Source organism: Protopterus annectens, chromosome 6.part0 (assembly GCF_019279795.1).
Source record: "Protopterus annectens isolate FY-2018-M chromosome 6.part0, PAN1.0, whole genome shotgun sequence".
Taxonomy (NCBI): domain Eukaryota; kingdom Metazoa; phylum Chordata; order Ceratodontiformes; family Protopteridae; genus Protopterus; species Protopterus annectens.
This window is the reverse complement of record NC_056737.1, coordinates 750325305-750469483: the sequence shown is the minus strand read 5'-3', so window position 1 is coordinate 750469483 and position 144179 is coordinate 750325305.

Below are 144179 nucleotides of genomic sequence, written 5' to 3'. Positions count from 1 at the left end.
GTACTGATGCATACCCACTCCCACTAGAAACCCTTTTGTGAATCCAAATACTGTTCACCTTTGCATCACTGGGTCCTTGTATATAGTCTTCAGTAATTCTACAAATGTCTCTGGGACTTTAAACCATCACTGGACTGTCAAGATGAACTTTCTGAGTACCTTGTCATATTCTTTTCCAAGTTAAGGAATACCAAATTGCACTCTTTCCTCATATCCAGTTTCTCCTCCTCTATCTGTCTCACTGCAAACACTGGGTCAATTGGGCTGTATCCTCATCTGAATCATCACTCACATTATTTTCTACTATTCTATGCATTCTTGTATCAATCACACTTTCCAGAACTTTTGTGCAGTATGAAATGACTTCAAAGCCTCTGCACTGCACACAGTTGTGAAAATCCCGTTTGTTTATACACCTGCATTATCTGGAGTCACCTCTCTCTAAATACTCTAAGTACTCTCAAAAGCCATTTCTCCTCTGACAAACCCAACATTTTCATACAATCTGCTGCAAATTCATCTGAACCCACCTCATTCTCAGGCTTCCCTTTCTTTGTGCATACGTCCAGGCTGAGTTCTCCTTCCCTTTTCATCGTATACAAAGTATAAAGTTTAGCAGCTGTGGGGTTTTCTTTATTCAGAAGGTTTTTGAAGTACCCTTTCCATCTGCCCTTGACATCCTCTGGAATGGTGAGCAAATTGCTGCTGGTGTCCCTTACGAATGGTGTCTGCTCACTCTCTTCATCATTCTCTCACTGTCTTGCAATCTCATAGGGTTTCTTTGTGTCATCTACTGAGTCATTTTTCAGAAGCTAGTGAATTTTCTCTATCACCTTATTTCTTGGCATTGTGACTGCTCTCTTATCCTGTTTATTATCCATCCGGCATTCCTTCTTAGCCTAGTCCATGTTTTCTATCCCCAGCTTCTTCCTACACTTCTTTCTTTTGATAACTTACTGGATGCCTGCATTCACCACCAGCTTATTTTCATACCCATCTTGACTAAATGTCTGTTTGCATGTGTTAGCATAGTTCAAGTCTTGTTAAAGACATATCTTGATAGGTAATGGCTTTCTTGCCCTTCAGCAGCTTGCCCTCCTTGGAAAAATAAGCATTTACTGCTTCTATTTATTTCAGTGAAGACTGTCCTATATTGGCAACCCTAGTAGCCAATCTAGACAGTTGTCCTACCAATATGGTTCAGGCCATGCTACAAACCAGATACGTACCATGTAGGTTCATATGTCATTACTATGCATGCAGTCCAGAAGGCCATTAAGGAGTTTAGCCCATATTCCCAATTGCTCAAAAGCACTGTCTGATTACTCAAGATCATAGACAAATAAAGGCTGAGGGAATCAAACATTGAACCACAGAAAGTAGCTCATTAAAAGCTTAGAGCCTTAATCTTCTGCACAAATCCCAGACAAATTATACCACTGCAGATGGCATTGCAACCCACACAAACACTGTGCCAGAGAAAGTAACTCACTAAAAGATTAGAGCCTTAAGCTTCTGTGCTACATCATAGACAAATTATACTATTACAGAATCCAGTATTTGAAACTGCAGTTCATAGGTTCATAGGTGTGTACTAGGCTAATGGCCCTGGGGCCTTTAAAAGCCTAGCCATAGGATTACCCTGGCATCATGCCACCCAACCTTAGTTCCCAGTGCCTCTGTTGAGTAGAGCCACTAGAGTTATCCCCAGGGTGAATTTTTTATTTCCCATCCACTCATCAAGATTTCTCTTGAAGAGGGTCAGCGAGGTGCTCTGCTTGAAGTCTGGGAAGTCTATTCCGTAGCATGGGCAGCCTCTGGATTATGAACCTGTCTCTCCAGTACATTCTGTTGATTGTGGTAATGTGGTTGAGGTCTCTGGACTGTGTGGTGCGGAGGGATTAGGATTTCTTTAGATATAACATTTCTAACAGAGCTGGGTCAGACATGGCTTTGTAAGTCAAGCAGAGATTGCCTCTAAGTAAGCGATATGAGACAGAGAATAGTTAGAGTTTTTTGAGTCTGTCCATATAGGACAAGTGTTTAAGGCCTGGGATCCTCTTTGTGAGGTACTTTTGTGGCCTCTCCAGTTGTTTCAGGTATCTAGTTAGGTACAAGCCAAATGGGGTATTATACTCTATGACTGGTCTAATGAGGGAAGAGTAGAGAAAAATGATGACCTCTTTCTTCCTGGATGCAAAACCCTTAGTAATGAGATGTGCCACATAGAAGGACTTTCTGACCACAGTGGCAATATTGTGATCAAAAGAGAGGTTGATTTCAACCTGTGTTCCCAGATCTCTTATAAAGCCTTCTGTGTTCAGTGGACTTCCATCAATGTGGTAATTCATGGGAACTTGGTTTTTCCCAAAGGGGATGACGACACATTTTTTGGCATTGAGCTTAAGGCCATGGTTCTGACACCAGTCATTGGTCTCAGTGAGGTCATTATGTAGAATGTCAACATCACTTGGGGAATTAATAATAGTTCCTAACTTGCAATTGTCTGCGAACCTTGTCAGCCAGAGTCCCTTCATGTTGGCATGGACTTCAGAGAGGTAGATACCAAACAGGAGAGGACCCAGGACTGAACCCTGTGTGACTCCACTCATGACTAGTCTGACTTGGAGTCAGCTACTTTCATACTGTAGGTTTTATCTGTCAGCCAGTTTGCAACCCACCTAGTGATATAGGGGTTGATGCCTAGCTTAGTGAGTTTTTTTATGATTCCTGAGTGGGAAATGGTATCAAAGGCCTTGGCCAGTTCAAGGTAGGCTGTATTAACCACCTTGCCTTCATCCACACCTCTGGTGACTGACTCAAAGAAGTCAATCAAGCAAGTTGAGCAGGCATGATCTACCCTTCACAAAACCAAACTGTGTGGGATCCAGAGTTTGGAGATTCCCTATATCCTTGTTTATTAGGTCCGTGATGATGCGTTCTATAGCTTTCCATATCAGACTCGTCAGGCTAATGGGGAGATAGTTCCCAGGGTCTGTAGTCACTCCTCCTTTGTGGAGAGGGATGACTGTAGCAGTACACCATTTGGTAGGGACAAAGCCTGAGGTGAGGCTGTGATTGAACAGGGCACACAGGTGAGGTGCCAGTTCACTCTGTAGTTCATGTAGAACACAGCTAGTGGATATTGTCAAGTCCCATAGAAGCTGTATTCTTGGCCTTTGACATTGCTGTTTTAACCTGTGCAGCAGTAATACTGGGTGCCTGGCAATCTACTGGTATTGTGATTGGTCCTTTGGGGGGGGAGCAAAGTTGGCACTGAATCTGTCGGCCCTTATATTGGCAATATCTGTTAGGTCGGTATAGGAGGTACCATTGTGCAGTACCTCAGAGCAAATCTGGGTATTGCCATGGAGATTCTTTACTTAACTGTAGAAGGACTTGTGGTTGTCTTTACTATCTGCTGTAATTCTGTTTTCATAGCTAGCTTTAGAGGATTTGATGAGGGATCTCAACTTTTTGTTAAGGCTGATAAGGGAGTTTTTCCAATCTTGAGACTTCACCTTATTCCACATCAGTTTCCTCCTTCTGTTGTAGAGTTTGTTTATGGCAGGGGACCACCAGACTGGCTTCCTTATTTTTGGAGGAGAGCGTCTTGGTTCTATTGGGTATGGTGAGATTCATGCATTTGTGTACATGTTCATACAGTGCATTGGTGTATGATTTGGCGGTCATGCAATTATTCTGCATTTGCATGGGTGCCATGAAGTTAGCCACCTCTGTTTTTAGGATCCCAAAATTAGCTTTGGAGGAGTTTTTCATGGTGGTTACCTTTGCGGGAGGGGTGGGAGGGTTGTGGATTTCCAAGGTGATTAGTTTGTGGTTGGATATAACCATGGAGTTGCTGACTATTGGTGTAGAGCAATGGTCACCCATGTTAGTAATGACCAGGTCAAGGATGTTGCTACCTTTTGTGGGGATAAGAACGAGCTGGTCCAGGGCATTGGAATTAATGAACTCCAGGAAATGTTGGGCAAGTGTATTGGTACATGAGTAGTTTTCCCAGTTAATGGAGGGGTAGTTGAAGTCACTTAGTATGAGAGTGTTAATTTGGATCCTAATATTCTCCTGGGTGCTTAGGAACATGGATTGTGAGTCTTGGGACATGGTTGGGGACCTATAGCAGGCTATGACCTGAATCGCTGTCTTACCCAATGTTAGCTGCACTGAAGTATCTCTGATGCATTATGTTGGGCTACCAGTCTGGAGGTGTGCGCATGCTTTATGAATATGGAAACACCACAGCCTTTGGAGCTTCGGTCCAAGTTCTGGAGCTGAAAGGTGTGGAAATAAATATAGCCTGGTAGTGTAGGGGTGCTTTTTGCTGCCTTAAACCAGGTCTCTGATACAGCACAAATGTCGATGTTCTCCATTTTAAGGAGTGCTTCAAGCTAGTGCATTTTGAGATTTAGACTTCTAGCATTGAGCAGCATGACCTTCAGATTGCATTTGTTTGTAGCTGTTACGGTGGTAATTTGGTCTTTGGAACACCACCTAAAAAAGGCACTATAGGAGTGGCAAGTGCCTTGGCCAGTATCCGGAAGCCCAGGGATGACAGATGCAGGCCATCTCTGGCAAAGCATCGAGGTCTGTCAATCATGTCATCCCAGGCAGACAGACACTGGATCCCCTTAGAATGACACCATAAACTTAGCCAGTTGTTAAAATCAATCATTTTCTGCTTGTACTGTGGTATCATTCTAGGTCATGGTAGGATGCTGCTCAGGGCTAAGGTCATACCCACCTGGGCTACATGATCCGAGAACTCCTCCATGTCTCTTTTCATGTAGTCCAGGGAAGTACATCTCAAGTCATTCACACCCACATGTACAAATGACTGAGTCATATTTGTACCTGTTGTTGAGAGACCTGAGTGCGTGCGTTATGTGTTGGATCCTGGCACCTGACAGGCAGCTGACTGTTACTTTCTCCTTATTCAGACTAGTGAGTGGGACATCAGTGTGCCTCACTATCGAGTGACCTATGACTAGTGTGTTGGGCATGCTGTTTTGCCTTAGAGGCTTTGGTTGAGTGGCACACTGTTTAGGAGAGTTATGTGTTTCATGATTAGTGTTGTGTTGTGGTGGTTGAGTGCATTTCTGCCTTGGAGGTCTCTGCTGTTTGGGTAAATTTTTATTGAGAGCCTTCATGAAAGTGGGTGTGTGGTTTGTGTTTTTATGTGAAGGCAGTGCTGGTGTGTGTTCTCAAGGGTTATGTGTTCCATGTGGTGTGGTGCAAGTGTTGACATTCTCCTCTTGACCAGCTAGTCCGGTCTTCGCTGCAGAGTGTGTGGCTTCCAATTTGGATATATAAGTGCATCTCTCATAAGTCTGAGTGTTGGGAGATAAGAGGAGAGGGTTGTCAGTGTACATAAGGCAGTTGCTACCTTGCCATAGGATGCCCAATTTCACCAGGTTAATAGGAGAAAGCACACGGAACTGACCTTTAGACATGCCTGGAGGGGTGGGCATTAATAAGTACTACAGCTGTTTCCTTGTAGAACGTTTAGTGCTGGTAGCACTTTTGTGTGCTACAATAATTGCTACAAGAAGTCTGGTAAAGTGTTAGACTAATAAGCTAGTAAAAGTGCAGGAGAGGAGAGAACTAGTAGATGTAAGGGAAAAATTGAAGAGCAGACTTTGGCACTGCTCAAAAGCTTACAAACAGTCCTGGATACAGCAAGTCTGTATCTGGACTAGACTAGTTACAGGAAAGGTGGGAAACAAGTGCAAACATGGGCTTTTAAACCAGAAAGTTGAGAGAGATGGAAAAACTGCCCAAACAGCCAATAAACTACAATTTCTGGGCCAGAAACCACTCCTCTTGTAGTAGATAGGCTACCTAGTGCTTACCACTCCTACTGTTAAGCTAGAAGGCGTCCCTCCAATACAGAAAGGCTTGGGGGCTCAGAGGCTTACATACAGTCCTGGATACAGCAAATCTGTATCTGGACTAGAGTAGTTACAGGAAAGGCGGGACTAGACTAGTTACAGAAAATGTCTCCATTTGGCCACTGGGGCCTGAAAGAGAATTTTTCTTGTTTATACCGAGCTGAGCTGAGGTGGGCTACCAGTCACAAGTCTGAGCTGAGATGCCAGCTGAGCTGAAGTGGGCTACCAGCCACAAGTCTGAGCTGAGATGCCAGACAACTAGAGGCTTCTGAGCTTCCTAAAAACATAAGTTGCCTGTTTTTGTTTTACTTATTTATACTATTTACTGCACTTTTTATTGCCTGCTGCCTACTTTTATACTGAATTCATATACTGTGTACTAAACTACACTGTTGTACTGCAATTATCTGTATTACTGTGAATGTTCAATTTAATTTTATTGCTGTTTTCACTGTTTACAAATCTTTTTTTGCTATTTTCACCATTTGTTAAGTACTTAGTGGTATTTTTCACTGTTTTAAAGCTATCTGTTCTGCTTGTTCTCGTTTTCCTGACAAGTAGTGTTTAAATAACTAATCTGTCAGCTGTTTAAAACATTCTTTAGAGCCTCCTTTCTGATTTTCTGTTGTTTTAGACATTTTTTAGTGTCTCACTGCTATTTTTCTGCTGTATTAAACATTCTCTAGAGTTTCCCGGTGAAAGTATGGTAGCTAATAGCTGTAGCATTTGCATTTGTGTGTAGTGGTTATTTGTTCTCAGCACGTTTTCCAGGTCATCTTGGATTAGAAGGGGCCTATCTGCACTTTAATGAGAAAACTGTGTTGATTGGACCCTGTCTGGAAAAGGGAGGTCGGTCTAGGGCTTAGAATAAGCATCCTCATTGGTCCTTTTGAATCTTGTTAAAGTTTTTTTTTTTTTAAGTGTTTAGCTTCTGGTATTTAGGTCCTGCATTTGGGCTTGTTTCTACTGGGCTGAGCTGAGCTGTTCTACTAACCACAACTCTGAGCTGAGATATCAGAGGACTAGAGGCTTCTCAGCTTCCAAAAATATAAGTTGCCTGTCTTTTTCTTATTTATACTATTTACTGCACTTTTTCATTGCCTGCAGCCTACTTTTATACTGTATTTATAAACGGTGCATTAAACTTCACTGTTGTACTGTAATTGTCTGCATTACTGTGCCTGTTAAATCAAATTGCGTTGCTGTTTTCACTGTTTATAAAGCATTTTTGCTATTTTCACTGTTTGTTAAATATTTACTGATATTTCCACTGTTTTAAAGTTATCTGTTCTCCTTGTTCTGGCTTTTCCACCAAGCATTGTTTAAATAACTGATCTGTTAGCTGTTTAAAACCTTCTTTATAGCCTCCTTGCTGATTTTCTGTTGTTTTAACTGCAAATGTTCTGTAGTGTTTTCAGCTGAAACTAGGGTAGCTTGTAGATGTAGCATAGTCTGGATACAGGCTATCTGCAACTGGGTTCATTTGTAGTGGTTGTTTGTTCTGAACATGTTTTCCAGGCCATCTTGGAATGGAATGAGCATATCTGCACTTTAGTGAGAGGATTGTGTTAATTGGACACTGTATGTTAAAGGAAGCCATCCTCACTGGTCTTTTTGAATCTTTTTAAAGTTTTTTTTTCCAAGTTTTTTTAGCTTCTGGTATATAGGCCCTGCATTTGAGCAGGCTTCTGCTTGTTTGTACCTAGCTGAGCTAAGGTAGGCTACTGGTCACAACTCTGAGCTGAGATACCATTACAAAAAAACATAAGTTGCCTGTTTTTTTGCTTATTTATACAACTTGCTGCTCTTTTGTATTGCCTGCCCCTTACTTTTCTATGGTATTTATATACTGTGTACTAATATACACTGTTGTACTGCAATCATCTGCATTACTGTTCCTGTTAAATCAAATGTCATTGTTGTTTTCACTGTTTACAAAGCTTTTTTTCTATTTTACTGTTTGTTAAATATTTTACTGCATTTTCACTCTTTTAAAGCTATCTGTCCTGCTTGTTCTGGTTTTCCTGTCAAGCAGTGTTTAAATAACTGATCTGTTAGCTGTTTAAAACATTCTTTAGAGCCACCTTGCTGATTTTCTGCTGTTTTATACATTTTTTATTGTCTTGCTGCTATTTTTCTGCTGTGTTAAACATTCTCTAGTGTTTCCCACTGAAACTAGGGCAGCTAGTAGCTGTAGCATAGTCCAGATACAGACTTGCTGCATCTGGGTTTGTTTGCAGTGATTTTCCAAGTGGTCCTCAATTGGAAGGGGCCTATATGCACTTTAGTGAGAGGATTGTGTTGATTGAACCCTGACTGGTAAAGGGAGGTTGATCTAGGGCTTGAAATAAGCATCCTCATTAGTCCTTTTGAATTTTTTAAAATTTTTTTTCAATTTTTAGTCTCTGGTATTTAGGCCCTGCATTTGAGCATGTCTCTGCTGGTTTGTGCATTGTGCAGCACCATGCACTGCCACACAATTGTGCACCAAAGCCGGACAGTTAAATTCAACAATTTTTCCCTTAGATACTAATGTAGCACACTAGTGTAAGCCTCATTCTTGGTGCTTTCCCAGTCAAAGAAATACTGCTATTGAGCTGAAACCTATTAACCACCAACAAAGAAAAAAATACATAAAACCCCAGGCAAAAATATCCAACCGCTGAGCTCCTCCATGAGCGATTCTGAAAAGCCACCCTTAGTGAAAACAGTCTGTAGCGTAGCATTATGGACAGATGGACTACTCTTGTTTCTCCTGCCAGCCTTGTTGACTTGGGTCACTTGAGGCAGTGTAGCAATTGCCTCGTGTACACCGACATTCCTCTACTAATAACTCACTTTAATACAGATTGCGAGAGATGTGTGTACACCAAGAATCTTGACTCCATGCTCTCTCACACTCAGAACAGTATCACAGATGATGTTATCAACTCATCCACCACTACATATGCAGATAGTTCCTTTACTGATACACATAGTATGCATGAAACACAAAAATCTACATTCATGGTGGTTCTCTTGAAAACTTACCTAAATACCAGAGACCTCCAAACCACAAGTCTGCTACAACTAATACAGTCCCCAAAGCACCCAAGAGACATAGCAACACCAGTGTCTCACCCACCAAGCCCATAAAGCAAAACACTCAAAAACAAATTGTCTTTTCATTGGAGACTCAACAGTGAGACACTGGACAAGGAGAAAGTCACAGTCAGCTGCCAGTCCACTGCCAATCAGATTATGCATGCACATAGGTCTCTCAGCAACAAGTACCATTATGACTCTGTCATAGTTCATGTTGTTGTGAATGACCTGAGATGTGCCTAACTGGACTATATGAAGAGAGACATGGTTGAGCTCTCTGAGTTTGTGTCACAGGTAGGTATGTCCCTAGCCTTGAGCAACATACAACATACAACCCTCACCTAGAATGATGCCGCAGTATAAACAAAAAAATGATTGATTTCAATTACTTAGTTTTTTGTGTCATTCAAAGGGGATCCAGTTCCTGCCAGCCTGGAAAGCTATTGTCGACAAACCTCACTGCTTTGCCAGAGATAGTTTGCACCTGGCACCTCTAGGCATTCGGCTGCTAGCAACAAAGGCTCTTGCCTTCCCCATCGTGCTTTTTTTAGACAAGGTCTCAAAAACAACATTACCGATATGAAATTTGTCAACCAGAACAAAATAAGGATCACGCTGCTAAAGGCTAGGAGCTTAAACCAAAAACTGCACTCCTTGGAAGCACTTCTGTCACTAGAAGATGTAGATGTCTGTGCAGTCACAGAAACCTGATTCAAGTTCTTAGAGTACCCCAGCCTTTGCAAGGCTACAATGCCTTCCACACCTTTAAGCCACAAAATGAACATGTGAAAAGCAAAGGAAGTGGTGTTTCTATCTATATTACAGATAAATTCATCTCCCTTCTAATTAGACTGGACAACTACATGGAGTTACTCCAAGTACAGGTTACAGTGGGTGACACCCCCATTCAAGTCATATCCAGTTATAGATCCCCTCCATGGGGCATGACACCCATTACCAGTCCAGATTTTACTGAACACTCTGGTTATGGGGGATTTCAATTATCCCACCATTAACTGGGAAACCTACGCTAGCCGCAAATCGCTAGTGCAAAATTTCCTTGACTTTGTTAATTCAAATACCCTAGAGCAAATTGTTCATACCCTGACAAAAGGAACAAACATTCTAGATATAGTCATCACTAACATGTCAAACAGATGCACAGCCAGAACTGTCGATGACTTGTTAGTTAAATCTGACAAGAAACAGTCAATTTCGAGCTGGCACTAACACCAGAACTCACAAAGGGTGAAATCAGACTAAAAAACTTCATCAAGGTAAAATATAGCCTCCTAGGTGAAGGTATAAATGCATTCCAAGGCCCACCCCCACCTGGAAGTGGTAACTACAACAAAGCTTGCACTAAAGCCCTGTACAATCACTTGCATAAGTTTATAAACTGGGCTGTAACAGGAAGATTAAAGGCTAGAGCCCCAAGTAAACACAAGATGCCATGGTGGACAGCCAGCATCAACAAATTTTACAATAAAGACAAAAGGTTGCTGTCAAAGAAAGCAAAGACAAAGCTTCAACAATGGAAAAGCACCCTCCTCAGCCTCAACAGAAAAATAAGACAACTTGTTAAATCCTCTAATGGCTCCTTTGAGAGAAACTTAGCAAGTATAGCCAAGGATAACCATAAGTTTTTTTACAGCTACATATGTAGCCTAAAAGGAAGGACCAAAGCATGTGCAAAACTAGTGACCAATGGTATCACACACACACTGAGCCCACAGAGATAGCAAACCTGCTAGTGGATAGGTATTGTGAAATTTTCAATCCTTTATCCCTCCTAACATCACAAATCTTCCCCCCAAACTCCTCCCATCCTACATATTTGAACAGCAGGTCCTCAAAGCCATATCCAAGGCAAGAAACACAGTCTCTACGGGACCAGACGACATTCCAGGGTGTCTTCTAAACAGGCTAAAACATGATCTAGTACCACCATTAAGTACCCTTTTCAATCATAGCCTAACCACAGGCTTTGTTCCTGCAGAATGAAGAACAGCAACAAAACAGCAACAGTTATTCCCCTCCACAAAGTTGGCCTAGAAGTAGGCCTGAGGAATTACAGACCCATTAGCCTGACCAGCCTTATCTGTAAGGACATAGAATGTATCATTATGGACCTCATAAATAAAGACATAGTTGACCTCCAAACCCTGGACCCTACCCCATTTGGCTTCGTCAAGGGCAGATCCTACGTGTTAAATCTGGTGGACTTCTTTGAAAATGTGACCAGGGCCACTGACGAGGGCAAAACTGTGCATGCAGCATACCTCAACTTGGTAAAGGCTTTCAACACTGAGCAACAAGAGCACTGGTTTGGTAAACCATGGGTTATGAATTCATATCTCGGGGTTGGGAGGGTGGCCTACTGGTTAAGGTGTTTGCCTTACAAGCACAAGGTGCAGGATTTGAGTCTCACAAGGAATAATTGGCTAGGCTTAAAATGACTCACAAGGGCAGTTAGCTTAGTACCAGTCTATGAACCTATGAATCTATGAACCTATGAACACAATCCCACATTCAGGCATTACTGAAACTTAGCAAACTGAATATAAACCCCATCATTGTAAGACGTAGAAAGCAAACCTGCCGCTGCCACCCAAGCTGAAGTAAAATGGTTAAAATTGTTAAAATCAGTTTCATTATTAACAAAGTAAAATGTAATCCTGCTGCTGCTGTCTGGATAAGTGCTTTCGATTGTTGAACCTTTATCAAATCCTAAAGAAAAAAGCAGCTTTCTTTCATTTAAAAAGAGCTTCCTGCAGCTCATTCATTCAATCAACCAATTAAGTTTTGGTGTATGGACACACCTCTCATTCAGAGTGCATGTTCTATTTACTTAGTGTTAGCTAAAAGCTTGGAGTTTTTAAAGTGAAATAACATAGGATTGATGCATGTGCATTACTTCTTTAGAGCCTTTCCTTTCAAGATGGGTTTGAGCGGTATAATTTCATTTAATCCAGGTTTCTGGTCTGCTCTAAGGTTCATAATCCCTTTTGTTTCCTCAGTTTCAGTATAGTTGGCCAGATCCTCTCCTCGTATTATTTCTACTAGTCTGCTTATGACCATACATTTAAAAATGTGGTCTCCATTGACTTTAATGTGACCATATAGAGCATTTGTATTTACTTGATTTCTAATGTCCTGACAGTGTCTCAGGATGCGCTCCTTGAACATTCTATTTGTTTCCCCACATAGAATGCTGGGCAGAATTGGCACTGAGCAATATAAAACACATTTGCTTCTGCAGTTCGCAAACCCTTTGAACCTGTATTCCTTCTTAGATTTTGGATGTATAAATAAATTATCTGTTTTAATATGTTGACATGCTTTACAAAATCCACATTTATAGGTGCCTACTTTGTTCATGGGTGAATGTTCAGTGCCCAAGTTTCGACGATTCCCATGGCATAAGAGCCTTTTCAGATTTTTCCTATTCTTAAAGGAAAAACTGGGTGTCTCCCCTACTATGCTCCTAAGGTTCTCATCTGAAGTCAAAATAGACCAGTTCTTTTTTATGGTCTCTACTATGAATGCATTGTCACTGCTATATGTAAGACAAAATCTCATCTTGTTTTTCTTCTTATTCTTCTCATCTTTTTCCTTTCTCAACCAATGGGACAAATATGGTCTTCCTTTGCCATTTTGTAAGTCTGATCTTCTATTCATGCTTTTTATGACTTCAACTTTATTATATCCTCTTTCCATAAAGTTATCAATAAGCCTTTCCTTTTCTTTTTCAAAAACTTCATCTTTAGCGCATAGTTTTGATATATGTTTCACTTGATTCTCCACTATATTTTTAAAAATATGCTTTGGGTGCATACTGGTCCTATGGAGCACGTGATTACGCCATGTTGTCTTCCTGTGCATAGATGTATCTATCCCATATACATGATCCAATGTCAGTTGGATATCAAAGAAATTGATGGTAGTATCTGAAAAATTAAATTCAAATCATAAAAAAGATGTGGTGTTACCCAGGAAAGACTCAAAACTTTTGAGAGAGTGTTCATCACCTTCCCATAAAATAAAGATGTCATCAACAAAATGTTTATATACAACTATGTTGTTATTCCAGCTATTGAGGGTATCCAAGCACCATTCTTCCTCCCATTGTGCCAACACTATGTTGGCATAACTGTTGGTGTATGGGGTTCCCATGGCCACTCCAGATTTCTGCCAATAATATTCATTCCCAGGCACAAAGATATTGTTAGACAGTATTTCATCTAGAAGGCTACATATCAAATTTATATTATCATTGGTCTTATATTTAAGTCTAAATTGTCTAACTGCTTCTATTCCATATTCATTTGGTATTGATGTAAACAGGCTATTCACATCCAGAGTTGCCATTATGATACCTTTGTAGGTTTTCCTCATTGTTGTGCTTTCATAAAGACATTTAAAAAAACCTTCAGAATCTTTAACAACTGTTCTTGCATGTGGTAGTAATCTCTTCAATTCTTCTTCCACATATATAGAAATGGGTTCAGTCACCCATCCTTCTCCATTGACAATTGGCCTTAGAGGTGGATCCATTAAATTCTTGTGGACCTTGGGTAATCCATTGATGTTGGGTATCTTTGGATGCTGTGTGTAAAAATAATCATACAATTTTTTTGTTATAGTTCTATTCATCAGCTTTTCATAGATGCCATCATTTACATTCACTATTATTTTATTGACATCCTTCTTTTATATTCTTTTATAGATTGCTATATCACTCAGCATTTCCTTCATCTTGTTTTCATATCTTGCTGAATCCATCACAATTACAGCTCGTCCTTTGTCTGCTGCTTTCACCACTATGTCCCTCCTTCTTTGAAGTTCATTCAATGCAAGTCTTTCTTGATAACTTAGATTATAGAAAGGTTGTCCTTTTTCTTTCAATCTATATTGTTCTACTTCATTGTAAGATGGGTTGCCAACTGGCAAGCAAACTGGGGACACACTATCAAAGTGGGTGACTCTGCATCAACCAGCAGAGCTGTTTTCAGTGGCATGCCACAGGGGCCAGTACTGGGCCCCTGTACTGTTTGGTATAGACTTCTCAGAAGTTCAGGCCAAAACTAAGGAGTTGTGGCTAACCAAGTATGTGGACAACTGCAAACTAGGTGCAATTATTGAATCTCCAAATGATGTCAGTATACTCCAGGAGGGTCTCATGCAGACAAACTGCTTGTGCATTAGTCACAGTCTCAAACTGAATGCAAAGAAATGTATCATCATTCCCTTTGGCACAAACAATGTCTCTTCACACTATCAAATCAACAGCAATACACTAAGTACCATGAAATGGTAAGAGACCTGGGATCATAAGTTGACTGCAACCTTAAATTTGACCACCATGTGTCTACTGTGGTGAGGAAGGCTTTCTGCATAGCACACTTGATTAGTAAAGGCATCACCTCGAGAGCAAAAGAGGTTATAATCCCTCTGTATGCAGCACTAATCCGGCCCATAATTGAGGACAACACCCTGTTTGTCATGTACCGTACAAAGCAAATACAGCAAATGGAGAGACCTCAGATGTTTCTAACAAAGAAGATCAAGGGGCTCCAATGTGTGCCTTACACAGATTGACTAAAGTCCCTGTCACTATACTCCATGTCATATAGACTTCTTAGGGGAGATTTATGCCTGGCCTACAGAGCAACCCAAGACCCAAACCTAATGAACTTGCTGCATATCAGTAAATCATACTGGACTAGGGCTACCCATTCCAGGGACCTAAATATGGCCTGCGACTTAAATAGGGCATGCTGGAGTTACAGATTTATCTCCCAATGACTGCCATGTCTTTGGAATAGGCTACCAATTCACATGAAACAGAGCATCTCTATGACACTGTTCAAGATTAACCTGGATGAGTGGTTGGGGCACTGTAAATTCTTACCAGGGATAGCGCTCACAACCCTCCTGGACATGGGCAGTCATCATTAAATGCAGTCTTGGGTATTGACTAACATTTTCATGGTATTACATTGAAATGAAACTGCTAGACTTAAAATGACCTCCGGGTCAATAGCCTAGTAATCTCCTATGATCCAATGATCCTATGAACTGTATAGTGACCTGAGATCATGACTGACCCTAGGACCCTTGAATTGTGAGACAAAGACCTTACTGCTAAGCCACAATTCTGCTCGGGGAGAAGGAGTGCTAACTAACTGATTTAATTGAAGTGCTGCTCTCAGATTGGCTAGCTTAAAAAAAAAAAAACATTTTTTTTTGTCTTGTTCTTCGTACCCTATGTTAAACTGAATAACACATCTTGATAGTGACTGACTCCTTGCAGTCACATGACCCCTGTACCACCCAGGGTTATGCAGAAATCCAAACAGCTGTAAAGTATGTACATTCTCACATAGAGCCAGTACCCCCCCCCCCCCCACATCAATGCTGTTCAAGAAAAGCAAATATGTTGAAGTGATCAGCTTTTTCATACTTACAGTTCTTTTATAACATTTTAACACCACTTGCGTTTCCTTTTATTGAGCAGCCTGTTTATGCTTGGGGGTTCTCTGAACATTCTGCATGTACAGACTTGCTTAAAGTGTTGTAGCTCAATTCCTTATAACACAGTGTGTGTAACAGAGATTTAGTTCAGCTGTGCTTCTTTGAAAATGTTGATATTCATTGACTGATGCTTTAGTTAAGGATTGCATTTCTTGTGAAGCTGCTGCTTGTACAGAGCTGTGTAATGGTGTATAGCTCAACTCCATATAATACAGTATGTAATACTGCTTCATCACAGTTTGTGCAACAGAGATTAATCTCAAACATGCTGATTTGTAAATGTTGACACTGCACTGTGATTTTTTTAGCAAAAGATTGCATTTCTTTTGAAGCTGATGAAACAATAATACTTGCTGAAATGCCTTAAAGTCATTCTGCCATTAATGTGGAGTCTGTCTTCGTATAGTTAGAGAAAACAGTTGCTCTTGAAATTACTTCAAAAGTAACCCTTGTGGATGAAAACATACAGTCGTATTAAAAATTAAATGCTTTTAATAAGATACTTTGCACTGCCATCTTATATTTTTTTTAAATTGAGTTGTGGCTTTCCAGTATGATATTCTATTTCCAAAGATTGTCTGAATTATTTTTATGTTAATAAATGTTACTAATTCCATCAATTTGGTGTTCAGGCAATCACTTTGTGGCAGTTACTGGTCTTTATGTTGTTATACATGGCACATTATCCAAAAGATAAGTAATAGTACTATCTGTTAACTGTTACACTGATGTTGATATTTAAGAGATTCATACTAGATAGTATTCGCTTAAAATTTATTCTTGAAACCAACTGACTAAAAACCTAATGTTTTATATACATACATTTGTTTATTCTAGTCTGTACATTAGGGATGTGCATTCAAACGTACCTATAAATAAGTCTGTTTAATAAAATATTAACCAAATGAGTATGCGATGAAACTTGTTATATAAATAAGTCTATTAACTCAAAATCTGCACATCCTTTTGTTCATTTCAAAAACATTATTTCTGTAATAGACCTGCCCCTTCCACACACTGTCAAAGGTCATTGCCATCTCTCAGTCTGCATAACATTAGCAGTTTTCTGCTATGCAGGATTTGCAGCCTGCAGGCGTTGTTTTTCCTGTGTGGACCATAAATAGACACTTTTGGCTGTCACGAGGTAAACTGCTAAAATGGTCTGAACCAATAAGCTTGCAGTCAGTGCTACTTCTAAAGAAAAAGTATGCTATGTGTGTTAATGTAGTTCAGTCTTGTTAATAATTGTTTACCATGATAGATAATGGATTTCTTACCCATGTGCAGATTACCTTCCATAGAAAAATATACATTTAATGCTTACTGTTACTGCTTTTTTCAGTAAAGACTGACCTATGCTAATAAACCTAGCAGGTGTCCTCGAAAAGCGGTATTACAAATGTGGCTCAGGCCCTGTTGCAAACCAGCTACTTACTATGTAAAGATATCCCTGACTAACCCATTTCAATTAAATGAAATTCAGACTTTGCTAGTTAAACAAAAAAGCCACTAGATTTTTTTTGGCTTGTTTTACTTACCAGAGAGTAAAACCCTGCACTGTTCAGTCACGTTATACAGGGATTTATTTTGCTCTTCTATACTCTGTTAGATTAATTGCACAGTGTATTTAAGAACTTTTATGGTTATTGCACGTAAATATGCTTCCCACTCGTCATATTACCTACTGTTCCTGATGTCAAGCTACATAAGTTGCTATTGGAGTTAAGTAGCCTGATGGCCAGGGGATAGAAGCTTCTGCTAAATCTGGCCATTTTGCAATGTATGCTATGATAATGCCTCCCAGACAGGTGCAGGAACAGGCATACATTTACGCTACTCTCTCGGCCTCGTGGATGTCTAGCTGCTCCATCATCCTCATCGGTTACTTTGTCCAACCGGCTCCTCATGGACATCTAAAACTGCATTGCACTCAATCAGGTCCGCTGAAACAGGGATCTGATTGGTTTGTGGTTTTCTGCACTCAATCAGGTCCGCTGAAATAAGGGATCTGATTGGCTGCAGCAACCTTGATGAAGCAAGGACCTGATTGGTCCTGCTAATAAGGATCACTTCTCTTGTTTTTCAACAGAGGAGTGTTTCTTATCTGTTTGGACCAGCGTGAGGACGGACAGCAGGAACGGATCAGCGGTGGATCAAGCCTTGCAGCGGTCGTGGTTTGTGGATTATACTCTTTTTAAACTGTCCTTTTAAGGGCAACTTCTGAAAAGGTCTGACAAACTGTCCTTTCTGTCCTTTTAAGGGCAACTTCAAAGGGACTGAGTGGTCTGAGGAAGGTGAACAGAGCAGGTCAGAGTATTGGAAGCAGCCTTCTGTTGAAAGCAAAAAGGTAAGTTTTGGGGTTTAGTTATAACTTTATTTTTGTGGGGTGGGTGATTTTTATTTTTTTTGTTCATATTTCTTGTGTTTGTGCATATTCGGAGGTTTGGGGGTGAGGACTGTAGTGGTACTAGTTTTATTTTGGGGCTGTGGTTGTATTAGTTTTATTTTGGTACTGTGTAGAGTTTTGTTGTGTTATGTCTGTGTGTTGGTGGTAAAAGGATGGATGGTGAGAGGCTGTGGTTATAGCAGTTTTACTTTACTCATTTCATTTGTTTTCTGGACAGTGTAGGATAGAATCCATTTTCAGTGGATGCCCAGGAAGAAATGCTTTTTAGTATATGTGCTAGAAATATGTAAAATAATTTGGCTTCTGTTTATATGAGGGACAAAATGTGAAGTGTAATATACATTTAATTTTAATTGAAAGTGTATAACATATTTGGAGCAAGAGGATTTTGTTTTATCTATGCTGTATATGTAAACGGTAGAGAGAATGGGATAGGGGTGATGAAAAGGAGGGGAGATAAATAATGGGACAGAGAAGGATATTGTAGTTGGCTAGAGCAGGGGTAGGTGGGCAGTCTTGTGGGCTAGAGCAGGGATAGGTGGGCAGTCTTGTGAGATGCTGCTGTCTAAGTCAATAGTATTGGGTGTATGGGGTAAGTGGCAAGTAAAATATTGGTTGAGAATGAATGCATTCCTCTAGGAGTTTAGGTAGCGGGGAAGAATTGCTCTTGGCCTATAATTTAAGTTCGCTCAAGCTTCCACCTTTGTGCAAGGGTATAATGTATATTTTCCAGATGGTTGACTGACTGCTCAGTAATGGATCTTTGTATTCGGGATAAGAACTGGCTTCAACTGCTACTTTTGAAACTGTTGGTAGATTTGTCAACTGAATTTGTAGTAAGTTTTCAGTTTTGTAGTAAGTTTTCAGTTTTGCTGTTCTGCTATCTAGGTTTATAGTACTGTTTTACACTATCCCTGCTGTTGCACCTTGTTCTGTAGTTTGGCTGTTTGAATTGTGCTGAGAGGTTAGGAGGTTGATGGGGCATGTTAAAATGCATAATGTTGGGAGGGTGGTTTGCAGCTGTGAGAATGTTGCTGTTGAAGGCATAGATGTTTTGAATGTATACTAATGCAAGCCTTGTGAACTACTATTGCATATAACTTCAATGTTCTAATCACTGATGCAATGACTGCAATGTTTTAATGTGTTGAAAGTTTGGGAGTGTGGTTAGGACCTGTGAGAATGTTGTAGTGTTCAGTGTTTGACTGGAGCCTTTTTAATGGGGGTCATGTAATAGGACATTGTTAATGCTATGCCTATGCTTTTTGTTTTCACTTTATCCAGGATTATTGTGCAGGTTCTGCAGAATGTACTAGTATCTTAATGCATGCTAATGCAAATACTGTTCTGTTAAGGGTTATAGTACTGCTTAAATATCCCTAGTGTTACAGCTTGTTCCGAGTTATTTTTAGCTGTTTGGATTATGTAATTTAGAGTATGCTGGTACCTGTACATTGTTTAAAAAGCCCAATGTTGGGAGAGTAGTTAGTGGCTGTGAGAATGTTGCAGTGTTCAATGTTTGCCTGAAGTTTTTAATGTACCACACACACAAAGCACATTGTTAATGCTACGCCTATGTTGCATGCTAATGCAAATACTGTTCCTTAAATATCCCTAGTGTTACAGCTTCTTCTGAGTTATTTTTGGCTGTTTGGATTATGTAATTTGGAGGATGATGGAGGCTGATATCTTAATACATGCTAATGTAAACACTGTTCAGCTGTCTAGGTTTATAGTACTGTTTAACTATCCCTGATGTTACTCCTTGTTCTGCAGTTATTATTGACTGTCTGAATTATGCTCTTTGGAGGTTGAGAGAACTTGTGCATTGTTTACCATGCCTAATGTCAGGAGGGTAGTTAATAGCTGTGAGAATGTTGTAAAAGGTGTGGATGTTCGAATGTATACAAATGCACACCCTGTTATGCTACTATTGTTTACCAACAATGTACTGATGCAATGGCTTACCTTTATCATTGTCCGTACTTATTGTGTTGAAAGGTTTGGAGTGTGGTTAGGGCCTGTGAGAATGTTGCAGTGTCCATTGTTTGCTTGGAGTATTTTTAATAGGCAGACTGTAAGCACATTGTTTATGCTATGACTTTTGTTTTCACTTCATCCAGAATTCTGCCTAGACTTGGGGCAGTTGAATTCATTAGAATGTACTGATATCTTAATGCCTGCTAATGCAAACACTGTTCTGCTATCTGTTTATAGTGCTGTCTAACTGTTCTTCATATGCTTTGTTGCAATGACTTATTTTATGGTCCATAGCTATTGAAAGTTTGGGAGTGTGGGTAGGGCCTGTGAGAATGTGGCAGTGTCCATTGTTTGGAGTTTTTTTGTAATGGGAGTGTCAAACTGTAAGCACATTGGTAATTTTTCATTTTGTCCAAAATTGTGCCGAGATGGAATTCCACAGAATGTACTGATGTCTCTAATGCATACTACTGCAAACACTGCTCTGCTATCCAAGTTTTTGGCTGTCTGAATTAAGTTGACAATTTTAGGAGGTTGACGGGGCCTGTGAAAATTGTGTCCAGATGTTTGTTTTAGCCTGTTCTCTCTCAGTGATTGCATAGCACAATGTGGACAGCTGAGGCTACTAACAGAAATGGACTTCTTGTTTCATACCCTCCACGTAATGCATGGTACATTCCTTAGATTTATGCTTTTGTACACTGATCCTGTGCTAAGAGGGGTTGTGGGAATGTCAGTCTCCCAGTCTGTGTGCCACTTCATCCTTCACACATGAGGTTGTCTAGCAAATCCATGATTTCACTCCTTTGTTCAAAAATTATTTTGATTTGTTCAAGTCTGCTAAGAGATTGAGAGGGAGTGGGCATGTGTAGTCTGTATTGTACCGTAACATTTGTCTTGCCTCAGTTTGGTGTGTTCTCCTTCAAACTTGTGCCTCTCCTAGTCATTAGTTCTTTCAGACTTTAGTCTAAGAAGCTTGTAATATCAATGTTTTGCATCATCTGTGGCCACTTCACATGTTTAGGGGGATGACAGGAGAAGAATTGTGTAGAAAAAGCTGACATTCACCTCTAGTGATAGATATCTAACATGAAACTGTAACCTGGGCCTCTCATTACTTGTTTGTGCCTACTGGTTAGTCATTTTTCAGTCTTTCTGCCTGCAGTGCAATAGACTGTCAATGAACATTTTTAATAACAGTATGACCAAAGGACTCTGTATATGTAGTATTTCGGCTTTACTTTCATTCCCAGTTAGAGATGCTTCAGCAGCAGAGAAATGAGGATGCAAAGAGACAGGGTTCCATTATGAAATTTTTCTGTGACTCATCAGTGAGGGAGATTCAGGAAAAGTCTGCCTTCAGGACAACACAATGGTTTTGCATTACAGTCTGACCACTGTGAGGCCAGCATCCTTTCACTAGAAAGTAACAACTTTCTTCCGGCCACACCACAGGCTACTTCCTGTGGACCTACAGCCATTACCATGGGTGAAAGCACGGCAGCAAATGCAGACTCACCTGAGGTGTTGCCTGGATCACCAGACTTTGATACAGAAGGAGCCCATACTTCCATAGTGACAGATGTGGCCTATGACTTGCAGGAGTCGGGGTACATCTTTGGAGGATCTAGGGACTTGGCCAGACTTGATTAGGGATGAGTTTAGGGTAGCTGCCATTCAGCATGGACCTGTGCAAGTGGTGTTAACACAGTTCCCAGTCAATGAGCAGAAAAGAAGATTTACATCTGAGAACTACTTCCATGTGCTACCTAATGGTCTCAAAGGATGCACTGTTTTGCTTTCCATGCAAATTGTTTGGACATTCTAACCATCTTCTCAGGTCAGGTGGTTACAAAGCATGGAGAGAGATGTCCAAAGCTTTACACAGCCATGACAGAGCGCCAGAGCATATGGCATGCATGATGAAGTGGAAGGAACTGGACAACAGAATAAAGAGTAGGCAGACTATGGATGATAAGAGGCAAGCAGTGGTTGAAAAGGAGATAACTCACTGGCGTGGTGTGTTAGAATGCATTATTGCTGTTGTCCAGTACTTGGCAGAACGGAACATGGCATTCCGTGGTACAACTGATGCCCTGGACACCTATAGTTTGACCCTGTTATGGCTGAACATTTAATAAAGAGATAATGGATCACTATCTTGGGAAGGACATACAGAATGAAGTTATCCAGTTGATTGCAAATGCTATCTTAAGGATCATAGTAGGGAAGGTGAAGGACACTAGGTACTTTTCTGTGATTCTTGATTGCACCAGATATCAGCAATCAAGAGCAAATGACTATGTGGACATTTCACAGACTGTAGCCACAGTTGAGGAACATTTTCTGTGATTTGTGCCTGTGAATGACACAACTGGGGCAGGGCTGACAGAAGCTCTTCTTAAGACTCTTCAAAATCATCAACTGGACATTAATGACTGTCGAGGACAAGGATATGACAATGGCAGCAACATGAAGGGATAAAACAGATGAATTCAAGGGCTTTTATGTGCCATGTGCCTGCCATAATTTAAATCTTATAGTTAGTGATGGAGCACATTCATCAGTACAGGCAGTGTCATTCTTTGGATGTCTGCAGAACATTTGTTCAGCATCAACAAACAGATGGCAGATCTTAAAGCGGCACACAAATGTCACTGTGAAGCCACTGTCGGAGACTCGCTGGGAATGCAGGATAGACTCTGTCAAGGCAGTAAGATTTCAGTTGAAGGAGTCATTGAGGCATTACAGGAGATAGGAAATGATGCTGCAACATATCAACAAGCAAGAGGACTGTGCTCAGAACTTATGTCATACCAGTTCATTGTATGTTTAGTGGTTTGGTATGATGTGCTGACAGAGGTAAATCGTGCAAGCAAAGTTCTGCAGAGTCCATCTGTTGATATTTCAACATGTGTCAAAGTGCTGGCATCCACTATGGACCTGCTTAAGAATTACAGAGAAACAGGATTTCAACATGCCATGGGCGAAGCCTCCAAGATAGCAGAAGAACTGGATGTTGGCACCACATTTCAAGAAAAGAGACGAAGGAAAGTAAAGCGGTTCTTTGACTATGAAGGAGAAGATGAGACTGTACAGGATCCAGCGATAAAATTACGTGTAGAGTTCTTCAATGTGCTGCTGGACACAACAATCCAAGGTTTCAGCAGCTTTCCGAGTTTGATAAGGCCTTTGGATTTTTATCAAATATTAAAGCCTTGAGTGATGTTGCAGAAGACACACTGCTGCAACACTGCAAGGCTCTGAAAGAATAACTGACTGACAGAATAAGTGGCCACTGTGATATTGATGACTCTGACCTTAGACACGAACTTAAAAGCCTTTCTCGAATGATTGATAATGAATCGTCACCACTGACTGTGTTAAATTTAACCACTTGCAAGACATATATATAAATACTTATGTTTCAATGCGCATTTATTTGACTGCACCTGTTACAGTGGCTACTGCAGAACACAGCTTTTCTAAGTTGAAACTCATAAAGACATACCTTCAATGAGTCAGGAGAGACTTTCAGGCTTAGCTGTGCTCTCAATTGAGCATGAAGTGGGCGAAGTGTATCACATGGCAGCCTCATTGAAGATTTTGTCAGGAAAGATCCCAGTAAAACTGTAGATTAGGTATGTGCTCATATTTCCTTTCCAGTAATCTTTTATAATGCTGTCAGGCAGTAATTTCAGGTAGTACCTTAGTCTGGCTTGTATGCTGTGTATTCACTGTTTTTCCAACAGGTAGGACCATTAGGATGGAACTAGCAGGATGTTAGGCAAAGGCAGCTAGGATCAGCTGGACTCGGAGTGGCAGGACTTGTCAGGAGCAGAAGGACTCATGTGGAGTGGCAGGGTAGTGGCAGGACTCATCAGGATGGTATGACAGTTGGGAGCAGCAAGACTTTTCAAGGGCTAGGACAGAAGCGAAGGAAGAACAGACAAGTGGCAGCACAGTTGGGAGCAGCAAGACTCTTCAAGGGCTAGGACAGAAGCGAAGGAAGAACAGACAAGTGGCAGCAGTCAGAAGCTGAAGAGGTAAATGCATATGGAAGATGAATGCCACTTTGGTATTCATCTTTTCTTTCTGGGTTTGAGTCTGCCTGTGTCAGACTTACTAATCCCCATTACTCTCATGTGCATGGGTTTGAGTCTGCCTCAGGCTCAGTAATCCCCATGGCTTTCCCTTGTATGTTGTCTGTAATCTTTTCTGTGTCCCATAGCTGTGTTGTGTACATCTGCAGTGTGACTGTTCATGTCAGTAATTGTGTGGGTGTTAATGTTCAGTCTTGCTGTAGTGCTGTCTTTATCATGTGTGTGGGAGTCTGTGTCTCTGTCTCAGTCTGTGTGTGTGTGGGTCTGTGTCTCTGTCTCTGTGTGTGGGAGTGTGTGTGTGTGAGTCTGTGTGTGGGAGTGTGTGTGTGTGAGTCTGTGTGTGTGTGTGTGTGTGTGTGTGTGTGTGTGAGTCTCTGTCTCTGGTGTGTGTGTGTGTGTGTGTGTGTGTGAGTCTCTGTCTCTGTGTGTGTGTGTGTGAGTCTCTGTCTCTGTGTGTGTGTGGAGTCTCTGTCTCTGTGTGTGTGTGGAGTCTCTGTCTCTGTGTGTGTGTGGAGTCTCTGTCTCTGTGTGTGTGTGGAGTCTCTGTCTCTGTGTGTGTGTGGAGTCTCTGTCCCTGTGTGTGTGGAGTCTCTGTCCCTGTGTGTGTGGAGTCTCTGTCCCTGTGTGTGTGGAGTCTCTGTCTCTGTGTGTGTGGGAGTCTGTGTCTCTGTCTCTCTCTGTGTGGGAGTCTGTGTCTCTGTCTCTCTCTGTGTGGGAGTCTGTGTCTCTGTCTCTCTCTGTGGGAGTCTGTGTCTCTGTCTCTCTCTATGTGGGAGTCTGTGTCTCTGTCTCTCTGTGTGGGAGTCTGTGTCTGGGAGTTTGTGTACCTCTGTGGGACTGGCTACCTTGATGCGGTACAGAGGCTTGTCGTAATGTAACAACATTGCTACTAAATGCCAGTCAATGTGGGTGTCTTTGGGGAGTCAGTGTAGGTGTCTGTGTACCTCTTTGGGACTGGATACCTTGATGCAGTACAGAGGCTTGTCATAATGTAACATTGCTACTAAATGCCAGCTGTAGCTCTTTATCTCATGGCACAAAATCTGGACAAAGCCACAGATAATGGGTTTCCAGCCCCAAAGATCTGGGCAAATTTTAAATATTGCTGTTATAAACTGAATGTTGCCATAGATGTTCTGAAGGGTATAAATTGAAATGCCTGTCATTTAATGAATTCAGTCATCAATGATTGCCACAAAAACAGACCAAACAAGAGTCACATCTGGACATTCTTTGAAAATCTGGGCAGTTGAGTATCCAGTCAGTGTCTGCATCTGTGAGTGGCAACCTTGCTGTGGTACAGGGATTTCATAATGTCACATTGGTACTCGATGCCAGTCAGTGTGTGCACCTGTGAGTTGCTACCTTGTCATGTGCACCTGAGTCACTACCTTGCTGTGGTACAGGGGTTTATCAGGATTGTAACATTGGCACTAAATGCTAGTCAGTGTGTGCACACCTGTGAGTAGCTACCATGCTGTGGTACAGGGGTTGTCTTAGTGCAACATTGGTATTAAGTGTCAGTCAGTGTGTACCTGTGATTGGCTACCGTACTGTAGTACAGAAGTTTATCATAATGTAACCTTGGTACTAAATGCCAGTCTGGGCTTGGCACAAATTCTTAATGATCTGAATGTAGTGACACTAGTGGTTAAATGGTGCTGGATGAGCTTGACAGGGAAGGAGGTGCAATAGCAATGTGGTCACGCTTCATGTTCTCTTGAGTAGGGCCCCCAACTTGAACCTTGCTAGGGGCCCCCAAAATGCTAGCACCGGCCCTGGGAACAGTCCATATGTAGGGTGAATCCATTACTATTTTCCTGGCTCTGTTGAGACAACAACACTGGTGCAAGTCTTGAATAGATGGTAGAGTGGTACTGGTAATATTTTCTGCTGCTTTCACCACTCTTTGGAGTGACTTGCGGTCTGTGGTGGAGCAGTTGCTATACCAAATTGTAAAACTGTTTGTCAGAATGCTCTCAATTGTGCCCCTATAGAAGGTTGTGAGAACAGGAACTGGTAAATTTGCTCTTCTCAACCTTCACAGAAAGTTTTGGCATTGCTGTGCTTTCTTGACAATGGCATTTGTGTTCACAAACCAGGACAAGTCTTCTAAGATGTGCTCCCCAGCAAACTTGGTGCTTTTTCCCCTCTCTACTGTTTCCCCATTGATTGTGAGTGGGGAATGTTTCTTATGGTTTCTTCTGAAATCCATGATTATCTCCTTGGCTTTATTCATACTGAGTGCAAGATTGCTGTTACCACACCAAGTTATCAGATGTCTCACCTCCTCACTACAGGCTGTTTCCTCCTCATTGCTGTTGAGAGCCACAACCATGGTATCATCTGCAAACTTGATTATATGATTAGAGTTGTACTAGGCAGTGCAGTCATGTGTTACCTGAATGAATAGCACAGGGCTCAGAACACAGCCTTGAGCTACACCAGTGTTAAGGTGATCTTATTTGAGGTGCTCTTTCCTGCACATACTGTTTGTGGCCTTTCAGTAAGGAAGAGCAGAATCCAGTTGCACATTAGAGTGCTAACACCTAGTTGAGTTATCTTCTCTATCAGTTGCTGAGGTATGACTGTGTTGAATGCCGAACTGAAATCAATGAATAACATGCACACACAGCTGTTGTTGTTTTCCAGCGGGGTCCAACGATAGATGGAGTGGCAGTGAAATAGCATCTACCATAGATCGATTTGGTTTGTAGGCAATTTGGAGTGGGTCCAAGGATGATAGAAGTCTGGATGTTAAGTGGTCCCTGACCAGCCTTTCTAGACACTTCATTAGTATGGCGGCAAGATCCACAGGGTGATAGACATTGAGGTCCTTTGGTGGGGAGGGTATTATGGTGGTATTTTTGAACCACCTGGGAACAATGGCCTGTTTCAATGAGATATTGAATATGTCTGTAACTGGAATGCCTAAGCTAGGTCCTAGCAACCTCAGCTTTCAATCTGATTGCAGCTTGCAGTTAATCAAACAAAATCAAGAAGATACAAATGCCATTAATCCTAACCCTAACATCTGGATCTCCAATAGTCTTAAAATATCATGCCTTAATACTGGGAGTATCCAAAACAAATGGCCTGGACAGGAGGTATGGCTTTACTCAGGGAAAAAATACATTTTAGGCACACTTTTTACCCCTTCCGATATATCTTCTTCTATTACGCCATTTATTTCAACAATAGGGTAGGTGACAGTCAAGGTGAAGGTGTTACTTTTTTAATTTATAATAATTTATCAGCCACTATCAACTACATCTGAACTGCAGAAAGCGGTATCAGCAACAACAGTAGTCAAAAACAGATTCCAGGAGAAATTGTTTTAAGTGGCCATACCAAGCTATACATCTGCATATGATACACCCCCACCTTCCTTTATAACCATCTTACAAATCCTTGTGACATTTTCCAGAAGGTGTACCATGAAATTCAATTATTACTTGGAGACTTCATCATCAATGCACCCACTAGCATTTTTTACTCCCTAAACAAAATGCTCTGCCTCCCCAACCTAGAAACATTAGAGAAACAGCCATCTAGACCTAATCCAACAGCAGCAGATAATTCCATTCTTGATATCACCACTAATTTAAAACATAAATGCCTTAATATAACCATCCTCCTCAGCACTCTAAGTGACATACCTTTCAACTGTCCAAAATTTTGCAGAATATCCAGATTTTTTGCCTCATATTTTCTGTCTGTTCCTCATAAAATCTGTGTTTTTCTGGCAAATCACTGTAATGATCTGAGGACTGAAGTCACTAAATATTGACATATGCTTGAATTTCAGAATTCATATCCTTCAAAAATGCATGCTAAGACACAGATCCTATTACTGTAGCAACTTTTTAAGTTTATAAGAGCAACATTTAAAATCTGTCCCTGTTTTTGTGCCTTGTCCCCCCTTTATGTCAGCCTTTGTCCAGATTTCTTGCACTAAGAGGTTGAGTGGTATGCTAAGCAACCATTATCCAGTAACTTCAACATGGTCATCCAAAGCGAAGAAAATATCCCTCGCATAGTCACATAAACACCTATCCAGAAATAAAAAAAAAGTCATGCTCATTACCAACTTAAATACTTTAGACAAGTTCCTCATAGTCAGCCTCACAGATCACAGCTTTAAACTGCATTCTAGAGGAACTTGCCATCCTGCAAAATGTATTCTTCCCTCTGGTCAGAAGGAGATTGAGAATGCAAAAATGCACATGGCTTATCCCAGACTTAAACATGCTTCTTGCAGCTAGGGACAAGGCATGGTAAACATGCTGAACCCAATGTTCAGCTACACCAACATTATCCAAAACTAAAGAAAAAAAACCAAGACAGGAACCAATTCTACAAAGTGACTTTCATAAAAAATAAAGGCAGGAAGCATGGGTCAGCAACCCAAAATACTTCTGAAAAGAAATAAAAGAACATAGGGAGGTCCTTTAGAATCCCCAAAGTTTTACTCCACACAGGCAGATAAAAAAAAGTGACACTTCATTTACAGCTGTAGGCAGTTCCTAATACTCATTAAAAAAACATAAAAAAATAAGTTCCTTCCTTACCAAATCTAACCATTTCTTAATAATTTCTTATTGTCCTCTCAATCATTACATCATCTTCTCAATTTTGCATACTAGAAACTTATAACCCAACATTACATTTTAGGCAAATTTCTGAAAAACAAGTTCAAAAGCCCTGCTAAATTTCAGTGAGAAAACCAGTTCATCCCCCTCTAAGTTGAATCCAGCCTTTCTTAAATTGATAGCTGCTCGCATTGCAAATCCCTTCTCATGTGTATACAACGTATTAATTACTTCAGGGTTCCACTATATCCCATTCAAGCATACAGTCCTAATCCCTCTTCCTAAGAAGGGGTTGAGGGTTGGCATAATGGTTAAGTTGTTTACCTCACAAACACAAGGTACAGGGTTTGATTCTCACTCTTAAAAGGGAAATTGGTTAGGTTCAAAAAGGCCCACAAAGACAGCTAGCCTAGTACTTACCCATGAAGAAACTACATGCCAAGGAGGGCAAAGGCTTTTATCCCCTATCAAACATTTGCCCATGCACAAAAAAAATTCTCATGAATTATCTCTAAACAAGTCCTAGATGGCATTAACAAGTATGGGCTTCGATCTATACCTAACATGGTTTCCACAACTACTTTAGCACTATGACTGCTGTATACACACCCACCAACCAAATATACAATAGCATGGATAAATCTAGATTGACAGGTGGACTATTCATAGCCCAGTCATAGTGTTTGAAACAGGCAGTCATAAACTCTTTCTTTATAAGCTAAGCAGGCTCAAGTTTGGAACCAAAATAATATTATGGTTCCAAAGTGACCTTCAAGACAGAACGTTCTAGCGTTCTAGATCTACTCAAAGAACAGTTTCTCAAACCAAGGTTCCTTTAAAACAGGAGTACCCGAAGGTTTTTATGGGTCCATTATATTTTTCATTTTTCAGCAATGACCTCCCCAGTCTGAGTATTTCATGTATGCTGATAACTTCCTCATACTTAAAGTTACAAATAAACTTCCACAGCTTCAGCTGTAACTGCAAGACAATGTCATTAAGATTTACAACTGGACCTAAAACAACACATTGCTTGTCAGCACCTTACAATCTTTCATCATGATCTTTGGGACACCTATAAAGATTCCCAAGAGCAACCATGTTGTTACAAACATAAATGGACGCAATCTTTCAGTTTTTATTTAACAAAGATACCTTGGCCTCACTCTTAGCACCTCAATATTATTCTCCAAATACACAGACATTATTATAAACAAACATTCTCCAGCTAAAATTGTGCTATAACATATCCCATTTACTTACATCACCCTCCTGCTAAGCAATAGCAAAGAACAATTTAATTCCAAAAATTATACATGGTCTCCCATTAGTTACTTTCCATTCAAGAACAAATACCCAAAACTACAAACAGCAATTAATAAAATCTGCAGATTTGCCAATCAGCAAAACCATTGTTGCTTAGTCTTATTCAATGTAAAATGGCTATCAGTGAATGAAAGAGAAACCCTACTAGTTTTCTCACAGATTTTTAAGTTGGGGCACTGCCCCCGTCCTCATTAAAATCCAAGCTGTAAATCAGAAACCACAGCTATGCACTGAGGAATATAAATATGGATATGATTTCCCTTTTTATACTAGATTTAAGAAGACTGTGGGTGAAACAACATTTGCAAACCATGCACTTGCCACCTGGAACCAACTATCAACAGAAGTCAGTAAAGAAGATATTTTATGCATATTCAAAAGCAAGCTGAATGAGTCTCTTCTTAACTGATATGCCTGCTCTTCGTATAAAAAAAGAGTTAAGCACGCAAAGGAAATAACTTCAAGCATATTGCCACAATATTGATGCTGTGTACACTATTAATGTTGCAGTCACTTTTAACTTACTCTATGCATTATATTTGTTTTGCTGCTTTAACATTAAAAATGGTATTGTAAATATTGTGCTATTTTTAACAATTTCCTAAATATTTTGTTCTGGCAACTACAAATCACAATGCATTTGTCATTACATACTGTAAACCCACTATTTAATGAAGGTGTCAATGCCAAATTCTCTGCATTCATGCATTCAGAATATTGCTTGTGAATCTGCAGTTGTCCATCTCTATCACACGTTCTCCCTCCCAGAAAAATATCTCTTTATCCACAAACAAGCCACCTGCACTCGCTTACACTCATAGAAGTACTCATCCATACATCTATACACATTCCAACACACACGCACACACGCACGCACACACGCACACACACACACACACACACACACACACACACACACACACACACACACACACACACACACACACACACACACACACACACACATGTACATACAGACTCAGCATTCCCAACCTAACCTCTGCAGCGCAACCATATTGGTAGACATAGACATGAACATACACACACATTCAGTCATCTTTATTCATACCCATACAGATGCACACTCACACACACACACACACACACACACACACACACACACACACACACACACACACACACACACACACACACACACAGGTCCACACATGTCCAAGCAATAATAGCCACATCCCACCTCTCACCCCCATAGCTTTGTTTTGCAAGTGCTCCCACATGAGTGAATAAGTGGCTTCTGTGCTTTGACGGTGTTTACTTTTTCCTCCCAGAGTAAAATATCTGAGTCATTTGACCAGCTAAATTAGGAGCTGTGAGCTTTTAACAGGGAGGTCACATGACTAATTGTATTGTATTTATTTATTTATTTATTTATTTATTTATTTATATTTGTTGACCGGGAGTGTCCGACGTCATTAACATCTAGTATTGCCTTTTGATTGGCAGCTGGCATAGAGGAGGCTATAAGCTGTTAATGAGTTATTTTCTGAATTACAGCATATGATTTCCTCAGCTTTCATTTGTCTACTGTATGATGTTGAACACGACAGTGTTTTGAAATAACTGGGAATTTGGGCTGGGCTCATTAATGATTTCCTGGACTGTATGCCTAGTAACTGCTTATGAAACTATTAGCCACTCCCCCCCAGACTGCAGTATTAGCAACCGGCTTCCCTGGTGAAATCGCTGTCTGTGCCAATACCCCCACAAGGGAAAAAGTTGTTCAGCTTTTACACTTTGCACATGCTTGTTCTATTGATGGGTATTCTCCTGTGTGTGTGAATTGTCTTCCACCATTCCTAAGCATTGACATGATACCTATTGTCTTATATGTTGCATTCATTCAATTTATTTTATGTTTATATTATTTACATAATCCAATGCATTGTGTTAGTGTCTTTTGCTTGATATCCTGTTGTATTAGTTTGAATCTCTCACATTTCCAGTGATCTTGGGAAAAAAAAAAAACAAGGATTTCCTTTAGTGCCATATTAGTCCCTGGTAATGTCTTTCCACTTATTTTTCTTGAGCTATGTCTGCATTAGCTATATTGTCATTGCGGTAACTATAATCTCAGAATACTGTTTCCATTTGTAATGTTTGTGTGTCTTTTTCTAAACCAGAAAATTCTAGAGTTCAGTTTTTGTCAAGACCTTTGTCCTTAGTTAATACTTTAGCTTGAATGTTGTCCTCCACATCATTTCTGAACTAATACATTTCAAACTGTACATTTTTCTTTATTTATAGTGCTTGAATAACTTTACTTTTAGCTAATTGGGTCTGTCATCAGCATTTATCATGGCCTCATATAATTAATAAATCTTGTTTCTACCATATATAACAGTAGGGCTTTCAGTTTTTAATCAATGGGTTTGTTTAAGATAGTGTCATAGCTGTTGAATCTGGCCCTACATCTTTTCACTTTGACCTTGCATCGTGTGTATTACTGTCAAAATTAAATGTGGCAGGATGTGTAAAAAGACATTTCCTTTTTTCATGACAAATAGTTAATGCCACAGTCACAATCAAATGCAAGCAGACATTCTCTGTTCTTTGGTTATTACACACTGTAAGATCAGGTTTCATTTAAATGTATTTTGTTAGACAAAAATGCAGAATTCTACAGTTTGAATACAGTTTCAGTGAATGCACTTTCAATCAGTGAAAATAACCTTTAGTCAAGAATACTGATAAGAACAGAATGTGCAGTACACTGCGTACAGACACATTTTGCTTGTATGGTAAAACACTTGGGAACCAAGGTTAAAGAGGTGTGCAGAAATTTACAGGGTTGTGGTATTAGGAGATACTTCAGTCACAGTCAGTATGTTTGGACTGATTTGCAGAAAGTCATTGCAGTGCAGTCCTCAGACGTTTGGTACAGACACTTAAGAGTGAGTGTAGAGGTCAGGCCAAATGTTCGGGATTCCAGAATATTAATGATATTATTCAGGAGGGTAGGAATATGAGTGCAAAAACTATGGACATAATTATCAGCTCTGTTATTGGAGACAGTAATCATATTCTGAGTGCAGAATTTATGGACAGTATAATGCATGCAGAAACTATGGAAACTTTGATTCGGATAGTGTTGACATCTACCTCCACTGTACATAATGAAACATTTTTATCTGAACTGCAGTGTAGGCAGATTCTTATTCTGTAGATTTGGCATATAAAGGCGAGACTGATATCTGTTAAGCACAGTTCTGGGTAATTAACAGATAAAGACATTTATTCCACTCTCATTCCAGTTTCTTTCAGTTATTTCCAGCTCATTCCAGTATTCTATAGCCATATCAGTTCTTGCATATACAACATGCTTTACCTCTGTTATGAGAGCTCTGTATCACTATTTTATTTTTTCCTGTTGTATTTTTTTCCTTTATACCTTTTAATTGTAACTAAAATACAGTTTAACTTTAATCTTGTTTGTAATCTAGTTTCATGGTTGCAAGCTTTTGAAAATCATGCATGCATTGCTTTAAAAATAATAAAACAAGCTTTTTAGATAATTTTCTCATTACCATTTTATTACTGCTTTGGATAGACAGAACAATATATGAAGATCCCCTGGGTCCACTTAGTTGGAGTATCAAGAATAATGAAGAGGCCATTTTAGACTTCTATTTGTCAAATGGCTTACTTTGGCCAGCACATGGTTCACCAAGAGAGACTGTCACAAGGTCACAAGTGGTGTTCCACAAGGCTCAGTCTTGGGACCTCTCTTGTTCGGTATATATTTCTCAGAGATACAGGCCAACACAGAAGGACTGTGGCTGACCAAGTTCGCAGATGACTGCAAACTGGGCGCCATAATCGACTCTCCAGCCGACACAAGCATCCTCCAAAAGGGCCTCATAGAAACAGACAACTGGTGCCAGAGCCATGGCCTCAAGCTAAATGCCAAAAAGTGTATAGTCATCCCCTTTGGCAAAAACAAAGTGCCCACAAATTACCACATAGGTGGTAATCCATTAAGTACAGAAGAAGTAATTAGGGACCTGGGGACCCAAGTTGATAGCAATCTCTCATTTGACAACCACGTGGCCAAAGTGGTTAGAAAAACATTTTATATAGCCCACCTAATCATGAAGGGATTCACATCTAGATCAGGGGAGGTCATCGTGCCTCTTTACTCATCCCTCATCAGGCCCATAATTGAGTACAATGCCCTTTTTGGGATGTACCTTACCAGACACTTGCAGCAACTGGAAAGACCCCAAAAGTACCTCACCAAGAGGATCAAAGGGCTCAAACAGATGCCATATGCTGCCCGGTTAAAGAAACTCCAGCTCTACTCAGTGGCATACCGACTGTTCAGAGGCGATCTGTGCCTGATGTATAAAGCCATGTCCATCCCAGAATTAATGGACATGCTGCACCTCAGAAAATCCAAATCCCATCGAGCTACGTGCTCGAGAGACTTGAACCTCAGCACTTAAATAAATAGGACATGCTGGAGGGACAGATTCATAACCCAGAGGCTCCCTTCACTCTGGAATAAAATCCCAGTCCAGGTTAGGCAGAGTCCCTCATTGACTCTCTTCAAGAGGAATCTTGATGAGTGGATGGGAGATCGTAGGTTTACCCCGGCTATCACTTCTGTGTCACTGTTAGACAGAGGCACAGTATACTAACCTCGAAAAAGGGCATAGCAAAATAAATTTAAAATGGGTGGCGAAAGCCAAACACACTCTGGCTAGGCTTATAAATGCCCTAGGGCAGATAGCTTAGTATGAACCTAGGAACATAAAAAGCCATCATCAAGCAAATCAGTTAGACTTACTCCTAGCAAGGAATGAGTATTTGGGTCAAATTAGAGTTTGCCAGTCCACTCTAGTGAAGCTATCAGCCTGTGACAAAAACAAACCCCACTGGCCACAGTCTGCTACAGGCTGTGTCGTAGAAGACTGTAAGGTCAAAAGAGCCTAGGTTGAACATGTGGAAGTTTACTAGAATGAAATCACAGGATGGCTCTAGCACCTTAGGAAGAAAAGCAAATAGGGGAAGCTGAAGAGGAAAGGCAACATCTCAAAACAGCAAGTATAAAGATGATAATAAAGGTGATATGGATTTTTTGATTTATTTTCTCTTGATGGTCAGGTGTGGGGGCTGGTCACCAGACCATTTTCAACCATGATCCAGGACCATAATGGCAACAATTTACTATAGCAAATATTCAGAGATGTTACACTATTTTGACAAGCAAACTAATTTAAATCCATATAGAAGAATGCAATAAAATGAAGATTAATAGTAAATATTCTGAGCAGGCAAATATTTCATTTGAATGGATTCAAAAACATCCAAGACATTGGAGCTGTTAAAGCAAGAGTTAGACTCAAAGACAGTGACATCATACTTCTACATGCATTATAGAACAATGATGCCAGTTCAGAAGCCCTAAGAGCAGCCCTGAGTCCGGTGCAGGATGACAAGCAAAAGCTGATAGTTTATAAAAGCTGATTATTATCAGATGTGAAAAAAGGGATAGTCTCAGAGAAAGAACAGCTGACAGTGTTTTGGACCTATGATTATTATTATAAATTTATCTAGCAAGTAGTTTATGCTAGTTACTGACCAGAAAACCCTAAAGGTGATATTTAACAACCTCTTAAGATAGAAAAAATAATTATTGTAGTTATGACCAATCACTTTATGTTGCGTTATTACAAAGGAAAGAAAACATTGCTGGCTACATATCAACATTTCATGCACACTTTATTCAAAAGGGAGAAAGAGATGAGAAAGTAACAGAGGACAATGCATGCATGATATCTGAATATGCAGTCTCATTACCTTTGACCCTGAGGAGAGAAGCACTGAAACAGAAAGGGATATATAACAAGTGAAAGAATTTTACATTAACAATGCATACCACAAGAAAAAAAGGATGACAGAAATGGTATGTTTGAGAAGTGAAAAGATAAGACAAATTATCAGATGATAATTACTTACTAGAAGGAAGAAGAAGACTACTATACCATGACCCCCCATTAATATTCCAAGATGTGCACGATGATTGGTCAGCGTGCACATTGTAAATCGACTTATACTAATGGAAGAAGGTCCGGTCGCCCGGACTTTTTCCATTAGTATAAGTCTTTTTTAAAACACTGTCTCGCTATGTTAAAGGAGTTTAACATAGCGAGACAGGTTTTAAAAAGGCAACGGAGATCTCCGTTGCTTTTTTTAAAGCTGTCTCTCGATGTTAAACTCCTTTAACATAGTGAACAGTGTAAAAGCAACAGAGATCTTGCTTTCTCTGTTGCTTTTTTTAAACCTGTCTCGCTATGTTAAATGGGTTTAACATAATGAGACAGCTTTAAAATAAGCAACAGAGATTCTCCGTTGCTTTTTTTAAAGCTGTCTTGCTATGTTAAACCCATTTAACATAGCAAAACAGTAAAAAGCAATGGAGATCTTGCTTTCTCCGTTGCTTTTGCCCACAGCTCTGATGTACTGCATATGCATACACATGCGTATTATATCAGAACTGCCGCAGAATACCAGACAGCTGCGGAAGGTCAGTAAGGAGGCATTTTACAATGCCATTATTTAAGAAAAGTATTTTTTTCCTTAAATAATGTCATTGTATAATAGCAATAACCCACGCCTGGGTGTGGGTAATGCTGGATTTACCCACAGTTGGCTTTGTTTGGCCACTCGGGCTTCACTCTCGTGAGCAAACCACGCCAACCGTGGATAAATCCAGCATTACCCACACCCAGGAGTGGGTTATTGCTATAATAATTATTTAGACTCTAAAAAAATGCATAAAATATCACAGAAAGCACAGCTTGGTGTAATGAAAGCAAAAGTAATATTTAGGGAAATATTTGGTTCCTAAACATTAAGGAAACAATTCAGTCTTTCCTTTAAATTAGATTTTAAACTGAAGATCCATCTGCTTGAATTGGTGGCAGCTCAGGTGGGTCTTAAAAATCTCACAATATTTATCAAAAAGCATTCGGGTTCTTTATTTGCATTATCAAAAAGCATATTGATTCTTTATTCACACTTTTTATTTCATTTTACCATACTTATATATTCACATAGTCACAAAACTTGAACATGCCTAATTACATATTTACAAATCACAATACTACAAGACAGAGGTCTTTTTATACTTGAAAACATCAGATAATATACACAACACACATAAAGTAAGATGTAACCTAACAAATCAGAATTCTTGATTCACTTGTGCTAAGGAAGTGGAATGTACATGCCTATGAGCATATCAATGTCCTGGCATTATACAAGGAAGAACGTTCTAGTCATGTTCTGAGGTTTATCTGTCCATTCTCCATTTGTACTTGTTAAATTTTTGCACTTAAGAAAAACTTTATCATGGTGAGTTATGAAACAGATTATCCTGTCCTCTGCATGCTGTCCTTTAGCTTTTACTAGTTAATAAGGAATTATTCTAAATGGTTTCTCACTAAGACATTTCTCTACAAACAGGTGCAGCAGTGATCATGAACAATTCTAAAAATATGCAGGCTATGTGTGAGAAACAATGTCACACTAGGGAGGAAAGCATGTAACATGTCATTTCAAATTGCACCTGAAATATTAAAACACATTTTAACCACTTATTTATTTTATTTATTTTAGTTTGTTTACCAGGGTAGTACACTGATCACTATAGATCATTTGCAGGCAAAGCCCACTGCACATAAGTGTGCTTTCACTATAGTATTCTTTTATTCTATAACACCCGGCTTGCTACACATTTAAGCACAATTTTCTTACTGAGCCATCAGGTTGCTATCACAGTCACAATATTATCATGATATGCAGATTTAATAACTTTTATAATCTTATCTTTAATTCTATATAACTGTAAACATTATATAAACTCCCATGTCCTGTTTCAAGTGCTTTATTAACATCTCCCACCATATTTACTTCCTCACCTCCATGTATTATATTAGCTACTATGTCTTTCAATATCTCTAGTAATTACTTGCAGTTTTTACCTTTATTGTCATAAAGTCCTGACACCATTACCTCCTGCATTAACTTTTCAAAATGCAGTTGTAGAATTTCATAAAATAATTTGTAATCTGTATTAATTAATGTAATTGGTATTCAGCTTCTGAAATAAGATTTGTCCTACTTCCTGTCCCAAATTAATTTTGCCACTTCTATACATAGGTTCATAGGTTAGTACTAGACTAACTGCCCCTGTGGGTCATTTTAAGCCTAGCCAATTACCCCATGTGAGAAGTGAACCCTGCACCTTGTGTCTATAAGGTGAACATCTTAACCCTTATGCCAGCCCCCTCCCCCTACATATTTTTATTTTTATATATCTTTTTTCTAACTGCTCATTTAAAACTTTTACTAAAAAATCTTTTTTTGCCAAGACTTCAATTTTTTTATACAGTGCATATGCCAGACCATCTGACCATGCCACATGTTTCTTCTCACCTTCTTATAACCTCCTTTAATCCATTTAAAGTAATCTGCCTGTCCAATATTTTTACTGAATCATTTGAAAATCTCTTTATATTCCATTTCTTTCTTTCTCTACTTGCCTTTCATCTTTCATTATTTTCCCAGATATGGAGACACTTCCACTTTTCGTCTTCTCAATATATACTTCTGTTTGAACAACAATCTTATTATATATTTTTGAATAACCATCATATCCTTCTGATAGTTCTGAATACTTCCTTACTGATATTTTATTTCTTTTATCTAAACATTTTCATCTTTCATTATTTTTCCCAGATATGAAGACATTTCTTCTATTCTTGCACTTTTCATTTATTAATATTATACAATTTGTGTCGCTTTTCAGTATAATCCATATAATTTCTTTCTAAATCATCTATCTTGTTATTCTGTAACTTTTTATTATCTTGTTTTTCTCTTTTCTTAATTCTACCTCTATCTGTAAATAAAACATTTTATGCTTATATTTAAAACACACAAATCAGTCTGAGCAAGTTTTTAAAAAAATCAGTCAGTGTTAACTGGTCTATTCATAAGTTGTCTTATTTCTTGTTTCAGAAGACCAACATCAATCTTCTTTACAGACAAGTGTGCCATACATTTTTCTTCCTTAATTATATTAGAGTTCTCTGTTATATCTACACATATTGTTGCATGACCAAAAAATCTGTAATAATGATACCCACATCTCTCTGTTTTATCTGATCCGAAAAAATAAAATAACCAATTGTTTTCTTAATCTGCACTCTCTTGTATGTCTACTGTTCCTTCATCCGCACTTTCAGTTTTCCACATTCCATCTCTCCATTCACTTGTTTACATCCTACCTCCTCGCCCCTGATTTCCTTTTCTTTTTTAAGTCACAATTAAGGTCTCCCATTAAAATAACTTTCATATTAACATTTACATATTTTTTTTTAATTTCCTCAGATAGCTTTTTCATTTCATCCCTGTCCTTTTCAGAAACAGATCTTGTTTCCTGCAAACATAATATATCGACATCCAAACCAATATACCATTCCAAAATCTTTAACCTTCTTAGTTTACTTACAGTACTAGTTACTAGTTCATAGGTTCATAGGTAGGTACTAGGCTATCGACCCAAGGGCCTAAGTAAGCTTAGCCAACAAGGTTCCCTGGCTTACACCACCCATGAAAGTTAATTTCCTGTGCCCCTGACAAGCAGAGCCACAGAAGTGACCCCCAGGGTGTATTTCCTATAGGTTTATAGGTAGGTAGGTACTAGGCTATCAGCCCAAGGGCATAAGTAAGCCTAGCCAACAAGGTGGCACTAATTGAAATAAATCTCAAATTGTTATTTCTCTTTTTAAACTTAAGACTGTATTTTTAAATTTTTCTTCCTTATTCTCAGTCTTTATCCTGTACAAATGCTTTGTTAACACTTTCCTCCACTTCCTCATCGTCTCTACGTTCCTCTTCCAGTATCCCAAATATATTATCCATATTTACAATTTTCTTGGTGCAATCCCACTTATTCACCTTTACCAGCTTCCTGATTCTGACCATTTTTTTATTCATTGCCCTCAAATTAATTTTCTTTAACCCACCTGTTTTCATTTTTTCCAACATTATCTTCATTTCCATCATTTGTTTCAATACTTTGATCATTATTTTCCAATTCCTTTGTACAGCCAAACCTAAAATGGCCTTATTGCATATTGTGCACCCCATTTTACACCTACTCATTGTATGCCCTTTGTTCTTTGATAACATTTGTTTTATCACACACATTAATTAAATACATCAAATCTCAAAAAAATGTTTTAAGCTTTCCTGTATGCCATAAAGTCACTCTTAAATGATTAATATACACCACACAGGGTAAATGCGCAAAGACATATTTTTCTCTTTTTAAAAAAGCCTCTGCCTCCCATTCCATACATTCTGTGAACTTTTTTTTTTATTATTTTTCAACATTTTTTACAAATGCTCAAAAAACATTGTTTTGTATTACATATTTTTAGTTCATCGTATCTAAATTGTAAACGTATCTTCCTTTATAAAGCAATTCCCTAGCTAAAAACATAAGTATTTCAAAGGAGAATGTCTTTTTTTCTTTTCTTGAGTCATAATAAATTTCTCAAGACGTGTATTTGTTTCAAGTATAATGTGACAAAACTTGTGTTTACCTAAATGGATGAATGAGCTCACATCCATTGCTGAAAAACCTGAACCCACACCTAATATCTGTCAAATTCATTGTTATTTTTAGACATTCTTACCATAGGTCTTTTTCTTTCTTATTTTCTTTACTTCTGATTTCTGGTTTGCCCTGTCTCAACCAGATGCTTCAGCATATGTCTTTTTGCCCACTTGTTCTTTATTTACCACAGTTTTTTTTTCTCTATTTGTTCATCTCCTTCTGCTCCAAACATCCATTGTGTCAACACTGACCATAACAATGGCAACTCATCACTCAGATCTTCCTGTTTCATCATAATGACAAAGTCATCATCCTACAAACCTCCTTGTAATATTTCTGTTATCACCACCTCTTATTTTTCTAAATCACTTCCAAGAGCAACTACATGCTAACCATGTGTAACATCCACTGCTTCACAATCTCCAGTAATGTCTCTTGCACTCCTGAACATTAGTGCATGTGAGTTTCTTTCATATATTTTTTTTATTTTTCCATAAAATATATGTTCCTTCTCATTGCTCTTGCTCTTGTTTGCCTCTTCCATCACACAGTTTCCCTCCAGCTGGCTCTGTACTAGGAATGGGAGTTATGTCTGTGCACGAGTTCCTCCTACTCAAAAAAGTGAAGGAAATTCATGAGGCCCAAGGCAAATTTCTTCTAATCAGTATGAATACCACCTCTGTTCTCCCTGAAGAAAAGTCGATTGGCCTTGTGGAATTATCAGAGTTAAAAGGTGTAAATAAAAAATAGATAAGTAATTATAATTTTAAATTATTGATTGTTCCAGCAAAATTTGGGTCTACCTATCAAGATGTCTGAGTAATGTCAAGCAGAGTGCCTCTTTGGCCCTCTTCAAAAGGAACCTTGATGATTGGATGGGAGATAGGAAATTCACCCCGGTGATCACGTCAGTCACCCTGCTAGACAGGGATCCAGGGAAGTAAATACTGTGGGAAGAAATAACCTGAGAATTGTTATGGCTAGGCTTGTATAGGCCCTATATAGCCCTGTACCAACCTATGAACCTAATAAAAAAATGAGGGCAAATTTAGCATAGATTTTGTGACACTATCTACAACATATGTTGCTTGCTAGTGATGTAGAAATTTTAGTCTTTCATAAGATCTTTGTAGTAATTAGAATAACAGAAACTGTGAAATATAATTGTCCTGTTAAAAGTTCATAAGGCAAACAGTTCTATATGATGCACACAGAATAACACAAAGAAGGGTGCCTCCTTGAATAATACACAAAACAGTGGCTCCTGATGGCCACAGACAAATGGCATAGTACCAAGAGTTATAGCTAGCGTGTGGAAAACTATAAGATTTATTAAAATATAAAAAAGTATGCAATGGAGGTAGCAGCTAAACAGCTTGGTGAAGGGGTGCAGCAGATTTTCACCTTGAGCTACAGGGTCACCGTCAGTCAGGCTGATGATATGATTTGCAAAATAAGATTTCATCTGTGTGTGAGCTAAGAGTCATACCTACTGGATCTATAAGGAATACATACCTTAAGGCATTTGAGAAAATACCATAAAAGGAGCAGCTAAGCTAGAAAGCATGGATTATTTATCACTTTTGTTTTCTAATATCACATATGACTGGATTGGCTTGGTCATGTTAGCAGTGATGTTGGGGAGTAGAATGCATAATAAGATGACCATCAAAATCTTTCAAAATATCTAAGCCTTGTTACAAGACCACCACTTGATCAAGAAGACCTCACAGCATAGCTGGTCTCACCCTTTCCCCGAGCTACTCCCCTTGGTAGAGGGCTGAAAAATCCCTTGAATAGTCAGATGACAATGCTTTGCAAAGAAAAGAGTGCCTGTGTGGATGAAAACCAGTCTGTTGTTGCATCTGTAGTCATTTTTACTCTGCAACAATACTTAGATCTGAAGTCCACATGTGAGATGTAGTGGTAAAAGTTAACACTTTAGAGACTGCATTTATTATTGTCAGTGGAAGACTAGCAAAGAACAAATTGTAAGTCATTAATGCAAACAAATATCCTTCTGTTCATTCAAATGTTCATGCCAATTTGACCCAGAACTGCCAATGTTTATATCCTTGGGTCACCGAAGAGCAGTGAGACTCTACATTTAGAATCTATTGTCATGGAAGTGAATAGAATCCTTCACGTTCTCTGGCTTTGAGAGGTCTCTAAAATACAATATTTTGATTTGGCTTTCAGCTGATGCTATTGCATTTTGCTTTTCCAGCTATTGCTCTTCTTATGTTTTAATTAAGTGTGTTTTATTGTTTGTTCATTTGTACAGGGCTTTGATACTTGAAAAAGTCTGTAGCTATTCTAAAGGATAGAAGTACCCCTGACATATTGCAGAAATGGCTTCTGAAAGTTCATAGGCCCAATTGTCTTACTTACCAATTTAATACCATATAAGAGGTCTGTTTTCACCTTCAAAAATCATGAAGTGCTTGGTCACCTAGAATTAGAAGGTTTCCAGTTGTACTGGGCACATCAGACCTTTGCCAGCAAATCTACTTCCCACCTGTTAGCCTATGTAGCTTAGTTTTAAACATTCAGCATGAGCAGCAGACATTGCAGCTTCATGATTGGAAAGCCATGCTTAGTACAATGATTTGGTGATCATTTGCATAGTGACATTATTAACACTGACTGACATTACATTAATCATATTTTATCCTGGTAAGAGTAAAATCACTAGCCAGGATGGTTCAGTGGTGTTCCTGACCACTATAATAGTATGGAAAGGATGAGAAAATCCAGCTACTAAACCAAAGCAAGGATACTAGAAGGAGATAAAGGGATATGGTGCTGCAAACTGTATTTGGAATAACTATTTTGCAGGCATCTAAAAGTTGAATGGAAGGACTTGATTAAAAAAGAGCCATTGGCAGCTGGCTTATGGAAACTGGCCTGCTGTTTGAAATGCTCTGCCCAAGAGACTCTGATGTGCACAGAAATGTTTTCTTCTCCTTTGACATATCTCCCATCTGTGCATGCTCTTGGTTTTCTTTTCTGAATGTGCACTTCCATATGAAGGTTTATATGGTATTGGGACACATATTAACTTAGTTAAATGAATGCTGAATGTGCTTGTTGCTCATGCATATATACTTACTACAGCTCTCAAATTAAGATGATTTGGCAAGAAATTTATCAAGATGTGCCCTGTCATTTAGCTCAGAATGTGAAGAAAGAGGCAAACACCAGCAATAATTCAGTGCTAAATCAGCACAATGGTCCGATCCTAGATGACAACTGTTCTTTACCGCACAAGTCCTCTTCTTGTAACTCAGTACAAAACTGCACAAGGCATGCAATGTTCCTGAATTAAAAGCAAGCAAATTCATGCAGTTAGCCATTCATAACACATACAGGGGAGTGTCACAGCACACTAACATCTATGACAATATCAGCTAGCCCTGCTCTCACAAGGGGCAAGCACAAAACTGTTTCAAACAAAATTAATTTCAGCTCATTGCAAGGGTCATAAAATCAACAATCAACTCAGGTCCCAGATGAAAAAAAAGCCTGGGTTGCAGAAATGCCTTCCATTTATTTAGATTCTACACAATGCAACTCATTATGTCTCAGTTTAAATGAATATAAAACCACAGAATGGTCTTGAATTTAAAGTGAACAAATCCAAACATGTAGCCATTCATTAGAACACAGGGTATGGTCTACAGCAAACAATGTGCATATCACCACCGGTTCCAACTAAAACTCACTCCATCACTTCCAAAGGTTGACAAACTCAGTTGAAAAGGCAGGTCCCATATGAAAAATTATCTTACTTGCAGAAATTATCACCTTTTTATTTAGGTGCCATATAGATAAAACATATTTGAACAGTCAGTTGCCCTTTTTTACTAAATTTAATAAAACCTCATTTTTCTCCATTCTTTATAAAGAAACATAGTCAAACATTACACAGGTTATACAGTAATTCTTCTACATATGCATCAATGGTCATGTCTCATCCCAATTAAAGATGGTACAAAGCAAGAATTCCCCCATCTTTTATGTAATACAAATCAGTAACAATGTTATTTAAGCTTATGAAGATGATATCCTTGCATGGCTACCAGGTCTGACCTTTTTGTGCTAATATACCTGCTGCACAAAGCTACCTTTTTTGCTAAGGTGTTTACTTATAATTTAAACAATGCACAACTCCATCATTTCTCCTTATATTTGAAGTTCAGTATATTATCACATTAATGTGGGATATTAATAAATTTAAAGAGAAAAAGCTATCGGTAGGACAAAACTAAACAATTAAGCTCATACATATGCATACACTCTAGATGCAAAACAAAAAGCAGTATCTTTATTAAATGAATAACAGCAAAATAAAAATCTCCATTCAACAAGGTTTTGTGAAAAACATGTTTTTAACTTGCAAATTCTTCTAACATAGGCTTGTTGATTGAAGACTTAGTTGGTCACAATTTATTTGATGATGATGTTGCGATGACAATAAATTGGTAATTATTAAGTAGCTTATATAATAACTAGGGACAGACCTTAATCAGAAATCAAGAATCTGTTCAGAAATGTAAAAAAAAAAACTCATGGAACAGCAAACAGTAGATCTAGAATCTTAAATTGAATAAAGCTTCATAATTTCAGCAATGTAATCTTTTAAAAAGTTGTACATATTTCTTAAAATATTTTACTGTTAAAATCTTCATAGTAATAGAAAAAGTGAATGTTGATGAAATGAAGTATTTTAACTTCCTTCTTCTAGAATAAAATGTTCCAGAATTAGCTCTTCTAATTCACAAGTAAAGGAGTGCAGTGGATTAAAAACCCTAGTATATGTACATCTCACAATTAGTCAAAACTGAAATGCAATAAAGTTAAAAGTTATGATATGCTTAAAATATTCCAAAGCTAGAATTACACACCCTCTTCCATTATCAGTTGTTTTAAGTGCTCGACTCTTGATGGCAAAGGTAGGGTATGAAGAAGAAATGATAATGCTGCAACCCAAATCCTAATGTCTGCCAGTTATTCTGGATTCTTCTCTGTTCTTCAGATTCTGTCATATTATTATTATAAAGGAAGGAGCAAGTCTTTGAAATATATAAAATCTATACTAAATTACCTTATTCTGCTCTCATCCTAATCTTTCCAGACAGCATTGTATGGGAAACCATAAATAATATATTTCCAGTTCTTTCCTGCAACTAGCCTAAATGTAACACCTTCAATGTTCTAATGATCAGTGCTCCATATTTCATCTAATAGCTAGAATCTTGAGTAAATAGGCATTATTTGAAATCATCAATGAAGTATTATTTGCAATTCAACCTGTAATTTGATTTATGCTAATACTAGCACATTTTCCCTTTAAAGAGATCATTGGCTTGTGGGACTAACCTAGTCAACAAAGTGTAAATAAAATAAAAATTCTAGGCCCTACCTTCACAGAATTACTCTATACATAAGTTATAATGTATCACAGCCTTCATTTAATACGACATTATGAGCTTTAATCCTTTCTACCATGTCTGCAAAAAGGACTTGGCAGACTTCACGTGTATTACCTGACAGATAAGGTTGTTGGGATATTTACAGAATAGGTTAGCAAGTGTTCTTAAAGAGCAAGAACATGGACATACTAACTTACATTAGTAATTTCTTATCATGTGTATCTTTAAATCAATTCCTAAAAGCATTAATAATAAAACTGTACTCATGCGGTCTCTCATTAAAAAACATTATTTTACCTGCAACTAGTTATCAAGACATGAAATAACTTACAAAATAGTAACACTGTACTGAAATGTTCATGAAGACTGCCAAAATAAACTTTAAATTAAGAAAATGTTCTATAACTTTTGAGCACTATGAAAACTAATCAGTAAAACATGTCCCGAAGTTAGATAAAACATGTCCATGTAATGGAACCGTTCAATTCAGTGGATTTTAGTAGGAATGATCGCCAGCTAGTGTGAAGATTTATACATATCCATGATATAGAGCAAACTTTTAATAATTCTTTCATGTATTGTAATCCCATCTTGTATTTCAAGTTGCTGTGTTACTATAATACAACTATCATTGCAACTGTACATGATATTACGTGATATCTGTATTCATCTCTGCTTTAGAAATGACTCTTACATTTTTAAATTGTCACCTTGCTGTCAATGGATTTTTATTCAATGAAATCAACACATTTAAAATAATTATGGCAATACACTGAAAATTATTAAAATTAAAACTTTACGATTAAGGATTAAACATAATATCATTAAATTAATTTTTAAAATATTTTGCTCAAAAGTTTGAAAGCATTATTTTCTTTATCCTGACATTATACTTAATAAAGTTTATATACACCACTTATCATTATTTTGTATTTGTAGAGCAATGAAAAGTATAATTCTGAGTCAGAAAAGTACTTTTGTCATGACTCTTAGAAATACCTGCTGTACCATTCATAGGGTTGTTTATAGACATATTAATTGGTTGTCCCTCCAACATGGATTATTTATGTTGCAGATGAGGCTTAGGTCCCTAGATTAAATAATTCTGATATTATTTGTTTTGCAGATGTACACCAGGCCCATCACAGTAAGATCAGAGGGTGCTTTGTATCCAGGTATAAATCACTTCTGATCGGTCTGTAGGAGACTGACTGCAGGGATAAAGCTTTGAGGTGGTCGACATACGTAGGACATATTATTTATGGCCTTATCTTTTTTGAGGAATCTCTGTGGACTCACCAATTGTTGCATATGCCTGGTCAGGGGAAATTGTATCCTTCCTTTGAGTAGGTGTGACTATGGAATTAGTATATATAATGTAGGGGAGGAGGGAGGTTGCCCCCATATCTAGGGTTCAGGGGGGGTTGATCCTGTAATAACAAATAAAATTTATTTTTTTCCCCTTCTGTGTTCAGGACACATTTTTTGTCCTTTCAGCACTTCAACTTTTACAAAGTCACTGTTTCATACGAAAGCTAAAATTATTGAGGCCCATTGATGCAGTGTTCTTGGCCTTGGAGAGTGCATTGAAGACCTGTTTCTTACTGATAGCTGGGGGAGTTATAGTTGAGAGTAATTAGTCTTGGGGTAGAGCGGGTAAAATGGAGTTAAATATGTCAACCAGTAGATTTGCTATATCTTCCAGCTTAGTGTAGGTGGCTCCATTTACAATTAGTTCAGCACGTTGTTGTATATTGTGTTTGAGACTGAAGACATAGCTGAAGAATGCCTTCTGATTGGCCTTGGTCTGAAAGGCTATTTTTACCTCAAATTTGGCTTTTGGTAGACTTTATTAACCCCCTGTGTTATCTGTTTAGCTTGATTAAGGAGTTTTACCTTGCTGGGCATTGCACTTCCTTATTTTTTTCATGATTTTCTTTCTTTTGTTGCACAGCCTATTGATTTTGGGATATCACCAGGGTGGCTTATTTTCTGAGTTTGTCCTGTCCTAACCCCAGATAGGTACAGCTGTCTCTAGGCAGCCATTAATACAATTGTAGGGTTTCTATGAACAATTCCACATAGGCAGCAGTGTTTTTCAGAGTTTTAGTGGGTGGCTTGAAATGTTGACAGGGTGTCAATTAATGGTAGATAGTTTTCCTTAGAATAATTCCTAAAAGTTAAAAAACACACAAAATAAAAACTGGATGTAAAAAAAAAAAAAAAAAAAAAAAGCAAAACTCGAGTCAACAACATAGCTGAACTTAATATTCAAATCACGTTTAATACAATGTTAGAGCTTTCGTTTTTAAACTTTAAAAACTTCTCTAGACATAGTTCTAAACACAGAATACTTAAATATCAAAGAGATGCAAGTCATTGATGGTTTAAATATTAAGTTTGGCTGTGTTGTTGTGTTTTGGACTCGGCTTTTGCATTTTGTTTTTAATACCTAAAAGTTGCATGCTTAGCTGTGGTCTCAGGATTTATTTTTATTTCAAAAGAAACAGCTCTGTGGTCCAACCTGACCATTGAGAACTTTGCATTTGGCGGGAAGGGTGCAACATTTTCACATGATTGTGAGGACTAGGTCAAAGATTTTAGCCCTCAGGTCTATATTATTTCTTCGACAGATTAGGTTGTCGAATGCTTAATGATTGATATCTAAGCATCGAAGTTTCAAAATCGTGAACGGCCATATACGTGAATTCTTTCCTCGGGAAATAATTCACTAGGCCATCTGGAAATAAAATTAACTTTTCAACCTAAATATAGTGAGTGGGCTTCACCCCCCACACCCCCTAACTAAATATACCAACTTTGAGATCGCTCTACATTTGGAATGGAGGTGTTGACATGAGGTGAAATATATATATTATTATGTAGGTGATGATAATGTTGGCAGTATGGAGTGTTTTTGTCCTTTTGCTAGGTAGACCATGCTTTGTCTCCTAGGTGTATCAGTTGCTTATCAGTCATTGTCAGCCATAGGGTAGGGGAATATTTGACTCTTGTGTGTCTTACAGGAGCATGAGAACTTAGTATGCTTGTGTTTACAAAAGTATCAAGGTAGGATATAGCATCATCAAAGGGAAGTTGTTTGAAGTAATTCCACCTGTAAGCCTGGAAGGTTTGAAAGGAATGATTTTTTTTTTGTATCTGGACAAATTGCTCACTGAGTCGTAGAAAGTGGATTTGCTAGTTTTGGTTGCAGAGCATAGAAAATATGTAGCATGGTGGTCACTTAATGAATCTGGCAATATACCAGGCTGCGTAATGTTTTCTGAATTAGTAGTAAGGACCCAATCTGGTATAGAGGATGAACCATTAGTGTGGTTGCATCTGGTACTGGACTGGGTTAATTGTGAGAACTTAAATAGTTTTAATCAAGGGTCAAGGTTGTGGAATGCTGTAATGAACTAGTTGACACTAACATCACCTGGGATAATAGGTTCAAGGAGGAAGGTGTTGGAAAGTCAAGAAGCAATATATTCCAAGATGGCAGAGTTGGAGCTACTGGGTGGTATGTAGAGTGTAGCAATGTGGATGGGTTTAGGTTTGCTATTTTTTAGGGCAGAGATTAGGATTTCAGTTTTGGATAAACTTTAAATGGGTTTTGGATACAGGCTAAACTGAAAATAATTCCAGTTGAGCAGGCTAAGTCTCCACCCTTTTATGCTGAGCAATCAAGGCATAATATTCTAAAGCTGGGGGGGAAGTATTAGACAGTTTTTAGTTTTGGTCAAGTCTTGGTAAAGGCTAGTACATCAGGATTATGTAATGTCACCCTTGCATGTAAGGAGGAACGTGTGTTATTTGTGCTCTGAAGATTAAGATGGTAAGATTTTAAGCTGGCATGATTGGACAAAGTGATTATGCCTGGGCTAGCTGAAGCAGCAGTTTTTGAAAGGCCCTGGGTTTGGGTGAACATCATTGCAGAGTAGGAGAGCAGGATAAAATGGAGAAATTGGAATTTTAAAAATCTGTATATTCTTTTGTCTGAATTGGAGTCAGAACTGTCCCTATTGTGACACAGGGGTTGAAGATATCATACCTTTCAGAGATGCAGAACTAAGTTAGTGTGGAGGTAAGATGACATTTCACTAAGATTTGGTGGGAGTGGGTGAGTTAATATCTAGTTATTGGTGACTCTTTTAAGGTGTGAAGTGTGCAATGGTATATGCTGGGTAATGAGGGGGGGAGGAGAAGTGGAGAGATAATTGCAGAGGCATATCTAGTATCATTGCTAATGTGAATTTTGTTTTATTAGTGATATGAGAAATTAGAGGCAGTAAATAATTATCTGTCTGTTGAAAGCAGGAAATGCAAAGAGGAAGCTAAGAAGTTAACTGGAAATTTGAAAAAAAGAAAGGATATTTGGTGAGGGTAGAGATGAGGTTATGTGAAAGAATTTGGGTATGAAGAGTCTGATTGGTGCTACAGTGGTAGGGGTATGGATAATTAAGTATAAAAGTAGAGTAAGAGGAGCTAAGTGGGAACTGGTGGCAGGGCATGAGCTCAAAGTGAAGCCATGTGAAGTTGAAGCCAAGCCAAGTAACGCTGAGTGAAGCAGGCTTCACACACTTTTGAGTGGAGGTTTTTCCTCCTGTTGCAGCCTTTTGTGAGGCAAATATGTGATTAAAAAATTCAAAATGGAAGCCACCATGGTGCAGTCACGCTGCCAACAGATTGCTCCTTTTCATTTTTTTAATTTTGGTTTGTTATTTTATACAGTGTACTCAAGGCAGTACAACTATTGCTTAGTAGTATGGTAAAAAAGAGGGACTACAACTTTGCTTGGAGCTGCATACCTAGAAAGAAACAAACAGGTTGAAAAGGAAATACTTAAAGAAACTTAGGTGGTTACCTTCACCTTAAGATGCCAAGGGTTATCTTTATGCACACTGCACCAATAGATTTTTTACAATGCCAATGAGAATAGCTTACATCATAATCATCATCATCATCATCAGCACCCCCTTTTTCCATTTTCTACATGGGATTGGGATGTTGTGTCAAATGTCACCCTCTCTAGATTCAGTACCACTCTCCTACCATGTTTGATAGTCATGTCTGACTGTTGCAGATCCATCCACTTCTTTGCTGGTTGCCCTAATTTCCTTTTGCCTTCTTCCTGTCTGTCTCAAATCCTCATCATCAGATTGCCTCCAGCTTTTTTCCACATGTGCCTGAACCACCGTGATCTGCTCACTTTGACTTTTTTCTGCAAATGGAGCTGCTTCATCTACTGCTCTGATGTCCTCATTTCTTCATCTGTCCCACAGTGAATGTCCTTCCACCCATTTCAGACCCTTTACCTGTATTACCTCTAGCTTCATCAACTGTTTTGGCTTTATTGCCCACTGTTTTCTATATCTCACTTTTCAGCATTTTTGGCATTCTTCTGTCATACACTACCCGTGACGATCTGTGCTAGTTGGCAGCAGCCCCTCTAATTATAGCTTTGACCTCCTCATTCAGACTACCTTTTTCTTCAGCCACCCCTCCCAGACTTTTGAAGCTGTTGACATGTTCCACTATTTTCCCTTTATCTCAGTTCTCTGCTTCTTCTTCTTATTTACTCATATGCTGCCATTACAGTCTCTTTTCTGTACTCACTTTCATCCCACGTGCCTTCAGTTTTGCATTTCATTCCTCTATCCTTTGTTGACATTGTTGTTGAGAGTCTGCCTGTAATTCCACATCTTCTATGTACAGAAACTTTGTTGATCTGTTCCTCCAAATTGTTTGCAAATGTAGTCTATCACTAGTAAGAACAGCAATGGCCACAGAGCTGAACCCTGATGCGCACCTACTTACACTGGGAACTCCTGCGTGAGACCAATTACTGTTCATACGTGAATCACTAGGTCCTTATACATAGCCTGCACTAATTCTGCTATTGGGAATTTGAACCACCATAGGACTGCCTAAATCAGCTTTTTTTGGACCTTGTCATATCATTTCTTCAAGTCTAGGTATGCCCATATGGACTCTTTCCTCATCTCTAGCTTCTTCGCAACTGGCTCTCTCACTGCAAACATGAGGCCAGGTGTGCAGCATTCTGTTCTGAATCCAAACCATTCCTCTCCCATCTTACTTTCTACTACTCTGTGTATTCATTTATCACTCACCCTCTCCAGAACTTTCATGCAGTGTGACAGGAGTTTGATACCTCAGTACTTCCCACAGTCGTGGATGTTGCCCTTTGTTTTGTACACTGGTAGTAGTATGCTTATTCTCCAGTTATCTGGATATGTCTTTCTCTCCATATTACTATGAGTACCCTCAGGAGCTGTTTCTCCTCTAGCTCACCCAACATCTTGATTACATCTGCTGTGACCTCACATGGGCCTACTGTTTTCCTTGAGTTAATTTTCCTTATGCTGTTCTTACTTCATCTAGGGTGGGTTCCTCCTCTTCTTTTATCATAGGTTGTGTCTGGGGTAGTATAGCTTCTGTGGGGTTTTCTTCATTCAGTAGCTGCTGGAAATGGAAGTATTCCATCTATCTGCCTTTGATGACCTTGTGGACTGGTGAGCAGGTTGTTGCTGGCATCCCTTATGAAGGGTGTCTGGCTGTCTTCTTTATTTTTCTCTTTGCCATGCAGCTTTTAGAGTTTCTTTGTGATATTTAACAAGTCACTTTTAGAAGGTGGTAGAGTGCCTCTAATGCCTTCTTCTTCACTAATACAACTCCTCTCTTAGCCTGTTTGTTAGCCAACCAGTATTCCTTATTAACCTTATTCCTTTTCCATCTCCCGCTTTTTCCTGCACATTTTCTTTCTTTATTTTGATAACTTCCTTGGCTTTTGCATTCCACCACCAGCTTTCCTTATGTGCTTTATTTCCATACCTATCTCATTGCATATCTGCCCTATAGTCTTTACCTATATTGTTTTGAGGCACTGCCATTCTTCTTCAACTCCACCTATTTCCTCTTCTTCCTAGGTGGTAGAGCCTTGAGTAATTCCTTGAATTTCTGTGCTTTCTCTCCAGTCAGCTTCAAGGCTTTCAGCTTAGTCTATGCTGACCTTAGAGCTGTCTCTGATCTCTGCTTGCAGATGATTGTGACAAACACTGGTTTATGGTGTGTGCCGACTGTTCACTGGGGTTGACTTTGCAATCGCTGACCCTATCCAGTTGCCATTTCCTTATGAGAATTAAGTCTACCTGAGTTTCATGTTGGTCACTCTTGTATGTGATCTTAATGAACCATGTGATTGCCATCATCAAACCATTTTCCAGACAGTAATCTAGAATGGCCTCTCCTTCTTTATTTCTGTTGTCCCTCCCATGTGGACCTTGGCAGTCCTCTTATCCTGTTCTGTCTGTCCCAATATGCAAATCCAGGTCACCCATTATCAACACCAATTAATGTTGTCCTGCTTTATCTAGTAGGTCCTGCAACTGTTGTCTGAATGTATTCTCTTCTGCATTGTCACTACCTTGTTGTGGGACATAGGCTGAGATTATGTATAGTGCCCTATCCTTACAATGAAGTCTGATTGCCATAAGTCTATTACTAATTCTGATAACTTCCTTCATTGTCTTCTGAAACCTCTCCCTCACCACAATTCCAACACCATTTCTAGTCTGTCCTCCTGAGTAGAGGACACTGGATCCTTAGTCAAGTGGCTTTCCTGCACTGTCCTACCTTGTCTTGTCAGTGAATCTATACTGAATATTGCAATTATTAGTTCATGTTTGGCAAGTTTTACATCCAGCTTTCACTGAATAAAGCTATCCCAGGTAACCCAAGCTGGGCAACTGTGCCCTGGACAGTGAGTAGCTCACTGACCTAGGGCTACTGGGCTTTATGGTGGGCACAATGTGGCCAATAGGGGGCACATACACCCCTCCTATCAATAGCATGGGACCTTGGTCAGAGTAGGCTGAATCATCAACCTTCTGATGGATTGACGATGGTTATGCATCTGTAACCCGACCCACTTGTCAGAAGGTGCCCCCGTACGAAATGTGTTCAGTTGGCTCACACTTGTTGACCGGGCTAGGCTAGCTGGATATATGTCCAGTGTCAGCAGAGGCCCGTGGAGAAATGCTCCACACACAATAATAGCACAACATACCAAAGTACTCATATATGTAACCAAAAAAGAACAACAATAGAAAGTGTCCTGAAAGGACTGGTTACACACAGATCCCAGATGACAGAGAAATATATGGCCAGTGGAAGCACGTCACAATTACGGGATCAGGTCCCTATAGAAGCAGGAAGGTCTCACATGACACGCCAGCGAATTGCCAGATAGACACAGGTCAATGTAACACACAGCAAGAATAAGGGCCAACCAGCCGTACACCATGCAAGAACCTGTACAGTGGAAAGGTATGGCATGGTAATTGATGTGTGTACACAGGTAATCCACAGACAGTAACAAAGCAAGGTATGAAACAAGGGGTTCAAATGTATATACCTACACACAGCAGTCCGACGGCCCGTATATATGACGCATGGACATAGATCTGTCACTTGAAAACAAGATGTAAACAACTACAGTCTATTCCATATCATATTGATATAGTTATAATACAGTCATATTCATATTTAACATTGTGACTCTTATTTACATTCATATTTATACAAAATATGCATTTAATTGTACTTATTTATTCCATGATTTGGAATCTTAATGCAACAATTATACACATTGATATACAATATCATTATCAACACACTACATTCTAAGGTTTACTCACAACAATTATCAACTATGTTTCAATATACTGCTTGTATTGACCAATATTGTATTTATATTAACACATTGTTGTTGTATTATTGTTTCCATTAAGTAATGTATGCAACACTGATTTGTATATGTCACTTTATCATCAAGACTTGGAGCACTGTCCACTTAACTATGAGCAAGTTTATTAATTAATTGACTTTAAACTGACTCTGAAGGAAGTATATAAGGGACGACTATCTAATGTATTTCGTACCCCGACAATGCCCCATGTTAGTGGGTGAAAGAGCTCAGTATCATTTGACTGTGGAGTGTATCGTTTTTGTCATCGTCTGTTTTGGCATGGTTTATGTTCAATAATGTCTTTTAAGAAGATGACCAGGACTCAAGGTTTGCTGTATTTCTGCTTACTGGCACATGGATATAGATAGGCCAAGTAATACATAATATGGGTAGTCAAACAGACATCCGCGATTGGGGAACATACAGCAGCAGTCAAAACCACTGGCCAGATGGTGACAGTCCAACAAGTTCTACACTTTACATATGCACATTGGTGTCCATTGTAGGACTCCAAAAATTGATCCGTTCGCAATATCAACCAGCTGCGATCGACCCAGAAGAAATGACAGCCGTGACTATGGCACAGCTAGACATATGCACCACCAGCGTGTTTAAGGTTGATGACAAGTGTCCATGAAATGCAGGACATATGAAGAGAAATCCCCAGATTGTCGAGTCCATAGAAGTGCGTCCACATCCCAGTCCCGCAAACACATGAAGGATGTGTAATGTGTACCGTCGAGGGTTGCAGCCATGGGATCTTGGGTATGCAGAAATGGGGCTCGGTGTTGTTTGGCAGATAATCCATTGTCCCGCCCCGTGGGAGGGATGTGGGTATAGCACATGCCTTACTCCCCACTAATGATGCAAAGCATCCACCGGATAATGCTAAAAGCAGGTGTGAAATGTGTACAGCCCTATATCAGTGTCCAGTAGGCAATTCCCATGGATGGACAAGCATATGACCAAGATGGCACCCATAACTGGAAACCTGGTGGAATTACACAGCTGCAGTAAGGCATAGCACAGGAAATACAGATAGGGACTACATTAGACATTCCCCATACAAAGTCAGACCGCCGTGCGAATACCGGCGTACACAGCTCTCAATCTGCCATCACCAAAATGGGGATCACTCGCTTCCATAATGCGGAACAAATGGGCGACCTGTGGAATACATACTAATGGCACACTAACAACTTCAACTAGGAAGGTCATAGGATGGTTAAACTATGGCGTTCCCACTTATAAAGAAGATCCTTTAATGAATTAATATGATTAATGTCAATTGACCATGGAATACACCTAATCAACATAAAATAACCGCTGGCACCTTATGGCCCACAATCCAAAAAACACATAGGTAGATGAAACAGTCAACATAGAAATTGTCCAGGACAGTGCCCAAATGGTATAAAAAGATTCCTTTATAGACAAGTAAGCGCTTTCACCTGTAGGCTCCGTCAGACTTACACATAACATAAAAGCATCCAGGCTTTAAATATCCCTCCCTACACTTTCATTGGTCAATTTCTCATCAAACAATGAACAATTAACCCCAGCATATAAAGCGCAGATGCAATGTTAACTACACACACATATATTAACATCTTCAAAAACATCCTATTAAAACATGTATTATAAGATATTGTACTATGCCTAATACTCATCAATCAGAAATCTAACAATATATATAGAAAATATGTATATTATATCAATGTAATACAGTGGTAAACAACTGAAAGAGTGGACTAATGGGTGTTAAATGTATAGCTATACCTAAACTACATTCCTGTTATTTGGGTTTAAGCCACCTGCTTCTCAAAAGAGGCTTAATCTGTGCTTCATCATTCAGCCCTGGTGTGTGGTCAACTCTCCACCTAATAATCCATCTCAATCCGCATTCTAAAGTATAGTTGATAAGGTCCCCCCCTCTGGTATTAAAATCTAGCCTTTGTAAAACACTGAATGTAAAAGTATGCCTTGTGATGTGCTCATAGCCGGCCGTAGGCATAGGCCAATCCGGCGGCTGCCTAGGGCGCCGCACTAGCAGGGCCACCTTTCTAGTAGGTATGTCATGTAGGTACACCAGGATGGGGGCACCATGTGTTGTGGTGGTGGGCGCCATGGAGCCCCATCGCCTAGGGCAGCGGTTGATCTAAGGCCGCTGCCGTAGGAGGGGTAGTACGGTCTGCAGGTATGTGCTGAAGTGCACATGAAACAGCGGTCTACAAGGATTACCCATAGTGGCGACACCTGCACAGACGGCTATAGCGGGACATACACACGACCATGCATACAGCTCAGATAGACATACACACACCATAAACAGGCAATTATACACAAGGTTTATGGCGTGTACGGGTACAGTGTCAGTACAGCAAGGATAGCTGTCTGCCACGATATCCAGCAGATGTCTGTAGGGCGTGCTGGAATACGGACATTGCATGGACAATGAGTGGATATGCATCGTACCACAGTTCTATGTGTCAGCCGTGCAAATATTTGATACATGGGACAGACAGCTGTCCATGCAAGAGCAGCGCTATGGGCACAACATAAGTATGTATATATACATCGAGAGAGATACAGACGGACACATGTGGCAAGGCCGGGAGTGTAACGTACACAGCACCACCCCACCACACCACAGCAGGGCGCATGTGGAGAACACGCTAGAAAGGTCGCCAACCACAGCAAGCACACAGGCAGTCCACGAGCTGCGTCTCACCATCCACAAACACAGACATGGCGGCAGGATATAAGTGTTCTGCGGAAACTCTAAAGCCATAACCTATGAACCCATGCGGCTGGGAGCATAGACACACACACACACACACACACACACACACAGCTGGCAGGCATGGGGATTGACCTTACCCCCACCTACCCAACCGCACAACAGTATGACAAAGGTATGGAACGCGCTACGTGGACCACTGAACACAGCACCGTCAGAGGCACACGTCTAGGTGGGTGACAACATCCGTAAAGGAATAGATGCCGATAGCCAAGGTATGTGTTGCGAAGTGTCTAAAATAACTACTCTCTACAGGGGCAGCAGTAAACACACACACACACACCCCACACACACACACAGGGAAGGGCCGGGAGTTGAACCTATGCCTACCTACATGAACACACTACAGCATGATGCATTTACAGAACGCGCTACCGAGATTACTGAGCACAGCGCTGTCAGAGGCATACTTCTAGATGGACGACATCATCCGTAAAGGAATAGATGCCAATAGCCAAGGTATGTGTTGCGAAGTGACTAACGGAACTACTCTTACCAAGGGCAGCTGTAAACACACACACACACACACCTCACACACACACGGGTAAGGGCCGGGAGTTGAACCTACGCCTACCTACATGAACACACTACAGCATGATGCATTTACAGAACGCGCTACTGAGATTACTGAGCACAGCACTGTCAGAGGCATACTTCTAGGCGGGTGACATCATCCGTAAAGGAATAGATGCCAATAGCCAAGGTATGTGTTGCGAAGTGACTAAAGGAACTACTCTCACCAAGGGCAGCTGTAATCACACACACACAAACACCTCACACACACATACGGGTAAGGGCCGGGAGTCGAACCTACGCCTACCTACATGAACACACTACAGCATGATGCATTTACAGAACGCGCTACCGAGATTACTGAGTACAGCGCTGTCAGAGGCATACTTCTAGGCGGGTGACATCATCCATAAAGGAATAGATGCCAATAGCCAAGGTATGTGTTGAGAAGCGACTAAAGGAACTACTCTCACCAAGGGCATCTGGAAACACACACACACACACACACCTCACACACACACGGGTAAGGGCCGGGAGTCGAACCTACGCCTACCTACATGAACACACTACAACATGATGCATTTACAGAATGCGCTACCGAGATTACTGAGCACAGCGCTGTCAGAGGCATACTTCTAGGCGGGTGACATCATCCGTAAAGGAATAGATGCCAATAGCCAAGGTATGTGTTGAGAAGCAACTAAAGGAACTACTCTCACCAAGGGCATCTGGAAACACACACACACCTCACACACACACGGGTAAGGGCCGGGAGTCGAACCTACGCCTACCTACATGAACACACTACAGCATGATGCATTTACAGAACGCGCTACCGAGATTACTGAGCACAGCGCTATCAGAGGCATACTTCTAGGCGGGTGACATCATCCGTAAAGGAATAGATGCCAATAGCCAAGGTATGTGTTGAGAAGCGACTAAAGGAACTACTCTCACCAAGGGCATCTGGAAACACACACACACACACACCTCACACACACACACGGGTAAGGGCCGGGAGTCGAACCTACGCCTACCTACATGAACACACTACAGCATGATGCATTTACAGAACGCTACCGAGATTACTGAGCACAGCGCTGTCAGAGGCATACTTCTAGGCGGGTGACATCATCCGTAAAGGAATAGCTGACAATAGCCAAGGTATGTGTTGCAAAGCGTCTAAAAGCATGTCCATCTGCAGAGGCAGCTGGAAACACACACACACACACCTCACACACACACGGGGAAGGGCCTGGAGTTGAACCTACACCTACCTACATGAACACACTACAGCATGATGCATTTACAGAACGTGCTACCGAGATTACTGAGCACAGCACTGTCAGGAGGCATACCCCTAGGTGGGTGATATCATCTGCAGAGGCAAGGCAGCCGATAGGGAATGAAGACAGAGTGCGCAGTCACACAGCATGTTACCATCCCAAGGTGGGCGTACAGTAACACGGTAGTGCTGCACTCAGGAATACCAACTAACTACGGAGCACAACATCCCGACATGGATACGGGTTGCACCACAGACAGTATACCCTATGAGAGGGCATCCGGCGTGCACGTTGTAGGCAGCCATTGTGGCATACCAACCACATATGACTCACCTGGATGGTCACCATGGCTATGCAGGATGCCATTGGCCATGGCTACACACCTAGTAGCAGACATCGGTGCCGACTGTAGTGTGTACCCCCGAATGGTGTACTGGCCATGCCCTCACACCTAGTGGTCGCGAAGGGGTAACATACATGCACACGGGGTATCATCACAGACGGGCGCGGTGTGCACTGTACTGTGTGTCCATCTACACAGCTGCTTACTGGGCATGCTCAGACACTTAGAATCTGCACAGTGCAGACATGCATACACATGGGGTGAAATCATGGAAGGCAGATTGTGGACCGTCGTGTGTGTCCACCCACACAACAGCAACCCGGCCATGCCACAGACGTGGCGGTTGCGAAGGGGAAACAGACATGCACATGGGTTATCAACGCAGACGGGCGCGGTGTGCACTGTACTGTGTGTCCATCTACACAGCTGCTTATGGGGCATGCTCAGACACTTAGAATCTGCACAGTGCAGACATGCATACACATGGGGTGAAATCATGGAAGGGCAGATTGTGGACCATCGTGTGTGTCCACCCACACAACAGCAACCCGGCCATGCCACAGATGTGGTGGTTTCGAAGGGGAAACAGACATGCACATGGGGTATCAACGCAGACGGGCACGGTGTGCGCTGTACTGTGTGTCCATCTACACAGCTGCTTACTGGGCATGCTCAGACACTTAGAATCTGCACAGTGCAGACATGCATACACATGGGGGGAAATCATGGAAGGGCAGATTGTGGACCATCGTGTGTGTCCACCCACACAACAGCAACCCGGGCATGCTCACACACTTAGTATGTGCTACGCGCCATCCGGCATGCAGATGGAGTGCACACACCGCAAGTCACGGCCAGGTAAACCCGTACACACGCACAGGGTGGACACACATGCAGTTACATGTACACACACAGATGACAGCACAGGTGTCACGGGTGCAGGCTGAACATGTACACACTGCAGTGAACACTGTAGCTGCCATGCCAGCACCATGTCATCGGTGCAGCAGTATGCCTCACGGTCCAGCAACAGCATGTGACATATGTCCACAAGTCTATATGGCGGTGTACATCCATCATGCAGAGTACACATGTACTATCAATGATCCCACAGGTGTGATGCAGTCCACCCATATCGGTATACATGGACAGGCATGCTCCACACATACCACGGGCCTGACACAGATATGATACATGACTGCAACTGTACCACAGTGAAACAAAGTCCGGATATGTCATATATGTGATTGCCTGGCTGTGTGCATGGACTGCACACAGGACACATACGAAGCCTGTGATGTACCACATGCATAACACTGGCGTATGCGGTAATACACACACGAATGGAAGGTGGACACATGTCTGTGGTATGCACCCCCTACAGGGTGTAGCGGTGTTGACTGGGACACATACCCTTGTACAGTTTGCCTGTGACAGCTGTGATACCATACCACAGTCCATGTTCCATGTATGTCGACACACATGTCACAACGTAGCAATGCATACACACATGGCAACAGGGGATACATGTGACACGTGTACTGTGCACGGTGCAGCCATGCATGAGCAGTGTCCGATGTCCATAACACAGTTGCAAGCCCCTACCACATGCATACCCATCATGGGGGCCGTCATATGGTGGCATAGTAACAGCACGCATGGTGGTATTTGTGTACACCATGTGTTTAAACACCTGTCCACATGCATGTGTGCAGGTGCTGGTCACAGGTGTGTCACACACCATCCTACCCTGCCATGTGCATACAGTCTGCTATGTTACCTTTACATGACAGTGCTGCCATAATGCATACCCAAGCTGCACACCCTCAAATGCCCTCCTCAGTATGGAGGACATCGATGTCAGTGCTGTGACTGAAACATTGTTCAGGGCTCCTGAGAGCACTCCAGCACTATCAGGTCATACCTCATATCACGCGTTCAGGACCATAACCCAGACCAAACACAGAAGGAGGGGGAGTCTCCATTTCCATGAAGGATACCCAAACCTCCAGGTTGGCAGAAATGCACGTAGCAGCGGGGACCATCCAGGTGCAATTAACCATGGGTAGGACTGCCCTACAGTTTGTTGCATGCTACAGACCACCCTCCCAAACCCAGGATACCCGCACAGCCTTCCTGAAGACACTGGGGAGTATGAATGCTCTCACAACACCATCATATTGGGTGACATCAACCACCCATACATAGACCGGGAACATTACCCAGGACACAACACCCTACACCAAAGGTGCCGGGTGTTCATACACCCGAATGCTGTGGAACAACCATGCACCATACCCACAAGGGGAGGAACTATACTAGTCCTAATCATAACACATGGGGGCGACATGCTCCACACAGGATGTACATCCCTCAACGGTGAGGTCAGACCATATAGTGAACTCACTGGAGATCCGCATCCTGCACCCAATACCGGCAAGGGAGACCACAGTGAAGACCTCTCCACAGCGAACCCCACACGTCATACGACTGGTGTGGTACCCTACAAGGCCTCCATGCCAGTGGTAAACACAGGCCACGCTGCTGAAACCCTTACAAATGCCTTCTATGAGCACCCCCAGGAATGTCTGGATCAAGCGATCCCTGATAACATCAGGACCTTGTCCACCAAAGGCAGGCACATGGTCTGGTGGACCCCAGCCATTAACAAACCGTACAACAAGAGGTGAAAGCTACTACATGACAGAGCAATATCACTACCAGGGAAGGCATCACTGATTAATACTGGCATTAACATACGATCACTCATACAATCATGCAAGGCCACCTGTGGGACTGGACTTGCAAAGGACACATAAGACAACCATAAGGCCTTCCTTAGCTATGGTAGGAACATGGGTGGAAGCACACAGTTATGCTCGGAATTAGTCCAGAATGGTACAATGATCATTGAACCCACAGACATTGCCAACAAACTGGCAGACAGGTTCCGTGCATACATCTACCCCCCCCCAAGAGGGGACGTATCTATCCCACCAGAGTCTAGCCTCTCAAACATCTTGACTGCCCAGGTGAGAGCTGATATCTGTAAAGCAGTGAACACAGCATCAATGGGACCAGATGGTGTCCCTGGCTGTGTGCTACACAACCTCAATGAGGGCCTCACCCCGCACATAAGACTGCTGTTTAATCTTAGCTGTACTACAGGCTACATACCCGATGGATGGCATACGGCAACTGTGGTCCCACTCCACCAAGGTAGTGCTCCTATGGACTCTGTACATCCCTGCCCTATAAGCTTGACAAGCCTTGTCTGCAAAGCTATGGAGGGGTCCATAATGGAGCCCATAAATAAAGACATTGGGGAACGACAAATACTGGAACATACCCACATCGGCTTAGTCAAGGGCAGATCCTGCCTCCTGAACCTGGTCGACCTGTTTGGAGGAGTCACTAAGGCCAATGATGGGGGTACGTCGGTTTGCACAGACTACCGTGACCTGGCGACAGCGTTCGAACGACACTCCACGCGGGCATCATAGAAAGGCTCACCAGCGTAGATGTAGAGACATATGTCACACAATGGTTTGCCAACTGGATGGAGGTCAAAACCCACAGGGTTAGTGTTCCTGGTGCCATGTCAGACTCCAAGATGGTCCCGAGTGGTGGCCCACAGGGCTCAGTCCTGGGCCCCCTCCTGTTCGGCATTCAACTTTCCGATGTGCATGCAAACATAGGGGGATTGTGGCAGACAAGGTATGCAGATGACTGCAAACCGACCACCATACTCAACACCCCATCAGACACGGACATCCACCTGACGTCTCATAGAAATGGATAACTGGTGCCAGAGCCATGGCCTGAAGCTACATGCCAGGGAAGGTATAGACCTACCCTTTGGGAAAGACATGTTCACCCCGAATTACCACATAGGTGGTAATCCATTAAACATGGTGGACGTGATCAGGGACATGGGTACCAAACCTGTCGGTAACCTCTCTTGACACTCACATTGCCAATGTGGTTGGGAAGACATTCCACTGTGCCCACCTGGTCATGAAGGGATTCACATCCACATCTGGGGAGGTCATTGTACCCCTGTACACTTCACGCATCAGACCAATGATTGGGTACAATGCCACATTTGGAATGTACCTAACCTGACACCTGCAGCACTTGGAAGGACCTCAAACGTTCCACAACACAGGGATAAAGGTGCTGAAACATATATCACACGCTGCCCGACTGAGGGGACTCCGGCTGTATACCTTCTCATACCATCTGCTCCGAGGTGATCTGTGCCTGACATACACGGCCATGTCCGACCTGGGTGTCATGGACATGTTCCACCTCCTAGGATCCAAACAACCACGGGCATGAGAGCAACTGACAGAAACCTCAACATGGACATAAATAGGACATGCTGGAGGGACAGGTTCATCGCCCAGAGACTCCCTACACCATGGAACAGATTCCCAGCCCTTGTGAAGCAGAGCCCCTCACTGACTCTGTCCAAGAGTAATCCTGACGTGTGGAAGGGAGATCGTAGGTATGCCCCAGGCATCATCTCTGTGTCACTGCTGGACAGAGGGACAGCAGACCAATGGATATAGTATCCTCATCCTAAGGTGTGGTGAAAGACACACACACTCTAGCTAGGCTTACACATGCCGTAGGACACATAGCCTGGTATGTACCTATGCACCTATGTACCTATGTAGGTGTCCAGGCAGGTTGTGGGTACCTGTGGTATGCTGATATTGCCAGATGTGCCTGTGGGTAACCCACAGCTACACGTGGGGGACTGATAACAGTGCTCCCAGTAGGCACATGCAAGTACACCATATGAGGCATACAGGTTAACAGAACCAACATGGTGCTACACATGTAACCGTCACACATACCGTGTACACAGCTCAATGTATGCTGCACCTGCACTACATGGTATGTCTGCTGCATGATGACAGTACACAACCCACATCACATACGCACCTGTCACTTGTCATACACAACCACTGCAACATACACATCACACACTATGCATACACAGGTATCACATACACCTCTCACTATCTTGTCCACCCTGTGCATCAGAATATATTTGCATGACTGTGCACCAATGGTGTGGATGACAGTGATGCGGCAGTGGCTTCATCATATGCACAGGGTGATATGTGTGCCAGGGGCATAGGCTGTACCAATGGATGACATCATGTGTGTGTGTAAGGGCCGGTGCATTTACTGGGCATGACTGTGCAGAATGCATGTGGATGTGGTGGAGCCCTACAGTTGTGTCTGCTGTGTGGGTATGTGTGTACACAGTTCAGCCATCTGTGATGCCTACACGGGGTATACTTGGCAGCCCCAGACTGTACAGTGCAGGTTGTATGGCTCACTGTGTCCGTCTGTGGCCACGTGACCCGTGCCTGCCTGGGGTCGCACGGGCACTACCGGGTAGAGGTATGGAGTGGCCACTCTCCGATGACACATGTCCGCTGGAACCGTGTCCACGCTGGGACCGGCCAGGGCCACGTCCACGTGGCCTGCTGTGTCCTGGTGTGGTTGGTGTAGCACCAGCTGCACTGCTGCTGCTACCGGCACTGTGTGAGTGGGCATGAGAGGTGGCACGCACACGTCGACCTACACTAGGTGGTGTTGCTGGCCTACGGCCACATGTCCTACACCTCACCCCTACCAGGTGTTCCAGCACAGACAGCTCACGCTCGCGGATTGACATGCCTTGGTCGAGGATTCCAACCATCTCACCTAATCGCCTATCCAGAACATTAGCAATCTGCTGTTGAGCATTCGCCAATGACTGGATGTTCTCATTTAGTGAACGGATTGCGGCCCTCTGCAGCCTCTGCCCTTCTTGGTTCTGCCGTTCAGCACGTGCCTGTGCCGCCATTACAGTCTGGAACATGCGTCTGGTGATACCAGCTGCTGCACCCTGTACAGCAGGTGCATGTCTGCCAGAGGTCCTCCTACGAGCAGCACCAGCCACATGCCTGTGTGGCACATCACCAGTCATTACACTGGCAACATGGTGTGTACCCGCACCTTCTGTAGCCACCACACATTCCTGCTCAATGCCAACAGACGCTGACTGTCCTTCCTCTATGGGCAACGGTGATGTGGTATGTGTCGGCATCAGAACTGTGCGGAGATGAAGGGGACATAGGTGGGATGGTAACCAATGGCACAGCTTCTGCCCCTGACAACCCTGCCTGTGCCTCATGCATATGGTCATCACCGCTAGTATCTGTGGGGACACTAGCATCAGATGGACCGCAGGAGGGGAATGCACCTACACCACCTGTGAATACAAAGACATACTGTAAGATACATTACACACACGCAGACACACACACACACACACGCAGACACACACACAGACACACACACACACACACACACACACACACACAGACACACACACGCAGACACACACACGCAGACACACACACACGCAGACACACACACGCAGACACACACGCAGACACACACACGCAGACACATCATGCATGTGATATTGCAGATGGCATGCAGCATTCCCACACCACAGCTCAGTGAATGCAGGCCAGACATTAATAGTGGTAGTATGCATACTGCCCTGGGGTGCACACTACATCAAGCAGGTGTCATTTCAGTAGGCATGCAGTACACACATTCATGGTAGTTTGCATGCATCACCGTGATACACCGTGTGGCCACAGGCAGGTTAACAGTACACATGGCTGGCGTCACTTTGACATGTACTCGGCCAACATGTGCGATAACATGTGGACATGTGACAATGGTGTCCCACCACATGCACATCATACTGGACGTCACAGTGCAGTGTTATGTGTACAGGCTACAGATAGAATGCATGTGTAACAAAGATGTCTGTGCAGGTGTGGTTGGTGTGAGCTGTGCACATAGCTATACAGTGGGGAGTACAGGCACTGTGCCACTGCATGGCAGCAGGACACAGGTATGTTTCTGTGTGATGCATAACATGGACGCATTGCATTGCCATGTCTGCAACACAGTCATGCTGTTCCACAGCACGTATATGGTAGACATTGGTGGCACCTCCAGTGGCTGCAGACAGGCATTCCGGTTGTCTGGTGTACCACATCAGATGTACAGGTGGTCCACTACAGCTATGATCGCACTATGTGTGGACAATGTGCAACGGTGTCTATCCACTCCAGATGTACTGTGTGGCAACATGCCTGTAGGTATCACCCATGGCCATGTTTGACTGGGTAATGGACAATTGTGTGTGATGGGCATCGTGTACCCATCCCTGTGGTGGCCCATGTGACATACACCCATACAAGTCGGAGGTGTCACAATCCAGAGGGCTATGCAGACAGTGTGGATGTCTGCTATGTCGGGCGTAGGTCATGTCATGGTGTGACAATATTGCAGACAGAACACCACGTGCGTGGGACATGTCTTGTGCCATGTCACAATGTGTGCACACAATGCAGGGGCATATGTCACATTGGTAACACCTGTGTGCTGGCCAGATCACAGCTCACTATGTGGTACTGTGTGCGTACCACAAATGGCATTCCAATGCATACTACATATGCAGCCATTGTAGAACACCTCCACCATTGTATGCATAGCTGACTGCACATATCACACCAACGGGTTCTGTGGTTTCATGCCGGTGTATACTAATGGTTGTATCTACTGTACATGGGTGGCGTGTGTGTCAGGTGGTGCAACCTGTATACCATGACTGGAGCAGAACCCAGGTGTGCATGTCATACCTGGCCACATGGCGAATATCTATACACTGTAACATGCCTGTTACTAACAACAGTCTCACCTGCGACGGACCCATGGCTGTGCGACACGCCAGAGGTACCTGTATAGGGGCGACACAACAGTATAAACATTATCCATGACTGTAGCCACAGTAATCACTGTGCATGTCACATCATGTACCTGTGTGGTAGCATGTGTTATGCACATGTCTGCAAACACAACGTAGCATACTGTAGTATGCGGCTTGTGTGGCCATATACCTGGCATGTGTTGGTACATTATGTGGTGTACTGTGACACCCACACCTACATCAGTTATCATACACATATGCAAGACTGACTTACCAGGCAGCTCCAGGCTCGTTGGTTGGGAGACACCTACCTCCACGATGGTAGCGAGTGTTTCTGTATGATGTTCCCTGGGTGTCCCCAGACTGGCCAGGAGCTCCTCCATGTGTGTGAGTGGGTGCTGAGTTGGTGGCCCACCACCTGTTCCACCTTGTTCTCTGGCGATTGCAGCGGCATGCTGTTTTGCGTGCCGTATTAGGTCCGTGCAGTGTCGGCGTATCTGCTGGTAGGTGCGGTTGTTGCCACCCATGTCGTTCACCCTCCTGCGCATATCCTGCCACAGGTCATCCCGCTGCTGTGCTTGCTGTGGAACATGGCTGAATAGCAGGTCATAGTTGTCATGGAGCAATGGTATGATTATGTCATCCTCCTGGCGGCTGAAGGCTGGCAGCCGTGAACGTGGCATTATCTGTAAGACATAATGATGGTGACAGGTCACATTTACACTGATGTACTGGCATACCGCTGGACATACATTGCTATGACATGTACGACATCTGCACAGTAATCTCTGCGATGCATCATGGCACTGACACAGCTGACGTGTTGCTGTCACACCGTTAAGCAGCGGGTATCATATCATATCTGTGTGTCAACTCATCACACTGTACACACACCATGTTGATGGTAACCTGCTGTGGACATGTGTACCTGCCTGCACCTGTGTTCATACCAGTTGGCACGTGTCCCAATGTGCACACAGTTCTACTGTTCACCTGGATGCTGTGTATATGTCACTAGGCATCACGGACGCAGCCATTATGGACGTCAGCGGTGGCACTGCACACATACACGTGGACACCTGTACATGCATGTGTTGTGCCATGTACATCTACACAGCACTGTACAGGTGTTGGACAACCTGCCACAGCTCACCTGTATTGCACATGTGATACACATGGGACATTGTGTAATCATATGACATTAGCAGGGATGGTCATACATAGCATGTGCGCACGCACGTTGTACATGCCAACACACAGCACCTGTGACACCACAAGGTGCATCAGTGCCACATTACTGCTCTGGACGGTTGATAGTGCAAGTGCCATTTGGCCATCGCACCATGTATGACTGTGATAGCGTGCAGCCTTGCTGGACAGGGCTGCATGGTATGACAGGGTATGTCACATACATGGCACAGGGATGTGTCCCACCTGGGGGGTACTGATATTGGAAGGGTGGCTGTCCATTCCATATGTCATTGCTATGTGTATATGGACATTACACATGTCTATCATCTTGGTGTGGACAATGGCCTTCTGCAAGGTAGGCAGCATGCTGCTTGGTGGGGGTGTGTATGGTGCATGCTGGTATCGCACATCCATGCATACACATTACCCCTGACAGGTGCTATGTGCTGTGATATTGTTCAACACAGTGCTGTATGTGCCCACACAATGATATCCCATGCACATGGATGGTAGCCTGGCCTGACATGGGTACCACATATGTCTACATCCAGTGCCTGCTGCCACTGCCATGTCAGCAGGTGCACCACACAGCACCATCCCTCCCACAGGGACCGTGGTGTTGGGCACAGCATAGGTATCCATGTATGGGGACAGGGATGTTCACATAGTGGGGGCACTGATGGTATCATCCATCGGACCATACACGTATGACGCACACCTCACACACCCAGCCCATTCAGTATGTTGTTCGCAACACTGACACAGCTATACTGCTAGGCCAGGGACATTCCCAGCCGTACATACACAGATGCATGAACATCTGTCTCTGGCATGGGCTACAATGATGGTGGGGTTCAACACATAACGTGTTTGAGTGTGGCTGGCACAGATGTTCTGTGCATGTGTCTACACGGTAAACCAGTTCTACAGTAGCCAGCGGTGATGTGCTGTGCACATGTCAATGCTGCACATTGTGTTGGTGTCTGTCTGTCAACAGGCCAGTGGTGGAACACACAGGGGTATTAGTGATCGAATATGCATGCCGCCATGTACAGCTGTACTGCTAACATCTCAGGTGCTAATGTGTCATGGACATGCACACCTTACCCGACAGGTGGTAGTGGGTTGCCACCCATACCCATCTTCTCTTGTGGGTTGCTATGATCCAACACCCTCTTTGTATTGTATGTTCAGGCTATGCACCTGTGTGGGACATGTGGGCATGCAATGCACTACTGTGTACCTTTGCACCCATTGCACAACATGTCACACAAGTACACTGGCAGCCATACACTTCACAGCTTGATGAGGGTACAACAGGTGTTGTACACACATAACACATATCCTGTGGGACATGGTCATATGTACAGGCATGTCCAACAGTCACATACCACTGCTACCCCTATATGACGGACATGCAGTACATGTGGCGGTACAGCAACTGTCACATGTAGTCATGCAATGCCCCCCTACCTACATGGTGTGGTACTGCCTGTGGGGGATATGCGTCTGCATCCATGCTGTGCCCATAGCTGACAGTTGTACATCGATATGTGCAACATACCTCATTTGGTGTTCTCATGGGTGCATGTTCAACATGGCTCCGCATTGTTTGTGTCTGTCACACAGTCATTGTTGTACATGGTTTACATGCCAGCCATGGCTTACTGTATGTGATTCCATGTACTTCATTGGGATACCATCATTATACATTATAACAGCGTATTCCAGCCATCACATAGCCTTCCTAGATGACACTGTTAGCCAGCCAGTAGTAGGTGTTCCACCATCTGCACATAGGTCACACAGTACGAGGGCAGCTGACACCCATTCTGGGGACAGGGTGTTGACAGCTGTGGATGGGTGTGATGCTGTCGACAACCATGACTGCACCTGATGTTCACATCTGGATGGGTAACATTCACAACACACACCTACCTTCACGTAGTAACACATCATCTACAACAATGGACATTCCTGCCAGAACAATGTGTGCAGTATGTCTGTATGACCACTGTAGGCACCACTGGTGGCCCCCAGCATGGCAGCCAACAGCACCGGTGTATATCCTGTGGAACCATGGGTTACACCATTCACAACACACCTGTCTCAGATGACCCTGTTGTGGATCACAGTGCAGTTCCACACATCATGTTACACTAGGCATCATGCACTGATATGTTGCGGACGTGTTTACAGCTGTGCAACTCAACATATGCACACATGACACATCACCTGGTACAACATATCTCTCATACAATGTGTTATTGTGACCGCCCTGTGATGGCATTACACAGGCTACGTGTACTGGGACTACAGTAGGCAGTGGTCTGAACACAGGGACACTGTACATTGACCTACTGTGTCACTGCAACTGTTGCCTATGCTCATACTGTAGTTATACAGGCATGTGGTATCTGACCACTATGACAGTCCTGGTCGACCACACTGCTGTGGCACACATGACCTGCGGCCATCTGCCTGGGGTGTGGAGCACACATGTACATCTTCACATGCTATACTGCCTCTGTGGTGGTGTCACATGACTGTCTCCAGCAGGGCTGTTACAGGCAGGCACGGCATGGGGTCATGTGGGACAATGCTTGCACCTTCCACTGTGCTGCAAACAAGCAAGGCACACACACTAGTGCACCACTCACATTTATCTGCAGTGACTGGGACCTGCCTCCATGCTCTGCGCAGCACACCTGCAAGTTCAGATTGTACACGGATCATACCTCCCAGGCACATACCTGGACTGCAACACACACAGGTGAGGGGATCCCACATCACACAGTGTTTTGCACACATCCTGGATATTTGCCAAACACAATGCATCATAGGTGCTCAATGTGCAGATACCCATGTTTGTGACCGCTAGACACATTGTAACATGCAACAGAGTTTACATTGTACACCACAGGTTACATGCTGTCTGTGTTGTTATACTGTATATTGGGCCTCAGACAGCTGATACTGCCATGTGCTGACAGCAACCCACACTGCCCTAGAATGGACACCCATGTACCTACACATGCTTGAGGCATGCACTCCACCCAGCTGGATGACACATTACACAACACATACCATACCTACACTACCCTCAGCATGCACAATACCTCCATGTGTCTGGTGTGTTAAACCTGGGGTTATCCCCCCTTTGGTGGATGAACACATATGCTTCATGGCCCTGCTAGCCACACCCTGAACACACACCCATCGCAGAATACATGGAACATGTGTACTACAGCCAGTACTACTGATGTCTGCTGACAGCAGTTGTTAATGGCATGACACCCAGGCAGATGGACAGTGTACATACATATGCTGACACATACCACAGTGCACTTCCGTAGCATGTACACAATGGTAGGGACCATGCTATTCCACACAGAGACATGGCGGTACTGACCTTTTCACAGATGCCACGGTGGTGGTCATGTTCCATGCACATCTGATGTATGGGCACATGTGCAGGCTGTTGCACGGTGGTGTATATTCACATGTGTGGGGTGCATCACTGGTCAGCCATGGTGTGTCCTCGTGGTCCGTCACATGCTCCAAGGCTAGCTACCTACACATGACTGCCACACATTGCAGTGTGGGGCCTCAGGCAGTGTGGTGGTATGTCTGTGTTGTTTGGCTACATCCACATTCAATGTCACATACAATAGTCACCCAGGCATTGCAGACCGAGATAATGTTGGCAACGTGCCAGGCAATGGTGTACTTACCAACAATACACACTCTCACTCACTACAGGGTTGCAATCCATACATGAACATCGTAGTGTCCCTATGGACACATACATGGTACTGACATGCACACGTTATGTCCTAGGACACTGGCCCAATGTCACCTTCTGATGTCCCTAGCTGTTATGTCCCGCCAACCTGTTTGGTATGTGTCTCCACACCAGCCCACTATATTCACTGCTAGCCTGTTGTCGGACATTGTGTACCTTGACCACCGCACAGCCGCATCTATCACACTACCCATGGGTGGCACTGCATTGCACATGTGGGACTGCATTCATACACCCATGACTGGACCGTTCTGTATGGCACTGGGGCACATCCTCACAAACATGCTTCATGCACACATTGATGGCCTCCATGCCTATCCTGGCACCCTTGTTGGGCTTCTGTGTGCCACAGCACACCACATACACATGCTGGCCACCTGTCGTACCATTGCATGGGTGGTTGTGGTGGTAGAGAGGGCAACAAATCAGACGTTGTCCTCACATTGTCCTTCAGCACCATTCCACGTTCTGGTATTGGCAACGTACACATCCACCTGCACATCAGACCCTGTGTCTCAGGATGTTAGGCTATATGACTCCTGGACAGGACACACAGTGGTGCAAGCATATCATACTACCTACTACATGTCAGGTACATATGGCATTACACAGTCCTCAGTCATGGGGCCCCTCATGTTCACTATTTGCTTACATACACAACATGCTGTCACAGAGTACTGTCCATGCCTAGATATCCCACATCTACATACCTGGCACCATTATAGCTCCACCAGCTCATACCGATAATGACCATACGGGTGTCAGTGTGGCAGATACATCATGTGGGTGTCATGGCATCAGGATGCATGACACATGGTGCATGCACATCACCTTTGCATAGCAACATTCACCCACTGACTATCACATGGATACTGTCCCCGTACATGCATATCACATTGTACATGGTTGCTGTACACACAAATGCCCCACATGGTCCTGTGGTTACCGTATTCCACTGTGGCATGGATACACTTCTGCAGGGCCACACCTATCTGTACTGTGTGTGATGCTGGTACATAGGTAGCCATTGTACCTGTGGCATACACACATCTACACATGGTCAAGGGTACAATACCACATTCATGGTGTACCTTCCACAACAGCTACGACTTTACATGGCACAGCATTGTCATGCCACGATGTGTACCAGGCTCGGACAGTTTACATATGCGGCTGACAGACGGAAAACACATCTGTACACATCTGCATACCACATACACAGGGGTGTCTTCTGCTCTGACACGGACCATGTCCTCCGCATTACTGATGTATATACTCCTCATACTTGACAATTGCAGTGGGCAGTGTGAACGGACTGCTCATGGATATGTGCACACATGCCACACTGCATGGGCTGGGCTTCTGTGTTACTTCTGCAGACACAACACACACCATGCTGTGGAACATAGGTCCTGTGCACATCCCACAGGGACACACAGTGGCACTGTTCATGTGATAGCTCCCTTGCTGTTTGAGTGACACATAGTCATGGTACCACCACAGCAGCAGTACTGTGTAAACATGCAGTTGACACCCGCCTCTGCTGTTCACTGGACACTACCATGGGGAGGTGACACTACTGTGTACACTGCACATGTGTTTACACATGGACCTGCCAGACTTCATTGTTGCCCACAATGCACCTGCTACAGATTGTTTGGGCATGGTTACTTGGTGTTCCTTCCATTTCAGATGGCAATGATGCTACTACTCTGTCCCATACCTACTGGCCATATGTATCCTGTTATTGTACATACCAATAGGCAATACCTCCATTATGCATGATATGCCTGTGATACTGTGTATAATATCTGTCATATCCACCATGACAGCTTTACATTACACATAGTTGACATAGTATCCCCTACTGCAAGGCATACGTGCACATCGGGCGCACATTACGTATGACATCGACGGTATATGCCCATACACATGTGTGCTGTGACAGTATACATACATGTCCTATCCCCTGCTATGGCACTTCCTTGTTGGACATCCACTGCCAGCATCGGCATGTGGTCTGGCATTGTTCTCTTATGCCCCCCTGTGGCAGCCCTTGTGGTGTCTCGGCTGTGTACATGATGTCCCACTGCTGTGCACACGGTGTCCACAGTCATTGGTATGCTCAGCAGGATAGCACTACATAACCACCTTTCACCACTCTCTGCATTATGGACAAGTATCATTACTTACAAACACCATTCCCATACAGTACAGTTTCATACACATCATGCTTTACACACCGTACATATCGTGTGTTCTACATACCTTGTCGGTGTTTCGTTCCGTTTCTTCCGTATCGGTATTCCTATTTATTACTCTTTCCGTTGTACACTGCTGGTTCGGTATGAGCATACGGTTTGAATATCCTGGGAGTCATCCTTATATCCATTGATACCTGCAACATGTGGGTTCATCCCACCAATTGCTGTTCCTCAGTGTGTAATTGTGCGCATATCACCTGTGCATCTCCTCCATTCGGACATTACACGTCGTAACTGGGGTATGGTTGGATTCCTCACCTGGGCGTTGGCTATTTGCCCTACCTTCGTGGAGATGGTCTGTATTGTGTTATGTTATGTGTAACTGCAGCCGCTATGTGTGGCGACAGGTACATTTCGCAGTGGTGTTAGCCGTGGATTGTGTGTGTTGGGTATGGTATTAGGTTCGACATGTGGGTGTCCCTGTCCTGACGGCGTCTGTTGATGGCATTCTGCATTCAGATGTGTAACATAGCTGTTGTATTCCTTTAAACAATGCACGCAAGTATGCATCCGCTGTTGATTGTGTTTCCCACGCGAGATGTTGCGGTTATGCAGATGTCATTGACTGCCTGTATGTTTGTGCTGCTATTACGGCTTGTATCCCTTTAATATGTACGATGGGGGATATCGGAGGTTGCAGGTGACGGATACGGGTTGTGGGCCTTGCATTTCTACATACACGGTATGGTTGTCTGTGTGCTCCATCCCTGCCTGGGGAGTTGACAGTTAATTGTCTGTTGGTCTGGGAGTGTAGGTTGTGTTGTTGTCATGTGGTGTTGGTATCACCTGCGTGTGTGCTTCATGCATGTATTCCTCCGTCACATCTGTGGTATATCAGCGGTTGTTTGTACGTGATGACTATCCCTTGTCATTCTGTCCCAGATATTTACAGTCATTGTGGTCCTGTACTTGGGATGGCCTGTTTGCCAGTGGTTGCCACCTATTCAGGTGGGGATTGCTTGTTTGACACTTGTAGAACACACAGCAGTGTTTACGGGCCGATACGTGGCCACGGTCAGTACCGAGGTAGCACATACGTATTTCTGTGGTACATACCTATTGCTGTGTGACTTTGCCGACGTATCGTTTTGCAATTAGCATATCAGTGTCATACATATGGTCATGATTAGTACATACGTCCTTTCCATTTCCTGTGGGGTATATTCCTGTGCTACATTCTGGGACATTGTCACTTTGCATCGTTATACGTCGCCACATGCCTAGCCAGGGTGGGGCTCTCACTACTACTTTGGGACTACTGGTGTACATATGCCTGTGGCTAATGTACTGTATGCCTACACATATTATTCCACTCTGCCTCTAACATGGCACCAACATACACATATTACAGAGACACACATTACACTCGCAGCGACACACGGCACCCTCACGCACACATACACATACTACGGCAGTCACGGGATGGTTGCACACAGTACCTGCGTGGGCCGCATCACCGGCAGCGGTGTCTACCTCCCCCCTCATATCATCATAGTATTACCCGCGCATGTACTGTTACTGTACTGTGGCCTGGCGATCATTCCGACTCACGGTTATGCATTTCGGTATGTTGCCCTTTCCATGGTTGGCGGTATCCTCTTCTGTTAAACCTCCCAGATGCTCAGGTTGTCGTTTCACTATGTATACTATGTACAGTCAGATATCACGTGTTACATCTCTGTCACCTTACATCCCTCTGATTCCCTGTCTTACCTGTAGTACTTATATGTATATGTGTACATATATTTCTATATATGTAATTATATCTATCTACATATATGTATATGCACATATATACATGTTTATATGTATACACCTTGCGGCGAATGTGGCAGCATACAGCAACGCCATCTGCTGTAGGACCCGCGTACGGTTCAGGTGTTGGCGTTCCATGCTCCGCTGCCTGTTGGGTGTACAGTGTTTGGGTGCTGCCTATGTTGGAGTCACACATGGGGCCACCCATACGGTACACTTTACGGGTGGTCTTGTTTGTGTGCCGTCCATTTCACTGTGTGTGCAGGTAGGGAGGTGTCAGTCCATGGGGCCTACGCTGTCAGAGTATGTGCTATACGTTCCCTCTTTACCAGGGCATAGGCATATTGGGTACGCCTCCGTCTGCCTACTGGGGCTGGCACAGTGTGTTCATGGTCCTGAACCCTCTGTGCCTGGACTGGCCTTGGCAGTTGTGGTGGGCTTTGTGGCCCTTCACCATTATGTCCCTGCAGCAGCTGCTTCCGCAGGATCATATTATGTAGCATGGCACATACTATGAATATGTGGGCACATGTGCCTGGAGAGTACTGCAGGGCTCCACTGGATGTATCCAAGCACCAGAACCGTGATTTCAGCATCCCAAACACACGCTCTATGATTATTCTGGTTTGTGCGTGTGCCTCATTATGGCGTTCTTGCATGTGTGTGTGTGCATTTCTGATGGGAGTCATCATCCACGGCTCCAGTGCATAGCCAGCATCCCCCACAAGGTGGCCTTGTGGGATGTCCCCCCTGGCGAATACCTGGTACAGCTGTGAGGCATGCCAGATATGGGAGTCGTGGTAGCTTCCAGGGCTGCCAGCACACACATCCATGATAATGCCCTGCGCATTGCACATGACCTGGCAATTGATGGAGGGGAATCCCTTGCGGTTTATGTAGTGTCTACCCTGCTCCCCAGGTGGTGACTTGATTTGTATGTGCATACAGTCTATCGCACCCAGTACCTCCGGGTATTGTGCCACACGGTGGAAGTGGCACATATTGCTAGCCAACTCCTCCTGAGATCTGGGGAAGTATATATGCTCATTGGCATGTGGTAACATGGCATCCAGAAACTGGTGTAGTACCCTGGATGCTGATGCCTGTGAGATGCCCATTATATCCCCAGTTGGCCTTTCAAAGGTACCTGTGGCCAGTATTCGCAAGCTTACACATACCTTTGTGTCCACTGGGATGGGCTCCCCTCTGTTGTTTCTTGTTCTCAGGCTTGGCGGCACAGCTCCACTATTTGCTGTAACGTGTCCCTATCCACCCTGTAACGCTCTACTATCTCCAGGTCTTGTAGCCCCTGGTAGGTTACCCTTGGTCTGAACACTCTCCTTCTCCTCTGAGGCCTACGGTAGTTGTCGGCACCCTCCTCCACAACACCGTCTGTCTCTAACACATGCTGATGGATCACGGCCATGGCAGCACCCAACATGTACATTTTAAAAGTTCCCTGTGTGTTTACACCTATGGTGCGGCATTTGGGAATACACGGCTGTGTGTTGTGTGCATTCACACTTTATACTGTTGTGCTGTACACCCAGTGATGTCATAGGGTGTGTCTGTGTGGCCGTATCTGGGGATTATCTTCCGTGTTCTACCGTTGGCACTGCAATGCTGTTGCCTTTGGTGTTGCATTACTCTTGCCTGCAATGGATTACCTTTCGACCTTCCCTTACTGTTTCTGCACGTTGCACCTACTATTTCCTGGCATGCATCCTGCAGAGCCCTGTCATGTGTGGTTTCTGGGACATGGCATATCGTGCGTTTGTGTGCCGCCATTATGCTGCTTGTCTGCTTGGCTCTGCTGTGTCAGGTCATCACTCTTTGCAATCTGCTACCTCCCCTAATTTCTTTGCATTCATATGCCTCCCCTATCCCGTTTTGCAGGTTTCTGCATGCAGAGTTGTCACCTGCTGCCGATTGGCCTTCGTGGGTTGATTAGTGTTGATTGCTCATTACTACTCCAATTACACTGCTTCCGCATTTCCTCATATTCTCAACATCACCTTCCTGTTTCCAATGTTATTTTCGGGACGAGCGTCACATGACTGGGTTAAGGGAACGTAGTCATCCTCGTGCACATGCACCTCTGCAAGCATTATGTGCTCTCAGCTCAACTATTTCCCCACACGCCGGTCCTGCAGCTGTGATGTGCAATGTACAGCCCAGGTTTACTGAGCTCCAATGTGCTTCCTCCTACAGTGGCACACCCCTCTGCAGGTGACATGTATTCCCTCTGAGACACTCCTCGGTGTATTACCGCTGCGCCGTTTGGTACAGCCTTACGCCGGTGGGGGTTTTGCGATTCAGTATTATCTGCCTCATTTGCATGGCATTGACTACTAATTCATAGTTACCACGCCGAACACTGCCGCGAGTCCTTGGCAACCCTTGCACCGTGGTTGTGGCTTTCCATGCATACCATGGTGTATTGTGGCTGTGAAGCTGATGTGTATTACGCTGCTGTTTTATAACATTGTCATATTATTTCATTGTTTTGCACCTTCCTCAGACATGTCCTGGGGTTCTGCTGTGAGTTTCTGTGGACATACCATTTATGTTATTATTTACATGTTGTGCATGTTTTCTTTTGACATTCTCTGTGTCTTTCGCCATTGGCATATGGCAACAGTGTGATACCTGATGCTGACAGCCTTCCGTTACTCCTATGTTATGTTTGGGAAAATGTAAACCGTTTTTTTTTGGTTTACATTGCCGTGGCCTTATGCTACACCTGCGCCACTTTGTGGATCGCTATATGCCTTCATTTGCATGGTGCAACATTGCACATGGGGTGTTTAGCATACCTATGCCGGAGGCGGCACAGATCCGGCGCACGCCAGTAGTGCACGTGGGATTGGATCGTACCTGGATCGCTCGGTGGCCATATTTGGCGTTGTAACGCCTACGCTATGCGTGCGCCTGGCGCAAGGTTCATGAATCCCGGGGTGTGTGTGTGTGTGAGTATGTGATAGTGTCTGTGAGTGCAAGTAAGTGTGTGTGGACCATTGTGTTTCATCTCTGGTTATGCAGAAAGCCACAGATTTCTCTCATTTTTTTACCCTATCCCTCGTAAAGTTTTTTTTTCTTTTCTGGTAAATCACAGAGGATTTCAGATGAGTCCATAATGCTAGACATTATAGTTTCATACTTCTTCTTGATCAGAAACTGCATATCAGTGCCATTCTTGTTGTTCTATTACAGTTTTGTTAATTAGAGTAATATACAAAAATTGTCCCTGACTTTGTCCCCTTGTTGTTTTTAGTATGTCCAGAATTCGTGAGCAACCCAATTAGAATGTTTTTACATGTATATAATGGTTGTCTTGCATTTTAATGGTGTCTGATGAAGTTAACACTTGTTTAACGAAAGCGCTCACGTTTTTACTTGTTCATTTGTGGATTTTACCATTAAAATATTTGTGGTTTCATCATCACTGGAGTGATCTGTGCCTGTGATACTCTGCCTGCCTGCACTTTTCATTTATTCAGAAGTTGGAAGGTAGACAAGGAAAATGCCTCTCAGCTGTACCTGATTTTACAAAACATCTCTGATTTTTGCCTCACATTTTTGCCCTGTTCGTGGTTTTCTTGTAAACACAGAACATTTCATAAAAATCCATAATGCTTGACATTACAGTTTCATACTTGTTACTGTTCAGAAAATGTGTATTGAGGCTAAACTTGAACTAAAGTAATAGTTATAAATTGTCTCTGATTACGTGATTTTGTCCCTTCATTATTTGTGGCTACGCCCAGAAGTCTTGAGGAAAGAAGTTGAGCATTATGTGGGAGCACCCCTAAATTTGCTGTGATAAAAGATAAAAAAAATGTATGTATGTATATATTTTATTTATTTTTATTTATTTATTTTACAGTTGTTGACTGGGTTAGACTGGCTGGGCAGGTGCCCTTTTTCATCAGTGACCCGGGGAGAAAAGCCCCATTTAATACAAGTAAAAATAAGATAAGAATAATACAGCAGTCAAGTATTAATATGCCACAGCTTATTCTAACAAATAGTGTAATCATGAAAAAAAATTAAGAACTCATAGGTTCATAGGTTCATAGGTTCATAGGTTCATACTAGGCTATCTGCCCTAGGGCATTTATAAGCCTAGCCAGAGTGTGTGTGGCTTTCACCACCCCTTAGGATGAGAATACTATACCCATTAGTTTGCTGTGCCTCTGTCCAACAGTGATACAGAGATGATTCCCGGGGTAAACCTACGATCTCCCATCCACTCGTCAAGATTTCTCTTGAACAGAGTCAGTGAGGGGCTCTGCCTCACATGGACTGGGATTCTGTTCCATAGTGTAGGGAGTCTCTGGGTGATGAATCTGTCCCTCCAGCACATCCTATTTATATCCGTGTTGAGGTTTAAGTCTCTTGCTCTCGTGGCTCTGGTGGATTTGGATTTTTTGAGGTGGAGCATGTCCATTAATTCCGGGTTGGACATGGCCTTGTATGTCAGGCACAGATCACCTCTGAGCAGATGGTATGCGACTGAATAGAGCTGGAGTTTCTTCAGTCGGGCATCGTATGACATATGTTTGAGCCCCTTTATCCTTTTGGTGAGGAACTTTTGGGGTCTTTCCAACTGCTGCAGGTGACAGGTAAGGTACATTCCGAATGGGGCGTTGTACTCAATCATTGGTCTGATAAGTGAAGAGTACAGGGTACAATGACCTCTCCTGATCTGGATGTGAATCCCTTCATGATCAGGTGGGCAATGTAGAAGGTCTTCCTAACCACTTTGGCAATGTGAGTGTCAAAAGAGAGGTTACTGTCAACTTGGGTCCCCAGGTCCTTGATAACTTCTTCCGTGTTTAATGGATTACCACCTATGTGGTAATTAGGAGTTACCTTGTTTTTCCCAAAGGGTATGACTATACATTTTGGCATTTAGCTTAAGGCCATGGCTCTGGCACCTGTTATCCATTTCTATGAGACCTCTCTGGAGGATGTCTGTGTCTGATGGAGTGTCAATTATGGTGCCCAGTTTGCAGTCATCTGCAAATTTTGTCAGCCACAATCCCCTATGTTTGCCTGCACTTCAGAAAAATAAATGCCGAACAAGAGGGGCCCAGGACTGAGCCCTGTGGGACACCGCCGTGACCGGCTTAGAGTCTGACATGGCACCAGCAACTCTAACCCTGTGTGCTCTGTCCTTGAGCCAGTTTGCAACCCATCTTGTGACATATGGGTTTACATCTAAGCTGGTGAGCTTTTCTATGATGCCCGAGTGGGGTATTGTGTCAACGCTTTTGCTAGGTCAAGGTAGGCTGTGTGAACTGCCTTACCCTCATCAATGGCCTTAGTGACTGTTTTGAAAAAGTCGACCAAGTTCAAGAGGCAGGATCTGCCCTTGACAAAGCCAAATTGGGTAGGATCCAGTGTCTGTAGGTCCCCAATGTCTTTATTTATGAGTTCCATTATGATCCTCTCCATAGCTTTGCAGACAAGGCTCATCAAGCTTATGGGGCGGTAATTTCCAGGGTCCGTAGAAGCACCGCCTTTGTGGAGTGGGACCACAGTTGCCGTACGCCATTCTTTGGGTACGTATCCTGTAGTAAGGCTAAGATTAAACAGCAGCCTTATGTGTGGGTTTAGTTCCTCATTGAGTTCGTGAGGCACACAGCCGGGGACACCGTCCAGTCCCATTGATGCTGTGTTTTTCGCTTTAGAGAGAGCAGCTCTCACCTGGACATCTGAGATGTTTGGGAGGCTAGACTCTGGTGGGATAGATATTTCTCCTTTTGGTGGGGAGGGAGGGGAGAAATTTGCACTGAACCTGTCTGCCAGTATGTTGGCAATGTCTGTGGGTTCAGTGATTTGTTTATCATTTTGGACTAATTCTGAGCATATCTGGGAGTTTCCACCCAGGTTTCTAACATAGCTAAAGAAGGCTTTATGATTGTCTTTTGTGTCATTAGCGATTTTTCTCTCAAAGTTGGCCTTGGATGATTTTATGAGTGATCGTAGTTTTTGCTAGTATTGATCAGAGATGCCTTCCCTTTTAGGATTTTGCTCTGTCATGTAGTAGCTTTCTCCTCTTGTTGTAGAGTTTGTTTATGGCTGGGGTCCACCAGACCGGCGCCTGCCTTTGGTGGAAAGGGTCTTGATTTTATTAGGGATTGCTTGATCCATACATTCCTGGAGGTGCTAGTAGAAGGCATTTGTAAGGGTTTCAGCAGCGTGGGTTGTGGTTTCCACTGGCTCGGGGCCTTGAAGGATACCACTCCAGTCTTAAGAAGTGTGAAGTTTGCTTTGAGAAGTTCTTCACTGTGGTCTTTTGCTGGGGTGGGGCGGGATGTGGATCTCCACTGAGATTAATTTATGGTCTGATCTCGCCACTGAGCGATATAATTCGCGTGTGGAGCATTTTGTCCCCATGTTTGTGATGATCAGGTCTAGTATATTTTCTCCTCTTGTTGGAATGGTGACTAGTTGTTCCATAGCATTTGAGTTTATGAACTCAAGGAACCTTTGGGCTAGGGTGTTGGGGCTTGAGTAATGTTCCCAGTCTATGTTTGGGTAGTTGAAGTCACCCAATATGATGGTGTTTGGAGAGACATTCATACTCTCCAGTGTCTTCAGGAAGGCTGTGTGGGTTTCCTGAGTTTGAGAAGGTGGTCTGTAGCATGTTACAAACTGTAGGGCAGTTTTACCTATGGTTAATTGCACCTGGATGGTCTCCGATGCTTCATGCATTGCCACTAACCTGGAGGTGTGGGTATCCTTTATGAATATGGATACTCCCCCTCCTTTTGTGGTTCGGTCCGGATTTTGGGGCCGGAACGCATGATATGAGGTATAACCTGATAGTGCTGGGGTGCTCTCAGGAGCCTTGAACCAGGTTTCAGTCACAGCACAGACATCGATGTTCTCCATACTGAGGAGGGCTTTGAGGGTGTGCATCTTGAGGTTTAGACGTCTGGCATTGAGCAGTATTACCCTTAGTTTTCTCCATTTTGTTTTCTAGGGCGTAGGTTTATCATTTGAGCCTTGCCTAAAAAGGCACTTTGGGGTGGCAAGATCCTTTGCCAATATCCGAAGCCCAGGGTGACAGGTGCAAGCTGTCCCTTGTGAAGCAGCGTGGCTTGTCAAGCATGTCATCCCAGGCAGACAGACATTGGATCCTTAGAATGACACCAGTAATTAAGCCAATTATTAAAGCTGATCATTTTGTCTCTGTATTGTGGCATCATTCTTGGTGAGGGTAGGATACTGCTCAGGGTCAGGGTCATACAGGCCTGGGCTACATAATCTGAGAGCTCCTCTATGTCTCTTTTCATGTAGTCCAGGGAGTGCGTCTCAGGTCATTCACACCGGCATGGACAATGACTGAGTCATACTTGTACTTGCTGTGGAGTGACCTGAGTGCTTGTGTTATGTGGCGGATTCTAGCGCCTGACAGGCAGCTTACTGTGATCTTTTCCTTGTTCAGTCTGGTGAGTGGGACGTCAGTGTGTCTGACTATGGAGTCACCTACAACAAGTGTGTCTGGCATTGTGTTTGGCCTTAAGGGCTGTGACAGTTTAGCACACTGACTTTGAGAACTATGTGTTGCATGTCTTATGTCTTGAGGTGGCAGTTGCTTGGGTGTCTGCTTTGGAGGCCTCTGTAGTTTTGGTAGATTTTTGATCAGTGCCTCCGAGTATGTCTTTGTGTGTTTATGTGTTTGTTTTGCAGTTGTGATAGTTCTATGTGAAACTGGGTTTGTGGTTTGCATGGTTTCCTTCTCCTCCTGTCTGGTCTTGCCAGTCCTGAGTTGAGAGAGCTCAGCCTCCAGTTTGGCTATATAGTTGCATCTCTCACATGTATTTGTGTTTTGTGGGAGGAGTGGGTTGTCTGTGTACATGAGGCAATTGTAACATTGCCTCAAGATGCCCAGATTCACCAGATGAACAGGAGAGGATGCTAGCAACTGACCCTTCGACATGCTAGAAAAAGTGAAAAAGTTTGCTGTGTAACTGAGTCAGAAGGGACCTATAGGGAAATGGGTACTCAAGGGGATTCTAGGCTAATGTAGTACTTTGTTTAGTATACAAGTACTTTACCTATATAAAAATGCTTTAGTAGCAAGTGCTGAGCTTTTGAGATAGAGAATAGACTGTTTAGATTGCAAGTAGAGTAGTTCTAAGGGAAAATTGAAGAGCAGACTTTACGGGGCCAGAAACAGTTTAACCTTGTTTAACCGGGCTGCCCGATGGTGCTCTATGGGCAACTCCGCTAAATCACAAAAGCGTGCTAAGCGGGCTTTATAGCAGGGGTTGAAAAGAGCTAGGAATTGACCCAAAATGGCCAATAGACTACAAGTTTCTGGCTGGAACCACTGCTCTAGGGACAAATAGGCTGCTCAGTGCTCCCCACTCCCACTGGTGAACAAAGAAGCTTCCCTTTATCCAAATAAGGATATGGAATAGCACAGGAACCAAGCCAAAGCCCAGAGATCAGCAAACTCTGAAGATTGGACTATTCTAGTTCAGTAAGGCGGGAAAACAAGATTTTTTTTTTTTTTTTTTTTTTTTTTTTGCAGAAAACAGAGGAAAAACAGACAGTAAATGCTATAAATGAAGATAACAGTACCAGGAATACTACTCACAGCCTAAATGCTATAAATGCTTATAAACGGCTAGCGCAATTGAGTGTGTTAGCCTACAGGTAAAATTAAGCAACAAATAACTTTTTTAAACGTGCAAAACAGTTAATCAACACAAAAACAGTTTAAATAGAATGCAGAGCTGTATAAACAGGCGAAAATGCAGTCGCTAAGCAGTAAATAATCAAAAAGCCAGAAAAAAATACTTAAATCAGGGAAAAGTCACTCTTTTGCTCTCTGCTGCTTGTAGAATTCTGCAGGACACCACGAGGAGCTGTGCTGAGTTGAATACAAGCGAAAAAGCGCGCTAAAGCGGGCTTTATTACAGGGGGCTGAAAAGAGCTAGGAATTGACCCAAAATGGCCAATAGACTACAAGTTTCTGGCTGGAACCACTCCTCTAGGGACAAACAGGCTGACTCTAAAACAGTCTATACAGTACAATCACAACAGAAAAAGTAGACTACTTACAGTCTTTACAATACAATTTGATTAAACAGTAGTTTAGAATAAAGGCTTTATAAAGTAAGGGAATGTAGGGATGTACAGCGGAACAGTATGGTAGAATTGAAGAGACAGAAAGAGGGAAAATATGTATATATTTTATGGTGGCTGAGTACAGTGGCAGTACCAATGATTTCTGAGGTGGTCTTTTAATGCTGATTTGAATACTTTTGTGTTGGTAAGGGACCGTACTTCTTGAGGTAGTTTATTCCAGGACATGGATGGGTGATAGCTATACAGTTTACATCCAGTTTTAATTTTGGGTTTACTAATTTGGAGTAAGTTTTGATTAGAGCTTCTAAGTTGTCTAGAGGGAGAGTAATAAGAAATTAGTGGAGCAAGTGTTGGGCAGAAAGAAGGCAAGTAAAGGATAGAGTGAATAATGGAGAGTTGAGAGAGTTCAAGATGGTGAGGTAGTTCTAACCAGTCCATTTGTTTTAGTGAGATGCAATGATGGGATTTATAGCTTTGATTTGCTGAAAAACGTGCTATTTTATTATAGGAGGTTTTGAGCTTGGTCAGAAAGGTAGACTCAAGATTAGTATATATATATATATATATATATATATATATATATATATATATATATATATATAAATATATATATATATATATATATATATATATATATATATATGGTTTCACTTCAGAATCCTGAAATATCACCATCCTGAATTTCAGAAAACTTCGTAATCTGGAAGCCCAAAATCCCAAATTTCAAAATCCTGAAAACTCAAAATCCTGAATCCCAAAAGACTGAAAACACACAGGATACATATACTGACTATAGAGAACATAACCCTGATTATATTCCACCAAATATAAGCAGGGGGCAAGACTCCCTGCACCCCTCATGTGGGGGGGGCTGCACCCCCCACAAGCCCTGCTACTTACATCAGTTCCAAGATTACACTTCACTACACTATCATGAGTTATGTTGTAGTATAGCACGTTAACAGGGAATGTTACTAAGGTTACAACAGACAATCATGAACAGATGTGATGGTATGTTTGACATTTTTTTCTGTGGAATGCAATCTTGGAGTTTATATATTTAATTAGCAGTGGGTGTAGGGTTGCAGGGGGGCTTGCCCCCCCGCCCATACTTGGTGAAAAGTGTTATCCTTTGTCTTGTATGTGTTTCTCTGTGTCTTGTCATTCTTTGTGTACTGTATATTTTCAGTATTTTGTGATTCAGGATTTTGAGGTTTCAGGATTTTGGGTTCCGGATTATGAAGTTCAGGATTATGATATTTCAAGACTCTGAAGTGAAACTATATATATATATATATATATATATATGTATATATATATATATATATATGTATATATATATATATATATATATATATATATATATATATATATATATATATATAGATATCTATATATACACACACACACACACATATATATATATATATATATATATATATATATATATATATATATATATATATATACACACACACACACACACATATATAAATATATATATATACACACACACACACACACACACACACACACACACATATATATATATATATATATATATATATATATATATATATATATATATATATATATGTAGAACCTGTCCTACACAGATCAGCTTAAGATCATATTTCTGTACTCAGTCTCTTAAAGGTTATTGAGATGAAATCTATGCCTTGTATATAAGGTATCGTCAGAACCAGCACTGATGGATCTCTTCCACATTCACATGACAAACAACAATAGAAACACTAGATGCAAAGACCTGAACTTTGTCTGCAACAGAAACAGAACCTGTTGGAGAGAGAGATATGTGTCTCAAAGGATCGCTGTTCTATGGAATAAACTTCCCATTAACATGGAGTAGAGCTCATCCCTGATCCTGTTTGAAAGAAACCTTGATTATTGAATGGGAAATTGTAAATTAATTCCCAGCCTGGTCCCCATGTTTCTGATGGACAGAAGCGACAGTAAGGAAATTAGTCCCCAGCTAACATACTCCCGCCACACACACATAAGCCTTAGCTACCTCTTTACCAACATACCCCAATATATAAATGATCAAGAAATCTCTGGGACAAAACTGGGTCAGGTTGCATGGCTAGGCTTGTAAAGACTCTGATGGTCATTAGCCTAACATGAACTTATGAACCTCACTGTTGTCTGTTTTCATTTCTCCTTTTTATTTTGTGTGCATGATCTGCATACTGCACTTTTTAAAGTTTTAATGCATTCCCCTGTAAATAGAACACATGCGCTTTCACTTCAGGGTTTACTGTTCAGTGTATGTGTACAGCAAACTCAGTGTCCTAAATGGGCCACCTAGAAGTTTGTGACACCAGATCAGGATCATTCACACCTTCTCCAAACCACCCATCTAACTGATTATTAAGTAAAACTAATGATGATGTTTGTTTAAGTTGTAAAGGAATTTCTATATCTATTAAAGAAATATCTTTCATCATGGCATCTAAATTTGTTAAACAGTCCTGCATATTCATGGTCATTAGGAACAGAGTTTACCTAGTCACAGCTGCTGCTGTTCATGCATGTTGTTATCAGACAGTGGTGCAGATTCTATAAAGCCTACACGGCTCGCAAAAATCATGTGGTGTCGTGGTGTGATGCGCACACAGTAGCATGCTGTTTTGTATTCAGTAAGCATCTCTATATGGCATGTAGATCCATGCAAACATGGTAAGCCTTGTCACATGTCAGTTACAGCATAAGCAGCTGAATTGTATGCTAATTAACCAATCCAATATTTATTTATTTATTTGCATTTTTTTTTAACCGGGAAAGTCCACTGGACCTTACAGAGTCCATTTTCAGTGAAGGCCCAGGGAGAAAAGCTCCACAATACAGTCGACAACAAAATCAGACAAATCTGATTACAGCTGTGAAACATAGTTATACAGTCAACAACAAAATCAGACAAATCTGATTACAACTGTTAAACATAGTTAACAACACAGTAGCAACACAGTAGTCAGACAAATTACAGAGGCAGATTTCCATAATACAATACTACTAATAGACACAATAAGATAATAAATTAGAAACAAGGTTACTAACTCAGTAGTCAGATAAATGGCAGTGACAGATTTCTAGAAAATCTAGACATACTTATCACTAGAGGAATGTTAGGGAGCATGGTAAGGAGAGGATGTAATGTTAGAGTAAGGTTCTCAAGGAGGTTGATGGAGCTATTCAACAAGCTATAAAGCAATCGAGATTTTGTCCTCAAATTGCAAAACCTATTGGAATACAAGCACAGAAACTACACTTCACAGAAATAATGTTGCGGCTGCTGTTGCTCTTTTGCATGTGTATGTGCAACATGCCCAAATCTATGCTACTACTGCTAATAGACCTCCGCCAAGAAGGAGAAGGGTATTTAGACACCATTTAACTTTTTATGGTCTGCATGAGGTGGAAATTGTAGAGCAATACACAGTGGATAGAAGCACACTACACGAACTCTGCAACCTCTGCTGTCCTCAAGTGACAGAAAAGCAATCTGAGGGGAACCAATACCTGTGGAGACAAAGGTATGTGTAGCACTTAGAATCTTATCTACAAGAACCTTCCAGAGACCATAAGATGATATACTGGGGGGTGTCACAGGCATCAGCATCAAGGATCCTACATTAATTCCTGAATGCTATGCTACAACATGCCAGTGACTACATACATTTTTCCTTTATGCATCAGCACTGACATCAATCACATGCTGGTATGTAGCTTCTACTGAGCTCTCTGGATCTTTGACAGTGGGCAGGAACTCTTCATTTTGTGTCAGTATTGGCTCAGTAGCAGGCCCTCCTGCATAGCCTGCTGTTCATGGACAACTGTCGCTGCTGTTCTCTGGGTTGCTAAAATCATATGAGTGACCCTATGATGCACCTGATCATAAGTCCTGGTTCAACCCCCTGTGCCAGTGACATCATTGACTATCTAGTTCCAAATTTGAATTCTGTCAGCCATACCCCCAAGTTCTCTCTCAAGCAGAAAGGCTCAGTGGCACCTGAATGCCTGCACTATGATATCATTTTCAGAGTCACTGAAAGGAAGTTTATGTGGATTTGTATGCTTGTGTGCCATAATCCTATGTGACATAAAACACAGAAGGATACAACACCACAATATCACATAAGTAAATTCCTGCTCATATCCACATATATTTTCAACATTAAGCATAGCAGACTCACGTTTCACTTATTAAAATTGATGGTTATGTGGTTGTACAATATCACACTCGCACACAAACCAATGTTTTCTCCAAAACAAAGAATACCACTTTAGTAATGTATTGTTTCCCATTGAAATAACAGGATGCCTACACATTTTCAAGAGCAAACCTTTTGAAACACAACTTTTTTGTTGTGTCAACACACAAATGGTAGTTGGCTCCCCCACACACCAAACAAGAAGCAAATGAAAGCTTGTACAAACCAAAGAATACCACATAATTCAATAGTTATATGTGTTTTCAATGCAATTCTTACATTGTGCACACACTTACAACAGAAAAGCCAATTTTATATGATTGCCAGTCACCTCTCACTGTGCCCATGACTCACCTGGAGGTGTCTCTGGGCCATCTTTGAAGCATAGCACCCTGTCGCATTGACATGGTACATTACACTTTCCTGCAATAACACAGGAGATTGTAAGATAACAATTTTATCAGTAACACTTGTAATGAAAGCTAATAACCTGTCTATCTGAGGAATGTAAATGCTTGCTGAAAATGCCTCTGCCAACAGTGAACTGTAAGAAGTGCATTCAAATAAAAGCTCCATTTTGTAATTTATATATATATATATATATAACATGTATATATATATTTGTAACATGTTACAAAAATCTAAAATGTAAAAAAAATGCAATCATATCTTACCAATATCAGAAGCTTTTTCTGCAGCTAAATCAAAAGTTATAGCAATCTTCTGTTTTCTCTGAATAGACAAGTTTCCTCACCTTCAAGTTCCCTTGCTATACACATGATTAACATTTATAGTGCATATTCAGGCCTCAGAGCACAGTAAAAATGCAAATAGGTGTGAACTTGTTAGAATTGCTGAATCCCTAACTTTTGACTTCGTTTACAAGGGTGTTAATGCAGTATAGGCACTACCTTTTTGTTAGTTGCTAGTGGATTGCAACTGTGAATGATTAGTGTGAGGGAGAAGGAAGACACAACAGCTATTCACACTACCTTACCTGCAGTGGGTGTGTCATCCAAGATACACTTTGAAGTGTAGAAGTAACTTTATCAAGCTTTTGGTTTATACCCCTCCCCCTTTTATCTGCTTTTGCCTCCTCTGCTTCCTCCCCTCCCACCTCATATCCTGCCCCTAGGGCATATAGGGGGAAAGTCCAGATAGGCGCCATCTTTTCTTTCTTGTTACCTGCCCTGGCTGCTTGGCGTCCCTGGCCTCTGTCGTTTGTGTGTTAGGCAAGTAAGTATTTTCTGCTAACTAGTGCTTTTTATTTGGGAAGTAAATGGATGCTAGATTACACATTTTTGTAGTACACTATTAACCATTTGTTCTACAGTACGAATATAGCGTACACTGGTAGCTTTTATTTATTTTAAATGAGTACTGTGTCTATGTTTTGTCTATGCACTCATCTCGCACCATACTGCTCTAGAGGTAGTTCTCGCAGACAGTTGTAGACAAAATTTTTTTTGACTATTGTTGTATCAACTGTTGCAAGTGAATGAATGTGAATGATTATTTACTGGTCGTCTGTTATTCAATGTGAAAGGTTAGTGGGCTTCTCAACGGTGACCCAGTTGAGCATTGCCTGCCACGTGGGCTCTTAACCTGTTTTTAGGTGTTTTTTTTTTTTCAAATGCCTTTCCCAACTGCATCTGCTATCAGCAAGCTACACATCTAAGTGCTCTGTCGATTGACCTATGTTTTAACCTTGTTTCAATCAGTAGCGCAGTAGCCTTTTTTGCATCCTTTACTGTTACACTTATGCCCTTGGACATTTTAAGGCAGTTACACCGTACTCAGTTCTTTGGTGTTCTTGCCTGCATCTTTCCAGTTTTGTACTAACTGCTGCTTAAGCACACTTCATTGGGGTGTAGTAGGACTACTATTACGAAACAGTTTCTAAACGTCCAACATATTGTTAGAGTAACTCTTTGGCTCCTGGGGTAACCTCAACAAAATACACCCCTTGTAAGTGCACTTTTCCCTTCCTTTAAGTATCTTTTTCTCCTTTCTGTGTTGTCTTTTAGCTTCTTTCCCTAAGTACGCTCGCTTGTAAGAGCGTTTTATCCTGGAGTACTCTTCTCTAGGTTAGCTCTTTAATAAGAACGTTTTTTGACCCTACTTTAAGGCTTCATTTGTCTTTTCTCTTTTTTCTCTTTTTACTTCTCTCTAAGTACGCTCGTCTGTTAGAGCGTTTTATCCTGGAGTATACCGCTCAATGTTAGCTCTTAATAAGAGCGTTTTTTGACCCTACTGTAAGGCTTTATTCTTTTTTTTTTTTCTCTAACAGCTCTTTTTGAAAGAGCTGTATATCCTTTGATAAGGTTTTTTTTTTTTTTCTTTTGTCTTCACTGCTCCTTTTCAGCATCTGGTGGAACCCATCCTACCTATGCCCTTCTGTGAGAGCGTTTTTGTCCTACATTGGATTACCCTTGCAGTATTGGGCTCCCGCACCTCCTTTCAAGCCTAGTTCTCTATCTTACCCTCCCATGTTGTTAGCTGCCCTAAGGTTGCTCCTCCACATTAGCGTTTAATCATACTCCTAGGCACATTCATACTATTTGGCTCCCTGTACCTCCCCATGTTATTTCATGAACAGTATTAATTGTTTTGGGGCTATTTTCATCTAGAAGTTGTGCATTTCACTCTTAAGAACTGCTTTTTCTTGTTTTTTGGCCAATTTGCACAGTGTGCATTATTCTAGTCACTGTATCAATTTCCCTGTCAATACAAGGCAGGCCTGATCATTTTGCTTTTACATATGTTTTGTACAACCTACTGTGCCTAAGTGTTTCTTATACAGTCAGACATTGTGTGTGTACTTTATTTTCCGGACAGAAGTAAGCTGATATTGTTTGCTCAGGAGTACTTTGTTTTTCCATGTAATAATAAGAGTCTCTCTCCAACTATTCCTAAGGATGATGAAATTGTCTCTTGATAATGCCTCATGAATGTTTACTGAGCTAACTTAATACTGTTGCCTTAGTGTCTGCATTGTGTGCTCTTTACTTGAAATTAGGAGTCTGATTCCACTGTTTTGTTGCCCTCACTCCTAATGCCTATTGTATCTTTCTATTCTGCCTAGCTTGACCCCTCTTCTCTACTGAAAGGACCTGCATGGTCTTAAGGGACCCTGCCACAAACCTGCCTTAAAGCCATCCTAACGTGAGGTCATCTAATTCTGCTGACTCACTCGGACTATAATCCTTCCTGAGTCAATCAAATAAGAAAGTATGTTTCCTCCCTGGTCCTAAACATTAAAGTGTATTTAGACTTATCCTCTCTGCAACCATTGTGTAAACTTAGTCTAACCTTCTAGATATCTCCTACCCAGCTTTACAGATAGTTTAAGGCACTGAGTCAGATAGCCAGCAGCCAGACCCCTACCTGTCCTTGTACCTGCGGTGTATTCCCCCCTCCCTGACTTATTCTGTCAGAGTCACCTCTAGCTACTATTTGTTTCTAACTTATCCCGCATTCTGCTCCTTGATCACTAGAGGGCGCTGTTTGCCAACCTATTTTCTATTACCTTTCCTCTGGTTTCTCCTAATTTAATGATACTACTCCCCTACCTGATTTCCCCTTTTCTCGTCTTACCTTTTGCTCACCCACTAATCTCTTCTGTCACTCTCTTTAGGATCTCCTCTCTATCCTTTTAGCCTTTCTTTTTCTTTCCCTTTCCACTCTATCATCTTATCCTTCATCCTATTCCCCTTTTCTTTGTCATTTGAACTGCAGAAGTCACTCAATACTTACCTGTGACTACTGCATCTGTCTCTAGCTTTCCTCCTCCTCTCTGATTGACTCCAGGGAATCTGTTACTTACCTGCTCTAACCTGCTCCGTTCGCCCTTCGGGCTCACTCCACTCCCCTGCCCTACCCCCAATTCTCAGACACCCCCAGTGGTCCTAACTATATACCTCTTTTACCACTCCCCTTCCTGTTTCTTCCCCCTATCAAAACTTCCTGCCACACTTCTACCACACCCCCCACATCTGCAACTTCCTGTCTTAACTATTCTTAGGATTACTTTCAACACCTGTTCCTTCCTCACCCTACCTTGAACCACTACACAGTACAGAAACTTTTCTTCCTCCTCCTTTTTACTCTTTTTTATTAACCCTTATCTCACCCAATCCACCACACTTCTTTACTTCCACTCTCATATCTCTTTCAAACCAACACACTTAACTCTCCTCTCCCTCCTTCTTCCCTCTACTTCCATAGCACTCTCCACCCCCTTCCCACATACCTCCACATTCAATCTCTCTCTCCACCGATTTCTACCATTTCTCTTTCATCCTAATGGATCCAACACAGAAATCAATTTCTACTCATCCTCTAATCTTAACTGCAACTCTTGTAGCTGTCACTATACCTTACACACTAACCTCCCTTGAACAATTCTCCTTCCTTGAACACTATCCCAACCAACAAACTCTCCCTAATTCCCTAAGACATACTCTCCAACATAGTAATATAACCTGTACCTCTACATACCTACTTCCTAAGTACCATAGACCTACCCACTTAACCTACCTCCACGTCAAACGGTCCATTCTCACTATCTACAAAATTCTAAAGTGTATCCAATTTCCTCAAAAACACCCTCTATTAGCCGGCAATATTCACCCTAACCCCAGTCCCAATACTCATATACCCAATCTCCCAAATAACTCAACAACCCCTAATCACACCACTATAAATAGACCATCTAACTCCCTCCTGATAGCACACCTTAACATCCATAGTATTAACAACAAAACTACCTACCTTCATGCACTCTTACAAGTTTATTCCTTTGACATTCTCTGCATAACAGAGACATGGCTAAAACCCACTACCCTTGACGAGGTAATTATTCCTCCAGGGTTCAATATCCTAAGAAACGATCATAAAACCAAAAAAGGTGGTGGAGTAGCCATTTTGTACAAATCAGGACTCCAAGTTAGCACCTTTGACATGCGCCTACCACCAACTAACAATGCAGAAATCCTAACTGCCAAGCTAGTAGTTAACAATTCCAAATCCATCTATGTTATTTGTGTATATCTTCCTTCAGGAAATAATATAAATACACTTGAAAACATACTCTATCACCTCTCCTCACACCTGCCTCAAGAAACCATTATTCTAGGAGACTTTAATATAGACTGGATAACTTGCTCTTTACACAGTCCTACTAATCACATAAATCTACATGGTTTCTCTCAAATAATTACCACTCCTACCAGAATCCATAAACCAAGTAATAAAGCTACCACCTTAGACTGGATCCTTCTCAATAGCCATCTTACTACCTATAAACCAGGAATCCTTCCAGACGATATTAGTGACCACATGATAACCTATGTTATTAGGCAGAAAACCCATTGTCCTAATTTTCATAATATTATAACCTGCCGCTCCAAAAAATTCTTCAATCCTCAATCCTTCCAAAATGAACTCAAAGCATGTGATTGGTCTCCTATGCTAAACCACCAACTAGATGAAGCAGTAACCTTTTTCAATACAAAATTCCTACAAATCTTAAACACCCATGACCCAATTAGATCCTCCCGCCTAAGGACCAAAATTGCCCACTGGCTAATAAAGGAAACTAGGCAAAAGATCCACCTCAGAAATAAATTTGGAACAAATGGAGAGCTTCTAAAAGTCCATCAGATCACCTTTATTTCAAACAATTAAGAAATGCCACCAAGAAAGACATTCTCAGAGATAAAAAAAACTACTACTCTAAACTCCTTCAACCCCAAAAAGCACCTCAAAAATTCTAGTCAGGCATTAACAAACTACTTCAACCAGGACACTCTAAAACTCCTTCACCTTCTGGATTTCAAAATAACTCCAACCAGATTCCAGATGCTTTCAATAACTATTTTACTGAAGCCATTCTAAACCTTGCAAATTCTATACCACCAAGCACCACATTGCCTCTAAACACCCCTAATCCTACAACTCCTACTTATCATTTACAACCTGTTCCTACATCCCTCATTTCTAAATTCCTTCAAAAACTCAAACCCTGCACCCCGTCTGCTGATTGCCTTCCAGCAGAATATCTACAAATAGCAGCTAAATCCATTGCCTACCCCATCTCCATCCTTATAAATAGAACTATCTCTGAAAGCAAATTCCCATCCATATGGAAAGTTTCCCACATCATCCCCCTACATAAAGGTGGCACATCTACTGAGCTATCAAATTTTAGGCCTATAGCCTTACTCTCACCCATTGCTAAAATAATGGAGAAATGCATAGATAGACAGCTACTTGACCACCTTATCCACAATAATCTGCTTGCCAATTGCCAATATGGCTTTAGACCATTCCACAGCACTACTACTGCTCTACTATCCTTCGCCAACTCTATTAATGAAAATCGCAACAACAATACTTTCTCTTCTGCCCTATTTATAAACCTCTCAAAGGCCTTCGACATGGTGAATCACAACTTACTCATTGAAATCCTAAAAGCCCAATCACTTGACTCATAATCACTTCTTTGGTTTAAATCCTATCTTGAAAACAGACAGCAGGCTGTCCTTTGGAATAATACCCTTTCTTCTTCCCTCCCAGTGATAACTGGTGTACCTCAAGGCTCGATTTTAGGTCCTCTTCTCTTCTCATTATTTATTAACAATCTACATACCAATATTCCACAAGCCACTTGCATCCAATATGCAGATGACTCAACATTAATTTGTTCTGCCAAATCCATAAACTCTCTTCAACTCCAAACCCAATCAGTATTACACACTGTTGAAAAATGGTTCATGCAACACTGCCTCCTTCTGAACCCCAAAAAAACAAAACTACTACTCTTTGCTCCTACTCCTAAGTCGTCTATCCCTAACTTCATAGTAACCTCTAGCAATGGCACTAATATAGTCCCTGATACCTCTACCCGCTTACTGGGAGTTACAACTGACAACTCCCTTAACTTCGATGAACACATTAATTCAACAATAAAAACTGTCAACAAAAAATTAGGTGCTCTCTATAGAATCAAGCCCTTCCTTACCCCTCCAGCCATAATTACTCTTGCGCAGACCCACCTTTCCTCTACCCTCTTTTATGCTTCTGCAATTTATACTAATCTATCTAGAAATAACATTAATAAACTTTTCACCTGTCATAATAACAAAGCTAGATTTGCTACCTGTTCCCCCTATAGAACTCACCACTGTCATAACCTCAAACAATTGGGATGGCTTGAACTGAATAATAAGCTACTCTATCGGTAACTTGTGATAACCCAAAAAAATCCTCTATCACCCCAATAATACACCAATCCTCACTAATCTAATCGCACCCTACAAAAATCTCCCTACACTTCGCTCAGCAAGCAAACCTCTAGTTTCTAATGTCAAATCAAACAACAAAGCAAAAAAAAAAAAAAAAACTCACTCTTTTCCAACACAGTAGGTAAAAGCTGGAATCAACTTCCAACTGAACTGTCTTCATTTGCCTCCACACATCTATTCAAAAAGCATCTTAAAGAATATCTAAAGAATCATTGGCTTTATCCCTGCCCCAACCCTGACTGATTATACCCAGTATACAAAAATGTCATAACTAAACTTGGTTCCTATTGCTCATGCTACTATAGTGTATACTTCCCTGATAAAAGTGAACTTCTACTCTCATCTGATAACTATTGCTCTTTCCCTATCTTCTAACCTCATAACAAAAAAAAAATGTCTTACTTCTTTTTTATGAGTATCCCTTACTAAAATTGTTGCTAAGTGTTTTTATTTCATGTCATTTTGTATTGTATCTAACGATTTTTCTGTAAACTTGTCTACTGTTATATTGTATACTTGTCTTTGTAACTTGCAGGAGCTTTTCTCCCCCGGCCTCTACTGAAAATGGACATATATCCAGTTAGACTAGCCCGGTCAACAAATGTAAAATAAATAAATAAATAAAATAAAGTAAACAGCAGACATTTCTCATTTTTATTCACTAATATCCAAAGTCTTATGCCTTCGCTAAACACTGTTTTTCACTGTCATGTATTTTTATCATACATTTAAAGGAGAATGATACAAAATGCACTATAGGCTGCACGTTTGAGAGTACAGCACAGATATGGGAATAATGAACACAATACAAACGGAAGACACAGCTGCATCAATGCACACAATTAGTCATAAGTATACCTCTCAGCTGTTCAGATTTGTACAGAATGTTCAGATTTTTGCCTTACATTTTTTGGTTTGTTTCTCATACAGTTGCTTTTTTTGTCAAATCATTTGCAAATAATTAAGGATTGAAGTCAGAAAATGATGAAAGACATTTGAATTTCAGACTTCAAATCCTTCAAAAAATGCATGCTAATGTAAAACCCGTTGTCTATCAACTTTCTAGGCTTGTAAGGGCAATATTTAAAAATTGTCCCTATTTTTAGGCCTTTTTCCCCCCATTATTTATGACTTTGTCCAGATTTCTGGCTCTAAGAGGTTGAAAAGTATGAGTTATAAATGGTTGTGTGATCACTCATTGCACTAAATATGTAAGCCACACATGCAAACAAATGAGGGCGTAAAAGTGTATATGTCTTATTAATACTGCGGAGGAAATGGGAATGCTTGTATGCACATGATTTGCTTTCCTCCTGCCAAGTTGTTTCTGTGGCAGAGAGAGATAAGACACTCCTAGTGTGTTTTGTAGGTTTGTTAATATGTTGTTGTTTGTCTTTCGGCTTTTTTCCGGTAAGGGGTCGCCACAGCGGAACTCCGGTCCACTAATGATTGGCAGTAGATTTTTACGAAACGCAGAGGTGCCAGCTCGACGCCCAACCTTCAATGAAGGTACGCCCATTTACGCACGCATGTCTTTCGAACGCTAACCAACCGCAGGGAGGACATGCAGACTCCACACAGAAGGCACTCCCAAGCCATGCCGAGAATCGAACGGGAGAACCTCTTGCTGTGAGGTAACAACGTTACCGCCGTACCACCGCGGCTATGATGGTTCATATTCAAAGCTGTGTAAAAATCTGTTACATGTGTTAAAATGTTGTTTATGTTTTTTAAACTATTAATATTTGCAATGCACACAGCTTAGTGCAAATATAGTGAAAGAGATAAATACTTTAGAATTAATGGCAGTTGCTTCTATGATAAGGGTGGCATAAATTAGAGCTGTGAATCAGCTGTGTGTGTTGCACATCTTGTAAACATGTGAAGGGTACAGCACATATGATATGTAGATCATGGTTCAAGTCACACATTTATCTTTTAATGCTGAAAACTAATAAACACTTTTTACAATAATAATACATGTTGAGTTTTGCCTGTGTCATTCGCACATTGCTCATCTCTGCACAAACACAGCATAATGCCGCAGATGCTAACCAGACATTGTCATTTTCAACTGTTACATCTTTTGCTTTCCATTGTGCAAACACGCTAAGCGGCACTGCTTGGCAGTCAGCGTGCATACATAACAGCTGCAGCTTCCCAACACCAGCAGACAATAAGCAGACATTGTCAGTTTCTAAAAAGATACATTGTAACAGGTGTGGTCTTCCTTCAGGCAAACATACTAAGCGGCATTGTGTGATGGTCAGCACTCATACACAGTAATGAGTGCAACAATTACACTTGCTGCCTAGCTCTCTCTGTAGCAACAGATGTAAATTAATTGTCACAATAGATGTGAGCCAAGTTCTTAATCCACCAAGCTCTAAATTGTATTAATGATGGTTCACTGTAATTTAGATAAAAAATAATATAAAAATAATTATACATAAAAATAACTATGTATAGCAGGTGGATTGAGCATACACATGATATCATATGTATTATATGTCTAACTGTGGGTATCAATACAATTATGGTTATACAGGGATGCAAAAGCCAGTGCATTTCTTTGTGCCCGTCCCAAGCCCGGATAAATGGGGAGGGTTGCATCAGGAAGGGCATCTGGCATAAAACCTCTTCCAAATGACTTATGTGGACAACATTTCATATTTCCATACCGGATCGGTCAAGGCCCAGGTTAATAACGACTGCCACCAGTACTGTTAGCCAACAGGGTGCAGGCGTAAATTGGGCTAATGTTGGCCGAAGGAGAAGAAGACGGGGAAGGCATGCCCGAAGGCAGGAAGAGAGGAGGAAGGTTAGGAGTGTAGTAGTGAGGGTAGGGACTTTGAATGTTGGCAGTATGACTGGTATAGAGAGGGAGCTAGCTGATATGATGGAGAGAAGGAAGGTTGATATATTGTGCGTGCAAGAGACCAGAAGGAAGGGAAGTAAGGCCAGGTGTATAGGAGGCGGGTTCAAATTGTTCTATCATGGTGTGGATGGCAGGAGAAATGGGGTAAAGGTTATCCTAATGGAACAGTATGCCAAGAGTGTTTTGGAAGTGAAGAGAGTGTCTGATAGAGTGATGTTTATGAAACTTGAAATTGATGGTGTAATGATGAATGTTGTTAGTGCATATGCTCCACAAGTTGGGTGTGCGATGGATGAGAAAGAAAAATTTTGGAGTGAGTTGGATGAAGTAGTGGTGAGTGTACCCAAGGGTGAGAGACTAGTGATTGGAGCGGACTTCAATGGGCATGTTGGTGAAGTGAACAGATGGGATGAGGAAGTGATCGGTAGGTATGGTGTTAAAGAGAGGAATGCAGAAGGTCAGATGATTGTGGATTTTGCGAAAAGGATGGACATGGCTGTGGTGAATACATATTTTAAGAAGAGGGAGGAGCATAGAGTGATGTACAAGAGTGGAGGAAGATGCACACAGGTGGATTATATCCTATGTAGGAGGGCCAGTCTGAAGGAGATTGGAGACTGTAAAATGGTGACAGGGGAAAGTGTAGTTAAGTAGCATAGAATGGTGGTCTGTAGGATGATGTTGGTGATCAAGAAGAGGAGGAGGAGTGTAAAAGCAGTGCCAAAGATTAAATGGTGCAAGTTAAAAAAGGGTGATTGTGAGATGGAGTTCAGGGAAGAGTTAAGACAGGCACTGGGAGGCATGAAGAGTTATCAAATAGCTGGGTAACTACAACAGAGCTAGTAAGGGAGACAGCTAGAAAGGTGCTTGGTGTGACATCTGGACAGCGGAAGGAGGACAAGGAGACCTGGTGGTGGAATGAGGAAGTACAGGAGAGTATACAGAGGAAGAGGATGGCGAAGAAGAAGAAGTGGGATTGTCAAAGAGATGAAGAAAGTAGACATGAGTATAAGAAGATGAGGCGCATGGCAAAGAGAGACGTGGCAAAGGCTAAGGATAAGGCATATGGAGTGTTGTATGAGAGAATGGACACTAAAGAGGGAGAAAAGGACCTGTACCAATTGGCTAGACAGAGAGATAGAGCTGGGAAAGATGTGCAGCAGGTTAGGGTGATAAAGGATAGTGAGGGAAACATACTCAAAAGCAAGGAGAGTGTGTTGAGTAGATGGAAAGAGTACTTTGAGGGGCTGATGAATAAAGAGAATGAGAGGGAGAAGGTTGGATGATGTGGGGGTAGTGAATCAGGAAGTGAAACAGATTAGCAAGGAGGAAGTAAGGACAGCTATGAAGAAGATGAAGAATGGAAAGGCTGCTGGCCGAGATGACATACCAGTGGAAGCATGAAGGTGCTTAGGAGAAATGGCAGTGGAATTTTTAACCAGATTGTTTAATGAAATTTTGGAAAGTCAGAGGATGCCTGATGAGTGGAGAAAAAGTGTTTTGGTACCTATCTTTAAGAATAAGGGTGATGTGCAGAGCTGCAGTAACTACAGAGAGATAAAATTGATCAGTCACAGCTTGAAGTTATGGGAAAGAGTAGTGGAAGCTAGGTTATGAAGGGAGGTGATGATTAGTGATCAGCAGTATGGTTTCATGCCAGGAAAGAGCACTACAGATGCAATGTTTGCTCTGAGAGTGTTGTTGGAGAAATACAGAGAAGGTCAGAAGGAGTTGCATTGTGTCTTTGTGGACTTAGCGAAAGCATATGACAGGGTGCCTAGAGAGGAGTTGGGATATTGTATGAGGAAGTCGCGAGTGGCCGAGAAGTATGTAAGAGTGGTACAGGATATGTACAAGGGTAGTGTGACATTGGTGGGAGTGACAGATACATTTAAGGTGGAGGAGGGATTACATCAAGGATCAGATTTGAGCTCTTTCTTATTTGCAGTGGTGATGGACAGGTTGACAGATGAGATCAGACAGGAGGCCCCGTGGACTATGATGTTTGCAGATGACATTGTGATCTGTAGTGAGAGTAGGGACCAGGTTGAGGAGACCCTGGAGAGGTGGAGATATGCTTTAGAGAGGAGAGGAATGAAGGTCAGCAGGGCTAAAGGAGAATATATGTGTGTAAATGAGAGGGAGGGTAGAGGAATGGTGAGGATGCAGGGAGTAGAGTTGGTAAAGGTGGATGAGTTTAAGTACTTGGGATCAACAGTTCAGAGTAATGGTGAGTGTGGAAGAGAGGTGAAGAAGAGAGTACAGGCAGGGTGGAATGGGTGGAGAAGTGTGTCAGGAGTGATTTGTGACAGATGGCTATCAGTAAGAGTGAAATGGAAGGTCTACAAGAGGCTAGTGAGACCAGCTATGTTATATGGGTTGGAGGCAATGGCACTGACAAAAAGGCAGGCATCAGAGCTGGATATGGCAGAGTTAAAGATGTTAAGATTTGCACTGGGTGTGACTAGGATGGACAGGATTAGGAATCAGTATATTAGAGGGTCAGCTCGGGTTGGACAGTTTGGAGACAAAGCAAGAGAGGCGAGATTGCATTGGTTTAGACATGTGCTGAGGAGGGATGCTGTGTATATTGGGAAAAGGATGCTAAGGATGGAGCTGCCAGGTAAGAGGAAAAGAGGAAGGCCTAAGATAAGGTTTATGGATGTGGTGAGAGAGGACATGCAGGCAGCTGGTGTGAAACAGCAAGATGCAGAGGACAGGAAGAAATGGAAACAGATGATCCGCTGTGGCGACCCCTAACTGGAACAGCCGAAAGAAGATGATGAAGTAAAAATGCATTTTCTGAACTTTCATGTCACGCACATACATGGTTAAGGCCTCAGCTCTGTAATGTGTATATATAGCTAATGAGCATGTCTGACAAACAAGTCCTCAGTGGCAATAAGCAGTCTGGACAGTAATGGCTGTAAAAAATGCACCTGTTGCTCAGCCTTCACTGTGGCAACTGATGTAAGTTTATGGCCACAATACAGGTGAGCCAGGGTTCTAATGTAGCACACCCCAGATTTTATTAATGCTGTTCCACTCAATTTTTAAAAATAATGAACAGTATACAGATAATTATACATAATAATAACTATGTATATCAGTGGATATTATATGAATTATCTGTGTGACTGAGGGTATACTGACAATTATGTCTCTGTAATTAAAAGTCTCTTTTCTGCCCTGAGATGGACTTCATACTTCAAAGACATTCATATACACATGAATGTAATAAACCAGGAACTTGTCTGGTCACACAGATACATGGTTAACCACTCACTCTTTAGTGTAACTATATAATTAATGAGCATGTTTGGCAAGCACTTCCTCTATGAAAAGGATGAAAAAAACACCTATGCGGAAAACTATATTTTCTCTATTTTACATAGGTTCTAATCTCACACTATACAAATTACTTTCATCAGTGTGTAAAGCCACACAAAAAATTTTCAGGTCATAAAATCTATACTCCAAATACACATCTAAAAAGTTAAGTTTTCTTACAGGTACAGCAGCATCCCATCAATAAACTAATACCAGCTGTCACATTAACCTTCCCAGTTCTTAAACTGCCTTCCTCTCTGCTTAACATTGAGCAAAAGTGGTTTGCATGATTGTATGGGTTTGCACACTGACTGTTAAATGCAATATCATGAAATGATGGGAAAACATTTTAACTGTTGCTTATGGACCTGTGTGGACATGGCAGGAGCTAGGAAAGAAGATACCCAATTTAGAGCTCAAAGGTGGTGGTGTAGAGGAGTCTAGAATATTCACTGAACTCCTTGTAAAGTACCGCAGACACAGGCTTTAGCAGGGGGACTATACTAGGTCTCAGCATAAATCAGAGGCTTGGAATAGTCTTGCTAAGGCTGTCTCCAGTATGACTGGCATTCCTGGAGAGCAATGCAGGCATCATTACAATGACTTGAAAAGGTACAGCAGGCACACCTAAGCCCATGGCTGGGTGAGTTTAGGACTGCTGATATCCCACAATTGTGTAAGTATGCAGATAAAGATATTTTAAATTATATTCAAAACTGGCAATAGCCAAGACTTGTATGCATAATACTCTTCTCTTTTTCTCTCCTCTTTATCATACAGCTGCCCAGGAGATTTCAGTGAACAGGGAAGCACATGCTGAGCATTTAGATAGACTGAGAGAAGCAAGGGGTATGTATGCTTCATGAATTCATTATTATTTTATTAGAAGTATTGATCTTCTATACATTATTAGCGAATTAAGCGTGCATAGCTTGACTATAAAATGAAGCACACATGCTTCATTTTGCAACTCAAGGCAATTGTAAGAGTCAATTGTAATATTATGTTCAGATGTTGTGGGTTCAAATCCCACAGGTAGCAAATGCATAGTAAAATATTTAAAAAAATATTAAATATTAATTTCAACTAAATTGGCAAAAATAGAATTGCACACTACACACATAATGGTCTTCACTTTTAGTCCTCTATGTTTGTGTGGAGTTTGTATCATACACCAATGCCAAGCAATGATGAATGGCTTTTCATGTCTTATGGCATGGTGTGGTTACCTCACTCAATGCTGCTTAAACCTGCTGCACTAAAGGAACACACAGATACAGCAGAATAATGGCACTAATCTTTCATATTTACTCTAACATTTATTTTGATAGCCTAATGTATAAAAATGCAAATCCATATGTGTACTCTTGACATAAATCAATTGACTGATGTTCATTTTATACAGTGCTTCATTGCCTTCCACTTTTGCAAAAATGATCTCATTTACTTATGTAATGCCATCCTGACAACATGTATAAAGGAATTAGATTGAGCTGGATTCAAACCCTGTGCCATTTGTTCTCAAAATGTGAGCTTGCTATTCTTATACCTGCTGCCACAGGGAAAGCTAAGCAGCAGTTGTTTTTCTTACACTCTGGACTGTCTAAAGAGCTGACTGCCACACCTCATCATTTAGCATGTTTGTGCGAAGGAAGTCAAACCAATGGAAAAATCACTTTTTTTCCAATTAAGCAGGTACCCAGATTTGCTTGTTGCTTAACTCCATGCAAATGTGTAAGGCAGTAGCAATAGTACTTAATGTCATAAAAGTTATGACATAACATTTCCAATGTAAATTACAGTATATAAACTATATTATCTGTCCGATATTTCTGCTATAGACTACATGTATAAGTACATCTAAAGTTCAAGTTGTATTCATAAAATGTGAATCTCGCATGTGCAAACATTTTGCCATCAATTGCATAAAACAGTTGCTCAGAGGTGCCCTGTGGAAAGAGCTGACTGGCATGTATTACTATGTTTACATCCACGTAATCCACAACCAAAGGGCAGGCATTTGTGAGTGACTGTACACAAATCTGCTCAGACTCATATGTGTCCTGCACCCATGCACTTGAAAATGGACATGTCAGTAGTAGTTCACAAATGTCAACTACACTACAAAGATAAGTAGCACAACTGCTTTATTACATCATCTAAAGCCTTATACTGACAATAGACATTAAGATTGTCTTATACATGTCTTAATGTAGACATCAATTCATCACAAATATGAACAAATGCACATAGCCAGTTGCATCCATGCTGATCAGAAAATGTGTGTGTGTGTGTGTGTGTGTGTGTGTGTGTGTGTGTGTGTGTGTGTGTGTGTGTGTGTGTGTGTGCGTGAATGCAAGTGTGTAAAGTATACAACATACTGAAAAACAGGTGTATATGTTGCATTGCTTCAACATGCATTCCTTACAGCTTATTGCATCTAGTTTGAGAAGCTGTCTTTTAAATTATAAATGCACATTGGAACCACAGTAGAAAATCCAAATTCCAATCTTTGCACACAGCTCTTATAACAGGATATATTACTCACATCATGTAATGATGACTATTTAGTTCGTTCTACTGTACTGTAATCATAAACTCGTTCTCCATGATCACTTGGAACCCTGCAATGGTGTGTAGAACTTTTTTTTAACATGTCTTTATTTTTTTCTCTTGATTTTTGTCTAACTTTTTGTTTTGTTGAGCTTGATTTGGCTGGATTCTACTACTTCTTTGGATAACAATAATCAAATAAGGAAAGCAGTTAATTTGTTATGCCTTTATTTTATTTCAACCCTATGTATGTGTTGTTGTTTTCTTTTTTTTCTCTGGAGAGTTTTCCCTCAGAAAAAAAAAATGGACATGTATCCAGTCGGACTATCCCGGTCAACAAATGTAAAATAAAATAAATAAATAAATAAATGATAATGTCATTATCTATAAAGACCAATATGACAAGGCAAAATCATAATTTTAGGCATGGTGTGTTTACTAACTACTGTGTTCTGAAGAAGGGAACAAAATCCTTAGCTGTGGGTTAACTTATCACAACAGCCATATTATGAGTGTGTCTGTATGTATGTGTAAGTGTGTGTGCATAGATAGAAGAGCATGAGTCTGTATCCTGCTGTCATCAATCCAATCCCTTGCAGAACAAATATATTGGAGTCATATATGCCTACACAGCCATATCATACAGGCCTCTCAACATCTTCTCCCAAACATATAATGATGATGTCATCTGCTATAAATTGTCCATTAGCAATATAAAAGTTAGACTTGTGCCATGGTGCTTGCATTAAGTACTGAGCTGTCTAGCTTGTGTAATTATTTAGGTAGTGGTTTTAATCTCACTGCAATCATCTGGTGTATGCATAGTTAAGAGTATGAGTGTGTATCATACTGGCAGCACACAAGTCCCATGGAGAAAAAGTATTTTGTCAGTCATACATGCCTACAGAACCATTTCATACAGGCCTCCCAACATCTTCTCACAAACATACACTGCTGATGTGTTTTAATCTCACTGCAATCATCTGGTGTATGCATAGTTAAAAGAGTATGAGTGTGTATCATACTGTCAGCAATCAAGTCCCATGGAGAAAAAGTATTTTGTCAGTCATACATGCCTACAGAGCCATTTCATACAGACCTCCCAACATCTTATTTATTTATTTCAGTTTGATTTCTGGGGAAGTCCACTGGTCCAAGAAATGCCCATTTTCAGTGGAGGCCCGGGGAGAAAAGCTCCATGTGCAATACAATACAGTGTTGGTTACAAAATACAAAGGTTACAAAATGTTGTAGAAGAAGTACAAAATACAAAAGAAAAACAAAAAGTTACAAAATGTAGGTTATAAATTCAAAAATGAAAAAAAAAAAAATTAAATTTAATATACATGGTGAGGCTTTTTTTTTGTTTTATATTTACAGGGTAGTAGTTAATTTGACATCTGCTAGTACAGGCTCTTTTGATAGATGGGATTAAGCTTGAGAGTATAATAGAGCAGGAGTAAGTAGAACAAGTAGAGCTTGGAGGGAAAGTTTATGTAGGGGGAAAGCATGAGCATTTCCATTTGGAAGATAGGTGAAGGAAGAGTTGGTTTTTGAATGATTCAATATTGGGGATAGTCCTAAGTGAAGAAGGGAGAGAGTTCCATTTTTTGCCTAGGGAGAAGGAGAGTAGATGCTGACCAGTGGGACGTTTGGGTTTATGAATAGAGATTAGGTTTTGGTGTTCAGATCTCAAAGATCTGTTTGGGATGTAGGGGGGAAAAATATTCTTTAAGGCTGAACATTTATCAGGGGAGAATATTAGTTTATGAGCGTTGGTTAGCTGGAGATAGTCTATGTGGTTAGGGAGTTCTAACCAGTTCAGGGATTGGAGGCAGAGGCAGTGGTGAGTCGAAGTTTTGGATTTTGTGGCAAATTTGGAGATCTTATTGTAGCAAGCTTCAAGTTTAGAGGTGATGGATGTGGACAGATTGGTTAGAAGAAGGCCTCCATAAAGAAGAGAGGGTAGAAGGTAGGTTATTGCCAGAATGTGCCTAGAGGAGTTGGAGAGAAATTGATTGTTCCTATATAGCATGCCTAGCTTTTGGTGGGTTTTCTTTATGTTTTATAGTATGTGAAAATTGAATTTGAGGTGTTCATCTATGGTAATGCCAAGGAGTTTTGCTGAGGGGGCTACTTCTATTGCAGTGGATGATTTGCTTTGCACCTTGAAAGTGTTTTTGCCAAAGGAGAGAATCTTGGAGAGGAGAAATATTAGGATTTTATATTTATTAGAGTTGAGGGAAAGGTGATTTTGGTGCATCCAACTGTCAGTGGTGGAAAAAGCTATTTGAGTTTTGTTCAGTAGTTCAGAAATTTTAGGGGCAGCACAGACCAAGGTAGAGTCATCAGCGTATTGGATGACTGTAGTGTCAGGGATGACAGAGTGAAGGTTATTAATAAAGATGTTGAAAAGCATGGGTCCAAGGATGGACCCCTGGGGAACACCAGTAGGAGTAGGCAGGAAGAAAGAGGAGGTTTTTTTTTCCATTTGACAGCCTGTGATCTTTCGGATAGGTAGCTGGAGAACCAGGAAAGAGTGTTAGAGGAGAGATTGAGGTTGGCAAGGTGGAGGAGAAGATGGGAATGGGAAATGGTGTCGAAGGCTTTAGAGAGATCTAGCAGAACTGTGCTTACCATGAGTCCAGAGTCTCGAGCTAGATTGATAGTTTCTAGGAAGGATAGTAGGGCAGTTGTGGTACTATGGCCAGGACGGAAACCATGCTGGGTGGGAGTAAGAAGGTCGTTCTGAATTAGGTATGGCAAAAGTTGAAGGTGGACACATTTTTCTAGAATTTTAGATATTGGTGAGAGGAGGGCAATGGGGCTAAATTTGGAGATAGAGGTGTTTTTGCCTCCTTTGTGGAGAGGAAGAATGTAGGCTGAACGCCAGAGTTTGGGAACATATGATTCATTTAAGGATCTATTAATCAGGATACTGATTGGGAGAGCAATTCCTTCAGCTGCACATTTGAGGAAAGAGGAGGGTATGTTGTCTGGGGCATTTGAGCAAGGCTTTAGATTAGATAAAAGCTTTTTTATAAGAAAGGTAGATACTGGTTTGAGATGGAAATGGGGGGGTTGTTATTTGGGGAGTTAGGTTCTTTGAGGGGGGGAGTTGGGAGGGTTCATATTTGGGAATGTTTTAGTTAGTTTAGCTATGGATTCAGTGAAGAAGGTATTGAAGTTGGAGCTGAGTTCATTGTCAGTTAAGCTAGGATCAGGGCAGGGGTTATTTCCAGATCCTGGATGGAGAAGGGAGTTAACTGATTTCCAGAATTGCTTAGGGTTCTTGTTGTTGTTTTGCTGAAATTTATTATAGTAGTTTTTTTTGTATTTGGTAATAAGTTTTTTTACTTGGTTGCGGAGTTGGGTATATTGGAGTAGTGCAGAGGACAGTTTATTTATCTGGTAAAGGTTCCAGGATTTGTCTCTGTGGCACATAATTTGTTTAGTTTCTTTGGTGAGCCAGGGGGCAGGATTGTTTTTAATTCGTTTGTTTCTTAGAGGGGCTAGGGAGTTAAGAGTCTTTAGGAAAATAGAGTTAAAAAGCTCTACAGTGTCGTCAAGAGGGAGAGAGTTTAGGATTTGCCAGTTAATTTGTTTAAGGATGTTGGAAAAATTAGAAGGGTTGAAATTGCCAACTTCATGCTACTCAAGTCAGAAGTGACAAACTTCATAACACCCATGCAGACGGGAACTGAAAGTTAAACTGCTGAATCCTACACTAAGGCACTGTACGAGCACATCCACTCATGCATGAATCGTGCCATCCCAAATAGAACCAAAATGCTCTCATCCAAAAAAAGGAAGCCAATCTGGTGGTCCCCTGCCATAAACAAACTTTACAACAAAAGGAAGAAACTTTTGCAGAAAAGATGAAAATCCCAGGATGCAAAACCTCCCTTACTGGCCTCAGTAAGAAACTGAGATGCCTCATAAAATCCTCCAAAGCTAGTTACGAAAATAAAATTGCCAAAGCTTCCAAAGACAACCACAAAGCATTCTATAACTATGTCAAGAATCTAAATGGCAATGCTCAGATCTGCGCTGAGCTAAAACAGAATGGCATTAAATATACTGATCCAAAGGATATTGCCAATATCCTGGCAGATCAATTCAGTGCCAACTTCACCCCTCTCACCCCTAAATGGCCCATCTCAATACCGGAAGATTGCCAAATTCCAGTAATAATGGCCACACAGGTACAAAACGCACTCTCTAAAGCCAAGAATACAGCATCCATGGGACCAGATGACATCTCGGGCTGTGTACTACATGAACTACAATATGAACTGGCACCTCACCTAAGTGTCATGTTTAATCATAGCCTCACCTCAGGTTTCGTGCCCACTGAGTGGCGCAGAGCTACAGTTATCCCAATCCACAAGGGGATCCACCTTGGATCCCGGAAACTACCGTCCCATCAGTCTGACAAGCCTTATCTGCAAGGCCATGGAGCGTATTATCATGGAACTTATAAACAAAGACATTGGCAACCTTCAAACACTGGACCCCACCCAGTTTGGGTTTGTGAAGGGCCAATCTTGTCTCCTGAACCTAATTGACTTCTTTGAATCAGTCTCCAGAGCCATGGACAAGGGTAAGGTGGTCCACACAGCCTATCTAGACCTTGCCAAGGCCTTTGACACCATCCCCCACTCTGGAATCATAGATAAACTTACTAAGTTGGGCATTAATCCCTATGTCATCCAATGGGTTGCTAAATGGCTTACAGATAGAACCCACACTGTAAAAGTAGCCAACTCCAAATCCAGCTCCAGACAAGTGACAAGTGGAGTACCTCAGGGTTCAGTCCTGGGGCCACTCTTGTTTGGCATCTACTTCTCTGAAGTACAGGTCAACACTAAGGGACTCTGGCTAACAAAGTTTGCAGATGACTGCAAACTGGGAGCCATTATTGAATCCCCAAATGATGTGGATACTCTACAAAAGGGCCTTACAGAAACAGATGCTTGGTGCCAGAGCCATGGGCTCAAGCTCAATGCCAAGAAATGTATTGTTATCCCCTTTGGGAAAAACATGTATCCATGAATTACCATATAGGTGGTAGTACACTAAACACAGAAAGTGTGATAAGAGACTTAGGGACACAGGTGGACAGTGGTCTTACCTTCGATAACCACATCGCCACAACAGTCAGGAAATCCTTCTATGTGGCACACCTCATCACGAAGGGCTTTTCATCCAGAAAAAAGGAGGTCATTGTCCCACTGTACTCATCCCTCATTAGACCCATTATAGAATACAACGCCCCATTTGGTATGTACCTCTCAAGACATCTGCAACAACTGGAAAGGCCTCAGAAATACCTCACTAAAAGAATCACAGGCCTAAAGCAGATGCCCTATGCTGACCGCCTTAAAAAACTCCAGCTATACTCTGTTGCATATCATCTACTCAGAGGCGATCTCTGCTTAACATACAAGGCCACGTCAAACCCAGAGCTGTTGGACATGCTACACTTAAAGAAATCCCAATCCCTCAGAGCTACACGCTCCAGGGATCTAAACCTTGTCATCACAATAAACAAAACATGCTGGAGGGATAGGTTCCTGACCCAGAGACTCCCCAGACTCTGGAATAGATTGCCCATACATGTCAAGCAGAGTGCCTCTTTGGACCTCTTCAAGAGGAACCTTGACGATTGGATGGGAGAAAGGAAATTCACCCCAGGGATCACGTCAGTCACCCTGCTAGACAGGGGACCAGGAAAGTAAATAATGTGGGAAGAAATAGCCAGGGAATTGTTATGGCTAGGCTTGTATAGGCCCTAGGGCTGATAGCCTAGTACCAACCTATGAACCTAACCTAACCTATGAACCTATGAATGTAGACATGTTGGTGTTGGATGGTACTAGTTGATCTATGGATGAAGGCAGGGAGGTGATCACTGAAGGTGTCAGGAATGGTGCCAGAGAGAGTGATTTTGTTAGGATGGGAGACAAGTATCCAATCAAGGATGGAGCCTGGGGGCTGTTTTTTGTTAGGATGAGTTATAGAATGGATTACTTGAGTGAAGTTGTAAAGGTTAATAGATAGAAGAGGGGAAGGAGTGTTGATTTTATTCCAGTCAATATTGACATCGCCTAGAATAAAGGTTTCATATGTTATTTTGGTTGAGGCCCAGTGTAGGATATCTTCGAGGGTGGAGATATTATTGCCGGGTGAGATGTATATAGAAATAATGCAGATGGTTTTGTGTTTGTTCAAATGGAGAAGGCTAGTTGTGATTTCAGAATTTTTGAATTGAGGGGTATGGATTTGGAGAGGAATCACAAACATACACTGCTGATGTCATCAGCTATAAAATATTGTCTGACAATTTGAAAGCCAGAGTTGTGCTGTGGTGCTCCCATTAAGTATTGCCTTTTGTATGTACATCGGGGTTCTAGTCTCACTGTTGTTAACTAGTGAGTGTGTGTATTTGTGTTCAGTAAGTTCACATTCTAGAGACCATTTTAGAACAGTATGTGAGACACTGCTACTACCAAATTCTTCTCACCAGACATTGCTGATGCCATCAGCTATAAAGTGTTGCATGACCGAATGAAAGCTAAACTTGTGCTATGGTCCTTGCACTAAGCACTGTGTTCTGTATAGATAGAAACCCTAGTTTCACTGCAGTCAACTGGTGCGTATGTGTGCATCCAGCAATCAGTATGGTAACAATTTTAGAATGACATGAGTCCACTGCTACGTCAGACACTCCTCTGAACATTTTCTTCTAACATGCACTGATGATGTCATCCTGTATAAAGTGCATTCTGGCAGCTTTTAAGTCAAACTTGTGCTGTGGCAGTAATGTTAAGTACTGTGCTCTCCAGCTTCTGTAACTTGATATTTAGGGGTTCTAATCTAACAGCAGGCAAATTGAGTGTTTATATATATTCAAAAACATTTTTTGTGACAAATTTACACTGAGATATGACTCCACATCCATGTTAGACACTCTCCCAGCATGTCTTTCTCAGCATACAGTGATGCTTTCATACTCCATAAAGTGCAATCTGACAGTGTTAAAGCCAGACATATGTGGTGCTACTAGTGTTACATTGTATTGAATTCTGCTTCTATACCTACACAGGTATAATATTCAAATCAGTCTATTGTGTGTGTGTGTGTGTGTGTGTGTGTGTGTGTGTGTGTGTGTGTGTGTGTGTGTGTGTGTGTGTGTGTGTGTGTGTCTGTGTGCGTGTATGTGTGTGTGTGTGTGTGTGTGTGTCTGTGTGTGTGTGTGTCTATGTGTGGTTGGTGTTTCATTATGCTCATTGTATGGTCTTTTTAATAACTTTTCATTTCACTATCACTTGGGGGAATGTTTAACATAGCACCATGCATCCAACATCACATTTTTCCCTCTGGCCACATGACATCCTTCCTGCAGAGGAGTAGAGGATGCCCTCATGTCAAAAATGCATACATACATCATGAAGCAGAGTCCTTCCATAAGCATCTGCAGGCCATCTCCAGACTAATGGATGTGTGATTGCTAATTCTGTCATCAGGTGGTGCACACATCACATATGGAAAGAGGCAGTAAGTAATGTAATCAAACAAATACACACATTCACATAGCCTTACTAGCTTCCATCATATAGATACAGGGAGCTGGGTTTAAATAGTATAATACTGGCTAAGATTGTATGTGATGTTGGCCGTTAGCTTAGTAATGTCCTATGACTCTATGAACATTTCACATCAATGTTGCTGTCATCAACATGTGCTATGTTGAGGTGTGGATGTACGGTAGGCCTACAAGAGGGTATTACAATCTACCATGTCAGGTAATGTATTAATGGCTACTGCTGACATTTGATTACATGTTCCTTCCATTACAACTGTAGTAATATGCCTCCTGAGAAATGCTGACATTGGATGATACTATGTACCTCACGGTTCTGTACTAGGCCCTTTCCTGCTCAGTATTTATGTCTTATAAGTCAAGATAAACTTGCACATCCTTTGTCTAACTAGCTTTGTGGATAACTGCACATTGTGGACAATCATTGAATTGAAGAATGCTATTGATATACTTTAGAAAGTATTCACACACACAAATGATTGTTGTCAGAGCCATGGAGACACATTAGATGAAGAAAAAGCATGATTAGTTCATTTTTGAAAGCAAATACACAAGCTTATTACAATATAGACTGCATACCCCTATTAGCAGATCAAGTGGTATGTGACCTGGTTACTCAGGTAGATAGTCAGCGGAACTTCCACCACCATGTGCTCACAGTGGTGACAAATCCCTTATATATAACACAACTTCTGAGTATGGGAAGACCACCACATCAAAGGACATTATAGTCCCATTGTTCTCAGCCCTCATCACACCAATAATTTAGTACAATGTACCTTTTTGCATATACCTCACCACACCATCCTCCAGTGATAATTTGCTCGTGTATCACTTTTGCCACATTGAGCTTCTGCACATCGTTTTTGTTCATGCATACGAATTCTTTGAAATGCATAACCATTAGGATTTGACAATGCAGACTTTCCTTTAAGGTGTTATACAAGGTGCATGTTTGACACATGTTCCTGTGATTCGTCCAGTAAATACTTAGCTCATTGATCAACATTGTTGGCATGGGTTACATTCTTGCAAGTGTGGATTGTGGCATATATGTGTCATGCAAACCTCTCAACTAGCCAGAATTGCTCATAATGTAAACTATAGGTGTAGCAGTGTCCCTCTTAACACCTAACAAATCATGCTTGATTCTTCTTATAGATAACTGACAAATCATGACACTTGTACAAGTATCTTCATGCAGAACATGTATAATAACTCACAGTCACATATTTTATGTCAGTGACACAGATTAATGGTGGTATTATTCTGATATTGTCCATGATTGTACATGCTTCTGTCTACTGTTGTCCATGAGACTGTTGCTATGTTTCCTGATTGCTTGAAACCTATGCTGACATTACATTCATATCTAAGGAACTCATTTTGAACATCTTCACAATTTCATCTGCTTTTACTGTACTTGTGTTTTTACCTACTTCTTTTTACTTTTGCATCATCTTAAAATACTCAATTGTATTTATTACTGCTTGGTGTAACTCATTCTAAGCCTTTTGGTTTAAACACTTGGGCTTCGGACCAGTTAGTTGTTTTGCACTGAGAGGTTTGTGGTCTGCACTGTTGTGGCAGAACAGGTAGCTTACATCCTTCTAGGTTGAGAACTGCTGATTGAGGGCTCAGTGTCTGTTATTCTAAAAGTGTATTAATTCTGGTTTAAGCACTTGGGCTTTCAAGCCAGTTATTTTACATTAAGAGGGTTCGTGGTCTGCATTCTTGTGGGAGGAGAGGCTGGACTCTGCCCTTCTGAGCTGGGAATTTCTGGTTAAAGGCTTATAGTGCATGCATATCTGAACTGTTTCTTACTGAAGTTGGTGCGCCTTGTTTGCTGTGGCATAGACTGGATTCGGGCCTGCTGGATCTAGCTTTGTTTGTGTAACTTGAGCACTAATCCAGACATTCTCTAAAGTATTCAATGGTATTTATTACTGCTTGGTTGTAACTTGATTAAAGTGTAGCTATCATTCAAGTCTTTTGGATTAAGCACTTGGGCTTCAGACCAGTTGTTTTACATTAGGAAGGTTTGTGGCAAGCACTGTGGTGGCAGGACAGGTAGCTTTCATCCTTCTAAGTTGGGAACTGCTGATTGAGAGCCCAGTGTCCAAGTGTATTAGTTCTGGTTTAGGCACTTGGGCTTCAGGCCAGTTATTTTACATTAAGAAGGTTCGTGGACTGCACTCTTGTGGGAGAAGAGGCTGGACTCTGCCCTTCTGAGCTGGGAATTTTCTGGTTAAAGGTTTATAGTGCCTGAATATTTGAACTGTATCTTACTGAAATTGGTTCACCTTGTTTGCTCTAGCATAGACTAGATCCAGGCCTACTGAATCTAGCTTTGTTTATATACTTGTTGTTTGTTTGCTTGTTATTTCCCTGGAAGCTAATTCACCTAATACGCAACTTCTCAGCTTCTGTGGATCACTAGTGATATCTGCATTGCTTACTGTACTTATTTCCTTGTTTCACTTGAAAGAAAGTTACTGTTTGTCGTTTTGCATTTAGTTACTTGTATCACATTGCACTCAAGTTACCTGGCACTTGCTCACTAAAGCAATTATATAAGTCAGCACTAAAAATTAAAAGCACTACACCCTCACTCCCCACTGGCCCTTGTTTTCAATTAAGGATTTCCCAATATTATTCTAGCATGTCCAAAGGTCAGTTGTCAATCTCCTCTCCGGTCCAGCTGGTGAATCTGGGAATCTTGAGGCAATGTTATAACTGCCTCATGTACACAGACAACCCTCTCCTCCTCCCACATAACACAAATACTTGCGAGAGATGCAGCTATTTAGCCAAACTGGAGGCTGAGCTCTCTCAACTCAGGACTGGCAAGACCAGACAGGAGGAGAAGGCAACTACACACACCACAAAACCAGCCTCACATAATGCTACCACTCCACTGAATCAAACACATAAACACACAAAGACATACTCGAGGCTCTGAGTAAAATTTACCTAAACAGCAGAGGCCTCCAAAGCAGACACCCAAACAACTGCTACCTCAAGACACCCCACAAGCAACACATAAACCACAAAAGCAGTGTGCAAAGCAGTCACAGCCCTTAAGGCCAAATACAACACCAAACATACTTGTCATAGGTGACTCCATAGTCAGACACACTGACGTCCCACTCACCAGGCTGAACAAGGAGAGGGTCACAGTAAGCTGCCTATCGGGCGCTAGAATCCGCCACATAACACAAGCACTCGGGTCACTCCACAGCAAGTACAAATATGACACAGTCATTGTCCATGCTGGTGTGAACGACCTGAGACGCACCTCCCTGGACTGCATGAAAAGAGACATAGAGGAGCTCTCTGATTATGTAGCCCAGGCAGGTATGACCCTAACCCTGAGCAGTATCCTTCCTTCACCAAGAATGATGCCACAATATAGAGACAAGATGATCAGCTTTAACAATTGGCTTAATGTCTGGTGTCATTCAAAGGGGATCCAGTGTCTGTCTGCCTGGGATGACATGCTTGACAAGCCACGCTGCTTCAAGGGACGGCTTGCACCTGTCACCCTGGGATTCCGGATACTGGCTAAGGCTCTTGCCACCCCCATAGTGCCTTTTTAGGCAAGGCTCAAATTCTAAACCTACCACCCTAGAAAACAAAAATGGGAAGAAATTGAGGGTAATGCTGCTCAATGCCAGAAGTCTAAATCTCAAAATGCACGACTCGAGGCCCTTCTCAGTATGGAGAACATTGATGTCTGTGCTGTAACTGAAACCTGGTTCAAGGCTCCTGAGAGCACCCGGCACTATTAGGTTTTACCTCATATCATGCGTTCCGCCCCAAAACCCGGACCACTCCACAAAAGGAGGGGTGTATCCATATTCATAAAGGATACTCACACCTCCAGGTTGGTGGCAATGCATGAAGCTCGGAAACCATCCAGGTGCAACTAACAATAGGCAAAACTGCTCTACAAATTGTAGCATGCTACAGGCCACCCTCTCAAACTCAGGAACCCCACACAGCCTTCCTGAAGACACTGGAGGGTATAAATGTATCTCCAAACACCATCATATTGGGTGACTTCAACTACCGAATATAGACTGGGAACATTACTCAAGCCCTAACTTTCTAGCCCAACGGTTCCTGGAGTTCATAAATTCAAATGCCATGGAACAGCTAGTCATTGTTCCCACGAGAGGAGAAAATATACTAGATCTCATTGTCACAAACATGGGGACAAAATGCTCCACACCGAAGTATATCCCTCATTGGTGAGATCTGATCATAAACTAATCTCACTGGAAATCCACATCCCCCCCACCCCAAACAAAAAGACCATAGTGAAGAACTTCTCTAAAGCAAACTTCACACTACTCAAGACTGGTGTGGTATCCTTCAAGGCCCCTGAGTCAGAGGAAACCACAACCCAAGCTGCGAAGCCCTTACAAATGCCTTCTATGAACACCTCCAGGACTGCATGGATCAGGCAATCCCAAATAAAACCAAGACTCTTTCCACAAAGGGCAAACGTCCAGTCTGGTGGACCCCAGCCATTAACAAACTTTACAATAAGAGGAGAAAGCTATTACATGATAGAACAAAATCCATAAAAGGGAAGTCACCCCTGATCATTATTAGTAAAAAATACGAGCACTCATAAAATCAACTAAGGCCAATTTTGAGAGAAAAATTGCCATGGATTCAAAGGACAATCATAAGGCCTTTTCAGCTATGTTAGGAACCTGGTTGGAAACTCACAGATATGCTCAGAATTAGTCCAAAATGATACAAAAATCACTGAACCCACAGACATTGCCAACATACTGGCAGACAGGTTCAGTGCAAACTTCACCCCTCTCCCCTAAAGGAGAGATAACTATCCCAGCCGAGTGTAGCCTCCCGGACATCTCAAATGCGCAGGTGAAAGCTGCTCTCTAAAGCTAAAACACAGCATCAATGGGACCGGATGGTGTTCCGGCTGTGTGCTACACGAGCTAAATGAGGAATTAAACCCGCACATAAGGCAGCTGTTTAATCTCAGCCTTACCACAGGATACGTGCCCAAGGAGTGGCGACGGCAACTGTGGTCCCACTCCACAAAGGTGGCGCTCTACGGACCCTGGTAATTACCGCCCATAAGCTTAACAAGTCTAGTCTGCAAAGCTATGGAGAGGATCATAATGGAGCTCATAAACAAAGATATAGGGGACTTGCAGACATTGGACCCGACCCAGTTTGGCTTTGTCAAGGGAAGATCATGCCTTTTGAACTTGGTCGACTTCTTGAAATAGTCACCAAGGCCATTGATGAGGGAAAGGCAGTCCATACAGCCTACCTTGATCTTGCAAAGGCTACACAATACCCCACTCGGGTATTGTAGAAAACTTACCAGCTTAAATGTAAACCCATATGTCACAAGATGGGTTGCAAACTGGCTTAAGGACAGAACCCACAGGGTTAGAGTTGCTGGCGCTGTGTCAGACTCCAAGCCGGTCACAAGTGGTGTCCCACAGGGCTCGGTCCTTGGCCCCTATTGTTTGGCATCTACTTCTCAGAAGTACAGGCCAACATGGGAGGACTTTGGCTGACAAAGTTTGCAGATGACTGCAAACTGGGCCATAGTGGAAAGTGCATCGGACACTGATATCCTTCAGAAGGGACTTACGGAAACAGATAGCTGGTGCCAGAGCCATGGCCTGAAGTTAAGCGCCAAAAATGTATAGTCATACCCTTCGGGAAAAACAAGGTAACCCCAAGCTACCATATAGGTGGCAATCCACTAAGCACAGAAGAGGTTATCAGGGACCTGGGGACCCAGGTTGACAGTGGCCTTTCTTTGACACTCACATTGCTAAAGTGGTTAGAAAGACCTTCTACATTGCCCACCTGATCATGAAGGGATTCACATCCAGATCTAGTGAGGTCATTGTTCCCCTGTACTCTTCACTTATCAGACCAATGATCGAGTACAATGCCCCATTCGGGATGTATCTCACCTGACATCTGCAGCAATTGGAGAGACCCCAAAAGTTCCTCACCAAAAGGATAAAGGGACTCCAAAATCTGTCATATGCTGCCAGATTGAAGAAACTCCAGCTCTATTCAGTCGCATACCGTCTGCTCAGAGGTGACATGTGCCTGACATACAAGGCCATGTCCAACCCGGAATTAATGGACATGCTCCACCGCAAAAATCCAAATCCACCAAAACCACTAGAGCAAGCGACTTAAACCTTAGCACGGATATAAATAGGACGTGCTGGAGGGATAGATTTATCACTCAGAGACTCCCTATGCTGTGGAATAAAATCCCGGTCCATGTGAGGCAGAGCACCTCGCTGACTCTGTTCAAGAGAAATCTAGACCTGTGGATGGGAGATCGTAGGTTTACCCCGGGAATCATCTCTGGGTCACTGCTGGACAGAGGCACAACAAACTAATGGGCACAGTATTTTTTCATATAAGGGGTGGCGTAAGCCACAATAATTTGGGCTAGGCTTATAAATGCCTTAGGGCAGATAGCCTAGTATAAACCTATGAACCTATGAACCTATGAACCTATGTACATACCCCCTATTGTATATACTGTCACAGGAGGTGTAAACAGCTGTACGTACTGTATTATGTATATATGTGATTACTGTTCATGCTACAACTGTCTTGTCTTTGGGATATATGTACATTGACATACCCTCATCTGCTGTGCATTACCATTTTTCACTTGTGCTCTTCCGCTTACTTCATTCATACTATTCATGTCTATTGCCCTTTTCAAGACACACACTTCCCCATACATATACTCTTGATGATCACCACCAAACCTTTATTTCAATTTGCCAAAACATGTTTGTATTGTACTATTCACTGAGTACACTTTTCAATAATGCATTAGTACTGCAGTCGTTGTCTTAATTTTAGCCCTGTTAGTCATTGCGGCTGTCCGTGCAATCTTGCAGAACAAGTTTGCATGTAGGTAAACTTGTCGGCATGTCTGAATGTGTTTGTGTTGCTTTACATGGGTTTCTGGCTGGCAACACTTTTGCTGGCCACAAAATTTCACTTGCATCCGTGTAAGCGCGATGCATGCCATACATATGCAATTAGCGCTGCTGCGCCTCTCACAAAAATGTAAACTCCGGGTAGGCTTTGTGCTAAGGCTACACACAGCTTATTGAATCTCAGAGTCTGTTTTTACCTGGGTGCTCTATAAGGTCCTAAACAAAATGTTGTTATATAGATGGGGGTGGATGTGCCTTTCTCTAGGAAGAATGGCCTATAAAGAATCTCTGGCTTCAGCAATCATGCAGCAATGTACCTGATGGAAGACAAGCATATTTCATTTTATTAACCAATGAACGATACTGAAAAGACAATAGTGAAAAGCTATAGAAAATCAGCAACAAACAGACCTCACAGAAATAAGTGTATATACTTCTTGAATAGCAAGTTACCACTAAATATTGCCAAAGCAGCTATTATGCTTTTTGGCACACCATAAAAGCTGATAGATAACAGCATCTTTACTATATCAGACCCTCACAGTAACTATATCAACCAAGGCCAAACCTGCAGACACCCGGGACTTCACATAGAGCTATCTTTACATATCAGACTGAGTTAATCATTGACAAAATACACAGCTAAAAGCCATTGCTGCAATCAAATCATCTTACATATGAATTGAGGAAAGCCCTTGTAACAAATGTGCTCATACGTATTACTTCCATTGATAAAATGGTGCAGTCTGATCTACCAGAATTTGTGAACTGGTTGAGATATGTCACTGCTGAATAAAAACTCTGCAGTAAGCTTGTTCAAAAAGCAGACGATTGCACCTATTATACAGAAATAATCAAGAAGCTGCAGTTCAAGTCAACAAAAGTGAAAGGAGCTGAAGTTCATCTGAAAATAGTAGATTAATCATTAAATCTATTCACCTAACGCGGCTTCCAATGTTGCCCTAGAATCATTGGGAGTATCACAGACTTCAATCTGGACAGTTCTCTCTCTTTTTTTTTTTTGACAACTTCTTCAACGTGACAAAAAATTATGAAACTATGCTGGACAGTTCATTTATCATGGAACTATTTGTGTTTTATTAATGTTCACAAGTGAATCATTAAAGTTAGCAGTGAAATCATCATTTGGAATGTATTGTACTAGTGCACCCCTTTAGCAAATTTTAACAATTAACAAATCAACATATGGGGTCACTTGCAGCTTCTTTTCATTAAGCATGAGATAAGTTATGAAGAGGGTAAAAGACATATTACCATGAACCAAGCCTTGCATCACTCCAGAAATCAAAGTTTGAGTATTTTGAGAGGGTAGTGCTAACATGAACTTCCCAAAGTTAGTGTTAGACATTAGCAAAGAATGCATAACAAGAACGATTGTTGTTTTCAACTCAATAAAATGGGAGTCCATTAAATAAATCACTGTCCATGTTGTTGAAGGTATAAACTGTAGCTTGTGTTAGAGCTGTTAATGTGCTAGAATCATTCCTGAAACCATGACCGAAGTGCAGAAGAAAACCTTATTTGTCCATGCACTTGTGTTGAAATGGTTGTCTTCAGAAATCTGTCTACATGCTGAAGGTTAGAACCTGATATAAAGTTTGCTGGTGCAGAGTTAAGGAGAAATTATAAATATGCGCAAGGGAGATTGCCATAGTTGGAGCAGTCATTATCAGGAAGCGTGTATGCAATTTTCCAACTGCAGAATGTCCTATATTTGGTTGCATGGAAATAAGATCCTCAATTATCCTTATAGTGATAGCCTTGAACATAAATGTACAGATATGTATATATATATATATAAATGTATATATATATATATATATATATATATATATATATACACATATATAGTGGTGTGTTCCTCTGACTGTAGTTCAGAAGGTGCTGGGTTCAATACTTGGCAGCTTTGTCTTTCCTAGTAACCTCCTATGATCCTATAAGCACAACCTGGATAACTGGACGGGAAACAGAAAATATACCCCTGGGATTCCACACATTTCCCTGCTGGACAGAGGTATGGGGTACTGATTTGTCTAAATATTGGCTAAACTCTTGGCTAGGCTTATAAGGGCCTCAGGGCCAATAGCCTATTAACCTACTATGATCCTATGATCCTATAAGGAAGGAAGGAATAAATAAATGCATCCATACCAGATAGAGTGCTGGCTTGCTATTGGGTTAATTAGCAGGAAACCTTGGCTGTGGAGAACAATGTTTGTCATTTGACAGTAGGGTGCAGATGAAGTCATGCATTCCTTGTCAGATGTTTGGTTTTATCATGAAAAAGCCAATGACACCATATGATGGAATTTACTGTCATCAAAAATCCTTGTGATTTTAGCACAGGATATCCCCAAATGACTCAGTTGAGGAACCTTTTTATTGTAAATTTAATTGGATTTTACTGGTCTGATTACCTTTCAGCCACACTGCCTTAACTTAAGGAATGTTTTTTTTTTTTTTTTTATCTAGCTCAGTGAAGGTGTTAGCTTGTTGTTCCATGCCCTGCCTCCTGCTCTTATTATGGCTTTTAATTCCCTTCTGATCCATGCGCATCTATGGCTCAGACTATTATTTACTTTATTTGAAAATTGATAACTGGGTAAGTGAACTGGTCAACTGACACTTTTCAGCCACAACCCAGGCCCTAGAGGAGCAAAATACATAATACAATAAAAGGTGGATAACAAAAGTGAAAATACATAATGCATCATGTGATAAAAAAATGCGTATCAAAACTAAAAACACATGGATATGTGGCAGCAAGAAACAATATTCACAATATTTCAAATAATATGCAAATATGTTCAATATTTACAATATTTTGAAGGTGGTGTTCTCCTAGTAAAGTGATACATAAATGATATGTAGCACTTACAAATATTCCAGTTACAGTAAACCTACAAGCCTACAATAACCAAACTACAAGCCTACAACAACCTATCTGGTGCTGTGAAAGCAATTACAGGCAGTTTCTTTTAGTAGATGCTCCTTACTAGCCTTATAGGTTCATAGGTTGGTACTAGGCTATCGGCCCTAGGGCCTATACAATCCTAGCCAAACAATTCCCCGGTTATTTCTTCCCACAATATTTACTTCCATGGACCCCTGTCTAGCAGGGTGACTGACGTGATCTCCAGGGTGAATTTTATATCTCCCAACCAGTTGTCAAGGTTCCTTTTGAAGAGGGCCAAGGAGGCACTCTGCTTGACATGTATGGGCAGTCTATTCCAGAGTATGGGGAGTCTCTGGGTCAGGAACCTATCTCTCCAGCATGTTTTGTTCATTGTGATGACAAAGTTTAGATCCCTGGAGTGTGTGGCTCTGAGGGATTGGGATTCCTTTAAGTGGAGCATTTCAAACAGCTCAGGGTTTGACATGGCCTTGTATGTTAAGCAGAGATCGCCTCTGAGTAGACGATATGCCACAGAGCATAGCTGGAGTTTTTTTAGACGGTCAGCATAGGGCATCTGCTTTAGGCCTGTGATTCTTTTAGTGAGGTATTTCTGCAGCCTTTCCAGCTGTTGCAGATGTTTTGTGAGGTACGTACCAAACAGGGCATTGTACTCTATAATGGGTCTAATGAGGGATGAGTACAGTGGGACAATGACCTCCTTTTTTCTGGATGAAAAGCCCTTAGTGATGAGGTGTGCCACATAGAAGGATATCCTTACTGTTGTGGTGATGTGGTTATCGAAGGTGAGACCACTGTCCACCTGTGTCCCTAAGCCTCTCATCACATTTTTGGTGTTTAGTGTACTGTCACCTATGTGGTATTTCATGGGTACATGTTTTTTCCCAAAGGGATAACTGTACATTTCTTGGCATTAAGCTTGAGCCCATGGCTTTGGCACCAAGCATATGTTTCTGTAAGGCCCTTTTGTAGAATATCCACATCATTTAGAGATTCAATAATGGCTCCCACTTTGCAGTCACTTGCGAACTTTGTTAGCCAGAGTCACTTAGTGTTGGCCTGTACTTCAGAGAAGTAGATGCCAAACAAGAGCGGTCCCAAGACTGAACCCTGAGCTACTCCATTTGTCACTTGTCTGGAGCTGGATTTGGAGTTGGCTACTTTTACAGTCTGGGTTCTGTCAGTAAGCTAGTTAGAAACCCATCAAGTGATGTAGGGATTTATGCCCAGCTTAGTAAGTTTATCTATGATTCCAGAGTGGGTGATGGTGTTGAAGGCCTTGGCGATGTCCAGATAGGCTGTGTGGACCACCTTACCCTCATCCACAGCTCTGGAAACTGATTCGAAGAAGTCAATCAGGTTCAGGAGACAAGATCGGCCCTTCACAAACCCAAACTGGGTGGGGTCCAGTGTTTGAAGGTCGCCAATGTCTTTGTTTATAAGTTCCATGATAATGCATTCCATGCCCTTGCAGATCAGGCTCATCAGACTGATAGGACAGTAGTTCTCAGGATCCAAGTTGGATCCCCCCTTGTGGAGTGGGATAACTGCAGCTGTGCGCCACTCAGTGGGCATGAAGCCAGAGGTGAGGCTATGATTAAACATGACACTTAGGTGAGGTGCCAGTCCATTTTGTAGTTCATGTAGTACACAGCCCAGGATGTCATCTGGTCCCATGGATGCTGTATTCTTAGTTTTGGAGAGTGCGGTTACTACCTGTGTGGCCGTGATAACCAGAATTTGGCAATCTTTTGGTTTTGAGATGGACCCTTTAGGGGGTGAGAGGGAGGTGAAGTTGGCACTAAATCAATCTGCCAGGATATTGGCAATATCCTTGGGATCAGTATATATAATGCCATTCTGTTGTAGCTCAGAGCAGATCTGAGCATTGCCATTTAGATTCTTGACATAATTATAGAATTCCTTGTAGTTGTCTTTGGAATCTTTGGCAATTTTATTTTCGTAACTAGCTTTGGAGGATTTTATGAGGGATCTCAGCTTCTTACTGAGGCTGGTAAGGGAGTTGTTTGCATCCTGGGATTTTCCTCTTTTCTGCAACAGTTTCTTCCTTCTGTTGTATAGTTTGTTTATGGCAGGGGACCACCAGATTGGCTTCCTTTTTTTGGAGGAGAGCATCTTGGTTCTATTTGGGATGGCACGATTCATGCACGAGTGGATGTGCTCATACAGTGCCTTAGTGTAGGATTCAGCAGTCAAATTTTCAGCTCCCGTCTGCATGGGTGCCATGAAGTTTGTCAGTTCCGACTTAAGTAGCATGAAGTTGGCATTGGAGAAGTTTTTACAGAGGTTTCCTTACTGGGGGGTGAGGGTGGGATGTGGATGTCAAGGGTGATTTGCTTATGGTCAGACCTGACCAATGAAGGGGTGACCACTAGTGTGGAGCATTTATCTCCCATGTTGGTAATGACCATGTCTAGGATATTGGAGCCCCTGGTGGGAAAATGGATTAGTTGATCCAGGGCGTTGGAATTCATGAATTCCAAGAATCGTTGGGAAAAGGTGTTGGTACCTGAATAGTTTTCCCAGTTAATGGCAGGGTAGGTGAAATTACCCAGTATTACGGTATTTGGTTGTATCTTAATATTTTCCAGTATGTTTAGAAAGGTATAATGAGAATCTTGGGGCATGGTGGAGGATCTGTAGCAAGCTACAGTTTGGATCTCAGTCTTACCTAGTGTTAGTTGCACCTGGAGAATTTCAGATGCATTGTCTTGGGCAACTAGCCTGGAGGTGTGAATATCCTTGGTGAATATGGACACTCCTCCACTTTTAGTGTTTCGGTCTTGGTTTGGTGGCCGAAAAGTGCAGTATGAGTTGTAGCCTGGTATTGCAGGGGTGCTCTCTGGAGTCTTGAACCAGGTCTCAGTTACTGCACAGATATCAATGTTCTCCATTTTTAGGAGTGCCTCAAGACAGTGCAGTTTGAGGTTTAGACATCTAGCATTGAGTAGCATTACCTTCAGATTTTGCATGCTTGTATCTGTTATGGTGGTGGTTTTGTCCTTTGAATCTTGCCTAAAAAAGACACTATAGGGGTGGTAAGAGCTTTAGCCAGTAACCTGAATCCCAGGGGTGACAGGTGCAGACCATCTCTGGCAAAGCATTGTGGTTTGTCGATCATATCGTCCCAGGCAGACAGATACTGGATCCCCTTTGAATGACACCAGAAGCTTAGCAAATTGTTGAAGTCAATCAGTTTGTCCTTATGCCGTGGTGTCATTCTGGGTGAAGTCATGATGCTACTCACGGCTTGGGTCATACCTGCCTGGGCCAGATGATCTGAGAGCTCTTCCATGTCTCTTTTCATGTAGTCCAGGGAGGTATGTCTCAAGTCATTCACTCCAACATGGATAATGACAGAGTCGTATTTGTTCTTGTTGTAGAGTGACTTGAGTGCATGTGTTATGTGGTGGATCCTGGCACCTGACAGGCAGCTGACTGTAATTTTCTCTTTGCTCAGCCTGGTGAGTGAGACATCAGTGTGCCTGACTATAGAGCCACCTATGACTAAATTGGTCAGAAATCTCATTTATGAGTTTTATTATGCAGTAGATGTTAGGTGGAACTATCCAGCTTGAGGAAAGAGTTGCCTAATGTATTTGAAGTTTATATTTTTATTTCCTTCACTTGAAGTAAAATTGGTCTCCCAGTGACTGTAATCTTCTTTTAAGTATAGTCACAATAATTTTAATGATAATCTGTCTGCTGCGTCCTGAATGTACCCATTAAGACTTAAAAAATAAAAAAGTAATAGTCATTCAAAAGCCAGTTGGCTGAAACACCTGAAAGTCTTTAAGATTAGAGTTATTTGCATTATCTCATGGGCCTCTACTACAGGAAGTTCAAGGTATTACTCAGTGAAGACTTTAGCTTGGTGAGGTCTTTCTATTGTCTGCCAAATGTAAATCACACTTCTTATATTCCATATCGCAGATATAAAATAGTTGAAAAGAAACAAAATATGACTATTAAAGCAAGCAATTAAGAAACTTTTTAATCAAGAAAAAAGATTTAGACCAGGCATCATTTTGTTTTGCTATTTTAAAATCATGTTCATTCCAGGAAATGGCCGCAAAGTTATTTTTTTGTTTATTTGCATATTTATATGAACACTGTGGATTCATATTTTTTGTTAAAATGGCACCATTATCCAAATCTCTTTAGCAAAAGTGCCCCCAAAGAGCGAGTAAAAAGCAAGTGATTTTGAGTGGCTGTATAATTTTACTTCAATTTAATGACACCAGGGATGCATCAGTAGTGAGGGAAGGAGCAAATTTTGTTAAAACATGTTTCAATAAAAGTGCTGTTTTGCTGAAATGACATGCTCCCACCTAATACTAGACATCTCACAATAAACCCAAGATAATCAGCAATGAAAAACATATGAAAGATTAAATTAACATCACTATTAAGCCTGGCTTCATGGTGCAGAGGGATGGAGCCCTGATTGTGACCCAGGTGACCAGAGTTTGCTGAGTGGTCCTGGCACTGGAGGAGCAAGGCAGGGCAGGGAGACAGTGAAGGTACATGACCCACTCACCTCTCCCTGAGGTGGGAGGGTTTTGACTGCACTCTGAGTCATAGTGGTGTGGTTTTCCTGGTGTAGACTGGTGTAGACTGAAAAACAAAAACACTGCTGATGCCATGAGGAAAGGGGACAAGGCTTCTTGGAAGAAATGCCTCTTGTGGAAGTGAGGAGACATCCTCCACAGACATCCTGTTGCATGTCCCATTCTGATTTCTGGGTGCGTGCAGTTAAGGCTGGGGAGAAAATATGAAAAAAATTCTTTATCTACTCCGATGGCTGTCTGAATAAGTTCATAGGTAGGTACTAGGCTATCGTCCCTGGTGCCTATATAAGCCTAGCCAAAAAGGTTACCTGGCTTTCGTCACCCAAAAATTATTTTCCTGTGCCCCTGTCATGCAGTGCCGCAGAAGTGATCCCCGGGGTGAATTTTCTATTTCCCATCCAGTCGTCAAGGTTTTTTTTTAAAGAGGGCCAATGAGGAGCTTTGCTTGACATGAATGGGTAGTTTGTTCCAGAGTATGGGAAGTCTTTGGGACAGGAATCTATCCCTCCAGCATGTTCTTGTTTATTGTGGTGACAATGTTTAGGTGGCTGGAGCATGTGGTTTTTAGAGACTGGGATTTCTTTAAATGTAGCATGTCCAACAGCTCTGGGTTTGACTTAGCTTTGTATGTTAGGCAGTGATCGCCTCTGAATAGGCGATATGTGACGGAGTAGAGCTGGAGTTTTTGAGATGGTTAGGGTATGGTATCTGTTTGAGACCAGTCATCCTCTTAGTGAGGTATTTCTGTGGCCTTTCCAATTGTTGTAGGTGTCTTGTGGAATACATGCCAAACAGGGCATTGTACTTATAATGGGTCTGATGAGGGATGAGTAGAGAGGAACAATGACCTTCTTTTTTCTAGAGGAGAACTTTTTTGTGATGAGGTGTGCCATGTAGAAGGATTTCCTGACTACTGTGGTGATGTGGTCATCAAAGGAGAGACTACTATCCACCTGTGTCCTGAGGTCTCTTATCACACTTTCAGTGTTTAGTGAGCTACTGTCTATGTGGTAGTTCATGGGTACGGAGTTTTTCCCAAAGGGGAGGAGAATGTACTTCTTGGCATTGAGCTTGAGGCCATGACTTTGACACCAAGCATCTGTCTCTGTGAGGCCCTTTTGTGGAATGTCTACATCATTAGGTGATTCTATTATGGCTCCCAGTTTGCAGTCATCTGTGAACTTTGTTAGCCAAAGATCTTCTGTGTTGGCCTGCACTTCTGAGAAGTAGATGACGGACAGGAAAATACTCAGGACCGAACCCTGTGGTACTCCACTCGTTACTGGTCTGAAGTCGGAGTTGGAGTTGGCTACTTTTACTGTGTGGGTTCTGTCAGTGAGCCAGATGGCCACCCATCTTGTGACATAGGGATTTATGCCCAGTTTAGTGAGTTTATCTATAATTCCAGAGTGGGGGATGGTTTCAAATGCCTTGGCGAGGTCAAGATAGGCTGTGTGCACTACAGTGCCCTTGTCTACAGCTCTAGTGACTGCTTCAAAGAAGTCACTCAGGTTTAGTAGACATGATCTAACGTTTACAAACCCAAACTGAGTGGGGTCCAGGGTTTGGAGGTTACCTATGTCTTTGTTTATAAGCTCCAGGATGATACATTCCATGGCCTTGCAGACCAGGCTCATCAGGCTAATGGGGCAGTAGTTTCTGGGGTCCATGGCGGCACCCCCTTTGTGATGTGGGATAACCGTCACTGTGTGCCATTCAGTAGGCACATAGCTTGAGGTGAGGTTATGATTAAACATGGTACTTAAGTGGGGTGCCAGTTCGTTCTGCGGTTCGTGCAGTACACAGTTTTCTGGTTCCATGGATGCTGTGTTCATGGCTTTGGAGAGTGCGGTCTTTACTTGTGTATCTGTGATTACAGCGGCTTTGCATTCTTCCAGTATTAAGATGAGCCCTTTGGAGTGTGAGAGGGGGGTAAAGTTAGCACTGAACATATCTGCCAGGATGTTGGCAATATCGGTTGGTTCTATATATTTAGTGCCATTGTGCTGTAGCTCAGAGCATATTTGAGCGTTGCCATTGAGATTCTTGACACAGCTGTAGAATGCTTTGTGGTTGTCTTTGGAATCAGTGGCGATTTTATTTTCATAACTGGCTTTGGAGGATTATATGAGGGATCTCAGCTTCTTGCTGAGGTTGACCAGGGAGTTCCTCCAATCTTGGGATTTTACTCTTATTTGCAACAGCTTCTTTCTTCTGTTGTAGAGTTTGTTTATGGGAGCGGACCACCAGATTGGGTTCCTTTTTTTGGAGGATAGCATCTTGGTTCTGTTGGGGATGGCATGATTCATGCACTCGTGTATGTGCTTATGCAGTGTATTTGTGAAAGATTCGGCAGTCGTACCTCTATTTTACATCTGCATGGGTGTTGTGAAGTTTGTCACTTCTGTCTTAAGAAGTATGAAGTTGACTTTGGAGTAGTTTTTGATGGTGCTTTCCTTAATGGGGGTGGGGGGATATGGATGTCTAGGATGATTAGCTTGTGGTCAGATCTGAGCAGTGAGGAGTTGACCTCTGGTGTGGAACACATAATGACCAGGTCCAGGATATTGCTGCCCCTGGTGGGGGTGTGGACAAGCTGATCCAAGGTGTTGGAATTTAGGAATTACAGAAAACGTTGAGCGAATGAGTTGGTACATGAGTAGTTTTCCCAGTTGATGGTGGGGTTGTCGAAATCATCCATAATTAAGGTATTGGGTTGTACCTTAATATTTTCCAGTATCTTAAGAAATGAAGAGTGGGAATCCTGGGGCATAGTAGGGGATCTGTAATAAGCTACAACCTGGATGGCAGTCTTGCCCAGTGTTAGTTACACTTGGATAATTTTGGATGCATTATGTTGAGCAAATAGCCTAGAGGTGTGGATATCCTTAATAAATATGGACACGCCTCTGCCTTTAGTGTTTCGGTCCAGGTTAGGTGACTGAAATGTGTGGTATGAATTATAGCCTAGTAATGCAGGGGTGCTCTCTGGAGCCTTGAACCAGGTCTCTGTCACTGCACAGATGTTGATGTTCTCCATTTTAAGGAGTGCCTCGAGTGAGTGCATTTTGATGTTTAGACTTCTAGCATTGAGTAGCATTACCCTCAGAGTTTGCTTGCTTGTTCCTGTTACAGTGGTGAATTTAGCATTTGAACCTTGCCTAAAAAAGGCACTATAGGGGTGGCAAGAGCCTTAGCCAGTGTCTGGAATCCCAGGGGTGACAGGTGCAGGCCATCTCTGGGAAAGCATCGTGGTCTATCGACCATGTCATCCCAGGTAGACAGATACTGGATCCCCTTAGAATGACACCAGAAGTTTACCCAATTGTTGAAGTCAATCATTTTGTCCTTGTACTGTGGCATTATTCTGGGTGAATGACAAACCAGGAAAAATACAAAAAGTGCTGAGAATTGCACCAGGATACTCCAACACACGAATGCAACAAATGTAAACGCTGTTCTTGAAGTAAAGGCAATTTATTAAACAAAACACAATACTTGTATACTTGTATACAAGTATTGTGTTTCATTTAATAAATTGTAAAAAAAACACTGAATCCAACAGGGTAATGACTAAATAAAACAAACAAAAACACAAATTGACGGACTGCACCAAGCTGTTTTAATGAAGAGCTAAAAGGCTCCAAAATACTAAGCGCTTTCACCATCAACTGATGGCTTCTTCAGAGTAAAAGGAGCTCATAATCACATTGTTTAAATACAAAATTCCACATGCACATTGACCAATCAACTTCATTGATTAATTACAATCCCAATGAGCATACTGTTAAATCTTTCAAATAAACCATAAAACATGCACGCTGAACTTGCTTAAAAACATGTGTTAAAACATATATGCACTCACTTTGAACATACTCATTATACACATATTAGAGTTAAAACCTTATTTGAATTGTTACTAGCTTTTCCCAATACAACAAAGCAGAATGACTTCAAACAACCATAGCCCTTAGTTTCAAAATGGGCTTAATAGAAATATGGTCATTGAGTCCAGGGTAAGTTGTTGCATCTAAAATCACCTGCCATTTAAATTCTAAAGACTCAACTCTGATGTTATCATCACCCCCTCTTTCAATTATCATCACCCTATCAATTACAAAAAATATAAACCCAGCCACTGGGGATGCACAAGCCAGTGCATTTCTTTGTGCCGGTCCCAAGCCCGGATAAATGGGGAGGCTTGCGTCAGGAAGGGCATCCGGTGTAAAACTTTGCCAAATCTTTTCATGCAGTCACCAGTTAATATTTCCATACTGGATCGGTTGAGGTCCGGGTTAACAACAACCGCCACCAGTACTGTTAGCCAACAGGGTGCTGGTGGAAATTGGGCTACTATTGGCCGAAGGAGGAGAAGAGGTGGAAGGCATGGCCGAAGGCAGGAAGAGAGGAGAAAGGCTAGGACTGTGGTAGTGAGGGTCGGAACTTTGAATGTTGGCAGTATGACTGGTATAGGGAGAGAGCTAGCTGATATGATGGACAGAAGGAAGGTTGGTATATTGTGTGTGCAAGAGACCAGATGGAAGGGGAGTAAGGCTAGGTGTATTGGAGGTGGGTTCAAATTGTTTTATCATGGTGTGGATGGGAGGAGAAATGGCGTAGGAGTTATTCGGAAGGAACAGTATGCGAAGAGTGTTTTGGAGGTGAAAAGGGTGTCGGATAGAGTGATGTTTATGAAGCTGGAAATTGATGGTGTAATGATTAATGTTGTTAGCGCATATGTTCCACAAGTTGGGTGTGCAATGGATGAGAAATAAAAATTTTGGAGTGAATTGGATGAAGTGGTGATGATTGTACCCAAGGGTGAGAGAGTAGTGAATGGAGCAGATTTAAATGGGCATGTTGGTGAAGGGAACAGTGGGGATGAGGAAGTGATGGGTAAGTATGGTGTTAAACAAAGGAATGTAGGAGGTCAGATGGTAGTGGATTTTGTGAAAAGGATGGATATGGCTGTGGTGAATACGTATTTTAACAAGAGGGAGGAGCATAGGGTGACATACAAGAGTGGAAGAAGATGCACACAGGTGGATTATATCTTATATAGGAGGGCCAGTTTGAAGGAGAGTGGAGACTGCAAAGTGGTGACCAGAGAAAGTGCAGTTAGACAGCATAGGATGGTGGTTTGTAGGATGACGTTGGTGATCAAGAAGAGGAGGAGGAGTGTGAGGGCAGCACCAAGGATCAAATGGTGAAAATTGAAAAAGGGTAATTGTGAGGTGGAGTTCAGGGATGAGTTAAGACAGGCACACTGGGTGACAGTGAAGAGTTACCAAATAGCTGAGTAACTACAGCAGAGCTAGTAAGGGAGACGGCTAGAAAGGTGCTTGGTATCACATCGGGACAGAGGAAGGATGACAAGGAGACATGGTGGTAGAATGAAGAAGTACAGAAGAGTATACAGGCAAAGAGGGTGGCAAAGAAGAAGTGGGATTGTCAGAGAGATGAAGAAAGTAGACAGGAGTATAAGGAGATGAAGTGCATGGCAAAGAGAGAGGTGTCAAAAGCTAAGGATAAGGCATATGAAGAGTTGTATGAAAGGTTGGACACTAAGGAGGGAGAAAAGGACCTGTACCGATTGGCTAGACAGAGGGACCGAGCTAGGAAAGATGTGTAGCAGGTAAAGGTGATAAAGGATAATGAGGGAAACATACTCACAAGCGATGAGAGTGTGTTGAGGAGATGGAAAGAGTACTATGAGGGGTTGATGAATGAAGAGAATGAGAGGGAGAGAAGGTTGGATGATGTAGGGATAGTGAATCATGAAGTACAATGGATTAGCAAGGAGGAAGTAAGGATAGCTATGAAGAGAATGAAGAATGAAAAGGCTGTTGGCCCAGATGACATACCTGTGGAAGCATGGAGGTGTTTAGGTGAAATGGCAGTGGTGTTTTTAACCAGATTGTTTAATGAAATCTTGGAAAGTGAGAAGATGCCTGAGGAATGGACAAAAAGTGTTTTGGTACCGATTTTTAAGAATAAGGGTGATGTGCAGAGCTGTAGTAACTACAGAGGGATTAAATTGATCAGTCACAGCATGAAGTTATGGGAAAGAGTAGTGGAAGCTAGGTTAAGAAGGGATGTGATGATTAATGAACAGCAGTATGGTTTCATGCCAGGAAACAGCACTACAGATGCGATATTTGCTCTGAGAGTGTTGATGGAGAAGTACAGAGAATGTCAGAAGGAGTTGCATTGTGTTTTTGTAGACTTGGAGAAAGCATATGACAGGGTACCTAGAGAGGAGTTGTGGTATTGTATGAGGAAGTCAGGAGTGTCAGAGAAGTATGTAAGAGTGGTACAGGATATGTAAGAGGGTAGTGTATCAGCGGTGAGGTCTGTGGTGGGAGTGACGGATGCGTTTAAGGTGGAGGTGGGATTACATCAAGGATCAGCTCTGAGCCCTTTCTTATTTGCAATGGTGATGGACAGGTTGACAGACGAGATCAGACAGGAGTCCCCATGGACTATGATGTTTGCAGATGACATTGTGATCTGTAGTGAGAGTAGGGAACATGTGGAGGAGACCCTGGAGAGATGGAGATATGCTCTAGAGAGAAGAGGAATGAAGGTCAGCAGGACTAAGACAGAATATATGTGTGTGAATGAGAGGGAGGATAGAGGAATGGTGAGGATGCAAGGAGTAGAGGTGGCGAAGGTGGATGAGTTTAAATACTTGGGGTCAATAGTTCAGAGTAACGGTGAGTGTGGAAGAGAGGTGAAGAAGAGAGTACAGGCAGGATGGAGTGGGTGGAGAACAGTGTCAGGAGTGATTTGTGACAGGCAGTACCTGTAAGAGTGAAAGGGAAGGTCTACAAGAGGGTAGTGAAACCAGCTATGTTATATGGGTTGGAGACAGTGGCATTGACAAAAAGGCAGGAGTTTGAGCTGGATGTGGCAGAGTTAAAGATGTTAAGATTTGCACTGGGTGTGACGAGGGTGGACAGGATTAGGAATAAGTATATTAGAGGGTCAGCCCAGGTTGGAAGGTTTGGAGACAAAGCCAGAGAGGCAAGATTACATTGGTTTGGACATGTGCTGAGAAGGGGTGCAGAGTATATTGGGAAAAAGATGATAAGGATGAAGCTACCAGGTAATAGGAAAAGAGGAAGGCCTAAGATAAGGTTTATGGATGTGGTGAGAGGACATGCAGGTGGTTGGTGTGACAGAGCAAGATGCAGAGGACAGGAAGAAATGGAAACAGGTGATCCGCTGTGATGACCCCTAACGGGAACAGCCGAAAGAAGATGATGATGATAAACTTTTTAAAGTTGACACAATTCTTGGAATGTAAATACAACACGTTATGATTATCCTTATTTTTAATAGCCCTCTGGTGTTCTGCTATCCTTTCCCTTAATTTACGTATAGTTTTCCCTACGTAAAATCCTGCACATTTCGTGCAAGTCGCAAGGTAAACCACTTTTTTAGTGTTCCAACTACATTTATCCGAGCATGAAATTGCCTTGTTGTACCTCATCACTGTCACATAGGGTCCATCATTGATGTATCTACAGTACCTGCATGACCCACATGTATACATTTGTGAACTTGTAAATCTACTTTGTGGCTTTTCAAATAAATTCTTTATATTTGAGCCTCTTGAAAAAAATTACTTTTGGTGTTTGACCTAGTTCTTTTTGCATATCCATATTAAATGCCAGATTCCAAGATTTTCCAATAATCTCAATAATATTACATCTGTAAGTTGTGTTTCAAGACAAGAGCTCTTGAATCAAATGTTTTAGAATAAGAAGGTTCTATTCTTTCATTTACATCTTATAGTCCCTCTGTTTTCTACCAAAATGGGTTTGAATGATGTCGACCTCCTTTTCATCACCTCTTTTTTAACTGTAATCAACAATTTCAATGGATATCCTCTATCCAAAAACATTCCTATTAATTTATACATCTCCCTTTGATAAGTCTCATCATTGCTCACAAGGCGTGACAATCGAACCATCTGCCCTTTAATCGCACTTTTACACTGATGTAATGGATGACAACTTGAGAAGTGCAAAAGAGAATTACTATATGTCTCCTTTCTATGTATGTTACTTTCTAAACCTCCACTTGTCTTAGTGAGTTTGATATCTAAGAAATCAATTGTTTCATTGTCCCACTTGTGTGTAAAAGAAAGAAACGGGGTGGTAGAATTAAGATATTCAACAAAATTCCTAGCTTCATCTTCATCCCCCTTCCAAAGAACAAGTATGTAATCTAAAAATCTATTATATAATACAATACGTTCAAAAAAAGGGGTAGGGAACAAAAATGTTTCTTCTCAATGTAGAAGTACCAAATTAGCAAAAATGGGGGCATATTTGGCTCCCATTGCCACCCCTGATATTTGATGGTAAATTTCTCCCTCAAATGTCATATAGTTATTTTTAAGCACTAGTTCCATAAAATGAGCTACATTGTTCAACTTTACAGTTGTCAAATATTTACTTCTCAAAATTTCCCTAAAATATTCCAACCCTTCTTCTTGGGGTATTGTTGAAAACAAATTGACCACATCTATAGTAAGGAATCACCAATTCAAGTCATCCTTATTAATACTACTAAGACGCTGTAAACAATGCCATGAATCCTTCAATATGTGCCTGAATTTATTCAACAAACATTGTGTATTCCTATCTACATAGGCTGCCAAGGGCTCAGTTTTAGACCCCCTTGCTGCTACTATCGGTCTGAAAGGGGGGTCATTAATATTTTTATGGATTTTGGGAATGCCAAACACTACAGGTGTAATTGGGTGTTCAACTACCAAAAATCCATAATCTTTTTCTTGTATCCCCCCTTCCAACAATATATCCATTAGGAATGTATCAATTTTTTGATATGCTATATTCATCTCACATCTAGAGGCTCTCTGGTATGTACTATCATCATTTAAAATTATTTCCATCTTGGCTATATAATCAAAGTGGGTCATAATGACCACCCCACCCCTTTTATCGGGTTTCATAATTCTGACTTCTTTATTTGTGATCAATTCTTTCAACGCTAACCTCTCCTGCTCTGTGAGGTTATCTTGTTCCCTAGTTTTGTTCTTCTCCAAATATGTTCGTATGTTGCTAACAGATTGCTTCTCAAACAATGCCACATCCTTATCAATGGGTGGAATAAATGTGCTTTTCCTAATTAATGAAGAATGAACAAAATCTCTCTGAACATTTTGCCTTTTAACATACAAGGCTAAATTTAACTCCCTAGTGTATATTTTCAAACTAGTAAAGAAGTCCACAATGTTATGACAAAATGCAGGTACATATGTGAACCCCTTTGCTAACAGGTCATGATGCATTTCTTTTCACATGCACACACACACCCACGCGCACGTGCACACACACATACACGCACACACGTATGCGCACACACATGCACACATGCGCACACGCACACACACACGCACACAAGCACACACATGCGTGCGCACACACACACACACACACACACACACACGCACACCATCACCCCCACTTATTGGCACAGCACACATATTTCCTCACTAAATTTATCCTTTTCCCTAGCCTTTATTCTAACAGTAAACCTCAAAACATTGGCACACACACTCTGATTCTCACTTAACTGCTACTGCATGTACATTTTTTCAGTAAAAGCAACAGAGGATGTTGCTTTTTCAATAACCTCTGCATTCGATTACCAATAAATGTGACCAGTTGTGACAGCAAAAATAGCTGTTAATATTATGTGCATTCAGACAAAAGCATGTATACTATATCTATCTATATTCATATCTTTATCTAGATAGACAGATAGATAGGAAGATAGATAGATGAGGGCATGCCAGTATTAATTAACCTGAATAAGAATGCATATGTAGACACTTACTAAATCTAACTGTGCATTATTGTGGGATCTCATGCTTCTGTCTTAGATCACCGTATCAATGGTGCACTTTATTCCATGTGCAGAATATGTTGGTTAGATGCCTGTCATTGAGCATGGAATCCTCCAAGAGTTCATCTTCCAGTAGGGAGCACACCATCCACCAAGCACCATCTACTCTCATACCACTGTAAGTAGAACAACGTTATTAGTATCTCCAGCTATACGGATGAATGATAACCCATTTCTTAGTATTCATGTAATCTATTTATTAATATCATTATCTCTGAGTCAGCTCTATGCAAAACTGGCATCACTGTATGCGTATTATGTACTCTGCAGACACCTCCTTGAATGGGGAGAGTTCTGGTTCTACTTCTGATTATATTAAACTTTCAATTTATTATTAATTCTTGTTTTATGATTTTTTATTTATTTTTGTTTTATTCTTTGTTGACTGGGTAAATGAACTGGCCTGAGGACTTTTTTCAACCATGACCCAGGTGCAGAAACACAATTATAAACAGATATAAAACCAAAAGCAACGATACCTTTTCACAAGCAACCTAGGTAATGAAATCAACAACAGAGATACAAAATCGAAACCAGCCTATGTAAATAATAGTGAAAAAAGTAAAGAGATGTGAACATGCATAAATATGAGTCAGCTAGGACAATGTACAAAGCTCTATGTTACTACATCAGTAAGTAAAGTAGCATTAGGTAGCAGAATGTGCATCGCCTTATGTGAATACATCTGAGATAGCCTGAAATAAGGTGTAGTAACATATGTGAATACATCTGAGATAGCCTGATATAAGGTGCAGTAACATATGTGAATACATCTGAGATAGCCTGATATAAGGTGCAGTAACATATGTGAATACATCTGAGATAGCCTGATATAAGGTGTAGTAACATATGTGAATGTGAATACATCTGGGATAGTCTGATATAAGGTGTAGTAACATTGTGGACTTACATATGTACACACAAGCTTGCACTGACTGTAGAATGAAGTGCAGCAAACATTAAAATTAGACTTTAATCTTAAGAAGCATGATGCTTGTTAATTTACTAAAAAACACTTTATATGATTATATTTCATTTGGAGGGTGTTAGACATACCACATAAGGAGTGACAGATCCTTTAGATTTTCAAGATTAAGCTGTTTTTATGACAGCATTTTAGGGATAGGATTGCCTGTGAATTGAAAGAGGGTTTTTAGGATAATTGGAAGTAAGTATTATCTGTAATGTAAAGGAAGGAAACGGTATACTGAATGAATCCAGTTATCTGAGTTCTCTCTTTTACCCCCTTTTCGTGTGTTAAGTGGATTGTCTTTATTCTGAGTTATTAAATAAGAGAGATGGAAAAATAACATTGCTAGAAAGTAGTTAAAATGAGTCATTTCTAAATTTCCTATTTATAAGGTGCTAAAAGCATAGAGTTTTAACAGCATGGTTTATAGCAGCTTTAACTGGATAAGGTGTGAGCTGGAATATATAGGTTTATTGGTTCTTTGGTGTTTACAAGGCTAATGACCACAAAGGTCTTTTTAAGTCTAGCCATGTATCTCAAATCTCTGACAAGTTGTTGTACCCTTGATAAGAATAAGCAGGGTTTTGGGAGATGAAACATTTACAAGCAGGGGCCTGGGAGATGAGCCATTTACAGCCTGCCTGTGTATACTAAAGACATAGGTGCCAAATCAGGGATGAATTTCCTGTTCCCCATCTAATTTTCCAAGTTACACTTAAAATGGGTTAGGGAGGAACTTTGCTTCACATGGATTGGGAGCCTGTTCCAGAGAAAGGGTAGTCTCTTGGATACATAGCTGTCTCTCCAGCATATCGTATTTATATCACAGGCAAGGTTTAAATCTTCAGAATGGGTAATTCTAGTGTTGTTTGTTTTGCAGATATGCAGGAGGTCTATCAGAGTGGGGTCTGACAATGCCTTGTATTCCAGGCATAGATCTCCCCTCAACAGCCTATAGGAAACAGAATACAGGGATAGGGCATTGAGGTGGTCCGCATAGGACATGTTGCTTATGCCCTGTATTCTTTTAGTGTGGAACCTCTGTGGACATTCCGGTTTCTGGATAAGCCTGTTTAGATACCAAAGGGGGCACTGTCTCAGTGATAGGTCTGATGAAAGCTAAATTCAATGGAACAATGACTTCCTTGGACTTAGATGCTATAACTTGGTTTATAAGTTGCACAATATATAATGATTTCCCACTACTGTAGCCATATGATTGTCAAAGGCTAGATTACTTTCTATGTGTGTCCCCAATTATCTGAGTACTGGGTCAGGTCTTAGGGGTGTGTTGTCAATATGATAGTTACCTGAGGTGGATGACTTCCCAAAGGATACTATTATGCATTTCTTGGCATTTAGTTTTAGTCCATGGCTCTGACACCAGTTGTTTGCCTGTGCCAACCCCTTTTGGAGAACCTTTGTGTCAGTGGGTGAATCAATGACAACTCCTAATTTGTAATCATCTGCAAATTTAGTCAAAGTGGTTGACTTCATCTCTAGCAAAAGACCAGTCACTAGTGGCATACCACAGGGTTCTGTGCTGGGCCCTTATTGTTCTAATTTATTTCTCAGAAGTCCAGGCAAACTTGGATGGCCTGAGGCTGACCAAGTTCGCTGATTGCAAATTGAGATCCATCACCAAGTCCCCCCACAATGTTAATACACTGCGCACAGGATTAATGCAAACAAATGTCTCGTGCCAAAGTCATGGATTAAAGCTAAATGCAAAAAGTGCATTGTTAGTCCCTTTGGGAAAATTGATATCCCTGCTAATTACATTATAGACAGCACTCCCCTAAGTGTAGATCCAGTGGTACATGATCTGGGTACTCAGACTGATAGCAACCTAAACGTTGACCGCCATGTATCCATAGTAGTAAAGAAATTATTTTCTGTGGCATGTCTTAAAGTAAAGGCATCAAATCTAGATATAGGGATGATATAATTCCATTATACTCAGCCCTCATCAGACCAGTGACTGAGTACAATGCTCCCTTTCACATGTACCTCACTAGACACCTGCAATAATTGGAGAGACCACAGAAATTTCTCACCAAGAAATTACAGGGTACACAAAACAAGCTTTATGCAGAAAGACTGAACACCTGTCGCTGTATTTTGTCTCTTACATGTTGCTAAGGGGTGACATGTGTCTTTCTTATAGAGCAGTCCCTGACATGGCCCTGATGGAAATGCTACACATTTGTAAATCAAACTGCACGAGGGTCACTCACTCCAGGGACCCCTAACCTAGCTTCTGACAGGAAAAAGCCATGCTGGAGAGGTAGACACATCTCCCAGAGCCTGCCACTTCTCTTGAACAAGCTTCCAATTCAAATTAAAAACATCCAAAGGCAACCATGCAGTGAAGAAATATTTGTTTATTTAGTGCTTTTGACCAAAGTCTTTATCAGCATTAAAAAAAAAATCTTGTCCATCCACACTGCAATACCCATTTCAATTAACAATATCCAATAAAAAAACTTCAGAAATGAGGCATGGTTACCTTTGAATGGTTTTGGTTTGGATTTGTGCTTCACACATCCTTGGGATTTGGTGCTTTTAAGCTTCCAATTCACATGAAACAGAGCCCATCCCTGACCTTCTTCAAACACAACCTAGATCAATGGATGGGAAGCCACAAATTCACTCTTGGGGTGGTGCGCATGTCCCTCCTAGAAAAAGTCATTATTAACTACCATAGATCCTTACCTCTGTGAACTTCACTCACCTAACCACCAACAATCGGGGCAATTCAGGATAAATATGGCTGGGTTTGTAAGGGCTCTAGGGCCGTTAACCTAGCAACCTTCTTCTTTGGTTTTAGTGGCTTGCTGAAGTGTTTGTGCTTTCTACTTGACTAAATGAAAACATGTGGAATCCTTGACACATTACTTAATTACAGGATCTTGGGAGCTACAAGGTACATTAAGACTGAAGACCATGTGTGGCTTGCCAAATATCATCTTCAAGTTGTTTCCCTCACTACCATTGAGGGAAACGTTTTCTGAGGGTGTACAGTTATCTTTTTAAGGCAAATATTACACTTTCCAAGTTGGTTAATAAAATGGCCAAAGTACTCAAATGATCTTATGTTCTGAAATTTATCAAAATATTATATAAGTAAACTGCACAATTTTCAGCACATTGAAACATGCTTTCTGCAGGAGGCATTCAGAAAGTTATTATCTTATTTATAAGCAAACCCTAATGAGTGTTTATTTGCACATACTTATAATTTTGGTGAAAGAGATTGTTGGCATTCAGACTTGCTCTTATCTTTGATAACTACATAGCAAGCAAATCATTCACCTTTGGGAAGGGGTGCTATAGGAACTATTATATTCATCATACTTTGTCCCCTGCACACATGTAGTCACCATCTATCCTAATGGAAACTTCTGATTTTATGACTGCAACAATAAGAACAGCTGTCTGAATATTTTACAGGCTCATTTAGTTCTTCCTTGTAAAAGATGATATAATATTTAGTAGAAGGATAAAAACGTTAAAGATGTGAATAGCATAAATATGAAACCACAGTGTTTATGTAGTCAGATTATTGAAATATGGAATATCAGTCATAAAACAAGGAATGTTATACTAAAAGTATATGCAGCTACTCAAGTGTGAGCTAAATATAAACATAAAAGACAATATTACTACTACATAAATGTTAGTTGTTCCTTCTGCATAATGTGCAGACTGTGGCTTCCATGCAATCTTTAACTAAATATACTATCTTCAAGGTTATACCAACTCATAGTAAAGTCAATAATCATTTTATTTTGTCAGAAAAATATGTATTAATGTGTGTATTAGTAATATGCTTAGTGCATTTAGAGCTTGAAAAGGGTTAACACATTTATTCTATTTCATACTGCATAAATCTGTACAAACTGCAGATGCTTTCTGACCTTGTATTGTTAGCTAAAATCTTGCTTGTGCCTTGGAAATTTACTGAGAAGCAGATGATTCCTGCTTATGTTAGGAAAATAATGAATAGAACAATACTACTTGTATGAAGCTTAGACAAGAAGTTCCGTTTGTGCTGTGAGAAAATACACAGCTGTAGAAGCCATAGATAATTAGGACAAAGCCTGTTTGAAAATATGAACTGCAATCAGCATTTGCTTGTATCTGAATTAGAAGAGTACCTTGAAATGTAACACTGTACAATGGAAGCTTGTAAATTAATTAGTGCCCACCAAGGCCAGGTTGTTTTTCTCAAAAGTTTCTCACAAATCTAGTCATGTCAGCAGAAAATCTGAGTAACATCTGCTGTAGAACAATACTGAAAGTTGTGTTTGATTACATCAGCCATAGAAGGCCATGTCTTGTAAAATAGTATAAGAATGAGCATACTTCCTGTTAGTAGTTAGACAAATCCTTGTATTTGCATGTTTTTGTCTCCTTGAAGCAAGTAAATAAATATACCTTAACTTAACCTTACGTGTATTGGTCTTTGAAGTTTTTTCCTTTGACAGATTGGTCCTTCAGACCGGAAACCCTCACTTCGCCTCGGATCAGACAGGCCAGGTGGCTTGAAACCGTACAGGGAAGAAACCACATCGGTTCTTCTTAGTTGAAAAGCCCTCTGACTGAATTGTCATACAAAAGAGGCCAGCCACTTTCTGATCTGCGACTGAAGGACGGGTTTACTCTAACCAGGTGATCAATCACGAAGGCTCAGGTAAGGTGAATCTACTTTTTTTTCTGTTTTAGATCAGGGACTAGATTTGTATTTATTTTGTTAAGACTTTGTTTATACAAGTCAGGGACAAAAAGATTACTGTCTTGTCATAGATCAGGGAAATAGAGCAGGTAGGCAGTCATACTGAAGAGACTATAACAAAATCCGTGGCACCATGTTAAAAATAAGGAGTTATGTAACGATTAAAAGGGTAGAACAAAATGGGTAATAATTGTACAAAAATATCCCAAAGTCCGCTGTTAACCGAAGACACGAAATACATGCAGTCACAGCGTGCTGATAATATTAAATACTATTCAAAATGGGTTAATAAGTATGAATTTGATGGTAAATTAGAAAAATCCTTGCTTGTCAAACTTGTCAAACAGCTTAAAACCGATTCTAGAGGTCGGGTAAAAAAGCAATGTCAATTAGGAATTCCTCAGGCACACAGGTGGATTGACGAAGTAAACCGAAGGGAACAAAAGATTAATAATT